At 41.8% G+C, this 144179-nt stretch overlaps 1 pseudogene; it reads right to left on the minus strand.

Moving 5' to 3' along the window:
• Positions 1-40558: 40558 nt before the first annotated feature.
• LOC134574769 (heterochromatin protein 1-binding protein 3-like) lies at positions 40559-107505 on the minus strand (annotated as a pseudogene).
• Positions 107506-144179: the final 36674 nt, after the last annotated feature.

The following is a 144179-nucleotide window of genomic DNA, read 5'->3' on the forward strand; positions in this document are numbered from 1 at the left end:
TATACAAAAGAGTGCTCTACATGGCTATTCAGATTGAATGAAGTCTGTCTGTATCCAATACATGTCCAGAACTCTGACTCTATGCCCACTTTAAGCCTAGTTCATAACAAACCGTGTGCCATTTTTACAGGCACTTGTGATGTTCGCACGTAATCAATACTTCAGAAAATGGCAGTAATGTTTGTTTGGGACACTACTACTTGTCAGTCTCAGCACAAATGCCCCAAATTAGCTACAGAACCATGACTGAGAATTCACGTAGGCACTTGTTCTTAACAATATATGTGGTATTGATTTACTCGCACCTGTATATTTTACAACATTAACAATCCTCCTTCAGACACTGGAAGATAATGTTTAATGTGGACACTACAATCCAATATTACCCCCAGAAGCCTGGGGGTAAGTCCACTCTGACGTTTGTTCTTAACAATATATGTATTGATTTACTGGCACCTGTGTCACTTAGCACATAAACAGGTTTTCCTTCAGAAAATTGAATAAGATGTGACATTAAATCCTGCACTTGTATCTGGTCTCAGTAAGAGAATGGAAAATAACCTTTGTCACAGACACTCCTCGACCTGTCTGCATCGTGATATGTTACCAGTATAAACTCTGTGTATAAGCTACTGTCCAAACTGAAGATACTTATTTGGCGTTTATGTAACTATATTATATATTGAGAAATCTCTACTCCAAGCAAGTTTGATTTATGACGAATTAGCAGTAATGATGATCAGAGAAGATTAAAGTGAATTTTGTTGTTTTCCAAGCACTGAAGTTACCTATAGTGCCCACTCTCCTCGCTGGCATCCCCCCCCCCCCCCCCATTGTGCTTCAGGGGGGTAAAAAAACCTTTATCACCTACCTGGAATTAAGCCTGCAAGGTAATTATTGTGTTTATCAAAACAAGGTTAGGGGCCTGAGACACTGCACCGAGACCACTTCAATGAACTGAAGTGGCCTGGGTGCCTATAGTGTCCCTTTAACCCCTTAAGGACACATGACATGTGTGACATGTCATGATTCCCTTTTATTCCAAAAGTTTGGTCCTTAATCCCAAAGAGACCACCATTATTCACAAAAGGATTATAAATGCATGGTTCCGGGGCACGTATCTAACCCCTGCTCCCAAGGCAACCGCCTAAGGTTGCCTTATGGTTAACCTGTTCCAATGATGATCTCAGAAGAGATATAGTGGTTGCTGCAGCACATCAGGATAGTGCTGGATAAAGGTGAGTTTAACTTTTTTTTTTGTTACTTTAAAAGTAGGGGCCATTAATCAAATGGAGGATGTGACATTAAATCCTGCACTTGTATCTGGTCTCAGTAAGAGAATGGAAAATAACCTTTGTCACAGACACTCCTCGACCTGTCTGCATCGTGATATGTTACCAGTATAAACTCTGTGTATAAGCTACTGTCCAAACTGAAGATACTTATTTGGCGTTTATGTAACTATATTATATATTGAGAAATCTCTACTCCAAGCAAGTTTGATTTATGACGAATTAGCAGTAATGATGATCAGAGAAGATTAAAGTGAATTTTGTTGTTTTCCAAGCACTGAAGTTACCTATAGTGCCCACTCTCCTCGCTGGCATCCCCCCCCCCCCCCCCCATTGTGCTTCAGGGGGGTAAAAAAACCTTTATCACCTACCTGGAATTAAGCCTGCAAGGTAATTATTGTGTTTATCAAAACAAGGTTAGGGGCCTGAGACACTGCACCGAGACCACTTCAATGAACTGAAGTGGCCTGGGTGCCTATAGTGTCCCTTTAACCCCTTAAGGACACATGACATGTGTGACATGTCATGATTCCCTTTTATTCCAAAAGTTTGGTCCTTAATCCCAAAGAGACCACCATTATTCACAAAAGGATTATAAATGCATGGTTCCGGGGCACGTATCTAACCCCTGCTCCCAAGGCAACCGCCTAAGGTTGCCTTATGGTTAACCTGTTCCAATGATGATCTCAGAAGAGATATAGTGGTTGCTGCAGCACATCAGGATAGTGCTGGATAAAGGTGAGTTTAACTTTTTTTTTTGTTACTTTAAAAGTAGGGGCCATTAATCAAATGGAGGATGTGACATTAAATCCTGCACTTGTATCTGGTCTCAGTAAGAGAATGGAAAATAACCTTTGTCACAGACACTCCTCGACCTGTCTGCATCGTGATATGTTACCAGTATAAACTCTGTGTATAAGCTACTGTCCAAACTGAAGATACTTATTTGGCGTTTATGTAACTATATTATATATTGAGAAATCTCTACTCCAAGCAAGTTTGATTTATGACGAATTAGCAGTAATGATGATCAGAGAAGATTAAAGTGAATTTTGTTGTTTTCCAAGCACTGAAGTTACCTATAGTGCCCACTCTCCTCGCTGGCATCCCCCCCCCCCCCCCCATTGTGCTTCAGGGGGGTAAAAAAACCTTTATCACCTACCTGGAATTAAGCCTGCAAGGTAATTATTGTGTTTATCAAAACAAGGTTAGGGGCCTGAGACACTGCACCGAGACCACTTCAATGAACTGAAGTGGCCTGGGTGCCTATAGTGTCCCTTTAACCCCTTAAGGACACATGACATGTGTGACATGTCATGATTCCCTTTTATTCCAAAAGTTTGGTCCTTAATCCCAAAGAGACCACCATTATTCACAAAAGGATTATAAATGCATGGTTCCGGGGCACGTATCTAACCCCTGCTCCCAAGGCAACCGCCTAAGGTTGCCTTATGGTTAACCTGTTCCAATGATGATCTCAGAAGAGATATAGTGGTTGCTGCAGCACATCAGGATAGTGCTGGATAAAGGTGAGTTTAACTTTTTTTTTTGTTACTTTAAAAGTAGGGGCCATTAATCAAATGGAGGACAGAAAAGTAACATTTAAAAAATGTATTCATTTTTAACAATCGAGTGTTCCATTAAGGGAGAGTACTTCTAATTTCCTTCTTTGCCTGTCAGTATGGCTCTGTCATTGCATCATTGCATCATAGTTTACTTGAATGTGTCTACTCGTTCTAAGATGGTATTGTGTTCCATTAACCTCTTTGTGTAAAATGCAACTGAGGACTGGTATTTCAAACTGAGAAAATTTTAAATTGTGAAAACTGAAATTGGCGTGTCTTTGACACAAAAACTTGTCATAAAGGTACCCCAGAGAAATTATACCAACTCTTGACCAGACCGTGAGAGCAATTACATGTGGACAGGCTCCATGACGCACTTAACTCCTTCAAAGCTAGACTACCCTGTAAACACCATACAATGCCCAACAAGGGGTTTTACTATAATTTTTTTTTTTACAAAAATAAAAAAATGCACAATAAAAATCCCAACACATCATACCGTTCCCAGTTGCGGGACCCCCTCCACACCCCTAGAGATGACTGAGTCAGGGTGTAGGCCGGAGGGCCGGCTGGACTCCCACTTTTCTAAGCCACCAGGCGCTGATACACACACTAGCCTCACACCTACACTGCCACAATCAACCAAAAAAGGGGGACCCTGTGGGCCTGGGAGGGTGGCTCCCACACCCCACAGAACTATACAGGACTCACAGATAACCAAACACAGGCCACATTGGTGGACTGAGGAATAGGTGCATACGAGTGGAATGGGGAGAGACAAGAGCCCTAGAGAACATGAAAATGTTTATTACAGTGTGTGGGTCTTGCACATCGATGCACAACGGACTGGGGCGGGGAGCTGCCACCTGGCGCCGAGAACATGCTATCGTGTGTGGCCCACACCCCCAGGGTGCTCTGGCGATCTGTAAGACCAGACTTCAATTTGTAAATATATTCGGTTATAGTTATGTTATATTTATATTAAAAAAATACCCCTTCTGTCTCAATAGAGATGTCTTTGCCAGAGGCTCAAGGAAGCGAGGTGAATGGTTAGAGTTAGGACCCACCTAGGCGGGTCTGCCTTGATGTTGGCAGGTGGGCTTACCCTCTCATGGCCATTGGAGGTAACTAAAACCCTCCATTTGTTTTTAAATACATAGGGATTAAGGAGAGAGTGCAGGTAACTTGTTTTTCTTTGGTTTTTACTATGTATTGGAGCCGATGTGTACTGTGGTCATTGCTGCTGCCCAGTAGTGATGGGAGTGAGTGCAGGACTTATCATTTTGCATTTGTATCCACTTTTTGTCTTACACAGCTTTGTTACAATGCTGCTGCCCATCCCATGTGTTCCCTATTAAGGGTTAATAGATGTATAGGGGTGTATATATTAAAATAAAATAAAAAAACATTCTGTCTCATTAGAGATGTCTTTGCCAGAGGATCAAGGAAGCAAGGTGAATGGTTAGAGTTAGGACCCACCTAGGGGGGGTCTGCCTTGACGTTGGCAGGTTGGCTTACCCTCTCATGGCCATTGGAGGTAACTAAAAACCTCAATTTGTTTAAAAATACATAGGGATTGAGGAGAGAGCGCAGGTAACTTGTTTTTCTTTGGTTTTTACGATGTATTGGGGCTGATGTGTACTGTGGTCATTGCTGCCACCCAGTAGTGATGGGAGTGAGCGCTGGATCTTTTTACACATAAAAAAATGACAAACATCCACCCGACTATTAGAGCTAACAGGTGACCCTTAGGAAAACAGAGCTCCAACACAAGACAAGCCCCACAGGACCCAAACTAACTGAACCAAACGCCCTCAGGCATTCCATAAAAGAAATACTGTTAGGGGGAGTGGCCCGGTCCATGCTATGGTCTAGACGCACATTTTACGAGAAGTTCAACAAAACGGACATGCTGCTGACAAGATCCCTATGACCAAGACAAGGGTTCCAACAAATCACTAAGATTCTTACACAAACGGGGGACACGGCAAAAACTCCAGATGACATTAACCAAGACTTTACACAATATTACTCCAAACTATACAACCACTCCCCGCTCGACGACAGGCTTAACCCAACATACACAGCGGACCTCCGCTCCTTCTTTGCAAACACAGATCTGCCACGGGTGACAAGGCAGGAAACGGAGGCACTGATAGCCCCCATAACATCTCTAGAGGTAGGAGCAGCCAATAAGACCCTTAAGGGAAACAAAGCCCCGGGACCTGATGGGTACAGCACGGGATATAACAAAAAGTTCAAAGACCCCTTAGTACCACCTCTTACCAACTTATACAATCACTTTATGAAAGGGGGGACCCCGGACTCAGAGATGGCACTCGCAAACATAATGCTCATACCTAAACCCGACAAGAACAACTCATAGGCAGGCAACTATAGATCGATATCACTGATCAACACAGACATGAAACTGTACGCACACATGTTATCCTCTAGACTGAAGCCGCTCTTACAGCGCCTCGTACACCCTGACCAGGTGGGCTTTATGCCCGGGAGGCAACTATATGAGAACACAACAAGGAACACGGTTTTAAAATGTCACATGGGAGTATCAGGATGGCCCTCTCTGGTGCTATCACTGGATGCCAAGAAGACCTTCGACCGAGTGAAGTGACTGTACCTGTTCGGCCTTCTCGCATCTTGTGGCTTCCCGGAGACGTACGTCACAGCGATACGCGCCCTATACTTAAACTTAAGAGCACAGACCATCATCTCGGGCACAACGTGCTCCCCATTCCCCTTACACAACGGCACAAGACAAGGATGCCTACTGTCCTCCATGTTATTTGCACTGTTAGTGGAGCCACTGCTGCAGGCGATACGGCAAAACCCACAGATATGAGGGGTGACAATGGCAGGAAAGCAGTTTCAGGTCTCTGCATACGTGGATGATGTCCTCCTGACCCTCACGGACCCAAAACGGTCACTGACACATCTGACAGAGCTCCTAGATCAGTATGGCAGAATCTCCGGATAAAAAAAATAATATGTCCAAATCCATGGTACTACCACCTCTCGGCTGCGGATATGGTGCTGGTCCACACCACATTTAACCTGCACATATCTAGAGATACGCTTTAATATCTAGGGGTACAACTAACATCCGACCACATGCAGATATACGAACGCAACTACCCACCGCTGATAAACGCCCTGATCCAAGAACTGGATCAATGGACAGACAAACCAATCTCATGGATCAGAAGACTGCATACCATAAAAATTAATATAATGCCCCGGCTCCTGTTCCTGTTTCATTCCCTACCAGTTAAGGTTACAAGAGGGGATCTAGCACATTTACAGCACACCATTGACACTTTTATTTGGCAGAGAAAACAGCTTAGAATAGCACGAGCTCTGCTATACTGCCACAAGAATAGGGGAGGACTGTGACTACCACATTTATATCTTTACTACCTTGTAGCGCAACTGGCACAAATAGTGCACTGGCACTCATCCCCGGACCAAAAATGCTGGGTAGATATCGAATCTACCGACAGGGGCGGATCTGCCCCAAATTTTTATATCGGTTCCAAAAACCAGTAGGCCATTCCTTAAGACAACATGCCCGGCAATACTCAGCTCTGTCAAGATATGGGACCTGACCGCATCCAAATACCACCTTAGCAAATTACCTTCCTCCGTGACACCAGTCCTCAGGAACAAAGCTTTTCCTCCAGGACTAAACGCACGTGACTTTAAGGGGATAGAACACACATGGACAAGATTGTCACGTATGACCGATTAAAGGAACTAGCCACACTTCAGACGAAGGACTACTTCCGATATCTCCAGGTATGCGACTTTGTCCCCGCCGAGTGGTACAGACAGTGGCCACTACCTCTCTGACATTCTCCAAGAAAGGGCACAGCAGGGCCTGATATCACTGTTATATAGCCACATTAGTGCAGAGTCCAATGAGTGGGGGGTGCTACGATACACTGACCAGTGGGAGGCCGACCTGGGGGAGCATATAAAGATCAGCCTCACGGACACATGCTGGAAGACATTTGGGGAGAGAGGGAGTTATATCCACATGTGGTGGCAATGCCCCAAGATGAAAGAATGCTTCGTGAAGGTGGTGAAGCCGGATCCTTCAGAGGCCCCTTGTGCTGGACCCCTGGGCCTGCCTCCTTTCCAGACCCACCGAGGGTTTGCCCAGACATGAACAGAAATGACTGAACACGGTTTACCTGGCGGCCAGACGAGCCCTAGCCCAGAATTGCCCCCACTGTCCATTTTATAGCTAAAATAAAGGATAACTATCTCATGGACAAACTGATGGCACAGGTGAGACACTCAGTTAAAACTTTCCAAAAGATGTGGGAACTCTGGGACCAGTTTGTAGTCTGAGAAGGGAAGGGGAAGAGAGAATGAGGGCAGATAGGACAACACACAGGAAGGGAGGGGAGAACCCGCACGGAATGGAGGCCGGGGGGAGGGAACACGTCCACCCACGACTAAGATGACTCTCAGTAATACATCACACACTACAGGACTATGATCAATACAAGTGTACAAGTTACTCTGTTTCTAAGTTGTATTTTTCTGTTGTTATCCTTTTGACGACCCATACGTTCTATGGGACAAAAAGGTAAAATGCTGTAGGAATGCAAGTCAAATGCCTTGATACAGAAAGCTCCTTGCACTAACCAAATGTCTTCTTTTCTGTAAATGCATGCTACATATATGATGAACTGGCTTCTGTGCAAGCCACATAGACTCGAGATACAACACACTGATCAGATACCACCGTACGAATGGATACATGCTCTAACCACTATTTTTCCTTTCTGTAAATCCTATGAATAAAATGGTACAAAACGACTTCTGCGAAAGCCCAAACTGTCACATCAATGCATTCCATACAGTACAAAAATAAAGAATAAAAAAAAAACTTGTCATAAATCTGGCAAAGGTCTTCATGGGGATATTGCTGTACTAGGCAGAAGTAGCAGAATACAAATCTGTGGTCTTTCAAGTAGTGGAGAACACAAATTAACTCAATAAATAAAGCATGTAGGTGAACCCCCCCCCCCCCACAAAAAAAAATAATTCATTAAATATAACCATCAGTTTTTTTAAATGTAATGATTAATGGAAAACTGTCAAATGTTCTTAGTTAAATTCCCCCGATAGGTCTGCTTTCTACAAATGTATACTTTCGTATAGTGGTTTTGGATTCTCTGACTTCTGTCTTAGTATGCAAAATATGGCAAAGATTACATTTTTAAATCGTAATTCACTCATTGATATAATTACCTGTATCTTCCAGGAATGAATTAAAATCATATTGGGCATTTTAACAATTGGGACTAAATTAAATCGATTTCTTTTATTTTCTACATTTGTTGTACAGTTACTGTTAAGTTATTATGAATAGCACTGTGAAGCAATGTGTTTTTCCCCTTATTTTTATATGAATGTATGTATGTACATATATATATATATTTCCTTTTCATAATCAGTAGTGTGTTAAGTATACTTATGCAGCATCAAAAAAAATACTATATATATCCATTACAAAAACAATATAAAGTACGAATGGGTACACATACGAAGTACATATGTCTTATTGATCCATTTGGGAAAGTTTCCTTGATTTCAGAACTCTTCGTATGTATCTGACCCAATCTTTTCTGGCTTATCTTGAGTATTATGGTATTACGGTAAATAAAGAAACAATTCTCCTCATTACTGTCTACCAACAAGGCTGAAAATGAATAATAAAAATGCAGAAGTCTGTATGTTAAAAAATGACCCCCTTGGCAGACACCAGAACTGTGACGGATGATATTTAAATTGACCTATTTTTAAAACTCATCCATCAGTTGCTTGCTTTGAGGGCTCCATACATTCTACAGACAGATCTTACTGACGTATACGCTGTACTGGAATCTTTGATATAATGCACCATTGTCATCAGTCTCACAATTTATAGGGTATATAAAACAAGCAAGATGGAAAGGGGTAATTTATTATTCAGCTTCATTTTTAGATATAGTGAATAATGCTCATTTATATGTGGATAATTCTTTGTATTATGTTTTAAAAGTGCAATGTTCATAAAACAGCAGACGTTCTGCATGTTTGGTCAGACAACCTTTATTTGGCTAGCACTAGTATTGTGAAATTTAATCATCATCCACGTGTTTTTGGCAATTCACTGAGAATGTAGAGATTTATAGTCCATGGCAATAGGAGTGACAAAGGATGCATGTCTGTCCATGTATGTTGTTTTCCTCTGTCCATAATGTCTGCAGGTTGCTCCTCTGTGGGATTTTTTTAACTGATGGATTGTGGGTAAATCAGTTTAGCAGCTGAAATGGAACTTTCTTAAGCTCCGCCTACGGCCAAAGATTGCCAAAGTTCAATCGCCTCATAAGAAAAAGTAGTTCCTACTATTTATTATGTACAACTAAAAAAAACTATGGTGAAAACGGTGAATTTAAAATAAATAACTAAAACCAAGGAGAAAAATAGGGTAAAAAAAAAAAGAATTCATTTGAAAACAAAACCTGCAACGTGACAGAGCCACTTTAAAATTATCTTAACTGATCTGTCAGATATTTAATAAAAATATATTTATAATCCTTCACATAAAAGTGCTTGTGTTATTTGTGTGGCAGAAAGATTTGGTTCTACCAAATCACATTGAAAAAATGTTTAGTTTGGGTAGTCTGATAGTCGTCCACGTGCAAAAATATTCCTGAAAATGATTTAGATGAACCACAAAAAGTGTGAAAATGTGCCTACCAGTGTACTGCAAGTAATACATTTTGTGTATATATTTTTCAGTACACTGATAGGTGCAGTTTCTCAACTTGTTTCACAGATTAATTGAGAAAACAGGTCTGTCAGGAAAAAGTCCAGCCGTTGTTAATATAGTAAGAACATCGATGTAACCTGGCAGCCAAGGAAAGTGGACTGGAATGTGCATACGTGAGCAATGACAACTTCACGGTACTAGTCAGTGGGGGCGCTAGACGTTGCATTTAAAATGACTGAGTGAGCAGAGCAACACATCTGCATTAATCAGCATCAAATTTTACGTTAAGCTTGAACATTCTCCCACGGAAACTATTCTGATGAGAAGAAAAACAAAAACAAAGAAACTAGTCCTGCGCTCAAACTCCCATTACTCCTGGGCGGCAGCAACGACCGTAATACACATTAGTCAAAATACATATAGTAAAAACCAAAGAAAAAAAACGTACCTGCGCTCTTTCCATATCCCTATGTATTTTTAAACAAATGGAGGTTTTTAGTTACCTCCAATGGCCATGAGAGGGTATGCCCACCTGCCACGTCAAGGCAGACCTCCTAGGTGGGTCCTAACTCTAACCATTCGCCTTGCTTCCTTGAGCTTCTGGCAAAAATATCTCTAATGAGACAGAAAGGGGTATTTTTTATATACATCCCTACATGCGTATTAACCCTTAATAGTGAGCACATGGGATGGGCAGCAGCATTGCAACTGATGAGAAGGCTTTCGGGGACGATGCAATGACTGCAGCACAAATAAAAGTGTGGCACAAACGCTTCAAAAATGGTAGAGAATCTGTTGAAAGATTTGGTGCCCTGCGACTTTTGTCTCTTCCTAAAACTAAAATCTCCTTTGAATGGGAAGAGATTTAAGACCTTATATGAGATTCAGGTAAATTCGGCAAGGCAACTGATGGCGATTCCAACAAAGGATTTTGCAGAGTGTTTTGAACAGTGGTAGAGACGTTGGGAGAACTGTGTGAGGTCCCAAAGTGCCCACTTTGATGGGGACTCAGACTGTCCTATGTACAATGCTTCTTGTATCTTCGGACAGACCTCATATATAAAATATAAATATTGATTTTTATCACTGTTCCTCTTTTGGTCACTTCTCACTTGATCTGTGAATACAATTAACATTTACTGGATTTTCCCTTAAGCTTCAATTTTCTTTATTTCCCATCATCTCTTGTTTTGGCACATGGTCGTCAATTGTGTAATTAGTTTTTCAATTATATGTCCATTTGGCACTTTAGAATTTGGACGACACCTCTGTATGATACTTGACAAAACTACATAGTAGACATGTGCATTTGTTTAGTTTTTAATTGAATTTTGTCTGAATTTCCAAATTCCTTCACAATGAAACAAACCTAAACCAACTCATTCAGAACAAACAGAAAGGTCTCAGCTACATTCATTTTCATAAGGATAGCAAATTAGAGTCTTAATTGGCAATCAAGAAAGCCTTTTGGTGAAATACATCTTGGGTGGACTATACTCTTGATAAATATACTGTTTACAATGTAGTTGTGTTTTAATGCTTTTATTGTTTTAAGTGTGTAGAATTTGCAATAAATATTTGTTTTAACACTTTATATTGTCCCATTGTTCATCCAATTCCAGTTTGCACAGTGTTAGTAGTGTCAACCTAAAATTGGCATTTAAGTCATTTAACCCCAAAGCCAGGACCAAAGGCTGTGGAATAAGTGAGTGGAATCACAACACCCCTTTTGCCTGTATCTATTGGGTTTATCAATATTTCACCATTTCTGCTTCCCTGTTTGTCCTGTTTACCTTTTTATGGAGGATCTGTCAGGGTACCTGCTGTCTCTACCTCTGTGGAGGTGAGACACTTGGACGTTCTTCCTCGCAAAAGGGTTGAATCACTCGTTCCTCGCGGTTCCCTCGGTCGTTTACACGCCGGCCGCGAGGGATCCACTTCCTTTTATGACGCGGCGTTCAGTAGCCGACGTCATGACGACAACCCAACCCGATCTGTCAATCAAGCCCCAAGCACGAATGAGGATTCGTCGGGGGCGTGATTACCTGTTAAGAATCAGGGTATAAAAGAGGGCTTTCTACGTTTGTTCATTGCCCTGTCGTGGTTCTAGCTTGTCTAGTCACTCAGTGCTCTTGTATTCTGTTAGTTTCTTTGGTTTTGACCCGGCTTGTCTGTTCTACCTCGTTTACCTCTATTACCCTTTGACTCGGCTTGTCTCTCGTTTACCTGCTCTCTCGTTCCCTCGACCTCGGCTTGTCTCTAGACCGTTCTTTACTACTACTTACGTTAGTCCGGCCATTCTAAGGTCCGGTATACGTACCCTGTACCTGTTTGTACTCTGCGTGTTGGATCCCTGTCCCGATCCTGACATTACGACAGGGCCATGGATCCTGCAGGTACAAACACTCAGGTTGGTCCTTCCGATTCTAGATTTGATGCCATGGATCACAGAATGGACCAGATGGCTCTAGCGCTGCAAGCTTTATTATCTCGATCTAGTAATCCACTGGAGGAGATGCGAGCTACGTCCATCTCTCCTGTAAGTTCAGGTCTAGAAGTAGCCACTGTAGGTGCTTCTTCCCATATTACACCTCCTGTACGTTATGGTGGTTCTCCGGAGAAGTGCCGTGGTTTCTTAAACCAAATTGGTATTCATTTTGAATTACAACCTCGCTCTTACCCTACAGATAGGGCAAAGGTTGGATTCATTATCACACTCCTCATTGATAAGGCTCTGAGATGGGCCAATCCTCTGTGGGAGAATGAGAATCCGTTAGTCTATAATTATAATGCCTTTGTCGCTGCTTTTAGAAGAACTTTTGACCCTCCAGGTAGAAAGGTCAATGCAGCTAGATTACTATTGCGCCTTAGACAAGATAACCAAACCCTTGTGGAGTATGCACTAGAGTTCAGGTCTTTGGCGGCAGAAGTTAAGTGGAATGAACAGGCCTATATAGACGTATTTGTAAACGGATTATCTGATGTAATCCTAGACGAGGTGGCTACTAGAGAGCTCCCTGAAAATTTGGAGGATTTAATTTCTTTTATTTCTCGTATTGACGAACGTTTAAGAGAGAGACAGAACACTCGTGATAATATTCGTAGACCTTCCTTTAAACTAGCGCCTTTATTTCAAAGTCCTCAAACCACTATCCCAGTTTTTTCTGAACCTATGCAAATAGGCAATACTCGCCTCTCAGAAGAGGAGAGACAGTACAGAAGAAAGGAGGGATTGTGTATGTATTGTGGAGTAAGAGGGCACCTTCGCCTAAATTGTCCTAATCGTCCGGGAAACGCTCGCACCTAAGTTTCTCTAGAGGACAGGCCTTGGGTGTTTCTATTATTTCCTCTATACACAATTATAAAGATCACAGGCTTCTACTACCGGTTTCTTTAGCATGGGAGAAGGGAGTAATAAAGACTATGGCATTGATAGACTCCGGAGCTGCTGAGAGCTTTATCGACCAAGTTTTTGTTTCTAAACACTCTATCCCATCTCAGCTAAGAGATACTCCCTTGGCCGTTGAGGCCATAGATGGTAGACCATTATCTGAACCTGTGATTTCTCATGAGACTATACCTGTTATTTTGACTGTTGGTATCTTACACGAGGAGGATATATCCCTTATGCTTATCTCTTCCCCTTCTGTTCCTATAGTTCTGGGGTATCCATGGTTAAAGAAACATAACCCTATTATTGATTGGAAGCTAGGGGAGATAACTTCATGGGGTCAGGGTTGCCAGGACAGGTGTTTACAGAAAGTCTCACCACTTTGCGTAGGTAATACACCGGTTAACTCCACCCAGTCTACAGACTTACAAATACCGTCTCGATACATAGATTTAAAGGCAGTCTTTGACAAGAAGAATGCTGATACTTTACCTCCACACAGGTCCTTTGATTGCAAGATTAATCTCCTACCTGGTACTATGCCTCCGAGGGGCAATGTATATCCTTTATCCACTAAGGAGAACTTAGTCTTAGAGGAATATATCCGTGAGAATCTAGACAAGGGATTCATTAGGAGATCATCCTCGCCTGCCGGGGCCGTTTTTTTTTTTTTGTGAATAAAAAGGATGGCACGTTAAGGCCTTGCATTGATTACCGAGGTTTGAATAAAATAACTATCCGAAATGCATACCCAATTCCCTTGATTACTGAGCTCTTTGATCGTTTAAAGGGTTCCAAGATTTTCACCAAGTTAGATCTCAGAGGGGCGTATAACTTGGTGAGAATTCAGCAGGGAGACGAGTGGAAAACAGCGTTCAATACTCGATATGGGCACTATGAGTACACGGTAATGCCTTTTGGGCTCTGTAATGCACCGGCAGTATTTCAGGATCTGATCAATGAAGTTCTTAGGGAATTTCAACAGGATTGTGTTATTGTATATTTAGATGATATACTAATACACTCTAGAGAAATTGAGACCCACCACAGACAAGTCAGAAGGGTATTGTGCAAACTCCTACAACATGGATTGTACTGCAAATTGGAGAAATGTAGTTTTGATCAATCTCAGATAAACTTTCTTGGTTACGTGATTTCTGGGGAAGGCTTTAAAATGGATCCGGATAAACTCCAGTCTATTTTAGATTGGCCATTACCTAGGGGTCTCAAGGCCATTCAGAGGTTTATTGGATTCTCCAATTATTATAGGCGGTTCATTAAAGGATACTCTTCCATTATTGCTCCTATTACCAATATGACCAGACAGGGGGCTGACACTAAGACTTGGTCTACTGAAGCTCTCGTTGCCTTCAAGACACTTAAGGAACTTTTTGCTTCTGCACCAATTTTAGTTCACCCCCGATACAACTTTACCTTTCCTACTCGAGGTAGACGCCTCAGAGACAGGTATAGGTGCCATCTTGTCTCAAAGGTTAGGCGTGGATAAACCATTACATCCATGTGTTTTTTTTTCCAAGAAACTATCTGGGACTGAAAGCAGATATGATATTGGTGACAGGGAACTACTAGCTGTTATCATGGCCTTAAAGAAGTGGAGACATTTATTGGAGGGGACCTTGCATCCTGTTACTATTCTGATGGATCACAAGAACTTGTCTTATATTGGGGAGGCCAAGCGCTTATCCGCCAGACAAGCTCGTTGGTCCTTGTTCCTCACCCATTTCAATTACGTGCTCACTTATAGACCTGGTTCTAAGAACTCTAAGGCTGATGCTTTGTCTCGCCAACATGAACCTTCTACTATATCTGAGACGGTTTTCTCTTCTATAGTTCCCAAGTGCAATATTATCGGCAACACTAGCCTCAGGATTCATTCTCCGTTGCTTGCCGAGATTATGAAGCTACAACATCTGGCTCCTAGACAGAGTCCTGAGTCACGGCATTTTGTTCCTGCTGAACTCCAACTAGAACTGCTACAATGCTTTCACAATAGTAAGGTGGCTGGGCATCCTGGCATTCGTAAGACATGCTCCTTAATAGCCAAAGATTTCTGGTGGCCCACCTTACGTAAAGATATTAGGGATTTCGTCGAAGCATGTGAGGTCTGTATGAAGACTAAACTACCTCAGACGCTTCCTTGTGGGCTTTTGCATCCCTTGGAAATTCCCGAGAAACCATGGACCTGTTTGGCTATGGACTTCATTGTCGATTTACCTGTTTCTAAAAAACAGACTGTGATTCTCACGGTGGTTGACAGGTTTACTAAGATGGCTCATTTCGTGCCCTTACCTAAACTTCCATCTTCCCCTGAATTGGCTGAGATATTCGCTAAAGAGATATTTTGTTTACATGGGATACCTTCCGAAATTGTTTCTGATAGAGGTTCCCAATTTTTTTCCCGTTTTTGGAAGTCATTCTGCTCTCAAATGGGTATCAAATTGAATTTCTCTTCTGCCTATCATCCCCAGTCTAACGAAGCTGCTGAACGCACTAATCAAAAGATGGAACAATATTTGCGTTGTTTCGTTTCCGAACACCAGGACGATTGGGTTGGTCTGATTCCTTGGGCAGAGTTCGCACACAACAATCTCGTTTGTGATTCTACTCGTTCTAGCCCCTTTTTCATGAATTATGGCTTTCATCCCTCCATTCTTCCCTCGGTTTCTCCTTCCCAAGGAGTACCGTCGGTTGATGTTCATGTTGCCAATCTGAGGAAGTTGTGGGATCAGACTCGACAAATTCTCTTGCATAATTCCATGTTGTTCAAGAAACACGCTGATAAACATAGAAGGGCGGCTCCAGTCTTTGTTCCAGGGGACAGGGTATGGTTGAGTACCAAAAACATTCGCTTGAAGGTTCCTTCTATGAAATTCGCTCCTCGTTACATTGGACCTTAAAGGGTCCTGACTCGAATTAACCCAGTTGCGTATCGTCTGGCTCTTCCATCTGCCTTACGCATTCCTAACTCCTTTCATGTTTCCTTGTTAAAACCCCTAATATGTAACAAGTTTTCCTCCACGGCATCCTCTCCTCGCTCTGTTCAGGTTGAGGGACAAGAGGAGTATGAAATCAATTCCATCATCGATTCTCGTATCTCCCGGGGGAAGTTACAATATCTGGTTGATTGGAAGGGATATGGTCCTGAGGAGAGGTCTTGGATACCTCAGGAGGATGTGCATGCGCCTCGCCTCCGCAGGGCTTTTCACTCCTGTTTTCCATCTCGTCCCGGTTCCTTCCGCCCGGTGGGCGTTTCTGAGCGGGGGGGTACTGTCAGGGTACCTGCTGTCTCTACCTCTGTGGAGGTGAGACACTTGGACGTTCTTCCTCGCAAAAGGGTTGAATCACTCGTTCCTCGCGGTTCCCTCGGTCGTTTACACGCCGGCCGCGAGGGATCCACTTCCTTTTATGACGCGGCGTTCAGTAGCCGACGTCATGACGACAACCCAACCCGATCTGTCAATCAAGCCCCAAGCACGAATGAGGATTCGTCGGGGGCGTGATTACCTGTTTAGAATCAGGGTATAAAAGAGGGCTTTCTACGTTTGTTCATTGCCCTGTCGTGGTTCTAGCTTGTCTAGTCACTCAGTGCTCTTGTATTCTGTTAGTTTCTTTGGTTTTGACCCGGCTTGTCTGTTCTACCTCGTTTACCTCTATTACCCTTTGACTCGGCTTGTCTCTCGTTTACCTGCTCTCTCGTTCCCTCGACCTCGGCTTGTCTCTAGAGCATTCTTTACTACTACTTACGTTAGTCCGGCCATTCTAAGGTCCGGTATACGTACCCTGTACCTGTTTGTACTCTGCGTGTTGGATCCCTGTCCCGATCCTGACAGGATCATCCTGAAGGAAAGTTAAGTGTTACCTATAAGATCATTTTTTACTGAGCCAAATATCTAGGGCTCAGGTCCATGTGAGTGTATATCTCTTCCACCATTTGTAATGTATTTGTGTATTGGACTATCTGCACTATAAGTTTTCTCTGTTTTTCTCTTTTTTGTAGTACATTTACGTTAGAGATTTACATTTAATTTCATATAAAGAAAGGGATAAGGGTATCCCCCTATCTTCTATATGCATGTTATTTAAGTTTAAGCGCTCTGCATTTTGACATATAAGGGATTGTTCACTTATAAACACTTTTGTTTATTTACATTATATTGAGTGAGGGAAAGAAGGTATCCCTTCACGTGTGTTTTTGAGCTGCTTGCTTATTAATATTTGCACAGATTTTTTTGTCACACAGTTTTTATGAGGAAACTTTGTTATTGATTTAATATTTTTCTATATACTTTTACAATGATTTATATCAATTATTAAAATAGATTTAAAAAATGTGTCATATATAAAAATAAAGATATCAATATAATAAAAAAATATCAAAACTATTACAAAATGTAGATCTTCTTTCTTAATGTTGAATCATTTGAATTTTATCCAAAATATCATTTGATATCATTTGAAGTTTATCCAAAATTATCGAATCATTTGAAAAGCTTATCCAACAATATCAAATCAAGCCTATATCGTGATGGTAAGATAGCCCCCCAAAATTGGGACCTACTGAATTTGGAACTGTTGAGGGTGTCTGATACTGCAATATTTCCCACGAGGTCTGAAATGTGGTTATAAAAGCAAACATTACATATACAATAGATGTGAAAATGAAATATACGTTAGATGTGAAAATAAGTCAATATAATCAAATATCTTACTTATAAGTAAGGCATTACTAGTATTACTGGCAGGACAGTAAACTGAACAACGGAATGGAAACAGAATATCTGCATTTGAGCATAATACCCACATAAGTAAATAAAGATAAATCAAATACAGCCAAGATAAAGGTATTTAAAACTGCTATAGCAATATTTTTCAATCTCTGGAATGCTAAAGTAATGCTAACAGTGAAATCGTAGAGTCCATTCATTCCACCCCCCACCCCAACTGTATGAATGGTATGACCCATTGAAACTTCCTTTACTGTTTGGAAGCAAAAGTACATGAAAGTAAAAAAAAAAAATTAAAGACACTATAGTCACCAGAACAACTACAGCTTATTGGATTTGTTCTGGTGAGTAGAATAATTACCTTCAGGCTTTTTGCTGTAAACACTGTATTTTCAGTGAAAATGCAGTGTTTACATTACAGCCTAGTGATAACTTCACTGGCCACTCCTCAGATGGCTATTAGAGATCTGTCCTGGGTCATGGCTGCCTAAAATGCATACAAACATTCAGTATCTTCTCCCTCCGCATGCCGACACCGACTTCTGTGGGCAGTAATAATTTTCTTTTACTTAAAAAAATTAATATATATATATATATATATTTGTAGTCGGGGACAAAAGCCGTATACATGATAAGTTAGATATATGAGCAAGTCGGTTGTGGTGTGCCGAAACCGACGTATCGGGTAGGCCTGTAATAAAAGAGGGCAAAAAGTTGAATAAGATACCTTATTACACATCTTTACGTTGCAAGATTTGTAAAGGCTTGTCCTACTCAACTCTAGCTCTGGTTGTGGTATGTATCTAGTAATGTGGATTTCCAGTGTCCTAATGCTTATGGTGTGAGCAGGGACATTTGTCTGGAAGCAGCTGATTCTGGAGGAATGTCCCAAAAAGGCATTGGGGTTGAGTCCCCGTCTAGTTAAGAGGGTTCTGAGGTACATTATGAATTTAGCTGTAGTGAGTGGTTTGCCCTGCAGTTAAATAACCTGTAAAGGTCTGACATTTTGACCGGCACCTTATTGTCCGTAGGATAGTCCTTATGTCCCTACATATTACATATGGTAAGAGGATGTATACTGTTTGGTACTAGGATAGGCACTTAAGATATGGTGTTGTATTCCAGCCAGGTACGTTTTGTAGTGTTAAGAGAGATTTTTTAAATTGTGTGGGCAAAAAGGAGAGGAATGTCGCAATGGCGACTAGTGAACGAATATCGGTATTATGGTAATCGGTGGTAAACTTGTTGTAAAGGTGAAATCTCTATTGTATGCTCCTGATGTATAATCAGAGAGGGCAGCTCAATCCAGAAATCTGCCAAATGCCATGAGGCGAGTTAGTGCAGGATTAAGCCATGGAATGTGGGTATAGCCAGCTGCTTTATTGTCAGAGAAGCACTTGACAGGTTCCCCTATTCACTCATACCTCCCCAGGCCTTGTAGGCGGCCACTATGGGGTAGATTCCAAAGAAATGTTGACAAGGAATGGAAAGTGTTTTTTTTTTGTTTTTTTTTTCCAGAGTCTCAACTGGCCAGGCATCTCAGAACCAAACGTCACCAAACTGGCTGTGAAATCAGTGTGTGCGGACGCATTGGTCCATGTAACTGGGAAATGATGAGAAATGGCGGGAATAACCTAGTCTCCTATTCCAGTGTGGTATGAATCTGAGCCATATGTGTAGGTCTGCTTACAACTAGTGCCAGAATGCTACTGTCAGTGGGAAGAAGACTCAGCGGTCAGGAAATAAATGTGAAGAATAATTCTCATGGCGAACTTCAAGTGCCCAGTAGAACTGTAGGTCAATACTCTCCCCCCTCCCCCCCCCCACATGTTCTTTAGAAGAAAAGGTTCCCAGGACTCAGATGCGCTGTACCTTCTCTGTAGGTGGACATGTTCTGTAGCGTATTAGTGTCAAGATGAATGCCTAAGAAGGTCAGTTTGTGAAAGTGGAACCCATAGTGAGGAAAAGTGCCATCGTCTTGTGAATACTAACCAGAGTGGAGTGAGGGAGTTCTATCGCGAGGAAGTTATCTAAGATAACGGGTGACTGCAGGACATTTGCTAATATTGAGTGTTTGTCAACATAGTGTGTTAGCAAATAAGACAAACAGCTTGTGGTTACTCTTTGCTCTAAAAGTCATGTCAATCCCTCCATAAAATGCCACGAACATGCCCTCGGGATGGCTGAATAAGTAGAAGCTTGGAGGCATAGGAAATGTCTGTCTTGCCCACCCAAGCTCCGGTCAACCCCTTTGGCATAGTGCCGAGAGAATTCCTTAGAAGAAATCAATTAGTTGAGGCTAGGGGTGGGTAATTTTATAACATGACAGGAGGCTTCGTATTTGCTTAAGTCTCTCTTTACTAGAACTCCACAGCAGCACAGAAAAACAACCAATCAGAAAAAAGTTAGGTACTATAAAACTCCCCTCCTCATGCATCATTTCCTCTTTCTTTGCTGCTCCGCATCAGTACAGGTCAGAGTACCACTGCCTCCTGCTAATATTAGTGGGTGGCCTTGGGATTTATTTGTTTATTGCTGTAATTTGTATTTATCTATCTGGGAGCTTATAATTTTTTCTGTAGCTTTATTCCTACATAGCATGCCTCTCTGTAAGGTGTTCTTGTCCTTTCATGGCAGATGCCCTATTATCATCTGCCTGCATTCTTATCTGATAGCCATCTTTGTATTCGTTTTGTCAGCTATCTATGGCTTCTATTATATATATATATTCCTTATATGTTTGTGCATGGATTCGGGGGTCTTGGTGGGCTTTTTCACCCTTACTGTACCCGTGTTTCTCCCCCTCTGCTACCCCCCAGATACTATATTTGCGTTTTCCCTGTTGCCTCTGCCCCGCTTGGCGGGCTGTAGTTTCCCCCCGGGGTCGGCTGGGGGCTGACTGTCTCACCCCCTCCGACCTCCCGGGCTTTGCCTTCCCTCAGATGTGGGCTTACCGCCTCTGACCCCCTGGGCTCCGAGACCGCGGAGTCTCCTCCGACAGTCCCGTGCCTTTCAGGCCGGTCCCTGGGGCACTCGTGATCGAGCGCGAGTACCCGACGGCCGGATCTTCTTCCTCACTTGGCCCCATGTCGCGGCCACCTCCGCACCGCGTGTGTCCGACCGGTGGAGGAGGGGGCGCTTAGATCGCGACCCCCCCCCCCCCCCCCCCCCGGCTGTGCATGCTTCTATGGAGATCTGCCTTCTGGTTTGTTGCCCTAATGGAAGTCGGGCTGCTGCCTGACTTTGTGTTCTATCCTGCCTCAAAGGCATTTGGTTTTGTTGTTTATACCTGCAATAAATAAAACTTAGTAGACTCTCTACCTTGCCTTTTAGTACACATCTATGTATATATCCTATATATCCTATATAGGTTTACAGCTTAGGCTTTCTTTTTTCTTATAGTGTGTTTTGGTTTTTTATGTACTTGCTCTTCCTTTGTGTTTAAAGCACCCAGTTACTTATGCCACCATTTTTTACATTAATCACTACTTCATTCTATTGGGGCAATTTTCAGGTGCCCATATCAGGCAGTTATATATTTTCCTTGACCCTGCGTCAGATTTTACCCAGACAGTCATTACTGCGAGTTCTGCTATCAGGATATATCACAGCTTACTGTGTGTTACAGGTATATTGGAACTGTTATACAGGCTCTGTACAGGGCGTATTCAGCGCCAGCTAATTCTAGGATTCATGTGCTTCTCAGTATTTATTTTTCCGGCCCACCTTTGAGGCCTCAGATGAGACTACTCTCGTATGGTTTCTCTGTCCATGGCATATATATGTTACCAGTCCCGACTCTGACTCTAACTGGTAGGGGAGATCAGTCTACGCTGATAATATACAATTTTATCGGGTTCTTGGGGAGAGTCATTGAGTTGGCTATTGTCTAATCCTACTCCTGGAAGAGTCCATGGTTACAGTACCCTTCAGGTGGTATGGTGATGGTAATCCATAAGATGCTAAGAAATTTCAAACGGATCTGTGAGCAAGTGCATACCAACTCACAGTTTAAGGTGAGTATTGTTCAGTGGATCTTACACTCATGGACATGATGGTAACTGGAACAATTCCGCTTATACCCGATACAGCTGGAATACCACTATTTTCCTGCTGGGCATTTAGGGACTGCCAGTCCCGGTCCAGGCTATTCACACGGCATTACGCTGTCTAATAGGGTTGATTGTCTAAGAGTCCTATGTCACAGATGCCCTGTGGATCTACAATTTTTAGGGACCTTTACCCGAACTCAGAGGTCCCCGTTACTCATTCAATACCCACCGTAAGCGCTACGGAATTGGAAGGCGCTATATAAATACGTGTTAATAATGATATTATGGTAATACACAACCCATGGATTGGCCCGCTTTGTCTGTGCCCCATTGATTGGCCTGCTTTGTCTGTGCCCATAAGAACGGCCTGCTATGTCTGTGCCTATAAGAACGGCCTGCTATGTCTGTGCCCATAAGAACGGCCTGCTATGTCTGTGCCCATAAGAACGGCCTGCTATGTCTGTGCCCATAAGAACGGCCTGCTATGTCTGTGCCCATAAGAACGGCCTGCTATGTCTGTTCCCATAAGAATGGCCTGCTATGTCTGTGCCCATAAGAATGGCCTGCTATGTCTGTGCCCATAAGATTGGCCTGCTATGTCTGTGCCCATAAGATTGGCCTGCTATGTCTGTGCCCATAAGATTGGCCTGCTATGTCTGTGCCCATAAGAATGGCCTGCTATGTCTGTGCCTATAAGATTGGCCTGCTATGTCTGTGCCCATAAGATTGGCCTGCTATGTCTGTGCCCATAAGATTGGCCTGCTATGTCTGTGCCCATAATATTGGCCTGCTGTGTCTGTGCCCATAAGATTGGCCTGCTGTGTCTGTGCCCATAAGATGGGCCTGCTGTGTCTGTGCCCATAAGATTGGCCTGCTGTGTCTGTGCCCATAAGATTGGCCTGCTGTGTCTGTGCCCATAAGATTGACCTGCTGTGTCTGTGCCCATAAGATTGGCCTGCTATGCCCGTGCCCATAAGAACAGCCTGCTATGCCTGTGCCCCATTGAATAGCCTGCTGGGTCGGTGCCTACTTCAATGGCCGGCTACGTCTGTGACGATTTGCTTGGCTAACCTTTCGGTGTCCATTCGTTTGGCCTGCTGGGCCTATGCCTTCTGACGGGTTGATGGGTAATATCACTGTGGAAAACCCAGTGCGCACCAGTGACATGGAGATAGGCAGGTGTCCAGACAAAACACCATTGCCATAGTGTTCAAGAGGGCACCAGTATACGGCCACCTGAATATGGTGGGAAGGGTGAAGGCCCTAAACCTCAGGCCTGAAGGGCGAAGTTTCTTATAAAGACCCCGGACACGTCCACGGTTTTACTCCAGACCGGCGACGGCACATCTCCAAGGAAAACTTCGCACAGACGAGGGCCGGTACTCGGACTCCTCCAGTAGAAAGCGGTGTTTTTTCCTTGTCTTTACCAGCTACTCCGTACCTGCTTCCCGGAATCCTTATAGGTTCGGTAGCTTTTTCCTGCGTTAGGTTAGCTCCTGGCCCTGTCCAGTGGGACTTACTTTTCTTACCTTCCGGCCTGCTGCTTGCCTTCTATCCGAGATAGAATGGGTTTAATTTCTCTTATCTACGTTTATTGTTGCTTTTTGTTTTTTCATGACTTTCTTTTTCCTTTTCGCTCGGGTCGTCGTGAGGCCTGACTTGGCCTCCTCCGACCTCCCGGACACTAGTGGATTGCGGAGAACGTCTCCAGCTTTCCTCGGACTACCAACGGTCTACCTGGACCCCGCGCGCGCGCACGGGATCCGGATAGTCGGTTGATAGTTTTTCCATCGTTGTTTCCCAGATTGCCCTCAGCCTTATGCTGACATTTATAATTGGTGCGCCCTACAGTTTGGTCACCCTGAATCTCTGGGGACTCTAGTTTGCACCACAGGAGGGTGCGGCCCTCCATCACCTAGGTCCGAGTATATTTACTTTCAGGAACAGAGGGCGAACCCTCTCATACAGAACCGGATACTGATTTGTTATTAGAGGGCGCAGCCCCTCACTCGTCCTCAACCAGATACTGGGCTGGATTCAGAGGACAGATTGGGTGGACCCATTCTCATAGAGAGAATCGATCACGGATGTAGACTCTGTTGTTGGTTACTAACAAGGCGGCCCACTCAGGCTAACAGCCGGACGCTCTCACGATATGCGATCACAGTAGTAGAGAGCGCGGCTCTCTCATACACTCGACGCTCTACAGTACCGGCCATTTGTTCATCTCACAGGCTTGTGCCTGTGCGAGACATTGATGTCTACATAGAGGGGCGCCCCTCCTGCATTCAATTAGAGCTGACATCCACGCTATTAACTTCGTTCTAGAGGACAGCCTTGTCATGCAGGAATTACATGTTTAGACTAGATCCCTCTATTTTATCTCCTGTGATGGATCTACTGGAGCCGGACCGCAATAAAACACGCGAGAAATACTCGGAGGTATAACGGGGGGAGTTATTTACACACACTCCTGGAGATGGTACGGCTACCGGATGGTCCTCCGGTATTATGAGTGCAGGTTTTTTGGCATATTCTGCACCATATAATACAGAGATTGCTTTCTGTTTTGGATATCCAGACCATTACGTACAAACTGCGCAGACAGTTTCTCCCATGTCGAGATGTCAGGAGATACGGAGACCTTCATGGAGCACACGGGCACTGCTTTGCTCGGGTAACAAGATTAAGGAAGGTCTATTATCCGGTCTGAAGGCAAACCGTACGTAGGGGTCACAGGATAAGACCGGAAACCCCAGTTGTCTTGACCCCCCCGGTCATTACGATCTTGGGATAAGAGGGCAGGACTGCCCCGTCTCCTCAGAGCGCATACCTGGTGAACAGGGTTCGGAGATGGTGGATCCTCCGTCTATACTTTATTTATCCCTCACGGGAGCCGTTTTGTTTTTTGGATTTGCGCCGACCTACTTTTTAACTCAGTCGAGGAGACCTACGAGACCTTATGGGGATACCTGGTGTACCCCGAATCCTACATAGACATCTTTCACGCTTAGACAAGGACATATATGGGTGGAAATCTGCACTCCGGTTTGCATTTCCCATCCCTTTGACTATTTCTGGGATTCACTATTCCCAGAATAGTCGACCACCATTCCTCCTCACGAGTTCAATTCGGAACCCTGAATGGACGTCCTTTTGGAGTCTTTCCCCTACCGCATCCGAGGATTACACAGTCCACTTGGAATATTGGAATCACTTAGGATACGGCTAGTTTGACCACACTCTGGTGTGCATTAGAAATGTATTCTCGGATGAGACATCTCACCGGGTAGGCCAGGAGGGAACGAAAGATCCTACTTGGTTCTATTGCGATTTGGTGGTGGACTTAGGCGCATTCCTTGAGATTGAAGATCTACCTGCAAGACCGCGTTGCCGGGTGACCCTGGCACGATCGGTGGAGCAACCTTACACATCAAGAGTTGAGACATGGTGGCAGTGTCTTATCGCGGCCCTAAGTCCGCATATGACTTTCAAAAATTTTTCACTGCAGGGAAATGGCTAATAGGGCGGCTTGTCAGCTCATGGACCAGCTGGTAGGCAACAGGTTGCATCCCCACGTACAATGGATCTGTCAACGGACGTTGTTTTTTCAGTTTTTGGGATACTTCTCCAGCTGGCGTCTCCATCGATCGATGTATTGTCATCTATCGCAGTTGGAAAGTCCATTTAGGATTGCTCGGATAGCTCCGAGCATAGGTACCAGCGAAACAAACAGCGTTGGTTTTGTTGTCTGAGCGTTGAAACAGCAAATACGAAGCCTCCTGTCATGTTATAAAATTGTAGATTATGCTAGCTTTAGTGTACCTATAATCTTAATTTTATTAATGACAGGAGGCGAGTATTTCCCACCCATTCTTTTCCCACCCTTGTTTAATGTTAAAAAATTGGATTAATCAGGTACGTATGCAACTCTGTTTGTTGTCTCTGCTACCTGTCGCCTGTTCTTATATCTATGTTTATTTTCATAAGTAGGGTTGGGATATTTTCGTTTTAAGGTAATTTTGGTTGTTACATTGGGTGCACACATGTTTATTCAGAGTACTTTTCATTGGATAATCAACTTGCTTGGTTCTGTTTTTTCTCTCGTTTCAGTTTACAGTCCATCAACACTATCTGGTTTGGCAGTTCTTCTCGGATGGTGGACATCGTTGTATTCATCGTATCTAGGACTTCGTTTCTCCCCATTATGTTTTCTGCTTTTTGTTCTGTTTTTGTCGCAGCTTGAAAGAGGAAATGATGCATGAGGAGGGGAGTTTTATAGTACCTAACTTTTTTCTGATTGGTTGTTTTTCTGTGCTGCTGTGGAGTTCTAGTAAAGAGAGACTTAAGCAAATACTCGCCTCCTGTCATTAATAAAATTAAGATTATAGGTACACTAAAGCTAGCATAATCTACAATTAATATGGTTGTCAAATACCTTCTTAAGCAACGTGATTGTGTTGCAGGGTCTATTAATGCGGACTGAAGGTTCTGACACTCGTGAATACCGGACAGGTGTGTGACCAGACCTGTGTGGAACTGGTGTGTGGAAACCTTGATGTAGAAGTCGACTGAGTGACGGAAAGGGTGTGCTTAGAGGTAAAACTCCAGTTAGTCAATGTAAACCTTCTCTATGGTGAGGAGAAGTAGAACCACTTACGTCACGAAAGTCTGAAGGCTAGGATGAATTCTGGGATAGTGAGTTTCTGATTGAGTCTGAGATTCTGGTGTATAGAATGATATACAGATCATCGTAGTAGTAAGACTTGTACTAAGACATCGTGGGAGGCAATCAGTAAGGAGACTAAAATTAACCTTTCCAGATGTCTTTGCGTATGGTCAGAAAGTATGAGGGAGTAATAATGTAAACCAATGTGCTAGGGGCGGGATTTGAAAGGTGTCAGGATCGGGACAGGGATCCAACACGCAGAGTACAGACAGTAGAAAGGTACGTATACCGGACCTTAGAATGGCCGGACTAACGTACGGAGATAGAGAGAATGGTCAAAGGCAAGCCGAGGTCGAGGGAACGAGAAGACAGGTAAGCGAGGAACAAGCCGAGTCAAAGGGTAACAGAGATAAGCAGAGTAATACAAACAAGCCGGGTCGGAACCAAAAGGATAACTGGAATACAAGAGCGCTGGGTGACTAGACAGGCTAGAACCACGACAGGGCAATGAGCAAATGGAAGAAGCACTGTTAAATACCCTGGCTCAGGAGAGTAGACACGCCTCCGACGAGTCCTGATTAGTTTCCAGACAATTGAGTGACAGGTCGGTCCGGGTTGGCGTCATGACGTCGACTGCTGGGCGTCGTGTTACAAAAGGAAGTGGATCCCCTGCGGCCGGCGTGTAAATGACCGGAAGGACCGCGAGGGACGGAGGAAACAGCCCTTCTGGACGGATAAACTTCTAAGTCTCTACCTCTCTCAGAGGTAGAGACTTCAGGTACCCTGACAAAAGGATAACATAACCATGAGAGGGATTTGGGAGTCCTGTGGCTGGGATGTGCGTCAGTGCCTGTGGAGATTCCAGTCTCTGTAGTCCATCGTTGATGTTATGTATGGAGGCAAGTAGAGTGGATATCAACTGTTTGACTTCATGTGATTTGGCCTTGTGGGTAGGGGCTACTGAAAGGTGTGGCAAGAACATTGGCCTCTCGGGGACTGTAAAAGGAGTCAATATAAGAGGCCATGCTGGTTGAGGCCCTAACTCGTAACCTGGAGAGGTTGATGTGAGGCGTTAGCTATGTGTTGGGCCGAGGGGTGTATACCTCCATATGCGGATGAAGATGGGTGTTTTCCTCACGGAATTGATAATGATGAGGCTAGTTACTGGCATAGCTGGGAACCAGGCCGCCAGTTGACATACCGGATCCGTTAATGGGACGGGTGATGGGTAGTAGCGAGGTGGGTAAACATACCTTGCTTGGGGTAGAATGTGGTTTCCTTGCCAGAGGAATGAGATATTGGAGAACCTAAAGGGAAATGATGGTGGGAGGCAAGTTGGAACTGGAATTGGGCTTGACTACTGTGAACAAAATACGCCTGTATAATCGGGGTGGTTATTCTTGAGGCTGGTCTATGAATAGGTAACCTGAGGACATAGTTGTTAGAATCCTGACCCTACGATGGTGGGTACAAGATTCATAGGACATAAATCAAATATCACTATAAGTGAGTAGGGTGAGGATCCTAGGCCACTACCAGAGACCATGGAGAGTGTTTAACCAATACTGCGACAATAATGGGGGATAGGCAGAGTCATGAGTGACCGCTAATTGGTCCTGTGACTTCTGTAGCTAAAATACATATAGGGGGATATGGAATACCATGCTATGAGGGCAGTTTTGAGCTATCCCGGTAGGACTTAGAATATTTAATTATGGTCGTGCCAGCATGGGAAGGGGAGTGTATGTGTGGAGAATTAAGGATCCCCGGGCGTGGGCCTGTGTACGGCCTGGCGGAGGAATTGCGTGCCAGTGTTGGCTGATGTAACATAGAACAGTTAGAGTGGAGTTGCTGTAGGTTTGGTGATACTATGCCTGAATAGCAAGGGTCGGTTAGGATGATGAACTTGCTTGAGTAGAATATAGCAGCGATGAGTAAATAACCTTTTGCATAATACGTGATTATTTTGACGTAGAGTCAGGGGGAACATATGATGGTATGGTAAAGCCTGGTACACTAGGGTTTGTCCCAGGGAACATGACGATACATATACTGAACATAGAAGTGTGGCGTGTTACAAAAAGGTTTAGCGAATAGGTGGTCCTCCGCCAAATAAGTAATATACCTATCATGGGAGCAAGTATACAGATTGGCCATAACACATGGTAACAAATGTGAACATGATGACTGCCTCAGAACAGTACCAAGTCCATAAGTGATAAAATAAGACATATGCGATATATGATGGTAATGCAATATACTTAGTGAATATTAAATGCTTACCAGAGCTGAATTAGTCATGGGAAACTGACAATATCCGTGCACAATCGTAAATAATAACAAGAAACATAGCAAACATAACCGAACTACAGGGGGCATGTAAGAATAACTAGCAGCAGGCTAAATACTTTCATAAAAGAACCTGGACATTTCATGACTTGGTACTATGATTGTGGTGGCCGCTAGATGGAAGCATGTAACTGAGATAGACTGGAGACTAGTTCAGAAGAAATTTGACGAAAAGAAACTAGTGAATAGGAATGGAACAAAGAGCAGGCAGGAGTAGGTGAACTGACTTAAGTCCTGAACGGGAAAAAGTCCAGAATGGATGGCATGCAAGAACGTAAACGTGTGAACAATTGTGTGTTCATGGATTTTGCCCGTACAGGCAGACTCACGGTTCGTGGATTTGACTGGTACAGGAAACAAACGACTTGACCGGGAAACTTGCGATGAGGTGAGAGGTCAGCTATGCGGCTGAAAAGTACCCAGATTTGGTGGACACAGAGGTTTGGTCCAGGAAAAGGCCCGGGAAGCCGGTAAGGGGTCTCATAGCGCCGGCGGGAACGAACGTCCAGTTCTGGAGAGGAGGTGAGTAGTCTCTGACTGCGTGTGGCTTGAACAGCATGATGGGAGTTGTTGGAGCTGGCAGAACTTGGTCCGATCGGTGTGGGAGTCTCTGACCGCATGTAGCTGGAACAGTGTGATGGGAGTTGTTGGAGCAGGGAGAACTTGGTCCAATTGGCTTGGGATTGTTTGACCGCATGTGGCTGGAACAGCATGATGGGAGTTGTTGGAGCAGGGAGAACTTGGTCCGATCGTCGTGGGAGTCTCTGACCGCATGTGGCTGGAACAGCGTGATGGGAGTTGTTGGAGCAGGGAAAAACTTGGTCCGACAACTTCAGGCTACGCCTTCCAATATATATATATATATATATATATATATATATATATATATATATATATAATTTTATTCCCCATTCCCTGCTTCTTACCTGTGGCCAGGGGGGTGGAGGACATTACACTCACTGGTGGTCCTGGTGGTGAAGAGGGAGGCCCCGCAGCAAGGCAGCAGCTCCTCTCCCCTTTCATGAGCCCAGCATGTTTGCCATGTGGAGCATTGCCATGGCAACATTAATCAGACTGCCAGAGCTTGCGAGAGGATACTGCCATCTGCTGGAGGGACAACTAGGAGTCTGTCGGGCATCCCTACAGGGGCGTATTAGCCGCGAGGCAAACAAGGCATTTGCCTTGGGCGGCATTTTCCAGGGGGCGGCAAAAAAAGCCGCCCCCAAACGCCCAGGGCAAATGCCTTGTTAGCCTTGCGGCTAACTGACATGCCGTCTGGGCGGTCTGCTGGGCAGTGCTGGCGGGCGGGCGGGCAGCCGGCGAGGGAGCACTTCCTCTGAGCTGTCTGCTCAGCTCCCTCACGCGCCGCACAGTGAGGCTGGGAGCCGGAATATGACGTCATATTCCGGCTCCGCCTCCCAGCCTCACTGTGCGGCGCGCGAGGGAGCTGAGCAGACAGCTCAGAGGAAGTGCTCCCTCACCGCCCGCCCGCCCGCCCGCCCGCCAGCACTGCCCAGCAGCCACTGGACCACCAGGGAGAAATAGGAACCCCCCAGCATTCCCAAAGGTAAGGAGGCTGGGGGGGGTAAATTTAAAAAAAAAATGTGTTAAATATGTGAGTGAGTATGTGTGTATGTCTGTTAGTGTGTGGTGTGTGTGTGTGAATGTCTGTTAGTGTGTGTGTGTGTGAATGTGTGTGTGTGTCTGTCTGTTAATGTGTATGTGTCTGTCTGTTAGTGTGTGTGTGTCTGTCTGTTAGTGTGTGTGTGTGTCTGTCTGTTAGTGTGTGTGTGTCTGTCTGTTAGTGTGTGTGTGTGAATGTCTGTTAGTGTGTGTGTGAATGTCTGTTAGTGTGTCTGTGTATGTCTGTTAGTGTGTGTGTGTGAATGTCTGTTAGTGTGTCTGTGTATGTCTGTTAGTGTGTGTGTGTGAATGTCTGTTAGTGTGTCTGTGTATGTCTGTTAGTGTGTCTGTGTGTATGTCAGTGTGTCTGTTAGTGTGTGTGTGTGTATGTCTGTTAGTGTGTGTCTGTTATTGTGTGTGTGTATGTCTGTTAGTGTGTATGTCTGTTAGTGTGTGTGTATGTATGTCTGTTAGTGTGTGTCTGTAAGTGTGTGTGTGTGTGTCTGTTAGTGTGAGTGTGTGTGTCTGTTAGTGTGAGTGTGTGTGTATCTGCTAGTGAGTGTGTGTCTGCTAGTGAGTGTGAGTGTGTCTGTTAGTGTGTGTGTGTTTCTGTTAGCGAGTGTGTGTTTCTGTTAGCTAGTGTATGCATATCTGTAAGTGAATGTGTGTGTGTGTATTTAGAAGGCGGGGCGGGGGAAGGGAGGGGGTGGTGCGGGCGGGGGGAAGGGTTGGATGGGGGTGGGGCGGGCGGGAGGGGGGCGCCTGAGTTTTGTCCTGCCTAGGGCAGCACAAAACCAGGATACACCACTGCATGCCTATAAGTGAACATATCAGCTCCACTATGCAGGCTCGCTGCCTAGGTGTTCTCTTTGACTCCGACCTCTCCTTCAAGCCTCATGTTATATCTATCACCAAATCCTGTCATTTCCATCTCAAAAACATTGCGCGCATCCGCCCCTACTTAACGCCAGATGCGACTAAGGTGTTGGTACATTCCACTGTCCTTTCTCACCTTGACTACTGTAATCCGCTTCTCAGTTGTCTTACGTGCTCCCAACTTGCGCCGTTACAGTCCATAATGAATGCGGCGGCGAGGCTCATCTTCCTGTCTGCCCGCACCTCCCATGCCTCACCCTTCTGTCAGTCCCCGCATTGGCTTCCTATAAAATATAGAGCTCAATTTAAAATTCTGGTTCTTGCTTTCAAATCTCTACATCATGCTGCTCCCACCTATCTATCCTCCCTTATACGCAAGTATGTCCCGTCTAGGCCCTTACGATCTTCTGAAGACTTACGTCTATCTTCTGTCCGTACTCCCACCTCTGATGCTTGCCTTCAAGATTTCTTGAGGGCTGCACAGTTCCTGTGGAACTCGCTTCCCTCCTCCGTTAGATGCTCACCCAGTCTCCACTCCTTCAAAAAATCGTTAAAAACCCTCTTCTTCATAAAAGCGTATCAATTAAACTGTTAATAGCTCCCAACTGATTCCTCTTCTGCAACTGTCACTAGTCTAATACTATCCATACCTTTTGTGTCATTTTAACCCTCTCCCTCTAGCATGTAAGCTCATTGAGCAGGGCCCTCAACCCCTCTGTTCCTGTGTGTCCAACTTGTCTGGTTACAACTACATGTCTGTTCGTCCACCCATTGTAAAGCGCTGCAGAATTTGAGGGCGCTATACAAATATCATAATAATAACAAAACTCACTATATACATGCACATTGGGGACATAGGGCATGTTCCGCCCCACCCGTGGGCGACCCGTACAACTGTGCTAGCTATACCACCCTGATGGCGGCCCTGTATGCATACAAAAAGGCTTCCAACATCTGCATTTACTCCCAGTAACACAAAAAGTGTTATTTGTTTAAATCTGGTCTTCTATTTCACCAAGCAATTAATTTCAGTTATCCACTGTACCTCCTCTAATTAATAAATGCATACAAATTCATTAAGCATTAAATAAAACACCCATTAATTCATATGTATCCTTTTTCTTTCCCTATTAAAGTTATCTGTCAGGCAATAACACAGTACACATGTCCCTTTAATAACAATGATTCAATGTCCACACGAAGACTGAACAGCAACCTTCGTAGCTATAACTATAAATAAAACGTATGTTACAGGTTATTTTAATCTACAGTTTGTGATTTCTGTACTAAAAACTAACATTTACAGATGTAAACATATACAGTGTTATTCAGGGATATTACTAGGGTCAGGAGCTCGAACACCCTAAAAAAAAACAAAAAAAAACTTGAGGCCCCTTCCTAAGATCCTATAGCTCTTTCAATATTAGAGATGTGCACACCGGCAAAATTGTTCCAGTAGTCCAAATTTAAGAAAACAACTCAGATGAACCAAAAAAAATGGCCGATCAGTGTACTGCAAAATATAAATATTATGTAGATATTTTCAAATTCACTGATAGACACATTTATGTGCCATTTGGTTCCCAGATGACGTGAGAAAAAGTAACCAAGTAAAAGAAGAGGATGTCATATCTTATCTGATCGACACAGCGCTCTAATGGCCTTCTGTGGTCCAGCCACTCTCATGACCGATAATACACTCTATACTGTAACCATGTAGAGGTTTTGCTGCCATTGACGCTGTGTGTCACGTAAGCTGACAATCTGGCTGCCGTGAATTTGTAGAATTTCAAATGGAGAATAAACTTAGAAGGGAGTTAATCCAGGGCTTAACCAGCTGACATTGAAGACGTCAGTCCCTAAAGCCCACAATCAACAATGTATTATTTTTATAATTATGTTGTTTAAAAAAAATATATATATATATATATTGCTTTGTTCTGAGTCATTCGGAAAAGCAGCAGAAAACAGATATTACAGTGAATTCATATAGTTCAATAATTTCAGGGAAGGTATTTCCAGCATTCTCCAGACTTGTGAAAGAATTCCCTTGATGGCCCAGGAGCCCATTGATGAGCCAAATACAATTACTGTTCCTTCCAATCTGATAAGAAGGTGGTCTTTCTTGGCACTAAAAATAGGCTAATAGTCTAATTGAGCAGTTAATGGCTCTACAAAGAAGCATGGGTACATTGAACTAAATGTATCATCCTTCAGCTAGGGGGGAGATAAAAAAAAAAAAATCAACTAAAAGCTGTTGCCCATTAACCCTGGAGAATAAGATCAGAGTGTTATTGTATAACCATGTTACAAAGCTGCAGGATAAAGATGTAATCAGAGTGGATGAGATGCCATAAACGACAGGGAGTTGCTGTCTCTCTCATCAGCACTGAAATCTAAATTGCACAAACTCACTTACAACCGGCAACTCACTTTCGGCCTCTTTTTATTAGAGAATTTAAAGATAACATCTTTGTATATAAAATATATATCCTGCATTCCTCCATTTTCTTTGGAAAATAAATAAACAAATAAATAAATGATCCACCATTGTATACTAGTCTTAGGTTCAGGTTATTGTTAAAAATGATCAAGATGTTCACTGTAGCCTTTTGCACTCTATTACCTTAATTTATGATATCAAGTGAGAAAGTGTCTGTGGAATGCTCCACAGGCAGCGATCAACCTATTGCAATGCTTTGCTGGAGAGAGGATAGAGTTTGTACACCGATGCACCTGATTAACAAAATTTAGAGATACGGTAAAACAGATGTGCTGCCGTAAAGCATTCTATAAGATGAGCAGCTTCTGGTTACCCTACTGGTACTACAGGTGGCGGCATTTAGCACATGAGATTGTGAATACACTTTATACCAAATGATTAAGCAATGGGGACATTCAGTGTGGGGGTGCATGAGTGCATTCCATCTACCTTCCCCAGTACTACAAAATATACATCTGTTTATGTAACATGGTTTTCATTTGAACAATGGGAGCTTCATTGATAGATGTCTGGCTGGTACTCCTAAATAGACATGTGCAATTCCTTTATGACCAAATTTTATTTGATACAGCGATTTGGAAAAATAACAAAATGGAAACGTAACTAATCCAAACAAATCATTTCTGATCCATTTGGATAGCGGAAAATTAGTGAACACGTAGAAGGGAAGGGAAAGCAAAGGAAGGGAATGATGGGCGGTAGTCTGGATCAATCAGCTCTTTCCTTTTTGTTGTGATGTAATTTGTGCATTGCCCAATCAGATTCTCTATTCTCTGTGTAATTAAATTAGCTAATTTTATGTGATGGATGTTAGTCAGTAAAAGGTGATTTTTGCATACATTAGACTGACAGGTTCTTATCTTTCATTTTGACTACTCACAGCACAGTAGACAATAAACAAAGAGTTGTCTTTGTTGTAATCTTGGGAGTTACATTGCCTAGAACATCCTTTAGTGTTTTAGACTGAGAAAGTTTTGTCTTCATTTTTTTCTTGTTGGGTGAGAGGCAGCGTGTCTTACTTTAGTAAAAGAAAAAAAAATGCAAAATGGTGGAACTCGAACTCCTTAAAATGAGCACTTTTCTTGTAAAAATCTTCTAAAAAAAAAAAAAAGAAAGAAAAATAAAAAAACAAGAAAGAGGATGCTGCAAGTACTATATTGGAAAATACCACTAAACTACACATCCAATAGGAAACATATAAAACTTTTGTTTCTTTGATTTTATTTGTCTTACTTTATGTTCTCTTTGTTGTTTGGTGGTGTGCAGGCCCACAATTTGAGCTAATTTGACTTTACATTTTAAATTTACTTTGAATTCCCAACAATTCCCACTTTAGTGAGTAACCCTGAATGTTTCCATTTCTCCTCTTTACTTGCAATCTTTGTCCTGACTTTGCTTTCTCTAAAATTGTTTCTGGTGTAATTTGCTAAATCTATAATATAAATGAATGGAAACTAGAGCATCTCATGAAAAAAAGGTTAAATGACCTCTATAGGGTCAGGAATACAAACACATATTCTTGACCCTATAGTGTTAAAAACACATGTAGCGTCCCTGCCCCCCTTCAATAGGTAAAGAGCTCACCTTAATTTCCTCTGCCGCTCGGGTCCGCTAGTGTTGGCTCTGCCCCCAATCCGCCTCCTTGGCTGACACCCTCTGCCAAATACAAAATGCTTTATTACCCATAGGAAAGCAATGGATTGTCTGAGATCGTCATTTGTTATAATCTCAACTAAGGAGGTGGGGCGGGGCAAATGCCACCCAGGCCAATCAGCATCTCCTCATAGAGGAGATAACTTTAATATAAGTTATATGTGATTTTCTTTTCAGAATGTGTGTAGGGAGGTCATGTGAGTCACAGCTATGGGATATATGGCTATGGCTGCATACAGAAATGTGATTTCATTTCTTAATGGCAGAGAACTGAGAAGTATGATAGTGGGGGTATGACCTATACACCGACACCTCATCATTAAGCTAATTTGTTATGGTGCTTAGAGTGTTCATTTAAGACCCTAACACTTGCCTAATTTTTGGCCTTTATATCTAATTGAAGGAACACTCCACTGCCCAAATACAAAATAAACACAAATAACTGTTTAGTAGTTATACCACAAATGAAAACTTGCATGTATTTAATTATTCATTTTTTCATATGCAGATCTCTTGTGTGCTGCTTTTGTAAATCCTTCCCTTCTAGCTCTGCCCAAACTATATGTGACTGTTCAATCACAGACTTCCAATGCAGCTCAAAGAGATTTGCAAGGTAATTGCCGCCTCTTCAGTTCAATGTAACTAAGCTTACAAAGCCAGGAAGTAACATGCGAACCTAGTGAAGTTGGGGGGCTTTAAGAGTTGGAGTGGGTTCCATAGAAGATGGGTGTGGTTAAGTGTTATGTTTGTGAAGAGGAGGAGTTTGTGGTATAGCCTCTCCCGTCTGGGGGTGGGTGCCAAAAATATTATTGCATCTTGGCGCCAGTGACTCTAGGATCGGCCCTGCATTTTCTCTATGAGAGCCTGTAAATAGGCAGATGGGACGTGATCCCTTTCACTTCCTGTACAACTTCAAACATAGAAACTGAAGGATCTGGGAGTTTTACGCCCTCTATAATGGTTCTTGCAGCTCTGTTGGCAGGTTTATGAGGCTGATAGGACTATAGGGGACACTGACCAAGGTACCTGCTGCATATTTCTCACCACCAGCCCACTTAAATTCCAAAAAGGGCACTTTAACAGTGCTGAAAAGAGCCCCCTCCCCCTACTAGACAGGTGCCTATTTAGCCTAATGAGAAATCCAGCCCTCCCTACATTAAATTATTTGAATCACTACCAATCACAATGGGACCAAATAATACATCAGATATTTCTGGTAATATGTTTAAAATTGTAAGACATGCTATTTTTCTAGATAAAGTCAATACTTGGCTTGCTTTTTCTATGTTGATCTAAGTTGGTGGGTATGGCAAAGTCTTCTGATCACACATTGTTATGAGTACAGTTTCCCTACTGCGGACTTTCTGCGAAATTTGGTCACATTTAGGATCAAAGCTAACATGAACTAGCATAAACCTTTTATATCAGTGAAATTTTCCCAGCAAACCTATTCAGTTCATTGATTTGCCTTTAACTTTGTTTATCTGAAAATATGATGAAATGAAAATGTAATATGGGCTATTCATCTCTGCTCTTTGCAATCAATATCGTCTTACTGTACTTATCTCCCATTCTGAACCTGAAATGAGATGGGATTAATATTTCTGTCATACTGATTAATAATGAACAACCATGGAACATTCACTCCCCATACATCATGGATAGGAAGTTTGCTGCCTGACTCCCATCACCCTCAAACAGGCACCTGCTCCAGTCATTCCCACAGTTTAGTGGTTGAATCGAAGATAGCATAGTTAGCCAGCAAGAGCAGGAACCTGGAAATTAGCAGCATACAGTCAACATACAGTGTTGCAAGAATATCAATGTTTTTTGCCTGTTTTCTTTGTTACATTAAGGTTTAGTTTAGAATATTCTTAAGATCTCCCTAAATCTAATCCAGATGTAATGCATTGTGCTTAGAAGGATTCTTGCAGTTTGATACTTATAAACACGCACAGATACACACAAAAAGACAGAAACACAAACACAGGCAGAGGAATACACAAACAAACACATATACAGACACAGGCATACTTACATAGGCATATGCACATGCTACTCTGGCACATACACAGGAATACACAAACAACCACAGACATAGATAGACACAACCAGGCAACACAAACATCAGGAAAAAACAGACACTATAAAAATATTTTTTTTCCACCATTCCTATAGCATGTGCAGAGTAAGGAAGAGACGTTAGAAAGCCACTGGCCCTGCTTTTCTAGCCCCCAAAACTTATCAGCTATTTCTCCCATGCTGCTCTTCCTCCCGATCTATTTTCTAGATCAGGGCTCAACAAGCAAACCGGGAGGGAGAGCAAAACCCCTCCAGCTAAATGTTTTTGGGACTACAGAGCCATTTGTGTCTATGGATTTTGGACTACAGATCCATTTGTGTCTATGTCTATGGCTCCTCCACCTCCCCATTGCAATGCTCCTCCCTAAACATACAAACTATGAATATTTAGGAAAATGTCATAAACAGACAATAAAAGTAAGTATATCGGGCACATGCTTTATAATATCTTCTCATATTTAGAGAGATTAAGTAAGCCACTATAACATTTAAAAAAGGATAATAAAATCCACATAAAAATTTTTAAGCTTATGTTAACCTTTTTGCTACCATGTACACCCAAAATAAATGAAAAAAAATCCACCACCAAAATCTGTGATTATTACCTGCTAATTAATAAATATCAATTATTTTACAAGGAATTAAAAATAACACATGCTGCCACATATGAAATTATCTATTCACGTTTTTAGTTTATTCATTTCAGGCATATAGAATCAGTAAAAGTTATTGTAGATGATATGGTATTCATATAAAGAAGGCTACTTGGTAAAATTGCAGAGCACTCTTACAAATGTAGAAACTCCCAGATGCAAGGCTAATAATTATCTCAGAAAAAAATAAAAAATGAGTGCCCTTAAGGGTATCCTATTAAAAATCTATATCCCAAATATTGTGCAGATATATATTAAATACCGCATGCATAGGCATATCTGTACATGATACAGAAATTGGTAAGTGCACAAGTCCACTGGCAAAATCACTGTGAATGCCACAGAGCCCAAAATACGGTGTTCCTTGTATCATACTTCTACAGACAGATTCGGCAATATGTTAACCAAGTGGTCTTAGAAGAGAACACATAAAATAAAAAAAATGTTGCGTACATCATAACTTTAACTTTATAAATATTACAACTTTTATTTGCAGATTTTGCAGATTGAAACTGCAAATAAAAACGCTAGGGTTAAGAAACGCTTCCTATATATAAGAAGACAACTCATTACACATATACACATTTCCCTTTAAGTAGCAAAATAAACCTCAACAACAAATGTAGACAAAGAATGTTTGGAAGTCTGTGTTGCTGGGAGGCAGGCAAGATAATAAATAGGAGATTTGCCTTGCTCCCCTGAGTGTGCAGGTGCTTCTCTGCTGAGTAATACAGTGTAACACCCTTGTGGAAGTGCCTGGAGATATATGAGGGAATTTAGGAGTCTGAGGGATCCCAGCTGAGCGGAAGCTTTTTTGGTTTCTATTGTACTCTTCCCACGGGTTGCATCTTCTTTGTTTACACTCTCTGTGATAATGAATGCGTCACTGAGAAGTCTTTTTGCTGTCCCAAGAGTTGACATCACCCACCAGGTGTCCTCTGGCTCAAAGATGGACCATTAACCGATAATCCCCTCTCGCTTGTGCTCTTGTCCTCATGCAGGGGCTGAAATCCATCACTCAGCACTCAAAAATTAGCAGAGACTGGTAAGGAAGACAGACGGCTGTTGCTGAAATGTCCTAAAAAGACCCATTATTACAGCCTTCTGTAGTTGAATTGGAGAAGTAGGCTTGGGAATTCTACTTGTGACTTCAAACAATCCACCTGGCTCATCACCAAGACATAAGGAGGCCCCTGACCTCTAGAAATGTTCTTGTTTTTAGTTTTTCTTTCGATAAATCAAGTGTATACATTAAATGGAACAGTTAAAATTAAAATAGAAAAAAAAAAAATATTAGTTTTTTTTTCTTCAAATGTAGAATGCCTAATTTTGGAAACAATTGCAATGTAAATGTGTTTGTATTTCAAAAAATTTTTTTGCAAGGCCGGCTCCCTGGCTGAGAGTGTCTGCCGAGCACTCTCTTTGAGTGAGGCAAGTCCTTCAACAATGGGCCAAAAGTTTCTGGGTTGCAGAGGTGAAGGCGGCAGGCAAACCCAAGGTAAATTGGGCCCTATGCACTAAGCACTCTAACCACTATAGTGATTTATTAATCTACACTTTATGCTAGCACACCTGACATGACCTATTGATATGTGTAAAACTATATCTATAAATATTTATTTGCATTTGTATCCATTTAACAATTATTAGTATTGTGTATTTTTTTTATTATTCTTGCTTATCAATCTGTTTAAGACCTCAATTTAATAAGATTTCCAAATGATTCAATACTGTTAGAAAATATTTATCTATAGTAGTCACCATTATAGTCTGGGAATTTTTTTGAAAGTTTTCTAACCCTATTGAATAATTTGGTTTTCAAGGTTACATAAGAGTGTCTAAAACCAAAAATTTAAAATCAAACCCCTAAAAGCTAACAAAAGTAAACAAAAGCTTTGATAGCTCATCTAAATCCTAATCATGTCTGGGTATGGCTTTGGAGTAGAAAGCATTGTAAAGTAATATAGAAGATCATGGTGGCCAAACCAAACTCTCTCTCTAAGCCCATATCACCAGTGTGCAAGGTTTTAAGTAATTGAAGAGCGTAACTCAGGTCCTGCAAAGGATTGGTGTTCGATTGAAGAAAAGTGTCTAAAAGCATCTAGCTGGAAAAGAATAGGGGAATGAAGTATAGAGAAGGAAGTACAGAGATTAGCAATTGAAAACGGAATGCCTAGAGGAGGAGGAAGATGCCAATAAAGAAAAAAGTAGGGGGCGAGAGGTAGGTGAAGATTCAAGGAAGGGGCAACCACATAAGTGTCTCAAACCCCAGTTCGCCACACCTCAGGTAATCTTGGGGCATGTCTTTTTTCCCGTTACTTGCTTCTTGGAGATCCTGCTGCTGGCTTCTTGGAGGCACAAGTAGGAAAAGGGGTGGACTGGCTTGCCCTTTTAGTGTATAAGCTTTGGGGCACTTTTCGCTTTCCTGGGTTCACGCTTCTTGGGCTTGGATGAATGTACATAGGTCCTGGGTTTTTAGGGAGCTGCCTTCTTCTGCATCCTTCTTTTTGGAGAAGTTTGTTCTTTTCATTCTCTTCTTCAGATTAATCTTCCTCCTTTTCAGATTAATTTTCAAAGTCTTAATTTTCACTCTCTGCAGGGAACAACACACTATGTTAATATGGGAAGCAGAGCTATCATGTTCAGTTGAAATCCTTCCCAGAGATTTGCTTTCTTCTCACACTTCTGCAGTGTATTTTTTAGCAGTTGAACGTGAAAGCTTGAGTTACTCCAGAATGGTTCCCCAGCTTGATGGCAGTCATGAAGCAAGTCTTAGGCACGTTCACTTGTATGATTGCACAGAGGATAGCATCCTCACATGCACCTCCACTCAGACTAGGTTTATTTCTTGCCCGCTTCAGCTGCACTGTACCAGAAGTTCCTTTTCCTGAAATCTGCTTAAGCTGCCCTTTCTCAACTCCTCTCTACAGGGCCTGAAATTCAGCATGAGCTAATGCTGAAACCCATATTCATGATGAGACTGAAGGATGCCTCCTTGAGTTCACAAAGCCTAGTGAAAGCAAGCAGCAAGATAACATTAGCCTTAACAGGCTGGTCACCTGCAGCTGATGAGTTTGTTTTTTTTGCAGCTCTCTTTTTAAAGCTTGCTTGAGCAAATAATGCCATCCTTTGCAGCTCTAGGGAACAATATTTTTCAACAATGTATTTATGGATTGCAACCACAAAAGTCCCAGATTACTGGAAATAGGCCTTAATGTCCTCTGTAAGAATGACGTCCATTTTTGGACGAGACATGTGAGTCTACTTCTGTGCTCTAGCCAGCTGGCTAGCAGAGATAGTGGCCCATGGTGTTATAATCTGTTTTCCCCTTTCTTATGTCTTTTGACAACTTATTTTTCTTGGTCTCTTTTGCTACTTGTCCTTCAACCTTATTTTCCTTATCAACCTCAGACACCCTGGGCTGCTTGACCTAGTTGGAAGTGGCCGGTGGCATTTTAGTCTCTTGCTCCAAAACCAGATTGCTCAGAGCTGGCATCACACTCTGCTTTCTTTTTACCGTCAATGGTACGGTTTGTGTGGACACGTTCTTGGGTGGGTGAATTCACAGCACGGTGAATGATGATTTAATTAAAAAACTCTTCAACCTCAAGCTCTGGAACAGAGTAACCTTCCAGCCAACTTGCACTCTTCCTGCTAACCAAGGCCCCAGCATGCATCAAATGTACACTTTATATAGAACACCACACCTAAAGTATTGATAAGTGCAAATGATATTATTAGCATAATTAGCATCTTTAGCATTTTTTTTCCCTCCACTTAAGTGCACCCTTTTTAACAGGATTTTCAATACTACAAATGGCGTTAAAGAGTACACAATTATCTAAAGCTATTTCTACATACATGTTTATATATATGTAGTGATGTCCCGAACAGTTTGCCAGGAACCGTTCGCCGGTGAACATAGCGTGTTTGCTGTCGCGAACACGCGCGATGTTCGGTCCGCCCCCTATTTGTCATGGAGGTGGGAGAGTCTGGGAGGGAGGGTCTGCTGCTGATTGGCTGGAATGTGTCTGCTGACTGTGAGCTACAGGGTCAAAGTTTACTCAATGATGACGAATAGGGGGCGGACCGAACATCGCGCTGGCGAACGGTTCCCGGCAAACTGTTCGGGACATCACTATATATATGTACACCTTCTAATTTTTAAGCCAATACAATTGAGGTGAGGAGATTAATTTATAACCTATGACGCCCAATAATGTAAAGATTATAGAACTTTAAAATTTACTATAAACACAAAGCAAATACAGCATTTAATTATCCCCAACAATCTATCAAATGGCAGAAGCATTACACTTTTATATCACCACCTTTCAGAGTTAAGCCTATGCCTTGTTGAAAATTAAATATTTATTACAAAAACACTCAGTACATCCCAACAATTTGCAGCATTAGAACATTAAAGAAAACCTGTGATTTTATAAGATCCTTATGACAAATTGTTAAAAAGCATATATAGGTATTGGTCATATAACACTGTTCTATGATTTGGCAGCATTATTGGTGGATCTAAGACAGACTTGCACTCTGCATGCTACATTGTAACAGCCTGAGATTTATCCTGGTCATATGGAAAGCATTGAGCCTCAGGAAACATAGATAACGTTTGCATAAAGAACTTTCTTCCTGATCATAAAGCCAGCTTTATGCAAAACGGGAACATATGTTAGGAAAAGAAAAAGTTGAATGGGACAAGAGGTTTTATATGTGTATGGTTTAGATGTTTCAATTGACATAAAAAAAAGAATTAAAAATTTTCTGAAATGTCGCAAGATGAGAATTGGTAGAAATAACATAAAATAATCTTAAACAAATGAAATATACAATAAGCGTTATGCGGACAAGATAGAGTGGAATGTAGTAAAATGCTGGTTCTGGAAGGATTCAAAACAGAAAAAGAGCTCAGATTAGATATTTACGAGATGATAGGTCAGTTTTTTTTATAAACATTTTATCTATACATCGGAATGGGATACTATAGCCCGTGGTAGTGGGAGATTGAGAACAATGCTATATAGTATATGTGTGTTTTTTTTGTTATTTTTATTTTTTTTATTTTTATTATAAAGCCTTGTGCTCCACCCTCTATCATTCTTGTGTTCCTAATTTAAGATTAATTGGGATGTGAGCTCTTGTTGTTGAGCGGCTTTCCCTGAGTGGTCTCAGATGAGTATTAATCAGTTTGCCTCCCCTTTATCCTTCAGAGAGGGCTGGTTCAGGGGCTCTGTCTAACCCCAGGGTCCTCTTGTCAATGAGTGTCATCCAGAAGCAAAGTGATCAATGTAGAATGATGCAACCCTTGTGAAAAGACTCAGGAGGGAGCTTGGAAGTGCTGACTCCACATCCATCCACACTCCCAGGGAGATCCGTGGCTTAAGACCCTCACATTTGGGATTCTAACTCTCTCAGACTGCATCTAGCAATGTATCAGACTTAAATTAGAGCATCAGAGAAGGAATAAGGGTTTTGTATGGCATGCAGTCATCCTGACTGTAAAAGTTCTGTTCAAGCCTGGTATTGGTAAGGCTTTCGGCTTTCGGCAGTGTTGCTAGCAGAAAAAGTATTCATAAAATTTGGATTGTGGTTGCTTTGAAAACTGATGTGTGATGCAAGTAAAAGTCAGAAGAAGTTGATTAAAGATGCCAGATTGTAATGTTGGTATTAATATCTGTGACGGTGGTGTTTCCTCCATGTCTGTATACAGTCAGGTCCATAAATATTGGGACTTCGACACAATTCTAATCTTTTTGGCTCTATACACCACCACAATGGATTTGAAATGAAATGAGCAATATGCTCATTAACTGCAGACTTTCAACTTTAATTTGAGGGTACTTACATCCAAATCAGGTGAACGGTGTAGGAATTACAACAGTTTATATATGTGCCTCCCACTTTTCATTGTCCATCTGCACTGTCGCCCCCATGGGGTCTGCTGCTGTGGTGTTATTGCTTCTGACCTCTTCGGCTCCTGCCATTAAGATGCTGCACAGAGCCGAACCAGGCATGTTAGCAGCTTGTCTCTGCGGTGTATGGGATCATCGTTGTGTGTGGGCATCGTGGTGGTGCTGGCAGTCACCATCATAGGTGAGCGGTTTTTCGCTGCTGCCTCCCGGCCTTGCCCGTCTAGTAGGTCTCGTATGTGCAGGCGCTGGTTTGTGTAGATGCCGTGGTGGACCGGGATGACCCCTGCCGTTCCATAGGGGGGAGGAGGGGGAAGGATCTGCTGTGCCTTACAGGACTTCGGAGCTGGAGACCGTCCGCATCTCCTGCCCCGCATCAACTGCTAGGCCCCAGAGAGTGCATAGTGTCTTTGCCCCATTCCCACTGGCTGCTCCGTGGGGTGGGTAGTTGAGGTTCCTGCTTAACTCGGCTGGGTTGCTGCAAATTAGGCGTAATGTTGGCCATTTGATCGGAGCTCTGGGTGGCTGCAACTTTTCCCCATGGCGGTCAAGCTCCGCCCCCCACTAGTCATTTTTATTAAGAATGCTGGTGGGGTGTCTTCATGCCACCCAGGAGTTCAGTAGAGTTATTTACTAAGTACCATTTTTTTTTCCAGCTGGATAAAACATGGTTAAAATTACCAGATTCAGAAATGGATTTGCTATTCTTATGTGTACTAAGCCCAAATTCAGCAAAATTGACCTGTCCTTTGCAGCTCTAGAGAAGGATATTTTGGATTGCAACCACTGAAGTCCCAGATTTCTGGAAACGGACCTTCTCTAAAGGATGGCGTCTATTTTTGGCAGAGATGAGGAAGCCAAGTAAGGCTGCTCTTGTGCACTATCCAAGTGGCTAGCAGAGAGAGCAGCTCCTTATCACCGTCTCTTCTGCTACTTGCCATTCATCCTTTTTTTCTCATCAGCCTCAGACACTTTAGCCTGCTCTTCCTCACTGGAAGCTGCCGAGTGCGTGTCAGTCTCCTGCTCTTCCCCAGTGGAAGCAGATTCCGCTAAGCTGGCCTCTGCTTTCTTTCACTGTTAGTAGCATGATTTTTGGGGGGCACATTAATTTGTGAATGAATTGACAGCATGACAGATTGGCATGATTAAAACTTGTTTCCCTGAGTTCTTGAGCTGAGTAGCTATTCAGCCATCTCATGCTCTCACTGCTAACCATGCCTCTTCAGTGTGCATCCAATATCTTGTACTGCAATCGGATGGTTTTGCACCATTCAGAAAAGGGACATTTTGATTTTAGTGAATAACCTTTTAGGTCCTGTAACACAAAGGGTAGTGAACACTGAGGTTTGCTACTAGATTTTTTTTTAAGAAAATCATATTTGCTTCTCTCTAATTTTCTGTGCTCCATATCAATGTAACAAGTTTCTCTTTGGCAAACCTGTGTCTCTGTTCTCAGAATTGTTGTGTTTTGGTTAAATATCAGCTTCTTGTGATTCATTCTGAAAGGTTTTGAGCAATATGTGAATTTGTGTAGATTTCAGTGTCTAGTTAATTCATTACTCTAGGTTTGTCTATCACCATCCGTAGATATAGGCAAGAAGTAGTGACAATTTATGCTATTTTTAATCCCTTAGTGATAGTACGACTTTGTCATAACAATCTAATCTCCAATGAGTGAATGGGATATCTGATTTATTTTGCAACACCAGGGCTGTAGAGAGCTACCAGTACTAAGTAACTAGGGCATTTCTTCCAGGAACAGGGTCCTTAGGGACCAAATTGTGATGACAGCCGAAAATGCCTTAAGTACTTAAAAGGTTAAACAGTTCCTAAGGCTACACTAGCATTAAAAATCAGTTCTTTATTTTGCACGTGATAATCTCTTTTCATAATTTTGATTGGATGTTCCATCTACTCCTTTCAAAATCATATTCGCAAAATGCGGAAAACATTTAATAAGTGCCCATAATCTTTGCTGCATATCACAAAGACAGGTAGTATTTGATAACATATAGGATGCTAGGTGATATATTTTTAATTTAAGATATGTTGCAGCTATGTGTTTTAAAAAACTGCTGTATTAGCAGTCCAGATAGAATACCCTAAAATAGCACAAACCTTCTCTGTTCCCCATGTTCTTGAAACTCTATCTATTTACAATTTATTGCATTTTGTAAAACATCACTCAACAGGACATTGGATCTGTAGTAACGGAAAAAGTCACTCGTGTAGAGATGTGGTTGTTTTTAACTACATCTCTAGGATGCTACAAATATCCAGTTTATCTTTAACCTCTTGCTATTCTCATTGCAATGCAGCTCGTAGGCTTGATACTAGTAGAAAGATTTAAAGTGGATCATTCTGCAGAGCCTCATAAATTGAAGATCATGGGAGTCAGAAGAACACAGGTTAACATGAAGTTGGACGCTTGCCCAGAACAGCTTCAGAATACAGATGGTACACAATTGCAACCCTCTCACTTGCTGTCGTTACCTACTTCTCTCCATGAACCCTTCCTCCTAGATCTTTTTCCTGGAAATGTGTGCCCATTTATTACTGTAAATCAGGGTCTCATTTGGCTTTTGGAAACTGCAAAGAACATTTTACATCAAATTATGCATTTTGATACATTATTATAAGTGGGATTCAGGAGAACCTGTTTTAGATAATTATTGGCAAAGCTATTGATTATCATACAGAAAAAGCACTTTATATTTTTTATGTAGAATCTGTATCATGTTTGATACAGAGTATGGGTAGGTAGGTACAGAATGAGTCACAATCATGTAAGGAGGATAAAAAAAAAAACTAAACTATAAAAAGCAATAAAAAGCATATATAATAGGCCAGACTGTTCAGGGGCCCAGGTCAGTGCAGCACCTTAAAGTGGCACTGTCACAGCCACATCTGTTTTTTTTTTTTTTAACCCCCCTCCTGACTCCACTACCTCTAATTGCCCCCCTAGTTACCCTCAAATTCCCCTGGGCCCCCCATATTACCTTTTTTTATTACTTTATTTTGTGCCTGGACCTAGGTCCTGGGCGACGCCATCTTTGTGAGGGCAGATAAAGGCCCTGTGGCACACGTCATCTGCCCACACTAGATAGCGCTATGAAATTCCCTTGCATGCCCAGTTAAAGGACCACTATAGTGCCAGGAAAACACTCGTTTTCCTGGCACTATAGTGCCCTGAGGGTGCCCCCACCCTCAGGGACCCCCTCCCGCCGGGCTCTGGGGAGAGTAAAGGGTTAAAACTTACAATGCTTTCCTATGGACGCTTGCGTGCTCTCACTGTGATTTTCACAGTGAGAATCACGCAAGCGCCTCTAGCGGCTGTCAGTGAGACAGCCACTAGAGGATTTGGAGGCTGGATTAACCCTATTATAAACATAGCAGTTTCTCTGAAACTGCTATGTTTATAAAAAAAAAAGGGTTAATCCTAGAGGGACCTGGCACCCAGACCACTTCATTAAGCTGAAGTGGTCTGGGTGCCTACAGTGGTCCTTTAAACACTTGGGCATTCGCTATTGTCCGAAATTCGGACGGGAATTTTGTCTATTCATTCGTCAGAGAGAATCTTGGTCTTTCAGCCTTAAGGTAGATAGCTCCCTAATACCGTGGAAATTAGGGAGCTATTTACTAAGCGGCTGCAAGATGCAGCCATGGCACGAATAGGATCGGAATTTCATTCATTCAAATTAAATTCCGATCCGAACAGAAAGTACCGAATGTCATCCTAACACGAATAGACAAACTGTTCTCATTCTGTTAGGATGAAATTCGGTAGTTTCGCCGGTATCCTGTCTAAATGACAGGACAGGATGTTCATGAATAGTGAAAGCAGGCATTGTGAGATCACGGAGGAAAGGGTGAGTATTGTGGGGAAATGTATTTGACCCAGGAAGGGGGTCAGAGCAGGTCAAGCATAGGAAAATACATAATACAAAGTAGTTTGCCTTATGTTTTAAAGAAAACTAGATTAGATAGGAAGAAACAGAGAACAGATCCTGAAAGAGGGAGAGAAGAGGAAGCAATTAGGGATAGGTAAGTGCGGCATGACAGTGCCACTTTAACGAGATCCTGTTAGAAATATCTATGGACTGTATAGCGATCATGTTAGAAATATCTCTGGACTTCATAGTACATCTGTGCCCCTGAACACAGCATTGGGCATTAATGCCCTTAAAAGGAAATCCCACTGCCCAAATAATAAAAAAAATAGAATCACTGTTTAGTAAATATGCCCTAAATGTCAGCATGCATGCTTCTAATTGTGTCTTTTTTGATTGGGGATATATCTAAAAAAAAACTCTTGCAAAACCGGCATTTGTCTTGTCTGCAGCTTTTGCAAACCATCTTCTTCTAACCTCGCCCAGACTTTCTGTGACTGTCCAATCACAGACTTCCCAATGCAGCTCAATGAGAAGTCTTTGCAATAATGGTGATCTCTGCCATGGCTGCCTTTTGGGTGTAGCTCAATTCAGATAACCAAACTAGGATGTAACAGGTTACTTTAAAAAAAAATGACAACTTCTAGTGAAATTTGCACTTTCTTCGCAAAAAATAAATAAAAGGAGGGCACACTATTCACACATAAAGCTTTTCAGCGAGCTAAAGCACTTTAGGGGTCTGGAGTCTCCCTTTAAAGGAGATCTGACCACATGTGCAATTTTCTGGCATACAGCTTTTTAGCACCGTAGTGACAGTAAAAGTGTAAGATAGTTCAGTACTGTAGTTTTAAGTTCCCTTTATTGTGATCTCACACACAACTAACCTCTCCACTTTTATGGACAATTTTGCCAGTTGTTGGAAGTTGGGATACTTCAGAGCATCGGCATAGTGGGGATATTTACTGGTTCCGAACATAGAGAAACTCACATACCACTTTCAACTGTAGTCAATTGCAGCCTTATCCTTTAGACCTCTACTTTAAAGTCCCTTGTGTTTGTGCTCAAAGGGTTAATAGATGACTAAATACGAATGCTGTGTGTTCCAGTCAAGATTTGATGTAGAACAAGATGTATCCTCTGCTGTAATATAATATAATTGTGTCATGTTCTATTTATTTAAAATAGTAACATGGAATTTTATAAGTGCAATCAGAGTCAACAGCATAAAATAATGAACTTGAATGCATTAGGAAAATGGTTGGAAAGTACTGGCTTTTATATTTTCCATGGATATTTTATAGATGTCATAACCATAAATGTCATTTTAGCCCATGTACACATGTTAGAAGAACCTCTTCAAAAACCCCTTGGTAAATGGAAAAATAAAAAAAGTTATCATTTTGGTGGCGCACTAGTAGGAGGGTCACAAAGTAACAACAGTCACATCTTTGCTCCAAATGGTCCACACAAGATGGTGGTAGACATCATCTCTCCATCTATCTCCAGAAGGCAGAAATTAGGAAAAAAAAAAATACAAATGCTACAAATCATTACTTAATTACTTACTCATTAAGCGTCTCACAGACATCTTACTTTTTATCAGACAAGTACGTTTACACTTATGAGGTATCCTTTAGATGTTCTAAGGATGCCTTATTGCCATTAAGTGAGCTTGGACAGTAAATTATTTTGTGCTGGGTTAAAGTCACCCTCCACTGCCCAACTTAAAAATAAAATCACAGTTTAGAGATGTACCTCTAATGACAACATACCTGCACTTAATTTATTTAATTATGCATTATTTTTTTCATTGGGAATATATGTAAAAATAGTTTACTAAAGATGCAGATCTCTTATCTGAAGCCTCTGCAAGCCCTGCCCTTCTAACCCAGCCCAAACTTCTGTGGCTGTCCAATCACAGACTTCCCCATTCAGCTCAATGGAATTTACAAGGCTCTGAGCAAGCGCCTTCCTTTTGAGTTTCAGTCCACTGAGCTAAAGGACAAGGAAGTAACATGACCATTTGTGTGAATGACAACCAAGAGGTGTAACAAGATTAATTTATAATAGTGCCAATTTCTATTGAAATCTACACTTTTTGTAAAATGAAAAAAGAAGACACACTCTTTACACATAAAGTAATCCAGCAAGCTAAGGTGCTTTAATGGTTCTGCAGTGTCCCTGTAACCTTACACAGCTATTTTGTTCATATATGCTTTATATTTTATGTTCATCTTACACCTGCATTCAAACAGGATAGAATCAATATCCCAAATGGCTGAAAGTGGTCGAAATTCACTCTCAAACTGTGCAAGACGTATACGACTTCAACTGTTATGAATGAAGCCAAAACTGTTACAACCATGGCGTTTTAAGTCACTGTTCTTCTAGCCAAAATGTCTTTATTTCTCTCTTCTAACGTTTAAAATTCCCTTTTGTATCTTTACTTTTATTTTTTTCCCTACCCAGTGGAACATGGCGTTTTTCTTTAGAGTTGTTCAAACCCCAGGCTGTTTTTACAAAAGTAAGGGCTCAAATGGAAAATCACTGGGACAGGATGGATTTTACGCAATTTAGTGTAAAGCCAATTCTAGCGCCTCATCTACTTTCTCTAGAATAATAGAATTAAAATAGAAAATTTACCATGAGTAATGGTGAAAATAAATACAGTTACCTAAACTGGTAAAACCAGCCATAAAATCCTATACATTCTCTTGGCAATATCCAGATGTGCTTAAATATTCTTGTACCACTGTCCCAAAGATTACCCTCCTGGATACTTCCTTTTGCACTTTTAGACCTTATAATTCTTTATGCACTCATCCTTTGTGATGCTTCAGAAACCTGTACTTTTTCCAAAAACAATTCCAGAGCTCATTTTTGTCTTTGTTCTATTTCAGTTGTTGTGTTTGACCCAGTGTCTCTGTTCGTGTCGTACAAATATGTATCTTATTACTTAAATTTTTTGTCTCTTTGAACTGGCCAAGTATTTTATATTGAAGCTTCTATAGTGAAGCCATGCCTATAGAAGCTTCAATGCTACAAGAAAGAAAGAAAATAAACTGTATTTGTTAATATTTTTTTTTTTTTTACATAGGGTGGTGACACAAATTTCTTGACTATATTTGATTGCATAATGTTAATTTATGGTATAAACTAATAATTGAAGCAGTACATTCAGCCTGTGCATTGTTCTAGTAATTATTATGAACTACTATGTAAGTTGGATTATTTAGATGACTATGCATTCCAGTCATGAGAAAGAGAAATCTATATAATTTAATATATATTTGTCAATTTGAGACAGGGATAGACTCCAACCCTATAATAATTATCAAGATGCAAATGCATTTTTTAAATTAGCAAAGACAAACAAAGACATGTTTCTCTTTATGCTAAAATGTATTGATCCTTCTGGTAATAAAATCAGGGCTCGGTATTATGTTCAACCACCGCTACATAACATGTTCTTTCAAAAAAGAATCTTTGTTCGTCAAACTGAAATACAGAGAACACAAAGAAAAAAATATATAATGTTTTTTCTAAGATTGTTAGTATACAGCAATAAATGCTCTATTCATTAGTTTGGATGTTTGAAGTAAGGTATGTCTGTACAACTGTTGTAGCGGACCACGGGTAACCCGGCTGGTTACCTTTGCTAAATCCTTTCCTCAGGCACTCTGGAACCATTAAAGCATACAGACTTCTAATCCCCCAGTAACCAGACGAAACATAGTTCTGGGAGTCAACTGATTTTATTCTGGCCACACACAGCTCTTATGCACAGACCCCTACATGGGGTCCCCAATACAATAAAACAGGAGTTTCAATCCCAAGATCCTCTGTACCTGAGAGATAATTACGTGAGAAAAACCTTGAATTCAATATCTCTCAGGTACAGAAAATCCATACAAAATATACAGTACCCCAAAAGTGCCTAGGAATCCCTTACAAAAGTTACATTCCCGGATAGCCTGACTTGAGTGTATAACATATCCAAAGATCACACAGATCGGTGTGGTAGAACTGGAATGCCATCGGAGGAAAGTTTAGACCGGCCTGACACGAAGCACTAGCCCAAAACAGTTCCAGGGAAATAAGTGCCTTGGTGAGTCTTTGTTCGGGGGTTCCTGTGCAAACACCATGCAAGTAAATATCTTAGTTTCAGGGTATGAATGCTCCCCTTGTTCGGTAGTTCATATCTCCCGAACATCGTTCGTATAGGTGGTCGGGAATCAGAACAGGCAGCGGTCTAATCTTTACCGGGGTTCGTCCGAGTGCCTAGCCAAAAAGAGTTCCAGGCACTTGACGACCAAGTGCTGCTGCCCCCGTCTGGGAGACAAGATGCCCGTCATTCTTTTGTCGACCACGTGCATTCGGTTATATGAAATGGCGGCCACCCAAGGGAAGCATTAATGAATTACTTCCCTTGCAGTTTCGCACTTAAGTTGCTGGTGTGAGCATTCTAATGGGGTACAGGGTTGGTTCTCGCTTGGAAGATGAATGGATGGCGTTCGTATATAATAACTCCCGAATGGAAAAGGGGAAAAACACACGAACAGGGGCAAAGTATACGAAATTGGTAGTAGGTTCCGCCACAATTGTCAATCAGCTGTTTGAGTTTAATAACATTCATGTTTAATAAGTAAACAAGAGGAATAAGAGTGGAGCAATTTTTAAGCATGTTTAATAAGTGTTTATGTTTTAATTTTCTTTCCTTTAAAATAAATAATTAAGAAAAACTGTGTGATTGATGTGCAGTTTTTGAAACTCTATTTTTTTATTTTTAAGACACCAGCACATAAGTCTTTGCAATGGATAAACAAATCATTAAAGCAAATTGTAAAATAAAAAATAATGTTGAGCATCTAGGAACACGAAATTGTGAAGCTCCTTCTCAAGCAAGTTTATACCACACATGGTGCAGAAGGTGAAGGTGTAGTGAAGAAGATGTAATGTTTATAGAAGACAAATGTATTGCCTTGTGAGGAGAGCCATAGATAGAAGATTGGGGAAGTCTGGTAGACCTACAAAACAGAGATGGAGGTGAGATTGGAAAAACAAACAAGTTCACCGGTGAAGAGGAAGGACTTTTCAAGGTTATTTTGTGCAGTATATTTTAGGTATAGATGTAAAGTATTTTGAAAGAGTAAAATGTGCATTTCTGTGGAGTCCTAAAGAATACATGGTCAGTGTTATATCTGACAGCTCCATACATAGCGTCAAGTAAGTAAAATAATACTGGCTGCAATAACAGTGTTCTTTAGGGACTGAAGAGGATAATGTGAGAGACAATGGAAGCTTTGTTTTTGTCTTTTATGACCTAAGCTCTTTTACTTTAAGAGAGTTGACAAGGTAGCATATACGTGCATTAGGATTAATGGTTGTGCCAACTGAGCAAAAGGGATACTGTCAAAGGGCAAATGATGGTTAGTAAAAAAAACAGAAGTCATTGTATTTTGGAGGAGCTATGTTTCAAAAAGTATCTGACATTTAGTTACAGCTAAAGAAAAAAATCCACCATCACCACTTTAGGTAAACACCCTTTGTTACTTTTTCAAGATTTGGTGTTGCTGGATTTTCATCTTGCAGCTGCCTGACCAACTCAGGAGCAAGAGTCTCTACTTAAGCACCTACACAGAATATAATCCTTGAATAATATGTGCACCTTTGCTGAATATTGCGATGACATCCACTTATATTTAGAGGAGAAGCAATGTGTTACATGATCGCCAAGAGAAAGTAAATATCATAAACATGAATGTGTTACTGGAATCCAAAAGGAGTTAAATTGTCATTGAGGTCATATAATGTGAGAGCAGAAAAAGATAAAGGACTGATTCTTGTGTTACTCAAAATGAAACATAAGAAAGGTATTCAACAATGTATATAAAAACCAAACGGTAAGGAGACAGAGCAAGAATTAGAACCCCAGTTGATCGTCAGCCTCTCTCAGAATCCACTTGGGATGGAGACTGCAGGAAAGGCACTGGAAGTTAGGTCCGGCTAGGTATGTGCTTGGGGCAGGACCAAGAATGCCCCGCAATTGATTACCTACCAATAGGAACTGCTTAATGGGCTTGAGAAGGAGAAGGGAGAGGGCAGAGGAGAATGTACTGGAGATGTGTGGCTAATAACTACTGAACCATATTTAAATCCCCTTTTACACCTAACTCATTGCTTAGTTGTCTATGTCCCTCCATGGGCACTTGGCATTGTCATACTTCTGTCTTTATTAAGTTTCCTGAGTCTCTGGCCAGTTCCTCACTAAACTTTGTGACTGTTTTGTGGAAAATTCTGTGAGTTATTTGTCATGGTTGACCAATATTGTCATGTTGTGTTTAATAGCTAGACATATTGGAATTGTGTGATGGCCTTTTGTCTGGTTTCCTCTAATAATCTGTTATAGGTTTGAGACTGAGTTTTATACCGTAGGTCTTATTTTAGTTCTGCTTCATGATTGAATAGTTTTCTGTACATACAGTGTATTTCTTGTATATTGCATGTGGCAATATGGTGCTTATATTCTGGTTGTTTTGCACAATATAAGACTACATTAACTAACAGCATTTCACTTGTGTGTTTGTATTTTTACTTGTCACTCATTCCTCAAATAATTAACCCAGTAAGAGAGTTCCTCATTTTCTATACATTGTTATCATCAATGGGATCTTATGACATGTATGTAAGTTGGTAGGTTTGAAAGACCAAGTCCCAATATGTTCTGTCATGAAAATATGTAATGCTCTCACATTAGATATATTTTCATCTATTCATTGTAGTAGCCAATTTTATATTGATGTATGCTTAAGTGTATGCAACTGTGTCACCTGCTTTTGACAGTACTGTGATAAAAACAGATGTTGCATGCTACCAAGGATTTTGCTGGTATGTGAATTTAAAAATCTAATAAAAAATGGACCTCTTCAATCAGTAATCTTAAGAGTGGAAGATGGATTCAATCTCTCTACACAATTAATCTGATCTCAGCAGGATTAAAAATAAATCCCTGTACTGGTGCATCAGATCTCAGTTCCTGGTTTTAGGAAGTTCCTTTGCTATTTCCTGTCCTGATGTGTTTTATACCCCACCTCCTATAGACTGTAAGCTCTTAAAGTTGGACTTTGAGGGGTCCGAGAGTTTCCAGCTTGACATGCAAATGAGCACAGGCAGGCATCGTGTTGCAGCTACCCTTAGAAATGGACACAGTTTTAAACCAAAGCATGGGATATGATCCAAAAGGATCAGTGACCAGAAACCAGCCATGGACTGCAGTTTTGACCTTGTCGGTCTCATCAGCATGGTGCTGGTTCTAGTCTGAAAGTCAAAGTCTCTCTGAGAGCACATATCAGGGATAGTTATGGAAACATGATTACTTGAATTTCTAGGCCCAAAAAGGACCCCTTAAAGTCCAACTTGAAGAATGCAGGTGATGCATAATGGTATTGTTTTGTACTTGCAGTGTGGGGGTTGTATTGTGCTTTTTCTCATCACAATTGTTTTGGTTCCTAGTGCTCGCTCTCTCTCTCTCTCTCTCTCTCTCTCTCTCTATATATATATATATATATATATATATATATATATATATATATGTATATTTATATTTACTGTATACACACACATCAATGTATTCCACTTACGTCTATGTTTCACATTCTTAATAATTCTATTTTGCCCTCTATTCTAACCTTGAAATGTTTTACAGTATTTCTTCTTAACCTTTCTTCCCTCAGAGGTGATATCAAATTCTTCTGAAAAACTATCTTCTTTGTCAGGAACTTCGACTAATTCACAATATCCTATATCTCAATCATGTCAATTTAAAATCCATCAGGCACCAAAGTGAAAGATTCCACAGCCCCCTCTATATATTGTGACAATGTCATTAATTATTGTTGGTAAGAGATATATTGGCTCAAGGTGTTAATTTCAGTCTTTAAGTACATTAATCACAATAACCTCATCCCCATAGGCTCAGGCTGTGTCATTTCACTAAAGAACAGTTTACAATAAAGTTTACAGTTTACACTAAACACAAAAAAAAATTTTTAAGTAAATATGTACAAATCTGCTAAACACATGACACCAAAAGTTACCTTAACAAAAACAGCATTTTATCTAGTTTACACATTCATAAATTGCATAGGTTCATGTTAATTGCAGAAGAAAGTTAGCTATTGGAACATTTTTATTTATAGATACAAGTATGTATTTATAACATTACAGTATTCCTGGTGCCCTCTAGCTTATTAAGCCCCACTTACAGGATAAAACAACTCATTACTTACACAGTGATGTAACAGTCTTGCTGTGGCCTTTCAGTCTTCTTTTAAAATCATCTGGATACAGGATCTCAGGCAAATCTAATGCTTCTCCATAGAGAAGCTTGAGGACCCTATTGTACATGGTGGGTCAACAGGATTTGCTTTATAGAAAAGTACTACAATGGCTGTCTATGCTGAGAACTAAACAAACACTCCAGTCTTCAAAGAGGAGGGCTGGGCACAGGAGACAGTCTGAGACTCTAAGCCTATCACTAGCATCCCATTGAAGAAACTATGTGAGAATGGTATCCTCGGACATAATAAAATGTCCAAAATGAGGGATCAGAGTGGATCTGCACCGTTTTCACAACTCTGGGATTAAACCATTTATATTTTTTATACTTGATTGTTTTTGCCCAAAATGTTCTACTACATCGTCAGTTACCAGATACGTGATTAACCAAATAATAATTTTTCAAATACTGAGAAAGTGGAAGATCAAGCCATTTGGTAAAAATATTTATAGATGTTGCAAATATGAGCACATATCATTTGCATCTTTCAATGTTATTTTATTTTCCTCATGATTCTAGCCTATGTAAAGCAAATATTCCTCCCATTGAAATAAAATCAATATGCAAAAATAATGAAAAAAGATGGAAAAAGAATGTAAACATAAATTCTTTAAAATAAGTAAATTAATTAATATAAACTCTTAACTCTTAGTAGTACAACAACATATGAATAAAGTTTTAACTATAGGTCTGGGTGAAAAGTCAAAATTAACTATCGGTCTGGGTGAAAAGACAAAATGTGTTCTTTTGTGAATTCCCACAAAGAAGCTATTAGGCAATAGTGCAGTAGTGGTAGGAAAGGTTTCCTTTACCTTTTGTTGAGGTCTAGTCAGGGGTAAACAACCTTTTAGTAGTACTGTGTCAAAATCCCTTGGTGTGCAGGTCCAATTTTTTAAAAATTAAAGTGTGTATTTTGGCTTATTCTGCTTGTGTTATTTATTGCTGCTGTGGTTGCTTTGTAGCTTTGTGTTTGTGCGAATGTGGGCTGTTATATTATATATGTTCAGGAGTAGTTTGTGGTTTTGTGCATGATACCTATGAATGTGGGCTGTGTATGGGGGCTGCCTCTAGAGGCTGTCAATCAGAAAGTCACTAGAGGCACTACCTAGTCAAGACTTCACATGTGGTGTCATACAAATGCTGAAAGCAGTTAAAAAAATACTCTGGGCACCATAACTACTTAATCTCAATGAAGTTGCATGTATGTGGATGATATGTCACATAATGTGTTTGGTGTGTGTGTGGGAGCTGCTTGTGGTATGGCATAAGGGAGACTGCTTGTAAGGTCATGTGTGCGTGTGTGTGTAAATTGCCAGTGGTGTTGTGTTTGTGGGGACTGTGTGTGTGTTTGTGTGTGGGCTGTTTGTATAATTTATATGAGGTAGACACCCTTCCTGCAGCTCTATGCATATCTAGCAGATTGTGTTGCTTCCCTGGGGTGCAATGGGGACTGGGCTGGCCAGTTACAGGTCAAGGGCTGAAGTCGTTAAAGCTGCTGTGGGATGCCCTTTTCCAGGGCTGATTCCCATTCACAAGTGCTGGGAAGAATTGATTTTGAAATGTTTAAAATGAAGATGGTCCCTCACCACCATTTTGCGCTAGCAGATATCTGAAGTGTCACTGGGAACCTTGATTGGACATTATCTGTTTTGCTCTAGCAGCCTTGAGTGCCGTGCAAAGGCACCTCAAGTACCATGTATGGCACATGTGCCATAGGTTGCTGACCCTGGTCTAGCTTAACCCAGTGGAGCAATTACTGAGCTATCTGTCCAGAAGGTTCCAAATAAGGTTCAGTGGGATAAGGTATGTGTTCATTAGGAGCTGTACAGTTGGCCCATACATTTTCCTTGTTTATGTTTTATCTTTATGTTATCCTGTCACCATACAGCCACATGTTTTCATTAGCACGTATGATACCCATCGTTATCAGTCTTAACACTACCTATACCCAAACAACTAGCTGTTTACATTTCTAGCAGTTCTGGAGCACCTCCATCAAATAACTCATTGACGTATGTGAGCCAGCTAACACAGAAAATACCTATATGTTAAAAGTCATATAAGTGGATATTAATGTTGGACTTGTGTTTAAATGTTTTCCTACTGTTATGGACAAAATCAATCTTTTGATTGAAAATTACATTTTAATCTGAACAAATTGGTCCATCCAGGATTTACCTGTGAAGTCTCATTCAATTAATAATTTGAGTAATCATGAAAGTGCATGAAACAATACAATGATTTACAGTTAATCATGGAGCTGTAGTGTCGAAATACAACTAATTGACTTTTAGATCTTAATGTGTTACATTTAACTCTAGTAACATATCTGCAGAGATCATTAGACCAAGTGGAAGAATTCACTGCATTACTCACCCGTAAGCAGACATTAATAAAATACAACACACGCACTTCCAAGAACCAACAAAAAAATCTGTTATTTTTCCCTTCAGGCAGAACACTAACTTGTGTTTTTACCTCTTACCCTTCCACGACAGGAATCATCTGTTTAGGAGATTAAGTCTGCAGACATCCTATGGGAATAAATATATATTTCTGTTTTGTTTGGGTTTAATGTTTTTTTTTATTTCTTTTTAAAAATAGACATGTTTTCAGGATTAAAAGCTTTGGGGCGTACTACTTCCAGAAACAAGTTTATTGACATTACCACTAATAAAAATACTAACCCTTTTACTGCCGGAGACTTCAGTAACAAGTATACCATTAATACAAAACACTGCTACCTTTATTCATGTTCTTAAAAAAACGTGGCACAACAGTTTGTTCACGTTATATATGTAATCGTCAATATTTCAAGCGTAGTGTCACTGTAATTATGATGCCTTTATAAGTCACCGGTCAACGGTCAACAATATGAACAAGTAATTCTGATATTAAATAATTATGTATTCGCTGTAACATACCCTCCCCTCCAAAAAAAATTAAAATATAATAATGTTAATTTTATGTCACTTCTAAATCAAACTGCACGTGGGTTAAAATATGTACATCTGGAAATAATAAAAACTGTCAGACCTAATTTATTTATCAGTGATTTTTAAGGTTTAGTACACATTTGCTCTCATTCATAGAAATCAAGTTTAGAGCTTGCCAAGTTTTAGAACACTTTGTGTCTTCTATGTCAAGGAAAGGTTCTACTCTCAAGCTTGCAATCCAGACAAACATATGATAAAAGCTTAAAGTGAAACTTTCATGGCTATAAGAACTTTAGCTCTTTTAAAAGATCTTGGCATTTCATATATACATTGTGCTAGCAGTTTTGCTAGTAAATGTGTAGATTAGGAGAAAAAGCTCATCTCAGTTTCTCAGCAGACACTCAATGTTGAGGAATTGAGAGACAGAGAGAGCTGAAGAGACCTCCCGCAGGAGGTACCTCTGCTCTTCACCTATAGCAACCACAGTGCATGCGCTGTTGTTGCTATGGAAACTCCCTAGCTGATGCTGCTATCCCTGGCTAAGGTATATAGGGCCGGAGTGATATAATGTCAATATGTTCAGACGTTGGTAATGAAGCCAGCATGTTGGCATCATGAAGGAGGTTTGCCCCACACAGGGCAAATCAAAGCAGAGTGGGTAACACCTACCTCAATAAGGAGATTACAACAGGGGAGTGGAGGGTCAGGTAAGGTGTGACAGTTTCTCCATTAATTACTTTGTCCTTTCTAACTGTAATATGCAAAACAAAATTAGAAAATGTAATCTTCACTAGGGTAAATAACATATTTTTTGTTGTTAGATACCTTAATCCATTAATCAACTTGAATTTGGTCACATATCAAGAGGTATTTTCAATTTGCAATATCCAGCATAGTACATGTATGCCTTAGGCCAATAATATAAACTATTTTGAGAAATAATATTAAAGAAAATAAAAGAGAAAGTATCATAAATTCAACCCTTTTGGGCTAAAGAGATTTCGAAGTAGCAGTATTTTTTTTATTTTATTTTTATGGACTTTGATCATGTGAGCTTTTCAGCTTGGTAATGTTACATGAAAATAGCATAACATTGTTGTGATTTTTCATATGTGAAGTGCTCTCATATTAGTAATAGTAATTTTCATTTTCTACTTGGTGACCTATGGACAAGCTTTCAATTTTATAGTAGTCTCGTTTGCATATACAGGTGATACTCGAAACATTAGAATATGGTGCAAAAGTTCATTTATTTCAGTAATGCAAAGTAAAAGGGGAAACTAATATATAAGATAGACGCATTACATGCAAAGCAAGATAGTTAACGCTGTGATTTGTCATACGTGCAATGATTATGGCTTACAGCTCATGAAAACCCCAAATCCACAATCTCAGTAAATTAGAATATTGTGAAAAGGTGCAATATTCTAGGCTCACAGTGTCCCACTCTAATCAGCTAAGTAAGCCATAACACCTGCAAAGGGTTTCTGAGACTTTAAATAGTCTCTCAGTCTGGTTCAGTAGGAATCACAATCATGGGGAAGACTGCTGACCTGACAGTTGTGCAGAAAACCATCATTGACACCCTCCATAAGTAGTGGAGAATAGTAAATACATTGATATACCCTAGGAGAATTCTTGCAATGATGTTCTTGTACATATGAAAAATAAAAAGAAAGAAACTCTCATAGGGCAACATGGTAATTCATTAAATTCACATCCAATTTGTATTCTCAAAAAGTCAACTCACATATTTATGAGCCTGTTAGGATAACTGGCTCAGGTATATCAGCTTGAAAGTGTGATAGGTGAATTTCAATCCAAATGGGGATAGTCTTGATCCTCAGAAGGGAAGGTATAAGGAATGGCAACACCAGTTAAGATAAAGTTGACAACATTTATTACAAACGTAATAAAAATCCTTGCATTAAAAGTTACTGGAGTGCCACACAGTCTCTCTCCAAATGCACAACGCGTTTCAAACCTAATCGGATATATTGGATATGCGCAGATATGTGGCTGTCTAGCAAACATTTCTTTATATACCTTTGTACACAATTAAAAATCATGCCATACACATGGAAGCAATTAAACAAGGACCCTCCCATACCTAAATATGGTCCGAACCGGATGCACCAAATGCCATCCCCAATATGGCGATGTATCCGGTTTTGGACACATATCCGTCCTCCCAACATGGTGTAGTTGGTAGGATGAGTATGAATGGTCCCCTCTTCCGTATCGAGGTTTCCACGTCCGTCGCATCACTTCCTGTGACGTGTTGTCTTCTGCATCTTCCAAGATTAGCTGTCGCGTCACTTCCTGTGACGTCTCTCTGTCGAAACTTAGCCCTTGGCTACATAATTTCCTGCCCATTACAAGGGGCATAATATATGATCTCATTGGATTTCAACATGAGCATTTATAACTCCAAACATCATATGAATTAAGGGCAAAGGTCCATAGATCATAATATAAGAGAAATAGAAAGAAATAAAAAAAAATAAAAAAATTAGAAGATTCATATAGATACTTGGTATATATAAATGTACCTATAAAATATGGTAAAAACAAAGGTGAAAAAGCACTACCCTTAAGACATATTACTTATAAGAAGATCTTGTTAAAACTTCAGTGTAATGTACCTATTAACCCCTTAATGACACATGACATGTGTGACATGTCATGATTCCCTTTTATTCCAGAAGTTTGGTCCTTAAGGGGTTAACCACTAAAAATATTGTCTGGAAATTATTAATACATAATAATAGTAATAAAAAATTATAAAAAACATCACATATAATTATAAATATATATAATATAATACCCGAAACAGCAGAGGGTTGTAACAAGGTTAATTTATATAAAAAAAAAGAACATTTCTATTGAAATCTACACTTTTTTTAAATATGAAAACAAGAGGACACACCCATCACGCATTAAGCAAGCTCCATAGCAAAACCATGGAAATTTCCAGGGTGATGGGGAATATTAAATAAAAGAAGACCTTTCCTCCCTTCTGTTGACGTTCAAAGGAGTAGACTATGTGGATATCGTGGTAACATGGACAGACATTAACATTATTATAAAATGACTATTTAAAGGGAACTGTAGTTACCATAGCCACTAGAATCTGTAGATTAGTATTGGTCGTGGAGATAGCATACCCAATGCCATCTGCTACTTCTGTTACTGTTGCTTACTGTAACCCACACTTCTACATATTCCCATATTACACCAAAATAATATGTATAACAGTCTTAGTTTCTTTATACTCTTTTCTTCTTATGTTTCACCACATTGTACCACACACTGTACATTACCTCTACTATGACCTCTGCCAGTATTCTGATTCTGTGTTCTCATTGTCAAGGTAACCATTCATGTTTTGCAGCCATGAATTCTGTAGGATGGCCATTCTTTGGATTTCTCCCTAATTTTAAACCCTTACAACAAATGCAAATGTTGCAGAGTAATTAATAAACATAATGTTCTTTATTAGTAATAGGGATAACAACATGTTAAGAAAGATACTATAAATGGAAGGCATTGACCACCCCTTCTTCTTGAGACAGAAGACTTTGTTTACCTACAGCAGCAATTTGCAAAACACAATGTGTTTACACAGGAACAAAAACACGATCACACACATGGGACATACATTCAATAAGTGGCAATGAAAGAGAGGGTTTGTAAAGGACATTTTCTCCATTCTATGCAGGAATGAAATTGCCTAAGAAAATCTAATGGATCCCAAAAAGCCTTTTTTTAGATTGAAGCTGACCTCCGAACCAAGCTAAGTTTCTATTACTGTGTAACATTTTTTGCCTGTATCTATATTTGGCTACCAAAACAAAATGTTTAACTTTGTTATAATACATATTCGCTGAGGAACCTTTTCTAAATAGTGAAATGCATTGCGAAAGCTAAATCAAGTTATTCTCTCTTACAAATGCAAGTATATTCCTTTTATATATAACGTATTTTCTTATTAAAGTATATCATTTTTAATATTCATATTTTATTATTTTAATACAAATGGCATAATCACCAAGATTTCATTGGGCCACTAGCTATAAATATTTGTGATTATTCAGTGAACTGTACATTTTCAGCTTTGGCTATTTAGTGTATATGCCTTTATTGCACCTGCATATTGTTGCTCTATCTTGCAGCGTTGTGTTTTTGGAGGGCTTATTTAATGGTTTTCAATCTGTGAATGTTCAACCAATTAATGAATAAGCACTTGAAACAGCTAGGAATTGTTATCGAAAGACAACATTTGCATTGTACTCAACTGTATTTTGCATAATCTTTCATTGAGTGTAGAAAATGTATACTCAGTTTAACCCCTTAAGGACACATGACGTGTGTGACATGTCATGATTCCCTTTTATTCCAGAAGTTTGGTCCTTAAGGGGTTAAAATAAACAAAAATGCAGCAGTTGAGGAACTAGCCTTTTACGTATGTGTCAACTCTAGAAAATGGAAGTCCATGGCCATAGATCTGATAAATAATGCAACTTCAGGGTATCATAATGCTTGGGAAAGGTTTGGTGTACAAATTATGAGATTTGATTTGAATGTGTTAAAAGAGTAGAAAATCTGCAGCAACCAAAAGGTAAATTCTGCTGCAAGTGTTACAGATCAAAATATATACATTGATCAGCAACAACATTAAAACCACCTCCCTAATATCGTGTAGGTCCCCTTCGTGCTGCCAAAACAGCTCTGATGCATCGAGGTATGGACTCCACAAGACCTCTGAACATGTCCTGTGGTATCTGGCAGCCCTATACGCAGCCTCCTATGCAGCAAACTGTGATGCACTGTGTGTTCTGACACCTTTCTATCATGGCCAACATTTTGTTTTTAACCTGAGCTAGAGTAGCTCTTTTGTGTGATTGGACCAGATGGGCTAACCTTCACTCCCCATGCGCATCAATGAGCCTTGGGTGCCTACGACCCTGACGCCAGTTCATCGGTTGTTCTTTCTTGCATAAATTTGGTAGGTACCAACCACTGCATACTAGGAACACCCATTCTGGAGATGCTCTATCCCAGTCTCATATATATTTGAGTGGGATTGAAAACATTTATTATAAGGTATTCATCAAAGTTAAAATGCTTAAAGGGATACTCAACTGCCCATTTTTTTTTTAAATCACTGTTTAGTAGATACATCCCAATGAAAACATGCATGCATTTAATTATGCATTTTTTGATTGGGGTATCTAATATCTGCTTTCAAAAGATGCAGATCTCTTGTCTGCAGCCTTTGGAAGCCCTCCACTTTATAGCCCAGACTTTCTGTGGCTGTTCAATCGCAGACTTTCCAATCACTATTTGGTATTTAAGGCGCAATTTAAATGATTTATTCAATAACAATAAAGCTGTACATATTGTAACTGAGCCAGCATTAAGATCCTTAAAGTTGTTGACCATTAGATAATCCATCAAATAGATGCTAAAACATCAATTGCTGTACAATGTATTTTATTCTTTATAAAAACAACTAATCTAACTCTCTAGTTCCCAAGCCAATAGCTATATTCAAAAACCATCTATACCCACCAAGGAATTCAACAATTATTTTCCAGAAACAGAAATTAGGAGATTTTTATATTGTTGAAGGTGTGTTTTAAAATGAAAAGCGAGGTCAGTATAATAACTCTTTGAAATGTAAAATATTTAATATGACACAAAACATTGTGACTGTGAGAATTGGGTGGGTAGAGATTTCTATCTCTTCTTTTTATTCATGTCAATAATGAAGCCCAATACCTGCTCCGAAGCCATGTTTTTTCTATCTTGCAGCACAGCTTGGCTAGTTTTAATCTGATCTATTTGTGTGGTTACATGGGAATTAAATCAGCCGGAACAGGTTTCCTTGGAGAGGATATTTGCTGTAGATATTATGAATTTAACAAGGACAATATAACCACCAATAAAACACATTTGGCATGTGAACACTTTCAAGCACATATACACAATCAGAAAAAAAGTATCCAAGGACTTACAGGAAACAGAACAATATTTTTGCTGAATTTTGCATGATATTCACCATTCATCATCAGGTGGGAGTTGCACTCTCGCCTTGAGCAAATAAAATAAAATGGCTAAGTGGGAAAGATCATGCTTCTCATGTCGCTAGTACAATTTTTGTGGCAGCACGCCAAACTGTAAAAGCGTTAGCATTAGAAGAAGACACAAGGCCGAAGGGGGAGCTCCATTGTATATCAGCTATTTGTTGTATCTCGATCCTGCTCCACAGCTCTCTCATTGGATCGGGCTACAGCTGGCCACACACATTGGACCAGACTGATCAGAGGGATGCTGTAGCTGAACCCTGCTTCACACAGGATGTGGTCACTGTGTAGACCCTCTAAAAAGCCCCTCTCAAAGCCAGGCCTCACACGCCTACCTTCACTGCTGCCTCTTGTCCATCTTTCCCTTGTTTCTCACCCTGTTTTCTCGAGGGTGCAACTCAGTGCTTTTTTCCCTATTGGCTGAATTGGTCACATGACCACCAAGCCATGTATTAAATTTGTTTGAATCCTCATCAGAAATTATTCCATTCGGTTAGAAAAAAAACTTTCCAAATGATTTATCCACAAAAATTCCAATACACTTTAATTGTAACTTCTGTAGATAAATAATTGTAAAAGTTTTTTTCTAAAGAAATTTAATCATCTATGTTGTAGATTCAAACAAATCAAATTGAGTTACATTATAAATAAAGATCCATTAAAGGTTTGTGCAAGCAAAAATATCAGAATCATTATATCTACAAATACGAAAAAGTTAAGGATTAGGAGTGGCCACAAAAAGCTAAGTGGTCAATGACCTTACCTGCAGTCCAAAGAAAGCCATAACCACAGAGTTGATAGTGCTAAGAATTCCCTCTGGGTCAAAGGTTGGGTCATTTTATACAACTTCTGAAATACATAATGAATAGAGAAATGAATGTATTAATATTGGATTCTCTTTGTTCTAATGATTATCCTATACTTCAAAAGGAAGGTTGGTCTAGCATATTTCTTCTATAGTTCTCCTATCACATGAAATAACCTGATGGGAAATACCAAATTTGCTAGTTTGAAGTCCCTGAAATTGTCTGAATCCATTTACTACTATGCAAAAACCAACTGTACACATACTTGTATATGTCTTTTGTAGACTTGTTCATAGTGAAAAAATGTGTTTCGTCCAGACCACTTTGTCTGAAAATTGTTTTTGTCCATTGTTTTTTTAGGACTGCTGAATTACGAACATATGGCAGTTCAGCTCATCGGAATGAACTCAACCCCAAAGAATTGGGAAACAAATCAAACAAACAAAAAGGATGCGAAAATGGGCCAATCAGTGTACTGCAAAACATATACATATCATATATATAAATAATTTGTACATAGTTTGTAGTATACCGATGGGTGCATTTTACTGCCATTTGATTCACAGATAAAGTGAGAAAAAGAAACCAATAGAGGGGAAAAATAGAAGCAGTAAAAAATTATTTATTTTTATTCGTTTATATTAGAAATTCAGTAAATATATAATATATACATATAGATTGCTTTTTACTACTCCTTTTTCATTCCCTGTCTTGGAGGGTAGTTGAGAATGACAGGGCTAAGATCCTATGAGACATCCAGACCCAGACTGATAAGCAGATACTGGCCAACCACATGACATTGTGGTGGTAGACAAGGAGTAGAATACTGCAGTGGTGGTGTTCATGGTAATACCCAGGTTCCTTAACATAAAGAAAAAGAAACAAGAGAAAGTGGACAAATACAAATTCAATGTTTTATTTATGGTTCTCTCTGAATAAATCTCTTCTGGGCTTTCTGCCCTTGTTCATGTTTACTGAAAATGCTGCCTGACAAAATGTACGTCAATTGTGACTTGTTATTTTATGTGCAGGTATAAATAAAGAATTAAACAATTTTTTTATCTATAAAGTGATCCCGTTTAGATTTTGCATAGCAGGTACACTCACTAATAATAAAAAAATTGTTGATTTTTTTTTAGACATATATTTCAACCCTTTTTTTGAGGTAACATGTTTTAGTTCACGCCTTACAAGAACAATATTCTAAAACATCTTGTTAGCAAAATAATAATAGTAAAATAACCAAAAATTATGTTTGGTACATATTTTAGAATGTATTAAAAAAACTCAAAATTACTAAAAGGGACATAAAGACCAATTAGCATGTATACGATCCATTCACCAACGGCGACATCGAATGTAATGCGAAAGCAACTACCGTATATACTGACACAGTTATTCACTGTGAAAGGTCATCACAATCAGGTGACCAATACAGTATCCAAAAACCGCAGACTTAAACCACAAAATCAAAAAAAAAATAATGAATTGGGGGTGGCCTAAATTCCAAAAGTGAATTCTTCAAACCTTGTCCCGAATGAAAGTTTTAAGCTAAAGCATTCCATTTACTGAAGACTCGAAACAAAGTGGCTTACACTCCTATTTGGAGTTATAACCCACAAGCTACTTCTGCTCAACAAGGACTAGGACAATCAAGAATAATTCCTCTCATCTACAGGCCGGAAGAAAACATCATTACAGGATGAGTAATGAGGGTTTAATCACAAACAAGTATTGTAAAAACTAGCGGAGGAAACAGGATATTTCAAAACCATTAATTCAGCAACCACAAATAATTAAGATAAATATCCAATAATAACATAAATCAGCCTATGATTTATATACTTTTAATACTGCAGGCAGCCAGCAAAGCTGATTTTTTAAAAATGTTTTGCTTCAGCAGGCATAAAGGGGTTACACACCTCCAGTATTACACTGGAAAACTTATCTGGCAGGCACGTACAAAAAAGCCCCACCTATAATCAGTAATAAAAAAATGTAAAAAAAAAACACAGAAAAACAAGACGCATTCTTTATTTAATGCACTATCATTTATCTTTCATTTAGATAATAATTTCCAAATTATTTATTTTACTCTGTTGCATTCTTGGAATCTAATGCTGTGTGTATAATTCATAACACAAATTAAGAACATGTCTTCCAGTTTTCATTATTATGGAACAAAGCACATTATGGCCCGGTTAACATGATTTATCTTTCAAATGTGCAAATAACATTGGTTACTTGAAGAAAAAAAAAAATACATTGAAATGAGGATGTTTGTTAATTCAGACAAAGGGTATGTAACCCCTTAACTTTATGAATTGTGAAGATTTTCCTGATGCTGACTTTTTTTTTATGTGATCTGCTGAGGTGTCTGTGATAAAAGCACCATAACCACTACAAGATGTTAGGTCATTAGAATGATTCACTATGATACATGCAAAATCTAGGAAGACAACCCTTACCCCGAACCTTAGTATTTTAATTGAAGTGCTGAAACTTTCAAACACACAATTAAATATCTATTCCTTGCATGAAATCATTGCTGGAATAATTGATCAGGAACTAGAAATAACTCCGTGCACAAATACAGACCAGTACTTAACCAATGCAAAGCAAAAAACGTGTATTAGGGACCCTTGCATTGACCAGGCTTAAAGGAACACACACCTATATTCCTGACACTATAGTGTTAAAATAACGATTTACCTCCCCTGTGCACTCTCCTTGCCGTAAAAAGGTACGTTTACTCACCTTTTTTTCCAGTCCTGTGCCACTCTCACCGTGGGTGGCCCTGATTCGCTCTGCCTCTGTGGTTGAGATTATCAAACTTGATGATCTCAGCCTATACAATGCATTCCTTTTAGAAAGCATTGGGAGGCTATTTTGCATACTGCACCAATCAGCATCTCCTCATAGATATGCATTGACAGAAAGGCTTTCTCTAACAAAAAGGCCTCCAGGTATGAAAGAATGTGCATACTTTAGTAAACAGACAAGTCTCTAAACTTCAAGACTTCCTAATGAAAGAAAAGTCAGATTTGATCCAGGCCAAACACAAAATGGTTCATGCTTGAGGACCACTGCAGTATGAAAGGGAAGTGAGTCTTCAGGTTTATGTGCTCATCATTGTGCATACATTTGGTGGTACCAGATGATGCGATCCATTTGATGCGTCTAAACCTTTTTGGCAAAAATGTGGACAGAATTGCATAGTATTGGAGTGCTATGTCTGACTAGCAAGTAGAACATTTTCGATTAACCAGATTTACAAAGGAAGATATTGAACAACTGGAAAAAAGATCCCTGAGTTTTTGATACCTTACATTACCATCATATTTCTAGAAGTTGGCCCCGAAAACATTTTTGTACACCACAATGGAAACTTTGCTACAATAGGAAAATGTCATATATCATTTTCCTTAGTTCAGACATTTATCAGTTGTGACAAGTCTGATCCCGTGCATCTGGTTAGAAAACAGGTACGATTAGTGAAGGAATCAATAGATCATTTTTCATACAAGTCTGAGACCACTATCCATCAAGATTTAAGCCTGTCAGTATTTTTTTTATTTATGTCTTGGTGCAGGAATTGTTGTATCCACAATGTGAGACTGTGATTTTATGTGTAAATCATCATGATTCTGCAGAGGTTATAGAGTACCATAACAAATATAGAGTAGTCAAATTTCAAAATGGTGTCAGAAGGTATGTATTTAGATAAGTATCGAACGTTCATGTGAGTAGGTGTTACTGATCCTGTATGGATATCATAGAATACAAATGTGTGCTTAATGAAGAATGATATTCATCATCCAGTATGATGTTCACAGTAAAATACCATGCAGAACTTGGAAAAAATGTTTTTCTTAATTTCTCATATACGTTTGAAACACTTTTTTTTCAGGAGCCCTTTTGTAAAGGCCTGTCTTCTGACCGCAATGCTCCTTGGCATTGAGGATCAGTTACAGAGTCGTAAGACCTGTAGGCAAAGAGCTAGACCTCAGTGGCAAAAAAGCATCTTTATAAAAATTGTACTGGAAACGGGCAGGGGGATCAGCACCAGCCTGAGAGAAAGAAGAGGGCAAAGGGGTCAATTTCAAGTTGGCAGAGATATTGATTCCTACCTAAGGAGAATGAGTATGCAGAGGAATCGATTCCTGCTGGGAGATGTTTGTGGTCTTTGGTGCTGTAGAATAAGGGACAGACATTGTAGCGGGACAGATCTGGGCTAGTCAGGGCCGGATTAACATAGGGGCTGATGGAGCTGCAGCTCCAGGCCCAGACCCAGGCCCAGGCCCATGGAATAGGCCCATTTTTTTACATTTTACTTTTTTTTTTCCCACACACTACTCTTAGGTTTGCCACCTGACTGGTATTTTACTGGCACAGCTGGTAATTTAGGCTGCCTGTCCAGTGCCAATATTGCAGTAATACCGGCAATACAAATGCCGGCATATTTCTTAGTATAAACAGAAATTACTCTGCAATACCAGCACCGGCCAGTAGGGGTGTATGGAGAGAGGCAGGGATAGGAAGTAACAGCATATCCCTCCCTGCCTTTCTCTACTACTCACTGATCCGTGGGGGAGCAGCTACACAGAACAGAGAGTCCAGACAGCAGCTCTACAGCTCAAGTAAGTGAGGGATGGGGGAAAGGCAGCATGGAGACATGGGAACACTGAGACACTAAGGGACACTGATAAACTAGGGGACACAGACACTAGGGGATACTGAGACACATGGGGACACTGAGACATAGGGACATTGGGAGACACATGGGACACAGTGTCATGGGACCCCTAGTCTCTTAGTGTCCCCTGGTCTCCCAGTGTCTGTGTCCCCATGTCTCAGTGTCTCAGTGTCCTCATGGCTCCCAGTTTCCCCATGTCTCCCAGTGTCCCTAGTGACTCAGTGTCTCCCTGTGTCCCCAAGTGTTTTAGTGCCCCATGTCTCCCAGTGTCCCCAAGTGTCTCAGTGTCCCCGGGTCTCTCAGTGACATGGGGACACAGTGAGACATGGGGACACTGGGAGAAATGGGAACACTGAGACACTGGGAGACTAGGGGACTGGGTGACATGGGGACACGGACACTGTGATACATAGGGACACTGAGAGACTGGGTGACTTGCGAGACTGAGACACTGGGAGACAAGGAGACACTGGGAGCAGTCCATCTATACAGCATAATCAAACGGAGTAGTTTGTTGGTGATTTTACAGAATTTTCTCTTATGTCACTCCTTGTGATTTACATCATGTGATGTCACTCATAACTAATTAATTATACAAATGTATAAGGCTGGTATTTTTTTCCAAGAAAGGTGGCAACCCTAACTACTCTTCACATACTCTTGCCTAAAGGAACACTATAGGGTCAATAACACAATCATGTATTGCTAACCTTATTATGTTAAAACCACCATTTAGCCCCCCTGGCCCCCTCTTGCCTCCCTAAATATAGAACACTCTTACTTGTATTCAAGTCTGCAGCTGCTGGCTCTGTCCCTGTCTGCCTCTGAACTGACTGTCTGCTGACATCACCAGAAGTGGTGGTCTGAGCAAATTACAATTAGGATTGGCTGAGACTGTCAACAAGGCAGATCAGGAGCAGAACCAGCACAAGTCAATCAGCATCTCCTCATGAAGATAAATTGATTCAAAGCATCTCTATGAGGAAAGTTCTGCATGCAGAGGGTGGAGACACTGAATGGCAGTGCTGTACACTAGGCAGTACTGCCCCAGGAGGCACTGCTAGCAGCCATCTAAGGAGTGGATATCAGAGTTATTTTCTCTGAAAAGACAGTGTTTACTGCAAAAAAACCTGAAGGGATTGATTCTACTTACCAGAACAAATACAATATGCTGTAGTTGTTCTGGTGACTATATAGTGTCCCTTTAAGTTTGGAAGCTTAAGAGGGATGCATGGGAATAAAACCTGTGTGGACTGGCTGACAATAAAATTAGTTTAGATAATGCAGACTTTGGTCTCTCTAACACTGTGGCATGTCCCCTTTCTTCTACACTCACTACATCCACATTTTCTCTGTCCCAGACTATATACCAGGAACTTCTGCCTGCTAGTAAGATGATTAGGAGACAAGTGGACATGTGAGGGCTAGGGGACAGTCCTTAGAAAGCGTGGAGTAGGTGCATCATTTGATGCATTTATGTCAAGCTCAGGGTGCCATCTCCATTGTATGCTCTTATTTGGACAGCCTGCATGATTGGCAGGCAGCCTGACATGCATTCATGCCAGGCTGGCCTTCCAATTCTTTGGACAAACATGCTCCCTTTTTGGGCATGTTCACCCCTTTTGGCAGGTCTGGTCACGTGATTCGCGCCAGTGGCACACTCTTTTACCTTGCACATTGACTTCCTGCTTCACTGGACACTGCTGTTAGGGTATGTGGATTTACTTGAAAGATGAAAGCATAAATTAGAGAGAGATTAGCATAGGGTATGTGTTTTCATATAGCTGTATCCTTTGAGTTTCCCTCCAACACCATCTCCATCAGATGTGTTTTTGGTCGATAAGATTCTGTAAATAGGCCCATCATAATTGTCAGCACCAGGTCCACTGGGCTCTTAACCCCTTAAGGACACAGGACATGTGTGACATGTCATGATTCCCTTTTATTCCAGAAGTTTGGTCCTTAAGGGGGTTAATCTGGCCCTGGGGCTAGTGCAGCCTAAGGGTGAATTAGGATTTTTTTCTGGAACACTGGCTCACTGTAATGAGTATTGACTGGTAGTAAAAAAATAGGGACAAGGTTGTTAAGAGCTGTGCACATGCCAGAGGTGCAAGAAACGCCAAGTGGCCACAAAAGGAACTTATGGTCAACAGTAGCCTCCCAGAGAAAACATTGTTTAACTCAAGGCCTCCTAGTAATCTTGTTCTAAAAAAATTCTATGGAACCCACATGGCTAGTCATGACATGACTGTGGGCATATGCACATTTTGTATTTGCTTGTGAAAGTTTGATATGCATAATCATGGATTATAGTACATCATTTTAATTAGCCTTCCTATGAAACTGCATGAGATTCACTTAATATTGGCATTGCATTATTCGTAAAGAGTATAGAGCATAGAAGCAGCTGTACTATGCAGTATCATTTAGTGGAAATTAGGAGATTTTAGCAACGCTATAATTATTCTCCATTGCCCTATTGCTTTTCTCTCTGAGGTTTTATAAAACTCCATAACTCACATTTGCCAAGAGTTGCTAAGCTTGGGCAGGCATTCAATCCCTCTCTTTTGAGATTTTAACACCAATTAGTGAACCTGGGCTGCTGAAATGCTTATACTAAAATCAATAAGAGCTGACCTGTGTATGTACATATATTTACTTTAATAACAAGCTCCACAGCCAAGAATCAATAAAACCATATTATGAATTTATCTCCATTTCAAATGAAGAGTGAATAGAAATAATTTGTTCTTTGAATTGTGGTATGACCACCTTGTTTAGGTTTTGCATCCCTTAAGGAATGTATTGTCTAAAATGTGAACATCTATAGCTATTGGCAACAAGTTAGAAATCTTGAAGTATATTGAATGATTAATGCAATCAAACAAGGGGAGAAAGAAAATCCTGTAATCATGGATGAGGTCATACAAATTAATAGGAGAAGCTATTTATGAGCTCACAGAGAGCAGAGATGAGTCGTGTTAATAACATGCAAGAGATATTAAACCTGTATTAGAAATGTCAGTCATCCAGACAAACTGCTACCATAAAGCAACAGTAGAGATTTATAAAAGTGTTCCTAACAGAAATGTGAAGCAAAGTTCAGCAGATTCCATTAGTCCCCATAGTGATTGCTCCACTTCTTAAACTTTGACCCTCTTTTCAAATAAGAACAGTTTGTAAAACTCCTGAGAACCAATATAAGAAAAGGCTTTGCATCCCTGACATTATATCCAGTGGATTCTAGGGTATTTTACTCAAGGGCTCCCTTAAGTCCAAGGTGTCATTTAAAAATTATAATTCAAGTACCCCCTCACCCAGTTTGCACATGCTGGTCATTGGGTGCAGGAGTCACCTGTCTTTGAAGCTATAGCGGGTTGCTGCAATATTAGTAGCCACAACAGCTGGGGATTATCGCAGCTACATTGAAAACGTGACTGGGTTACCAGAAAATGCATCAGAAAAAGCACTGGAGGGGAGAGGTTCCAGAGGCCAGAAGGATTCATACCAAACCAAAAAACTGGGATTAACATAAGTACAATCCAAAACACAATCTTAGAACAGGCTCAACTTGGGAGATACAGGTGGGTGGTGTCACAAGGATTAACCTAACATTTATGACAATACAAACAGTAGACGTGTGCTAGTGTGCAACCTTGAGAATGGGTAACAATTTGCTCCCTGATGTAGATCCTCTGGTTCCCGTCCTTTAACCCACTTGTCATTACACTTGTGCCAAAGGATTCCTTAGGGCATCTGTGTAAGGGTCCCCCTCACCTACCTCCTGAAACTACCCATTGAGGAGTGCTTGGAATTACAATTCTCCTGTGGAGAGCAACCAGTGCATCCAGATATCCAGGTAGGTTTCCGAAGAAGAGAGGATACACAATTAAATGGGGAATACTCCTTGCAGGGTGCTTCCAAACCGGGGAAGGGCCAGGCTTCCAAATATAGTTACATAGTTACATAGTTAGATAGCTGAAAAGAGACTTGCATCCATCAAGTTCAGCCTTCCTCACACCTGTTTTTTGCTGTTGATCCAAAAGTCAAAAACAAAATAAAAAAAAAGAAAAACCCAGTTTGAAGCACAATTTTGCAACACGCTAGGACAAAAAAATTCCTTCTTGACCCCACAATGGCAGTCAGATTTATCCTTGAATCAAGCAGTTATTACCCTACATTGAAAGATTATATCCTTGAATATTCTGTCTTTGCAAGTATGCATCTAGTATCTGTTTGAACATCTGTATGGACTCTGATAAAACCACTTCTTCAGGCAGAGAATTCCACATCCTGATTGTTCTTACAGTAAAAAAACCTTTCCTTTGCCTTAGACGAAATCTTCTTTCTTCCAGTCTAAACGCATGGCCTCGTGTCCTATGTAAAGTCCGGTGTGTGAATAGATTTCCACACAATGGTTTGTATTGGCCCCGAATATATTTGTATAATGTTATCATATCCCCTCTCAGGCGACGTTTTTCTAAACTAAATAGGTTTAAATTTGTTAACCTTTCTTCATAGCTGATATGTTCCATTCCTTTTATTAATTTTGTAGCCCGCCTCTGCACTTTTTCTAGTGCCATGATATCCTTCTTTAGAACAGGTGCCCAAAATTGCACAGCATATTCAATATGTGGTCTTACCAGTGATTTATAGAGAGGCAAAATGATATTCTCGTCCCGAGAATGAATGCCCTTTTTCATGCATGACAATACCTTACTGGCCTTGGCCACTGCTGATTGACATTGCACATTGTTGCATAGTTTGTTGTCTATAACAATTCCCAAGTCCTTTTCGTGTGTTGTTATCCCTAATTCACTTCCATTAAGGGTATACGTTGCTTGTGTATTCTTTACGCCGAAGTGCATAACTTTGCATTTTTCAACATTAAATTTCATCTGCCATTTGAGTGCCCAGTCCTCCAGTCTATCTAAATCCTTCTGCAGCAAAGTAATATCTTGCTCACATTGTATTATTTTACAAAGTTTTGTGTCATCTGCAAACACTGAAACATGACTTTCAATGCTGTCTTCAAGATCATTTATAAAAATGTTAAATAGAAGGGGTCCCAGAACAGACCCCTGAGGGACACCACTTGCCACCTCTGTCCAGCTTGAAAATTTACCATTAACGACAACTCTTTGTATTCTGTTTTTAAGCCAATGTTCTACCCAAGAACAAGCATTTTCATCGAGACCGATTTCCTTGAGTTTGAACACTAATCTTTTGTGTGGAACTGTATTAAATGCCTTGGCAAAATCCAAATAGATCACATCCACTGCAACACCCTGATCTATACTTCTACTTACTTCTTCGTAGAACGCAATCAAGTTAGTTTGACATGACCTGTGCTTCATAAAACCGTGCTGATTTTTGCTGATAACCATACTCTTCTCAAGGAATTCTTGAATATTATCCCTTAATAACCTTTCAAATATTTTACCAGCCACAGAAGTTAAGCTCACAGGTCTACAATTTCCAGGCAAGGATTTTGAACCCTTTTTGAATATCGGAACCACATCTGCCTTCCTCCAATCCTCCGGAACACTTCCTGAAAGAAAAGAATCTTGAAAGATTAAAAACAGAGGTTCACTTATTTCTACACTTAGTTCCTTAAGTACACGTGGATGGATACCGTCAGGCCCTGGAGCTTTGTTTATATTAACTTTCTTTAGTTGCTGCAGCACATTGTCTTGAGTTAACCAATTACAATTATTCTGCAAGTTTTTAGTAGCAATCATTTGCACATCTATTGCCATGGGTTCTTCTTTAATATATACGGAGGAGAAATAGTTATTTAGAATTCCTGCCTTTTCTTGGTCTTCATTAACTAACACCCCCGTTTCAGTTTTAAGTGTACCTATACTTTCATTTTTGGGTTTTTTGGAATTTATGTACTTAAAAAATGCTTTGGGGTTGGTTTTGCTCTCTTTAGCTATCATTTTTTCATTTTGAAGTTTAGCAAGTTTAATTGCCTTTTTGCACTCATTATTTGCTTTCTTATATCTTTTATAAGATGCATCTGATTTGTCTGATTTAAATGCTTTAAATGCCCTTTTCTTATTTTTAATCTCTTGTTTTACTTCTCTACTAAGCCACATTTGTTTCTTTTATACTTATTTCCCAATGGTACATACTGAGAAATGTACCTTTCTAATATTTGTTGGAAGATGATCCATTTATCCTCAGTGTTCTTTTCACTAAAGAGTTTATGCCAGTCAATATATTGTAAAGCTTCCCTTATCTTTTTGAAATTGGCCTTTTTAAAATTATATGTTTTAGTATACCCCATGTGCTTTTGTTTTTTTGAGTTTATTTCAAAGGACACTATATTGTGATCACTATTTCCCAAGTGCTCACCTACTTGAATGTTGGTCAAAAGATCAACGTTGTTTGTTAAAACCAGGTCCAGACAAGCGTCCATTCTAGTTGGTGCTTGTACAAGTTGTGACATGAAGTTGTCATTTAACAAGTTTAAAAACCTAATTCCCTTTGCTGAGCTACTAGTCCCTATGTCCCAATTTATGTCTGGGTAATTAAAATCTCCAATAATTAAAGTGTTACCAAGATTTGCAGCTTTCTCAATTTGCTCAAACAGCTGTTGTTCCTCGTCAATATTAACATTAGGTGGTTTATAACATATCCCAACCAATAGTTGGTTTCCCTTCTTTTCCCCCAAGCAGATATTTACCCATAAAGCTTCCACATTTTCCTCATCGCATTCAATTTGCTTAAGATTTGGCTTTAAATCATGGTTGACATACAAACATACCCCACCACCCTTCTTGTTTTTCCTATCCTTCCTAAATAATGTGTACCCATTTAAGTTAACTGCCCAGTCATGTGTCTCATCCCACCATGTTTCAGTTATGCCTATTATATCATATTGTTTAGTGTATGCTAATGCCTCTAGTTCCCCCATTTTGTTATTTAGGCTCCTTGCATTAGTAAGCATACATTTAATATCATGCGTCTCTTGTTTATTTTGTGAATTACCAACATTACATAGCTTCTCTGTTCTGAGCTTGCCCCTCCCCCCGTCTCCACCCTCCTTATACTGTTCTAAAGCCCATCTCCTTTCTGTCCTATCTCCATTTTGTAGATTGCTATGACCCTCCCCCCCTACTAATAGTTTAAAATCTCCTCCAACCTTCTAGCCATCCTATCCCCCAGCACTGCAGACCCCCTTCCGTTTAGGTGCAATCCATCACTACTATATGGGTTGTACCCAATCGCAAAGTCGGCCCAGTGCTCTAAAAACCCAAAACCCTCCTTCCTGCACCAAGACTTCAGCCAAATAGACCCAGTTATAATTTCTGGGCACACTTGTTGGTTTCTTAGAGTGGCAATCTTTTATTAAGGAGTGCAAAATGGGACCATAAGCCACACATAGTGACGTTGGCTGTGGGGTGAGAGTTGGTTGTGGTGTGCCTAAACCAATGATCAGGTAGGCCTGAAATAAAAGTAATAAAAAAGGAATTTTCTTATTAAAGGGTGTGTTGGGTGGGTGTCTGGATTGGAGTCAGCCCTGGGTAGAGGTTAGTCTGGGTATAAATAGGCTGGGTAACCCATCCCATAACTCCAGGCTCCGCCTTAACATATATACACTATCAGTCAATAATCAAATTAAGGAATACACAATAACAAAATAATTTACATGTACTACTTATAGATTGTAAAATATCATGCAGAGGGAAACCAGCATCAGAGACAGCAAATCCACATGTGAGAATCATCATTGGTTCACATACATGATAGTGTCACATGTCTGACATCATCTGTATGTGCATGATGACTTCACATCTGCAACAGCGGAATGCCAGGGACCATTAACCAATCGAGCGTGGGACATGGGACCAATGCTTGTTATATATATATATATATATATATATATATATAAATATATATATATATATATATATATATATATATATATATTTATTACACAGTGGTGGTGCATTGTCAAAAAGGCCAGCTGAGAGGTACCAGGGGTTGACATAACTGCAGTGTGGAGCACTATCTATTGGTGGGGGACAAACAAGTTATCACTAGGGTCTGCTGCTGGGATGCAAATCCAGTAATGAGAAAAAAATAAGAAAAACAATTAGTACAATAACCCAAACAAAAGTATATACAAACTGCCACATTGGCCACAGGAAGCTAGGGCATTCCTGGTAGATGTATCTGGCACAAAAGCAGCTTGCACCCAAGGACACCTCCTGAGATGATCAACATCCAGACCCCATTAAGGTACACAGTCAAGTCAATGTGAAAAGTACAATTTCAAAGCAAAGATTTGTTTGAATTGATCCAGACCTAGACCAGGCGTGAGATCAGGAGAAGCAATGCCCCAGAGACTAAAAATAAAAACTGTTGCCCAAACCTCCCCACTAATTCCCCCTGCTCGGTCACCCCAGAACTGTGCAGTGCACCAACTATGCTAGAACATATACCCGCTGATTAATAATTATCTTGAAATTATATGAAATAACAAATGTATACGCTAATGAAGTGACTTTCAAGGGTGCTGGTTTTGCAGCCACAAGTCAGCTTGTATGGCGGTCTTTATTCCCATCTACACATTATTAAGTCTTCTCTGGTTGGGAGGGCTCTGATCAGCTGTCTCCAGCCCTCTACATCTGGGGAAGGGTCTATCCTATGTCCTGAGCTCTACAATGTGGGTGAGGAGGAGGTGGAGGATGGCGGCCCTGGCAGTGCAGGCTAGGAGACCAAGTCTGGTGCGATCGACAGGTACTACCAGAGTGATGAGGTAACTGATGGTTTTCAGGCTTCCTGGGACTTAGGGGGTCTTTTGCTCTGGTGTAAGCTTGCCAGCGCTTGCTAGCTAGCTAGTGTAATAGATACACTTAACGGGTTTCACCTGGCAAGGGGCTTTCTCAAAACACTTTTGAGAAAGCCCCTTGCCAGGTGAAACGCGTTAAGTGTATTTATTATTATCTACCTCACTTTGAGTGCATTTTTTCTTGTTTTATATTTTTATATTAATTACCTTTAAATAACAGTACTTTTTTATTGGACCAACCTTAGCTGATATTCTGCTTGAACTACTGTAGCCATGGTGGGGATTGTACCACCCAAGCCCGAGGGATAGAACAGTCCACATCTGCTCCATCAAATGTGAGTACATTTCTTACCATTTTAACTGTATTCTGTGCCTTTTGGTTTTTCTTTTTTCCCTTTTCTCCTATATTTCTAGAGGGAAAAGACCATTATCTATACCTACAAGTGGGCACTACACTATAATATCCTAAGCCCATATCCGCACAGCTGCTTATGTTTCCACCATTTGAGTGACTGCAACCACCAAAACCACACTATATGATATATCCATAGGCGGTGATTGTTCCACCCAGGCATTTAAGTTGGAGCTACAATTTTAGCTCCAGGAAATTGTGAGTGTATTTCTTTTGTTTTATTCTACTTTTTTGGACAGTGACATACTACACTATATAATTTCCTTTTTTTCCTTTTTCTCCCTGCTTTTATATATATATTTTTAAGGACACTTTAGGCACTGCACCACTCCTTGTACTTTCATCTGTTCGTGGATGGGACGAGAGACCCTGGCTCCGGTGATTTAGCTGCCGTTTGGACTATTCCAGTTATTGCTTAGCGCTGAATACCATTTAGCTTTTTTAATTTATAAAAATGCCAACTTTATTGAAAACTGCACTTTTTTTAAATTAAAAAAGGAGGACACGCTTCACACATAAATCACTTTAGCAAGCTAAATACAGGGCTAGACTCGCCCACCAGGACATTGGAAATTTCCCGGTGGGCTAGAGGACCTGGGGCTGGGCAGTGTAGCCATAGTTTAGACCTGTCTTTAACTTCTGAAAGTCGGCTGTCTTATCAGATTAGGTCCTGGGCAAAGTGGCTGGCTTAGCCCAGTTGGCATGCATCGGACAGCTGTGTCGGCGCGATTGTCTCATTAGTTTTTAACTCATGCTGAAGGGACGGCCGCAGTACCGTTGCTCGGCTTAGCCCAGTACTTGTGGACTGGACGGCTGTGCAAAATGACCTACAGCCTAGCTTTTATAAGACTGCTGTCTCTCTGTTTAAAGTCCTGTTGCAGCAGCCACTACACTGTACACAAAAAAGAAGTGAGCAAAAGTAGTTGGACTGTGTATGTGTGTATATTGTGTATGATTGTGTATGTGAAATAGTGTGTATATGTACATGTGTGTGTGTGTTATATCATGCTTGCATGTATATGACAGCATGAGACTGTAAGTGCAACAGTGTGTATGTGTACATTTGTGCACCTGTGTGTGTCTGTTGGCATTTTCCCTTAAAAAAGCAAGAACATTTAGCAAAAGCAATACTAGATTATAATAATGTTACACAGTCAACATTTCAGAAGTTTCTGACCCATTACCAAATGTTGAAGTAATGGAGATGAAACTAACTGAATAAAAGAAAGCAGTTTGTTTTAATGGAAGTCCTTGGAGTCTTCATGTTCGAATGTTCTAATTTATTTTATTTTACACTCGTATAGCTCTATTGGAATTGGAAAGCAATACACAAATAGACTATAAAATGTGTCCTCTTCTATTTTCAATAAAAAAAATAAAATGTAAAAATTATTTTTATTTATTAGATAGTTTGTAAGGCTGTAGGTTATTTTAAATAGATTGATGTAGAGCCCCCTATTTATTGTTTGACATCTCTCCTGTGATACATGTACAAATAATAGCTTCATTCTATATGCAGGTCTTATTTGATTTCAGCCTCGTGAATGCAGCATTACAAATCAGATATTAGCTCTTCACAAGCTTTGATTTCTGTCTAATATATTTAACTTGCGTCATTTTACTCAGTGTATTACAACTATTTTTAAGCCTCATGAGCCAAGAGTCGGAAATAAAAGAAAGAAATATATTTCTTTCTTACAAACATTAGAATGAAAACAGGTTTGACAATGATCTCTAGCTATTAAAGTCACACTCCAAATTACTACTTTATTTTTAATACATTATATGGGTGAATGATAAAAAAAAATGTGGATAACTATTTTTGGTATTACTTCTGGCAGGCTGGTACTCCCAAGGATATGAGTATTTGCCACTTCTCTCTTCTCTTACCGCCTCATCTGACAATTTGGAGAGTATGTACAAATGGAAATGTCACACATAACCAGTGTAAGGATTTGTGCAACAATGGACAAAAAAAGTAACACATTTTCAATGCCCCCTCATATGGTTTGCCCCTGTCATAACAATGTACATGCCTCTCCCCTTGTACAGACATTAACCATAACTGTAGCCTTTCTATTAGTGAGGACAGCAGTACTCCAGTAAAAGTCCAAGCCAAGCATTGAGTGTTCATGGGGCAAGATGCGTAGACCTTCCATCAGTGGGGTCATCATTACTCCAGTAAAAGTCCCAGCCAAGTACTGAGCATTCCACCTTTGCACTTTAGTTCTGTCAATCACTCACTGTCAGAGCATGTGGGAGTGAAGCAACAGTCTGCAGTGCTTGTAACCAAATTTACACTAGCCCCCAAAAATCACTCTCCTGCAGTAAAAGAAAGTCACAGAGAAAAGTAGCTAAAATAATATAAATGTTAACATTTGTAAGTGGGTGAGTGTGCATTAGATGTGTTTGGTTTTGGAAGAATTATCACTTAGTCAGAAAAAGAAAGAAAATAGCTATTCTGCGAATGTCAGAATGCATACTCAGGGATCAAGGGTAGGAGCAGCAGTATGGGAGATGTAAAGAGTCAGGTCTGTCGGCACCAATGTCATCAATAAGTATAGCTATAACATTTCCCCCTGCTTCAAAACAAATGTCTGAAAAAAATGTAACAGGCTTTGGGGATTTAAACTTTAGATTTAAAGTTACATACAGAGGAAAAAGAGAAGGAGTTGCAGGAGTCTAGTACAATGATTTCCTCTCCTCAAAAACTAAAGAGAAGGGTGGTAGCAGTTGTAATATGTGTAGTTTGATAGAGGCAGCAGTTACTCCTTCCCTACCCATCCAGCAACCACCAGTATCACACTCACTAGTAGCTCTGGTAGTTCAACAAGCAGCAGTGGCTCTTCAATGCAACAGGTGCAGAGAAGAAGTAGCACCATTTCACGTTAAGCAGAAGCAGGTCTGTGAGGACGCATTTTGATAATGTGGGCGATGGGCATTTGGTAATATGCAGGCTGTGTGGCAAGGAGATAGGAAGGGATCAGTTTGGGAACATCTGAGAAGTGCAGCTCAAAACAAACCACAATATCAATAAATTCTTAAATAAATACTGTCCTATACTTAAAAGAGAGGAAATTTTAAACTCTATTCTCCCAGACAAACCAATTATAATGTATAGAGGTGTACCTAGTTTAAAAAGTAACCTAGTTCATAGCCATTTACCATCATAACAGAGCCCCAAAAACTTTTTTTTTTACAGATAAAGCAGGTTTTTATGGATGTGGCAACTGTGGGGCATGTATGAATACTAAAAATAAAAAAAAAGAGGTACATTAAAGAATATACACACCCACAAAAAGAAAGAGATCTTCCCCATAAAACAACTGATTATGTGTCACACAAAAAGAGTCATTTATCTAATTACATGCACAAGTGGCTTCATTTATGTGGGAAGGACCACAATAGTTACACGTGAGGATCCAAGAACACGTTCGTAACATCAAAATTGGATTCGATAAACATAGCCTTTCCCATCATTTTAACCTAAAGCACAATAGGGACCCAAGTCAACTCCAATTCATAGGCATTCAAAAAATGTAGATCAATTGGAGGGGAGTGGATCTTATTGCCGCAATGGACAAGTAATTAATTAGGTGGATATTCAACCTAAATTCCCTTCTACTGGAATGATTAAATAGTGACTTTAATTTATAAAAAAAAATTATATATTTTTTTGAATTAACTATTTTAGGAATAACAGTTATTATTAAATTATATTGATAATTCTGATCTTCTGGGACTTGGGTATATTTACTATTTGGCAAGATGTGTTCCGTTTAGATTTTTTATATTTATGGAGCTCCCTGTACCCCAGTTGGGTACCTTCACCAAGGACCGCTTCCTAGCTGGAACAGGGACAAACCGCAGCACTTCTGCCCACAGTCGCTGTGGCTTGACTGGGCCCTGAAACCACACCTTCCTGGAGCCGAATGGGGAATTAGCTCTAGTCCTTACAAGGACTTTCCCTGTTGAATCCCCTGCAAGCTGGAACAGCAGACACAGGAATAAATCTTGTTTCCCTCCAATAACAGGAAGACACAGTTTTGGAGTGTAAGCTGGAATAGATTTTAATGGAGGCACACTGGCCTTTTATGCAAGTTTCTCAAAAAGGGTGACACTCAGGTGGACCTTGTTGGGCACAGGGACACAAAGTGAATAAACGAATAAAAACAGAGTCATACAGTGATACACTCCCACAAACAGAATCCCTCCTCTGTGCTTGGGAGACAATTGAATCAGGAACTGTAGTAATCTAGAAAACCACAACAAACAATTCGGGATATGGCTGTGTAAATCTACAGAAAAGACAAAAAATAAAACATAGTGTAATATTGTAACAACACAATTTCGTTATGCGCAGCAATATTTGCACTCACTAGATGTAGATAAGTGTAAGCATTCTCAAGGTGCCTCCCCCAATGTAATGGTGGGCCAACAGATCTCTCTGATCACCTCCAGATAATTATTCCACCACAGGACTTCCACAGGTCAGGGTAAAAAAATTTGAAATGTATTCAATAAAAAAGTAAGCAGTCACCAATCAGCATAGGATATGAAGAGCAGGAAAAAAGTCCTACGCGTTTCGTTCTAAATGAACTTCCTCAGGGACCGCAATAAAAACAATTGAAATGTATCAATACATATTACAAACAAACATATCCTAAAAAAAAAACCTTCCCTTAAATAGGGCTAATCCCCAAGTCCATTGGTGGATTTAGTGGGAGTGTAGATCCTCTTCAATTTGGATTGGAGAATGAACCTTCCTTCATCAGCTGTTTCTAGCTTCTCCATAAAATTGGCGCCCTTTTTCGGCAGAAAACCGGAAGTGACCGTCATCCCCGGAACCGGAAGTGACGTCACGGGTACATTTACGTTCCAAATGCGTTCCAGCGGCCATTAATCTCTATGGCAACCGGACACACAAATTCAACTACAGTTCATGTAGATCGGAAACAAAGTAATTGAAGTTCAAAACTCTGCTAAAAACTATATCATCTATATTAACTCCCAATTAAACATAAATGATATTCATCAAAAATAGAACAATATAAAAAACTACTTTATGCAAAATAATAAAGTGCAGTGAATGAAAGTGAAAAAGATGTTTCTCTAGATATGGAGAAAAAAACTCCAGTCCTATAAATAAACACCCATGTCTATTATTTTTAAAGGGATATGACAACCTAAAACCCAAATATAGAGTGTTTGGCCAAACAATTCATTATACATCCCAATCCAATGGATCCACAATAATTGTTCTATATCATATATATAAACCGTTGGAACAACTTATAATAATAATCAAAATACAAAAAAGGTTTTATAAATATATATGTATATATATTTATGTAATTATAGGTAATATAATAGGACTATATATAATCCTTATTATGAAAAAATATATAAATAAAATATAACTCCTAACTGTAGAAAAAGCCCCACAATGGGAGCAAGCACACATACCCATATTGTATAGAAAAAAATATTTGTTTATGTATCAGTTATAATAAACAATATTAATCCAGAAAGCAAATGAAATCAATCTCTATATGTAAACCTCTTGGCGTGAGGGTATGAAGTTTGTGGATCCAGAAAGTTTCTCTTTGGGCTAATCTCTGGACCCTATTACCCCCACGCCAAACGGGAAGCACCCTCTCGATCCCCAGACACCTGAAATCCTTGAAAGAAAAAAAGGGGAACGATCGACAGTGGGCCGAAACGGAATGTGTCATTAATCCCTTTTTAATATTATTAAGGTGTTCTAACAAACTAACCTTTAAAATCCTCTTTGTACGTCCCACATATTGCATGCCATACGGACATTGTAGTAGATATGCCACAAAGTCCGTGTGGCAATTGATATTATTCTTAAGTTTGAAAGTTTCCCCCGTTACAAAACTAGAGAACGAGTGGGTATTTTTAATGGATGCCGTGGCACAGGCTTTGCAAGAACCACAGCCCCGAAAAGAGCCTGAAAGAGCAGAGGTATGAACTGATGGTGGCTTAATGGCATAACTAGGTGTTAGCATATTTTTAAGATTTTTGTTTTTTTATATATATAACTGTAGGATTATCAGATAAATGAGCTCCCAAAATGGGATCCTGTAACAAAATTGGCCAAAAACTTTGTAGACCTCTCTTGATTTTATTATGGTCAGTATTAAAGAGAGTGATAAATGCAGACCAAAAACTGTCCCTAGTATCGGGGGGACGTGGTTTGTTTTCCAAAAGTGTTTTTCTTTCTATATCACCAATTTTGTAAATCTCTCTCTCTCTAACACACTTTTATTGTATCCTTTATCTACAAGTTTCTTTTTAATGTGTGATGATTGTGAAAAAACATCCTGTGTATCTGAACAATTCCGTCTAAGACGGGTAAATTGTCTCTTGGCGATTCCTCTGAGCCAAGGTTGGTGATGACAGCTCTTACGATGGACGAACCCATTCCCATCAGTGGGTTTAAAAAAACATTTACTCCGAACATATCCCGAATCGTGGGACAGGGTAAGGTCAAGGAAATTGATCTCATTCCTGTTCCACATGGGAGTGAAAACCAAAAATACTCGTTATTATTCAAAAACTTCACATAATTCTGAAATGAGGCAGAAGACACCTTTCAAATAATAATTACATCATCAATATAACGCCACCATAGGACCAAGCTCGCCCTCCACCTATGCCCTGACCACACGAATAACTCCTCCCACCTCCTCATGTAAATATTGGCATAGCTGGGGGCGAACTTGGAACCCATGGTGGTCCCCGTGATTTCTAAAAAAATAATCACTATTAAAAAAAAAATAATTGTGATTCAAAATAAATTGAACAGAAGTAAAAATGAAATCCTTTGTATCCTCTGATAATGTCATATCTTGTTCCATAAAATAATTGATTGCCTCAAGACCTAATTTGTGACTAATCAGCGTGTACAGAGAGGTCACATCAAGTGTGGCCCAACTGTACTCTGGGTTCCATTCAATATTCTCCATTTCTTGGAGAAAGGACTTGGAGTCCTTAACGTATGATGGTGCCCCTTGGGCGTATTTCTGTAGTCGAGAATCGACATAGGCTGACAAATTAGCGGTCAAGGAATTAATGCCGCTAATAATGGGTCGTCCAGGTGGATTGGGGAGGCGTTTGAGTCTTGGGGAGAAAGTAAAATATTGGAATAATCGGATTCTTTTGGAACAAAAAATCTTAATTTTATTATATTGTTCTATTTTTGATGAATATAATTTATGTTTAATTGGGAGTTAATGTAGATGATATAGTTTGACTATCTATAAAAGCTACTAACATCCATTGTATAGTGATATATGAATAATGCATGAGGGTGTTTTGAGTTAAATATAGCTAACACATGTTCTTTTAGCAGAGTTTTGAACTTCGATTACTTCTTTTCCGATCTACATGAACTGTAGTTGAATTTGTGTGTCCGGTTGCCATAGAGATTAATGGCCGCTGGAACGCATTTGGAATGCAAATGTACCCGTGACGTCACTTCCGGTTCCAGCAATGACGGACACTTCCGGTTTTCTGCCGAAAAAGATGTGCCTTTGAAACCAATCTATCAACGGGTTGTGGGTGCGGAGCCAGGGAAGACCAAGAATAAGTGGAAACACTGGTGAGGGTACTATATCAAGGTTAATATGGCAGCCACCATCTTGCCGCGACAGCGTGCTCGCCGCGGACCTCGGCGGTGAGAGGAATGGATGGAACCGCCACAGACCCAGGAGAGGGATTTCCGTGAGCGTCGAGTACCGGGACTGTGCTGCAAGGGCGTTGCGGAAGCTCAGGAGCGGGTGAGTACACGGCAGTGCCGTGACAGCAGGGCCCATAGTCTGTGGGCAGGAGGCTGGCAAGCAGGCTTCTCCAGGAGCTCGTGGCAAACTCAGGAAAAAAGGGGAGTTTGCCACAATATTAAGATTATTAATAATTTTTAGTAATATACCTTTTTTTTTGACAATCTTTATTTTCTTACAGTATGCAACAGTTCTCAACAGTTCAATTCAATTTTCTCACATTCCGTACAGAAAGGAAGTCAATAATATGAAATATTGGGCAATAGGGTTAGCATAAAATACAAACAGGCATAACTTTATAGTAAGCCTACCCTTTCCCTTTTCTATATTTTCTGATAATCTTATTATTTTATTTTATTATTTTTTTTCTTTTTTGTTGTACATTGTAAACCCATGTCTAAATAATGTACACCGAGTTGGAATTGTATCGTCATATCTTCTGTGGTTAGGCTGTTATCAATGAGTTCCTAAACTGTTGCCCCCCGCCCCACCCCCCCCCCCCATCATCCCCTTAACCAAGTTATTTTTTTCTTTTTGACTCTCTTTATTGTACAAATAACTTTTATACCATGCAATCGGGCTGCCATCCTATCTTGCTGGGCCCATAGCCCGGTGTGCCCATTCAAATCTAATCGTGTCAGGTGCCGCTGCATCCACTATGTGTTTGAATAGTGCTTCCAGCATGTCAGTAAGCAGGGAAGCTTTAATTTCTGGCAAGCCATGGACTCGGATGTTATCGCGTCTGCTCCTGTTTTCAAGATCCTCTACCTGTCTTCGTAGATTAAGCAGCATGTTGCCCTGCCTAGTGCCCGCTATTTCAGTCAGCCTGTGTTGATGAGAGCAGTCTTGGGCTGTGGTCTCCATCTCATCCACTCATTGTTCCAGCGAGTTCAGGTTAGTCCATAGGCCGGCAAGTTTCTCCCTCAGTGCTGCGCGGAGCTTATGAACTAAGGTGCTCGTATCGGCTTTACAGAGTATCCTCGCCGAAATCTGCTCTAATTTGGGCTTGCTCTCCTGGTGAGTCTTCCTCCCCCTGGGTCTCTGACACACTCTCCGCATCCGGGAAGGCGGGCGCCATCTTGTCCCTATGTGGTGGGTCTCAGATCCGTTGGCGTTGCCACAAACTCATCCATCTGGCGTGTGTAGCAGCGCGGGGAGCTTGACGCATCCGGCCCAGGGACCGAGTGCTTCTTATTCTGGACCCTTTTTACCTACTAGTACGCTTCAAATCAGCTTATAGTCAGCCAGCGATGTGGAGCTAATTCACTGTGCGCCCTGCACCATGCTCGTCCAGGCCATGCCCCCAATATACCTTTTTTATATATTTTTATGTATTTATTAAAGTTGTTTATATTTATTTATATATTTAATTATCAGATATATTCCAAATTACTATATTGCTATATTAAGGTGTGGATCCAGTTCTTCATCTGTATGTATTTTGTATTAACAGTTATATTTATAGCCACTGTTGACTGTTTGTTATCTATTTACATTCTTTATATGAGCAAAATCCTGTTATGTGGGGTGAAAAATGACAATTAAATCCCCTATTATACACTCGAACCTATGGGCATCCAGGACATTATATGCCCTCAACTTCAATATGAAAAATTGAAAAGATGCTAGAAAGCAAAATGGCGACACGAAAACAGGTAGTGACGAATGGATGTTACGTCACTTCCGGAAATCTTATTGGTGAGTGGAACCAGCTGCTGACAAGATGCTAATAATCCCTGCGATCCTGATTGGAAAAGAAACGTAAGGCGTCCTGAGACAGAGTGGGACACGGGTTTAAAAGGAGGAGATGAGAAGAAACTTGACAACTTCGATTGAGAAAGCCCGAGGAAAGGGCGAAACGCGTCTTAAAGTGAGCAAGCCTTATATGAGGACATTATTTCATTGCTTTTTAATTCATGTGCATATTTATGTATTAATAAATGTATCCAACTGGATTTTAAAAGTCCCATGGCTGCAGACTCCATCTACCTCTAAAATAAGGTTTACCCCACTAACTGGCTCTGGAAAAGGTGAGCAAAAACTATTTGTTTTATTCACTAACATATAATACCTGACTTAGTACACTAGAAGCAATCTCTCTTTGTATTGCTTTAAGTATACGAGGAAAGGTGTCACCTTAATGCAACAAAGTGATTGTGATTTGAGCCAGTCCTACACTTGGCTCTCCACTTGTGAGTTTGTTCTTAATACATTTTTATATAGGCTATACAGTATCTAACATTAGATTTCTCCCCCCCCCCCGCCCCCCCCCCACCACCACACACACCCACACACACACTCACACTTTTTTACATATATTTCTATTGGATTCATTGATACCCCTATTTTAAGGGTGAGCGTTTTTATACATGGCTCCACTTAAGGGATTAATTGTGGATGTCTCCTTTTAATTCCCTTTTTTCTATAAAATGCTTGAATATTTGGTAGATTGGAGAGATCTCCACGACAGTGTTGTAGCAGCTGACAGATTGACATTTCAATTATTTGTATTTTAAGCGCCTATTTGTATGCACAAGGCACTTTTCATAATAGTACAATTCAGCCAATATTCTGGAAGCTCTTCGAGCTACACTTGAAGTGTGTGGGATAGGCAGCATGCACAGCAGTACACAATGGCTTTGCAGTGAGCGATCAGGGAAGCAATATGTTTAAAGCTATCAGACATGGACAGTTTATTGCTGTGCACTCTGCAGCCCCTGTTTTACATCTGGTTGTGAGATTGTGACAAATGCATTTTCCCCTGACATGGAGGGTGGCAGATTGTGGTGCCTAAAATGGTGATTGCCAGGTATTTTACCACAGTGCGAAGGCTGGTCAATGGTCAAGAGAGCATCAGAACAAGAAGGTTTACCTCAGCATTGTCTTTGCCAAGATGTTGTGACAGGGTAGAACCTTGGAGATGATGGAACATATCCTCGAGTAGCAGAAACATACATTACTTATCTTTAGAGAAGAGTGCAGGAGTGAGGTTAATACTTTAGAGAGAGAGAACAACGAGGAGCTATAGGTCAGATAGTGGCAGTCCTTAAGCCTTTCACAGATGACAATTTAGGTCAAGCAACAGGTCTGCTTTAGGCAGATGATTCCATTATTCATGCTCCTAAATAACAACATGGAAGTAGTCCCAAAGAGTCATGGGATTGAACCTGCAGAAAAGCTGCATTTAGATTATCGGGCTGAAGAAGGAATTCATAATACAATTTAATTACATTACTGAGGAATTTAACTGCATATATTTAAGGAAAAATAAAATTAAATTAAAGTCTTAATTCTTGTACCTTGTAAGAAATCACAAGAATGGTTGAAGCAATAGGACCTGAAATCCAGAGAGTTATGCAATACAGGAGTTCTCTGATCTCTTCAGTTGAATAGACTATTTCAAGAGCAAGCATCTTGCTGGTAAATGCAGCTGAAACGAATGGATTAAATCACTAGACAGAAGCAGAGCCAGGATACAGTTCGAGTTATATGGGAAGGAGAGTTCAGCAGAATCAATAAGGCAAGTCTGGTACACGTGGAAACATTAATCGAGGAGCTCAAAGGGTAACTTTGAATCGCATAACAAAATCACTGAACGAAAAGAGTTGCACTTACTGCTTTTAATACAGCTGGAATACATGTCATTACTTGAGGTGGAGAAATGCAAATGCGTAAAAATAAATGTTTTTGGATAAAATTCAGGACTGCCATGAAGTGAATGCTGGAAGAGAATTTGGGGTAATCTGAGACTCGGTAAGTAAATTCTGATAGAATTTGAAGGTCACACGAGTGAAATTATGGACACCACTCCAGAAGTATTTCTGGCCATCATTTGTGATCCAGGAATAAAGGGCAATCTGACTGTGAGGAGTGATACCCTGCCTATGTAGAAAGACAGACTAGTTAATGATGTGAAAGAGATGCTGAGAAAGATGGGTATGTGATGGAGGAAAGGCAGCAACTCGCATTGGTAATGGGAAAAACAAAAATTCAAACGACTAGTGAAACTCTGCACAGGATAGTACTGTAGTGCTTGAAAACGCAGTGACATTCTCCATTGTTGCAGTGACCTAATAAAATAGTGACTCCACTTTCTGCCAGTCTTTCATTTCTCACCCTTGGCTCTCGTTCAAAAGCTGCTGCTGCCAGTGTTCTGCCAACTCTGTACCTGGGCTCACATCCAAAGGGTACTGCCTTTGGATGTGATCCACCTTTAGGGGTAGCTGGGTGGGATTAGGATAGGGATGCAATGCTTTGCCCTGTAAAGCACAGTAAAGTTTCATTACCATTGCTGCAGCCTGCAGGGACCTAAAAGTGACTGCACTTGTAATTTATTTAATTCAGTATTCCCCTAATTTGCCAGTGCAGCTGTAATTTCAGCACAGTGATTTTGTTTTTCTAGAATTTGTAAATTCCTGGTAAATTGTTTTTTTTTTTTTTTTAAATCATGGTATAGGGAAAGAACCAGAAAGCAGAGATAACAGAACAATTCATAATGTCAATCAACCTTTCCAGATTATTTTATTCAAACTGAGTCATTTCCATTTCATTCATTATATTAGGGATCTGTATTAAACCATGTTAGAAGAAGCCAACAGAATGCTGAAGTAAGGCAGACCTCCTCACTAGGTGGGTATGCCTTTATATGCTGGATAAATTAAAGGGACACCATAGTTTTTAAAACAACTTTAGCTTAATTAAGCAGTTTTGATGCATAGATCATATCTGATGATCTATGCATCATGCTGTTTGACTGCTTTATTCACAGCCATTTAGGAGTTAAATCACTTTTGCTTCTGTTTATGCAGGCCTAGCCACACCTCTCATGGCGGTGACTGACACAGCCTACATGAAAAAAATGGTTTCACTTTCAATCAGATTTAACTTACTTTAAAAGTTTTTTATCTCCTGCCCTGTAAATTAAACTTTCATTACATACAGGAGGCTCCTGCAGGGTCTAGTAAGCTGTTAATAAAGCAGGGGATAAGAAATTCTAAATTGAAAAGAATTTGCAATAAAGGAAGTATAAACATTAGATGACACTTTACAATAAGTGTTTAGGAAGGCTGTGTAAGTCACATGCAGGGAGGTGTGTCTGGCAGGGCTGGATTAACATAGGGGCTGATGGAGCTGCAGCTCCAGGCCCAAGCCCATGGGATAGGCCCATTGATTAATATATATATATATATATATATATATATTTATATTATTATTATTATTATAATAATAATTATATTATTATATATTTTTTTTTTAAATTTCGAACACACTACTCTTAGGGTTTCCATGTATTTCTCAGGTATTTCTTAGGGTTGCCAGGTATTTCTCATAAGTATTTCTCAGGTATTTGAGGCTGCCTAGCCGGTGCCGGTATTGCAGTAATACCGGCAATACAAATGTCAGTGAGTATAAACAGAGATTATTCTGCAATAGCAGCGCTGGCCAGTAGGGGTCACTGCTTGTGTGGAGAGAGGCAGGGATAAGAAGTTACAGCATCTCCCTCCCTGCCTCACTCTACTCACTTATCCGCAGGGGAGCAGCTCTGCACAGAGAATCCAGACAGCAGCTCCGGGCCTGCAGAGACAGCCAAAGCTCAGGTAAGTGAGGGATGGGATGAAAGGCTGTAGGGAGACATGGGGACACAGACACTAGAAGGCACTGGGAGACACTAGGGGAAACTGTGAAAGATGGGGATGCTGGGATACATAGGGACACTTGGTGACACTAGGGGAAACTGAGACATGGGCATGGTGAGACTTGGGGACACTGAAACACAGGGACACTGGGGAACATGGGGACACTAGGGACACAGTGGTCCCATGTTTCCCAGTGGCCCCTAGTCCTCTAGTCCCACAAGTCCCCATGTTGCCAAGTCGATGTCCCAATGTCTCACAGTGTCCCAATGTATCTTAGTGTCCCCTAGTGTCCTAGTGACATGGGGACAATGGGAGACATGGGGATACAAACTCTAGGGAACACTGGGTGACATGGGGGCACTGAGAGACATGGGAACAGTGGGGGACATCAGGACACTGGGCGACTTTAAGACCTGGGAGACATGGGCACTCCCAGTGTCCCCATGTCTCCCAGCCAGTGTCCCTAGTATCGAAGTATCCCCATGTTTCCCAGTGTCCCTGGTGTCTCTCAGTGTCTCAGTGTCCACAGTATCCCAGAGTCCTCTAGTCTCACAGAGTCCCCAAGTGTCAGTGTCCCCTAGTATAAAAGAAAATCTCAGGCACTCACTGATAGATTTAAGCAGGTGTATTGAATACCGCAACGGTTTGACCTGTACCCAGCTCTTTATCAAGTCTCCAGTGTCCCCTATATATCACAGTGTCTCCTATGTATCACAGTGTCTCAGTGCCCCATGTCTCACAGTGTCCCCTTGTGTCTCAAAATCACCCAGTGTACCCATGTCTTCCAGTCTCCCCAAGTGTCTCAGTGTCCCTAGGTTTCCCAGTGTACCCTAGTATCTCAGTGTCCCCATGTCTCTCAATGTCCCCTAGTGGCATAGGGACACTAGGAGACATGGGGACACAGAGACACAGACATGCCCCTTTTTGGGTATGTTCACCCCTTTCGGAAGTTCTGGTTATGTGATTTGCGTCAGTGCCCACCCTTTTACCACGTCCATAGACTTCATGTTTTACTGGACACTGTTAGAGTGTATGGATTTACTTGAAAGATGAAAGTGTGAGATTAGCATAGGGTATGTGTTCTCATAGCTGCATCTTATGAGTTTCCCTCCAGCACCATCTCCATCAGATACATGACGTTTGGGAGGTAGGACTATTTTAGTGTTTTTAGTCAATAAGATTTTGTAATTAGGTCATAATTGTCAGCACCAGGCCCACCGGGCTCTTAGTCTGGCACTGCATATACAAAGTAAATTAACTTTATTTTGGTGACTATCCCTAAATCCCCATAAATCCCTACTGGACAAAAGTTTATGGGATAAGGAAAAAAACATTTAGACCATAATGAAAGACTCCTGATTGGTAAAACTGATTTCTGATCTGGAAGGTAGTCTGTCAATTATCGTAGTTGCCTATGCAAGTGCTGCAATTATAGGACCAATAAAGATGAGCTTTTTTATTTAATTTATATTTTGGGGAAAATTTATTTTAATGCTTTATTCATATAATACATTAAATATGAGGAAGAAAGGTCCATTTCTGTACACTGTTTCTTTAAACAGAAACCAGTTAAATTATTATTTTCTTTCAGTTGAATATGTGACCAGCTGTACATAATCCAGACCACTTCAATTATGTATGCACCAATAAAAACAATATATACCGTATATACTCGAGTATAAGCCGAGTTTTTCAGCACATTTTTTGTCCTGAAAAACCCCAACTCGGCTTATACTCGAGTCAATAGTCTGTATTATGGCAATTCACATTGCCATAATACAGACTGGCGGCTGTGGGGGCTGGCAGAGCTGTAACTTACCTGTCCTGCAGCTCCTGTCAGCTCCCTTCTCCTCCGCGCCGTCCGTTCAGCACCTCGGTCAGCTCCCAGTGTAAGTCTCGCGAGAGCCGCGGCTCTGGCGAGACTTACAGTGTGAGCTGACAGAAGAGCTGACCGGACGGCGCGGAGGAGGAGAGAGCTGACAGGAGCTGCAGGACAGGTAAGTTACAGCTCTGCCAGCCCCCACAGCCCCCCCCCCCCACTGAACTGCCAATGCTGGACCACCAGGGAAGGAGAGCCCCCCTCCCTGCCATATATCAAGCAGGGAGGGGGGACGAAAAAAAAATATAGTAATAATAAAAAAAAATAATAATAATTAAATTAAATAATAAATAATAATAATTACATTAAATAATAATAATAAATAATAATAATAAAAAATAATAAAAAAAAAAACAATTGCCCACCCCCCACCAGGGCTCTGCAACACACACACACACACACCACTCATACACACACACACACTGCACTCATACACACACACTGCATTCTCATACTCACACACTGCATTCTCATACACGCTGCACTCATACACACACTGCACTCATACACACACCCTGCACTCATAAACACACACTCATACTCACACACTGCACTCATACAAACACACTGCACTCATACTCACACACTGCACTCATACTCACACGCTGCACTCATACACACACGCTGCACTCATACACACACACACACACTGCATTCATACACTCACACTGCATTCATTATACACACACTGTAAATAAATATTCAATTAATATATATTTTTTAGGATCTAATTTTATTTAGAAATTTACCAGTAGCTGCTGCATTTCCCACCCTAGTCTTATACTCGAGTCAATACGTTTTCCCAGTTTTTTTGGGTAAAATTAGGGGCCTCGGCTTATATTCGGGTCGGCTTATACTCGAGTATATACGGTAAGTGTTTTTATTTTTTTAACATAGATAATGGTATCTTATTCTACATTAGTAGTAATAGCAATCTATTATGAGTTATTTACTGCTTTCTAAATTAATGTTATTATCTAACATTTACCAGCAAATAACCCAAGTTCCTGTTAGTTTAGATTTCCAGTGAACTTATTCTTCCTTAATGTTTTCACGTAACTAACATAAAAACATTTTCAATTAGTCAACTGAGCAAAAGTCTGCTAGTTTTTATTAAAAGGTTATTTTGAGCATGTTGACGACTTTATTGCTTTAAAGTAGTCTGTATGTGCAGCTTTGCATTGAGATGCTGCACATATGAAGATTACCACTTTACTGCTGGAGGTGTAATTCCATCTCCGGCAGCATCATTAGGGTGTCATTGCATTCATTGTCTAAGAGCAGTCAGCTGACATTTTCCGCAAATGAATTGTCGGTGGGATCAACTTATAATGTTTGCACTGAATGTCAGTCATCATTTGGAGGGGACCAAAGTAAAAGGGCAAACCATTACCAAATGTTTTAAAAGAACACAAGAAAGAAAAAGGAGGAGGGGCTGCACCACATACAAATTACGATAATAGTAGGTGATAAAAATAGCTTATAATTGAAAAGGCAGTGCTAGAAAGTCTTGTTCCAACTATAAAAGTTCTCACATACAAAGGTGCCTCTTATCAAGAGGTAGGTGAGGCTGTAGGTGCTACATTATTTGTGCTAGGGGGATGTGCTACTCCTGTTGTCTCCATCCAAGTCAACGGCGCTACTATCACCTCTACCTCGCAGGCTCGCTGCCTAGGGGTTCTTTTCGATTCTGACCTCTCTTTTACTCCCCATGTCCAATCGATAGTCAAATCCTGTCGCTTCCAACTCAAGAACATAGCGTGCATCCGCCCATATCTAACGCCAGACGCGGCTAAGATACTGGTTCATGCTGTTGTTCTCTCTCGCCTCGACTACTGCAATCCCCTTCTCACCGGTCTTACATGTTCCCAGCTTGCACCGCTGCAATCTATAATGAATGCGGCTGCGAGGCTTATTTTCTTGTCCGGTCGCACCTCCCACGCCTCCACGCTCTGCCAGTCCCTGCATTGGCTTCCAGTTAGATATAGGGCCCAATTCAAAATTCTGGCGCTTGCTTACAAATCCCTACATAATGCTGCTCCAACATACCTATCCTCCCTCATACACAAGTATGTCCCATCGAGACCCCTGCGCTCATCCCAAGACCTACGCCTATCATCTGCCCGGATCCCCACCTCTGACGCTCGCCTTCAAGACTTCTCTAGGGCTGCACCTATTCTGTGGAACTCTCTTCCCTCCTCAATCAGACTTTCACCCAGCCTCCATTCCTTCAAAAAAATCTTTGAAAACTCACTTCTTCATTAAAGCGTATCAATTAAACTGTCAGCAGGCTTCTCATCCCCCACCCCATGACTCCTTTCCTGCAACTGTCAAAAATGACCTACCAAGCACTCAATAAACCCTTCTCTAACAAACTATTTAATCCCCCTACTTTAACCCTTTGTGTCACTATACCCCACTCCCTCTAGCATGTAAGCTCATTGAGCAGGGCCCTCAACCCCCTCTGTTCCTATACGTCCAGTGGTCTGATCTCAATTATGTGTCTGTTAGTCCACCCATTGTACAGCGCTACGGAATTTGTTGGTGCTATATAAATAATAAAATAATAATAATAATAATAATGTGGTAGGTCTGAATCTCTTTGGTATCCGTATGTAAATAGAAAAAAATGACAAGGCAAACCAATAGTGCAATATGTCAGAACTTAATATGAAGGTATATTCAAGATAGCAATGTCACACTCACATTTAAAAGAGCTAGGAACAGCTCTAGCATGTATCGCGTACAGTGGTTCAATCTCCACTTATAGGATATGATGAGGGGCGTCCACAGTGGTAGGTATCCAGGTACTCAAAAGAGAATAAAATAGCAACGCATAGTGCTCTCAGTAGGACAATAAAATATAAAATTAATATATCAAAGGTGAAAAATAGGCATTTAATCAGTATATCAGTACAGGTGTGGTAGTCCTGACCCAATATAAATACAATATTAGGATATTAATCTGTAACTAATGACCAGATTTTACTATTTACATGGCATAAAGTCATGATTTTATTAACAACACAGAGGCGAGTATTATGCTGCACTCGCTTTATTTCCCTCAGCAGCAAAGAAAATTTAAACATTGAAATAAATATAGGAAAAAGTCAGTAACATATATCTTCCATAGCAACCAAACAGCCAATCAGATTTCACTCTCCAGCATAATAGGCGGTGTTCACTAAACTACTTCCTCTTTTTTGCCATCCCGAACAAGGACAACCATCCAACCGAAAAGGAACTCCAACAAGAGGATAATGCCAAAAACAAGCGGGTTTCCAGGTCATGCTGTAAGAGGGAGTAGAATATGGTAATATCCAAGTATAAAAGTGGATTCATGCTTAAAAAAACATTGTGCAAACTAATAGGCAATATCGGATATAAATTCAGTCAACATATTGTTGAAGATGGAGACAGACATAAAAAGTTCAAAACCCAAATCACCTTAATAGAGAACAAGTCCGAATCAAAGAAACTTACCCAGATTATGCCACCAACCAGGGAAGGGTGGGAAGGATAATACTCACCTCTGTGTCGTTAATTAAATCATGTACTTCATGTAAATAGTAAAATCTGGTAATTTTATATTTTTTTTCAATTTGACAATTTTTATTTTCATGTCCAAATATCAAAACTGGGATACAGAAGGAAAGAAGGGGTGGGTAAAAAAGACACTTACAATGCGACATTCCATTTACAGTGATACAATTTCAAAGTCACAATCGGAATATATATATATGCATGCTACTGGTGCCTTATCATGGGCACATCTGTGTGGACTATCTCCCAGTTGTTTTTACTGTGTACTCCTGGGGAGGGGGACGGGGGGGGGGGGCTGTAGGAGAGGGGGAGATGGGAACGGGGTACCTTACTTCGCTATAAATGTGTACATAGTGGGTACATTGCCTGCCTCTCTTTCTCTAGGGCCGTTGACCTTATAAGCCTCGCCTTCTTCTCCCGAATGTAGACGCTCGTTCCTGATTGTTTGGTTTGTCTATTACTCCTATCTTAGTGATTTCTTGTCCCCCCTGCTTCCTGTTTTTTTTTTTTTTCTTTGATAATTCCCTTTGTATGGAGATAACGCTTGTCCCTATCCTCTTAGGGGTTCAGCTCTTTGTCCCTCTCTATGTATGCTTCCCAGTCTTTCTTGGCCTGTATCATGTGCTTCGATGGGTGGAACCCCTGGTAGGTCCCAGTCTCATACGTCAGGTTCAGTGTGGTTTGCTGGATGACATTAGATCTTATAGGTGCTTGTGTTTGTTTCCAATTCCTAGCTATCAAGAGGTTAGCTGCCATCAGTATGTGGAATATTAGGCTGGCTTGTGATTTAGTGTAGGTTTCTAGCGACATGGACAGTAAAGCTGTTTCTGGATTGAGCTTGGTGTCTATGAGTAGCGCTCCATTGATTATCCCTTCTACCCCGCTCCAATATTCTTTGAGAGCCGTGCAGGCCCACAAGGTGTGGAGCATTGTGCCTTCTGCTTTGGATCATCTCCAGCAAAGCCTGGTAGTGCCTGGGTATATGTTGGCCAATCTGGTTGGTACCAGGTACCATCTGTATTGCAGCTTGCGGAGGAGCTCTAGGTGGGAGGCGCATCTGGACCTACCCTTGTGTGCAGTGAATGCCTTGTTCCATTGCTCAACTGTAAGTGTCATGCCTAATTCCCTATGCCAGACGTCTCTATAGTTGTCCTTTTGTGGTTGGTCTGTGGAGTCAATGAGAGCGGCATACATAAGTAACAGCGGCTTTTTGGGCATGGTCATAGACGTACATGCCTTTTCTATGCTTTTCGCGTGTGTCGGAATGGTTGTGGTGGTGTTGTGCGACAGTATGCCTTTTAATTGAAGGTAGGAGAATATCAACCTCTGCGGTAGGTCAAACTCAGCTTGCAAGTCAGGGAATTGTTTCAGGAGTCCATGGCTAAACAGGTGAGTAACCAGTGTGCACCCTTTCTCGGTCCATCCCCGGTGGTCAAAATTGGGGTATGCTATATGTAAGCTATATAAGGGAGTGGCCATTGTCCAGTTGGTGGTGTACCCCAGTTGTGGTCTGGCTTTGTCCCATATCCTCAACAGGGTGTCGGTTGTGGTGGGCATCTCAGGGAGCGCCGGGCGTCTCCCATGAGGTACCCAGAAGAGATATTTGAGGCCTTTGGGACATGTCCATGTGGACTCCATCTCCACCCATTGTGGTGGGTTTTGTGTCGTATGTGCCTGTAGTGCTGTGGACAGCAGTGCTGCTCTGAAGTATGTTTGGACCTCTGGCAAACCCAGCCCTCCCTGCGACACCTGTCTGGTAAGGATCTTTGTGGCTACACGCACTTTTTTGTGTGCCCATACAAAACTAATGAGGGTGTTTTGCAGCTTTCGGAGGTATATGTGAGGTAGTGGAATCTGCAGTGTTCTGAGCAGGTATTGGTATTTTGGCAGCAGCATCATCTTTACCGCCGCTAGTCTCCCTACCCAGGACATGTATTTAGTCTCCCATTGTTTTAGTGTGTCGCTGATTTCCCTCTGCAGTCTCCCATAGTTTGTCAGGGTACCTGAGGCCTCTACCTCTAAGGGAGGTAGAGACTTGGTGGTTTGCCCGTCCAGGCGAGCTGTTTCCTTCGTTCCTCGCGGTTCATCCAGTCACTTAAACACCGGCCGCGAGGAATCCACGTCCTTTTCTAGCAGGACGCTCAATACGTGACGTCATGACGCTATCACGAGCGACCTGTCACTCAAGTGTCCGATATCCAATCGGTACTTGTCAGAGGCGTGCTTACCATCCGGAGCCAGGGTATTTAAGCTTACTTCTCCCTTCAGCTCATTGCCCTGTCGTGGTTCTAGCTTGTCTAGTCACTCAGTGCTCTGGTATTCTAGTTTGCTCTATTTGGTTTTGACTCGGCTTGTTGTACTACCCTGCTTCTCTGTTATCCCTTGACCCGGCTTGTCTCTCGCTTATCTGTCTTCTCGTTCCCTCGACCTCGGCTTGTCTCTGACTATTCTCTATTACTCTCGGTACGTTAGTCCGGCCATTCTAAGGCCCGGTATACGTACCTTTCCACTCTTTGTACTCTGCGTGTTGGATCCCTGTCCCGATCCTGACATTACGACAGGGCCAATGGATCCTGCAGGTACAAACAGTCAGCTTGGTTCTTCGGATCCCAGGTTTGACGCCATGGAGCATAGGATGGATCAGATGGCTTTGGCACTACAGGCACTTTTGTCTCGTGCTAGTAATCCACCTGAGGAGACACGTACTCCTTCTATTTCTCCTGCAGTCTCAGGTCTAGAGGTAGCCACTGTAGGTGCTTCTTCCCGTATTACCCCACCAGTACGTTATGGCGGGTCACCGGAGAGGTGTCGTGGCTTTCTGAACCAGATTAGCATCCATTTCGAATTACAACCCCGCTCTTATCCTACAGATAGAGCGAAGGTTGGATTTGTTATTACTTTACTCATTGAAAAAGCTCTGAGATGGGCCAATCCTTTATGGGAGAATGATAATCCACTAGTCTATAATTATAATGCCTTTGTAGCTGCGTTTAGAAGAACTTTTGACCCTCCTGGTAGAAAGGTCAATGCAGCTAGATTACTGTTGCGCCTTAGACAGGACAATCGAACACTTGTGGATTATGCACTAGAGTTCAGGTCCTTGGCGGCAGAAGTTAAGTGGAACGAACAGGCTTATATAGATGTGTTTCTGAATGGGTTATCAGATGTAATTCTTGACGAGGTCGCTACTAGAGAACTCCCTGAAAATTTGGAGGATTTAATTTCTTTTATATCTCGTATTGATGAACGCTTAAGAGAGAGGCAGAACACTCGAGATAGGACCCGTAGACCCTCCCTTAAACTAGCGCCTACCTTTCAAAATTCTGAGTTCGATGACTTACGTATTCCTGAACCTATGCAGATAGGCAGTACTCATCTCACAGAGAGGGAGAGACAGTACAGGAGAAGGGAGGGTTTATGTATGTATTGTGGAGTCAGGGGCCATTTACGCCTAAATTGTCCCAATCGTTCGGGAAACGCTCGCACCTAAGTTCCTCTAGAGGACAGGCCTTGGGTGTTTCTACTTTGTCCTCTATTCACAACTACAAAGAGCTCAGGCTTCTGTTACCCGTTTCTTTAAAGTGGGAAAAGGGAGTAGTTAAGACTATGGCACTAATCGATTCTGGAGCTGCTGAGAGCTTTATAGATCAGGGTTTTGCTGCCAAGCATGCTATTCCATCCCAGTTAAAAGAGACACCACTGGCTGTTGAGGCTATCGATGGTAGACCGTTACTTGAGCCTGTTATTTTCCATGAGACCATACCGATTAACTTAACTGTTGGCATCCTACATAGAGAGGACATATCCTTACTGCTCATTTCTTCTCCGTCTATTCCCATAGTCCTGGGGTACTCCTGGTTGAGGAGACATAACCCTATTATTAATTGGGAGTCAGGAGAGATAGTTTCGTGGGGACAGAATTGTCAAGAGAAATGCTTGCGGAAGGTCTCACCTCTCGGCTTAACCAACACATCGGCTAACTCTGACAATCCTACAGAGACACAAATTCCGTCTCAGTATCTAGATTTAAAGGCTGTATTTGACAAAAAGAAAGCCGATACCTTACCCCCACACAGGTCCTTTGATTGCAAAATTAACCTACTCCCTGGTACCATGCCGCCCAGAGGTCATGTATACCCGTTATCTACGAAAGAGAACTCAGTTCTAGAGGAGTATATTCACGAAAATTTAGACAAGGGATTCATTAGGAGGTCCTCCTCTCCTGCCGGGGCTGGATTTTTTTTTGTTAAAAAGAAGGATGGTTCTTTGAGACCTTGTATTGATTATCGAGGCCTAAATAAGATAACCATTAAAAATGCCTACCCGATTCCCTTGATCACCGAACTCTTCGATCGTTTGAAGGGCTCTACAATTTTCACCAAGTTAGACCTCAGAGGGGCATATAACTTGGTGAGAATCCAGCAGGGACATGAGTGGATGACGGCATTCAATACTCGATATGGCCACTATGAATATACTGTTATGCCTTTTGGGTTATGCAATGCACCAGCTGTATTCCAGGATCTGATAAATGAGGTTCTTAGGGAATTTCAGCAAGATTGCGTCATTGTATACCTAGATGATATACTCATTCATTCTAGTGAGATTGAGACTCATCACAAGCAAGTCAGGAGGGTTTTGCACAAGCTTCTCCAGCATGGCTTGTACTGCAAGTTGGAGAAATGTAGCTTTGATCAAACCCAGGTAACCTTTCTCGGCTATGTGATCTCTGGGGAGGGATTTAAGATGGATCCGGATAAGCTCCAGTCCATTCTAGAGTGGCCTTTACCCAAAGGTCTTAAAGCCGTACAGAGATTTATTGGTTTTTCTAATTATTATAGGCGCTTTATTAAGGGCTATTCTTCCATTATCGCACCTATCACTAATATGACCAAACAGGGGGCTGATACTAAGAATTGGACTACTGAAGCTCTCCTTGCGTTCAAAACTCTCAAGGAGCTTTTCGCTTCCGCTCCAATTTTAGTTCACCCCGACACTTCTCTGCCTTTTCTACTTGAGGTAGACGCATCAGAGACTGGTTTAGGTGCTGTCCTATCTCAAAGGTTGGGTGTTGATAAACCATTACATCCATGTGGATTTTTCTCTAAAAAATTGACCGGTACTGAAAGCAGATATGACATTGGTGACAGAGAATTACTAGCGGTTATCAAGGCTTTGAAAGAGTGGAGACATTTATTGGAAGGTACATTACATCCTGTTACCATTCTAACAGACCACAAAAATTTGTCTTATATCGGAGAGGCCAAGCGTTTGTCCTCCAGGTAGGCTCGTTGGTCGTTGTTTCTTACCCATTTCAATTACGTTCTGACTTACAGACCTGGGTCAAAGAATTCTAAAGCCGATGCGCTATCTCACCAATATGAGCCTTCTGCTTCAGTTGAACCACTTTTGTCCTCCATTGTACCAAAATGCAATATTATTGCTAATACCAGTCTCAAAATTCATTCTCCGCTACTTGACCAGATCTTGAAGTCACAACATCTAGCTCCCGAAAACACTCCTGAGGGAAGAAACTTTGTTCCTCCTGAACTTCAACTGGAGCTCTTACAATGTTTTCACGAAAGTAAAATAGCTGGTCACCCTGGTATTCGCAAGACATACTCTCTGATATCCAAGGATTTCTGGTGGCCTTCACTTCGAAAAGATATTGAGGAGTTCGTCGCAGCTTGTGAGACTTGTGCCAAGACTAAACTACCTCATGCATCTCCATGTGGCCTGTTACACCCCTTGGACATTCCTGAGAAACCTTGGTCCTGTTTGTCCATAGACTTTATCGTTGATTTGCCTGCTTCCAAGAGACAGACTGTTATTCTCACGGTGGTGGATAGATTTACTAAGATGGCCCATTTCGTGCCATTACCTAAACTTCCGACTTCTCCTGAATTGGCGGAGATTTTTGCGAGAGAGGTTTTTCGCCTACATGGGATTCCTTCGGAGATTGTTTCTGATAGAGGCTCTCAATTTGTCTCACGTTTCTGGAGATCCTTTTGTTCTCAAATGGGTATCAAATTGAACTTCTCCTCTGCCTATCACCCTCAGTCTAACGGAGCTGCTGAACGTACCAATCAAAAGATCGAACAGTATCTGCGTTGCTTTGTTTCCGAACACCAGGACGATTGGGTCGGTCTGATTCCTTGGGCGGAGTTCGCACACAATAACCTTGTTTGCGATTCAACTCGCTCTAGCCCTTTCTTCATGAACTATGGCTTTCATCCTTCGATTTTTCCTTCGGTTTCCTCTTCTCAGGGGATACCGTCGGTTGATGATCATGTCGCCAACCTGAAGAAATTATGGGATCAGACTCGGCAAATTCTGTTACATAGTTCCTCGTTGTTCAAGAAACACGCTGACAAGCATAGAAGAGCGGCTCCTGTTTTTGTTCCTGGGGATAGGGTATGGTTGAGTACTAAGAATATTCGCCTAAAAGTTCCATCTATGAAATTTGCTCCTCGCTACATAGGTCCTTACAGGGTTCTCACTCGTATCAATCCGGTTGCGTATCGCCTTGCTCTGCCACCTGCCTTACGCATTCCTAACTCTTTTCATGTCTCCTTGTTGAAACCTCTTATTTGCAACAAATTCTCCTCTAAGGCCTCCTCGCCTCGTCCTGTTCAGGTGGAGGGTCGGGAGGAGTACGAGGTCAGCTCCATCATTGATTCCAGAATTTCAAGGGGAAAATTGCAATATCTGGTCAACTGGAGGGGATATGGTCCTGAGGAGAGGAGTTGGGTACCTCAAGAGGACGTTCATGCTTCTCGCCTTCGCAGAGCATTTCACCTCCGCTTCCCATCTCGCCCCGGTTCCTTCCGCCCGGTGGGCGTATCTGAGAGGGGGGGTACTGTCAGGGTACCTGAGGCCTCTACCTCTAAGGGAGGTAGAGACTTGGTGGTTTGCCCGTCCAGGCGAGCTGTTTCCTTCGTTCCTCGCGGTTCATCCAGTCACTTAAACACCGGCCGCGAGGAATCCACGTCCTTTTCTAGCAGGACGCTCAATACGTGACGTCATGACGCTATCACGAGCGACCTGTCACTCAAGTGTCCGATATCCAATCGGTACTTGTCAGAGGCGTGCTTACCATCCGGAGCCAGGGTATTTAAGCTTACTTCTCCCTTCAGCTCATTGCCCTGTCGTGGTTCTAGCTTGTCTAGTCACTCAGTGCTCTGGTATTCTAGTTTGCTCTATTTGGTTTTGACTCGGCTTGTTGTACTACCCTGCTTCTCTGTTATCCCTTGACCCGGCTTGTCTCTCGCTTATCTGTCTTCTCGTTCCCTCGACCTCGGCTTGTCTCTGACTATTCTCTATTACTCTCGGTACGTTAGTCCGGCCATTCTAAGGCCCGGTATACGTACCTTTCCACTCTTTGTACTCTGCGTGTTGGATCCCTGTCCCGATCCTGACATAGTTGAGCTCCAGGAGACCTTGCGGCTCCTTTGGGATTCTCAATCCCAGGAAGGTGAGGTAGTCGTCTCTCCAATCTAAGGGGAAAGTGTGTTTCAAGTGGTCTATGTCACTTCGTGGTATCCCTATCCCCATTGCCTGTGTTTTCGAGATGTTAAGCTTGTAATATGAGTGCCCTCCGTATGTTTCTATTTCGTGTAGGAGGTTTGGCAGTGAAATGTTAGGTTGCGTGAGGGTGAGCAATATGTCGTTGGCGAATAGGTTTGCCTTGTACATCTTGTTTCCTATCTCCACCCCATGAATCGCCGCGTTCTCCCTTATCCTAATCGCCAGCGGCTCCAGCGCCAGGACGTAGAGCAGTGGGGACAGGGGGCACCCTTGTCTCGTTCCGTTTGTGAGCCGGAACGGCTTGGATAAAAAACCCGCATTAAGTACTCTCGCTGAGGGGTCACTATAGAGGGCTTTGACCACCGACACAAACCCTTCGGGGATGTCGAATTTGCCTAGTACCTGCTGAAGGAACCCCCAGTGCAATCGGTCAAACGCCTTCTCGGCGTCAAGGGAGACCATGAGACCCGCCCCTTTACTGAGTTTCAGATGGAGTATATTGATAACCTTCCTCGTATTATCTGCCCCCTGCCTCCCTTTTATAAAACCCACTTGGTCGTTGTGGATGATATGCGGTAATATTTTCCCCAGGCGGTTGGCGTAGAGTTTAGCGAAAAGCTTGGCATCGGTATTTAGGAGGGAGATAGGTCTAAAGTTCTGCGGCACCGTTGGGGGCTTGTTCGGTTTAGGGAATGTTACAATATGTGCTGCTAACGTTTCCCTGGGGAGTTCCCCCTTGAGAGCCGCCTCTGTGAACAATCTAGCCAGGTAAGGTGCCAGTATGGTGCTAAACCTCTTGTAATAGTGGTTGTCAACCCCGTCTGGCCCTGGTGATTTCCCCAACGGGAGGTCTTTGATCAGGTCTAGGATTTCCTGTTCCTCAATCTGTTTGGTGAGCGCTGCTTTGTGTTGAGCTGTGATCTTAGGTAATGTAATCGTGTCTAGGTACTTTCTAATATTGAGGTCTGTCGGGTGCATCGTGTGTGTGTTGTGCTTTATGTTATAGAGGGAGGAGTAGTATGTGGCAAACACCTCACTGATTCCCTTAGGGGTGGATATTTTGGATCCCGTTTGGTCTGTGAGGTAGGATATTTTTTGATTCGCCTGCCTGGTCTTTAGGCGTTGCGCTAATAGCTTACTAGCTCTGTTGCCCTGGACATAATGTGACAGTCTGAGTCGTTGCATGTTTAAGTTAACCGTGTGTAGTGCGTGTTGGAGTATGAGCTTGTTGAGCTGGGCAATCCTGGTTTTTGTCTCTATAGTCGGTGTGGTTTGGTTCAATCTGTTTATCTCGTATAGTTCTGTTTGCCATGCTCTGAGTTGTGTTTGCCGCTGTTTTTTCACGTATGCCGCTCTGCGTATTAGTAAGCCTCTCGCTACTGATTTGTGTGCTAGCCACAAGGTAGCGTCTGAGATATCTTTGGTGTCATTTAGTTGGAAATATGCGTGGATATCACCTGCCAGTGTGTCTGCAAACCGCTCGTCCCTCAGCAGGGAGTTATTAATTTTCCAGGGGCTGCGGTGTTTAAAGTCATAATTGTTTTTTAATTCTAGGGTTACTGGTGCGTGGTCGGACCATGTGATTTGCTGTATGTCGCTGGATATGATTTGGTCAAGTGCTGAGCCTGCCACCAGAAAACCGTCAATTTTCGAATATGAGTTATGCACAGCTGAGTAGTGAGTGTACATTCTCTCTGTTGGATGTGTGATTCTCCAAGCGTCATATAGGTGATGGGTATGTAGGAGTTTCGCTATGGCCCTACATTGCCGATTCAGGGGGCGGTGGCGTGACCTATGTGTCGGTAGCGTCGTGTCGAGTGTCGGGTCTAGAATGTGATTGAGGTCTCCTCCAATCACTGTGACGCCCTTTTGGATAGAGCTCGTTTTGGTCAGAATTTTGTGCAGGAAGTTTCGCTGATTGGTGTTTGGGGAGTAAATGTTTACGATGGTGTACAGCACATCGTTAAGCTCTCCTATGAGAATGATGTATCTGCCGTTTGGGTCTATGTCTGAGGAATGGAGCGTAAACGAGACAGCCTTACTAATCAGGATGGATACCCCTCTAACTTTCGCTGGAGACGTGGCGTGGAATTGGTTCGGGTAGTCATTAGTCAATACTGCTGGGTGGTCATTGTGCCTAAAGTGCGTTTCTTGTAGGCAAAGGACATCAGCTCCCAGGGCCCTAGCTTCTTTGGTGAGCAGGTGTCTTTTCACCGGGGCGTTTAGACCTCTGACATTGAAAGAACAGACTATCACGGTGGGTCGTGGGATCGGTACTCTGCACCTCTGAGGTGGCATTCGATAGTTTTGGGGGTCTCTGCTCTTCCCAGCTTACTCGTGCTGAGCAGAGTCCTCCCCTGTGTGTAGGGTAGTTCCCTTAATGGGCCTATGGAGTCGTCATCAGTCTCGACCCCCTGGCATTCGGTGTTTGATATAGTTTGTATGGTGCTGATCGTTGAATCACCCACTAACCCTGTCCCCGGTTCGTTGGTAAGGTACATAACATATAAATCAAAAACATAACCGAAAACAACATACAGTAATGCAATAACATTAACCAAAGTATATACATAAACATTCTTTAGTAATAATGGTGCCGTGTGTTCGGCATGGCACTGCATTGGCGTGCCGTGGGGGAAGAGGTCTTATGGCCTCCTGTCCTACAGGAATAACAGTTCCCTGTGCGGCTATACCACATGTGTATGCTGGGCAAGCCCAGCTCTCTGCTAAAGCTTCGCGACTTTGCAGCTTTCGTGTAGACGTAGTGTCTCTTGTTGCTTAGTGCTTTTTTTTTTTGTTTTTTTTGTTTTTGTTTTTTTGTTTTTTTTGTTTTGAGTTATATATATATATATTTTTTTGTTTGTTTTTGTTTTTTGTTTGTTACATTTAATATGTCAGTGTAGTCTCGCTTATTCGCGCTATGGAAGAATATTTTAAAATCATGTGGGTGGCCCCTCTGTGTTTTTTTTCCCTTTTTTTCCCTTTTTTCTTTAAATTGTATAAAGCTTATTGGGGTGGGTATGTTGTGCTGGTCCGGCTCACCTTAGCGAGCTAGGAGGGGAGAGCCGGAGCAGGTTTCCGTGCCACTTTCATATCTCTTGTGCTCCCTGTGGCCCTCCCTCCCTCATCCTCTCACTCTACCAGGGGTATATGTGTTGTAATGTGTGTGCATTGCAGTTTCGTACATTACCCAGCCTTGCAGCTTAAATGTCCATGCATTAGGTCACCATAGGGCGCCCACACTGACAGTCATTGTCCTTTATCTTTTTTTCGCCTTTTTCCAGTCCTGTGTCACTCTGGATATGTCTCCTTCTTGGGCCTTCGTTGGCGCAGTTGCGATGTTCCATTCTCTCAAGATTTTCTGGCCTTCCTCCGGGGAGCCGATGGCGGTAGTCTTCCCTTCTTTCAATACCAGGAGTTTGGTGGGATATCCCCATCGGTATGGCAGATGGTTCTCTCTGAGTCGGGTGGTTACCTCTTTGAAGTCCCGTCTCCTCTTGAGTGTGTAAGAGTAAATGTCCGCATATATGGCTATGCCTTTGTAAGCCGGTGGCATCTCCCTCCGTTTTCTGCAGGCAGTGAGAATCGCCTCCTTAGCATGGTAATAATGCATCCTGAGCAGGATATCTCTCGGAGTGGATGGAGGTAGAAATGTGGGTTTGGCTGTCCTGTGGATTCTGTCTAGCAGGAATAAATCCTGCGGCAGGTCTGGGGCTAATTCTCGTAGTAGGCCCGTGATGTGGGCAGAGAGATCCTCCGTTTTCACCATTTCCGCTACTCCTCTTATCCGCAGGTTGTTGCGGCGCGCCCGATCTTCCATGTCGGCTATCTTTAGGTCTTGGTCATTTAGCCTTCCAACCAGGGCCTCTACCGAGTCTGCTAGGGAGTTGTGGGCCTCTGCCAAGTCTGCGAGTTGATCCTCGGCGTGCGACGTGCGCTGGCCTATATCTTGTATTTCTTTTTGCAGGTCTTTAATAGCAGTGTCCAGCTTACCCACTATCTTGTCTGACATCTCCTCCAGCAGTTTTTTCAAGGAGTTGTGTGTCAGTGGGTTTTCCTGGTCGCCCGTATCTGCTTCAGATTCCCCTTCGGTGCCATCTTGGAAATGTTCAGCCTGGCTTGGGGCCTTCCCCTGCGCCGTCCGTGCGGCGAAAAAATTTGCTTTCTCTCCCTTCTCACCTGCCTGTTTGCCTTTGGGCTGAGACATATTAGTTGGAGGTAGCTTTTTTTTGTGTTTCGTTGCGTGATGGGCTTAGTATTCCGCCTTTAATAGCCGCCGCGGCACGGAGCTCCGCTTACATGCGGCTGCTCCGGTCTGCGTCCAGGACACGCCCCCAAATCTGGTAATTTTATTAAGACACAGAGGCTCCTATTATACTAGTTTAAAGCTGTGAAATAACCATTCCAGCATAATGTTGCATTAGCTTAAAATAAGTCTCACAACTTAGATTCCGAAGACTAATCGGCAGCTCGTAAAATATTGTCCAGTCGGCATCCTACCGCAGAAGCTTTAGAGGCCATAGCACCCCATACAGCATGAAGAGAGAATACGGAAGTATCAATGCCGGCTAATCTCATAATCCATTTGACCCATCTCGCCAGAGAAGGAGAGGATACTGGAAGGTGTGGCTTGCGGAAAGAGATTAATAATTGTGGCCTCGTAGGATTCCGGAGCGAAGCCATACGGAGTTCGTATTCCCGCAGACATGCCACTGGGCAAAGGAGAGGCTTCTCTGGAAATGCCGGGTAGAGTACAGACTTCGAAGAGGTCTTGGTCCTTCTAGAGATGTCAAAGAGGATGCCTTCCTGTGTAAAGGAACAAGCATCTGTGTCCAGAGCTCATACTTCAGAGACTCTTTTGCATGAGATGAGGCAGAAAAACATGACTAATTTTGCAGAAAGTTGTTTGAGGTATAACAAAACATTCTCCATCCGTTATTCTAGAAAATGGAGGACAAGAGAAACATCCCAGAGTGAAGAATAACAAGGTAATGAGGGCAAGAAAAATGCATTCCACGTAGGAGTCGACAGACAAAGGTATGTCTTCCGATGGGGACATCATTGATGCCCTGGTGTCCAGCGGAAAGCGCAGAACGGTAAAGGTTAACGTGTGATATGCTTTCTCTGCTTCCAAATGGGAAGTCAAGAAATGCAAGATGGATGTTAAAGGAGCCGATAAGGGATCCAGATCTCTTTCCAGGCACCAACCATTCCAAGCAGATTTATAAGATTGTCTCGTGCCAGGTGCCCATGCATTCTCAAGAAGTCTGAGGGTTGATTGCGGAACACATTTTCTCTAGAGATTGACCAAGGTCTCCAGAAATTAGCTGAACCATAAGTTGAAGAAGACCCTGGAGGATTAATGGGTGAAACTGTCCTTCCAGATCCTGGAGGAGAGAATCGTATGACGTGAGAAGGTCACGAGTACCAACATGCCATGTTGGCAGCGCAGTTAAAGAAGGCAGCAGGGAATAAGTGCAAATGGGGGGAATGCATAGTTTGTCTCCGTGGCCCAATCTTGAGAAAAGGCATTCGTCACCAGAACCATTGGATCTGGTCTCCAGCTGAAAAAAATTAGTGAGTTGAGCATTCAAACGAGAGGCAAAAAGATCTATTTCCAAAGGTACCCAAGTGCGTACAGCAAAGGATCCCACCAGAAGTTCTAGTCAATTGATATGTAGCATCGATTCTAGGTCTAACCATCTGCCTCCTGTGGAGGTATCTCCACAACGCGGACCCCAACTGTGTAAGCTCGCATCAGATTCTATGATCAGGTCTGCAGTTTTTCAAAAGATAGTGCATCCATTCTATGCTTACATGTGGAGAAGCCACCAATGAAGCTGGTCTTTCGCCTCTTTGTCTAATGTCCCCATGTCTTCGTAGAATGCTCTGCCTCTGAGGTAAGAGGCTTGTAGCCATTGAAGTGCTCGGTAGTGGAGCGGACCTGGAAATATGGCTTGGATTGAAGCTGCTAGGAGTCTGGTGACTCGTGCCAAGTGTTTGAGGGAGAGCTGGGAACAGCCAATGTGCGTCTGATTTATTTTTTGATATTTAGCAATTTTGATGCTGGTAACGTCTGAGAGGTTGAATCGATTACTAATCACAGGAACTTGAAACATTGACCGGGTGCCATAATGGATTTTTACCAATTGATAAGGAAACCCAGGTTTTGTAACAATGCCAGAGTCCACATCAGATGTGTGTGGAGAAGGTTGGATGACTGGGCTAGGAGGAGTATATCATCCAGATAGATGATTAGCCAAACGCCACGACTTCTTAACAGAGCAACCACAGGTTTCATGATCTTGGTGAAACACCATGGGGCTGATGACAGGCCGAACGGGAGGCATGTGAACCTCCATTTCCGTCCTGGCCATGTGAACTGTAGAAAATATTGATGTTGTTCTGCTATAGGGACCATGAGATACGCGTTCTGTAAGTCTAATTTGGCCATCCAGTCTGCTGGTTGGAGTAAGTCGCGTAGAAAGTGTACGCCTTCCATTTTTAAATAGTGGTAGGACACAACTGTTCAATTGCTTTAAATTTATGACTGGTCTCACCCCTCCGCCTTTTTTGGGTACCAGGAAGAGATTGTTGACATAACCCGGGGTATGGGTTGGGATCTCTATGATGACTTGTTTGCGCATCAATTCTTGAATTTCCTTGGATACAAGGAGAGTATCTTGATGGGAAAAAAACAATCTCTCTGTGAGGGGAGATTTGGATCAGGTGTGACATAAAATCTAAGCAATAACCTGTTACAGCTTGAAGGACCCAAGCATCTGACTTCAGATGCGACCACACATGAGAAAAATGTAGGTGTCTACTCCCCACAACCCAAAGTGAAGAAAGGGGAAAGTAGACATTTATCATAAGGTCGTCGTCCAAAAGGAGCTCCTAGAATGCCCTTAGAGACTCAGGGTCTGCCTCTTTGTGGGAAGAATGCTGTTGCTGTTCTTTGCTCCTGAAAGCCAGCTCGTCCTGAATAGGAACTTAAGTTCTGTCTATAAGAACCTCTTTGTATGTGGCCAGACAGATGGCTCCTTCCTCTTCCGGCCCCAGCAAAAATGTTTTGGTGAAATATTTTTACGCATATTGCTTTGGGCTTTTTCCAAAGCCGTGACTGTATGCACAAAAGACCTCAATTCTTTCTAAGGAGTCACCAAATAATAGCCCTCATTAATAGCTAGATTAACTAGCTTTGGCTCTATTTTTAGCAAGATGGACTTGCAGCACTCGATAGCAAGTGCTGTGTTTACATTGCCCACTAGGCAAATTATTCTTTGGATACAACCATGGATGGTATCCTAAACCAGATCCCGGTTGTCTTTGAAGATTTTTGCCACAGGGCCCAAAATGTCCAAGACCTTGTCTTGACAGTTAGTTAGATAAAAATCTAGACCCTTTCTGGGTTTCCACCCATTTTCCCTAGAAATTGGACAATCTTAGTAATTTATTCCGAATAGCCTTATCCAAGGGCTTACGAACTCTGGAGGCGATGTATTTCGCCACAGATGCAGAAGGGCACCATTCCTCTGAACGAGGATGTCTCAGCTCATCTGGATCAAAAAGGGGTAAATCCAGAGGATCCAGGATTCTGGAATCATCACCAAACCCCAACACACTTACCTGGACATCATAGCGGGGAAAGTGCTGAGAGAGGAGACGGATGCCTCTCCAATCGCACCGTCGGAGTCGGATTCAGACAGATTGTATGAGGTGTCCATTACAGACTCATCAATTTCCTCCTCAAAGTTGCTGAGATCTGACTCAAATGAATCAAGCTGGGCTCTTGCCCGCCATCCATGACAGCAGGTAAACTGTCAGTCAATTTAGTTTTGAAGGAATGTTTGGTCTTGGCCGTAGCTTTGGTGTCGGAGTAGATGCAGTCGACATAACAGTCTGCTGCGCTGACTGTTTGGCCTGTAAGAGGGCCTGGGTAATAGTATGTGCAGAGAAGTCAACATAGCGCCCATGGCAGATACCATAGCCTGCATAATAGATCTACAGACTGAGGCATCAAAGAACGCCTGCATGTCTGCAGATGCGGAGAAATCAGGGGACAGATTCCCTTACCCTGGATTTTTGTGGGGAACCTAGGGGGTTGCCTGAGCCCCAGAGGGCAAGGGTAAATCCCTATTAGACTGCATAATGAATGAATTTAATACAACGATAATAAGCAATTAAATAACCTGAATACAGGGTTGTGTAACTCAGAAAGGGAGAAAAGCTGAAAATACACTAAAAATAAACTCACAATTTTGAAATACAATAGGGATGTGCATGGGAAAAATATTCGGTTTGGTTCGGCATTCTGAAATTCGGCACTTCGACACTTTGGAACTTCAGGATTTCGGGTAAGTGTAGGGTTAGGGGCAGGGTTAGGTTAGGGGCAGGGTTAGGTAAGAGTAGGGTTAAGGGTAGGGGTAGGGTTAGGGCAGGGCTAGTGGTAGGGTTAAGGGTAGGGTTATGGTAGGATTGAGTTAGAAGCAGGGTTAGGAGTAGGGTTATGGTAGGGTTAGGGGTAAGGTTAGGGTTAGCATAGGTTAGGGGTAGAGTAGGGTTAGGAATAGGGTTAGGGTTCAGTTCGGCTATTCGGTTCAGTTCGGCATTCGGAAATTCAGCACTTCGGACATTCGGAACAAAACGAATTGCACATGTCTAAAATACAACACAGAGAGAGTAAAGATCCGTCCATTCACCAAAACTGCTAAACCCCAACAAGGTTAGACAGGAAGAGGCAAGGCTATCGGTTAAAAAGCACGCAAAATTTCACAGAACTGTGAAATTTCACTAAACAAACGCTCGTTCACATTAAAATTCTATTAGACTCATGTGAAGTTAATGAACAGCTAAAAGAAACTAATTGCGCACATTCGCAGTTCATGGATTGGGTTGGAGAAAAAATGTGAATGAACGGTGTAAGTATTGAACGCGCGTTTACGAGAAAACAGAAAAAAAACTATTGAAAGTACCGCACAGTACCCATGTGCGAATGCTATTAACTGAAAAGGGCCGCTACTGTTCAAATATGAAGAAAAAAAACGCCACAAAAGCTGTAAAAAAACGTTAGGTAGAAAGAAATGAAACTAACACAAGTAAATAATTAAAACAAATTAAATAAGCTGAAAAAGTTGAAAAGCATATGAAAAGGAATTCAAAAAACCTCCTGGAGCCCCTAAAATGGACTAAAGAGGTCCAGGGGGCAGTCTTTATCCAAAAAAGCAAATCATAAAACATACTCTATATTATGGAAAAATTAAAGCGAAATAACTAAAACAATAGTAACAATGAAAACACTATAAGACAATAATAATAATATAAATATATAAGTATATAAATATATCAATCCCACAGTAAAGAAACCATGGGATCAGTTTACTTAACTGAAGGAGCAGCAGAGAAAGAGGAAGTAGTTTAGTGAACACCGCCTATTATGCTGGAGCGTGGAATCTGATTGGCTGTTTGGTTGCTATGGAAGATATGTTACTGACTGTTTCCTGTATTGATTTCAATGTTATATTTCTTTGCTGCTGAGGGAAATAAAGAAAGAGTGGAGCATAATAGGAGCCTCTTAATAAAATCAGTAACTCTCAGTAATGCTTGTTATTTTATAGGAAACATATTTCTGGGTTATAACTTCTGTTATAAAAAGGATGCTCGGACCACGTAACCCAACATGTGTTTCTTATACAGATTATGATGTAAAGAGGTACCAGTCTCCACACATTCTGTGATTTGTTGCTATAGCAATTTGCAAAAATGTATGCATGTATAAGGCCAAATTACACTTCCTCTTTCATATATAGGTAGCATTCTATGAGAAAACCTGTCTTGGTGACATCAGTCTACTGTACTGCAAATGTCTTTATCCATATTAAAATGAATGGCACTAGTTGATAAGTCAACAAAAGGAATACTGCAACTGTTAGATTATTGTGCAGGGATCAGGGCCATATTAAGAACCCAGTGGGCCTGGTGCTGACAATTATGTTGGGCCTAATTACAAAATCTTAGCGACCAAAAACACTAAAACAGTCCTACCTCCCAAGCGTCATGTATCTGATGGAGATGGTGCTGGAGGGAAACTCATAGGATGCAGCTATGAGAAAACACACACCCTATGCCTCTTAGTGACCCCTAGTGTTTGTGTCCCCATGTCACTAGGACATTGGGACACTGACACACTAGAGGATACTGCTCTGAGACATGGGGACACTGAGAGACTTGGGGACACAGAGACTTGGGGACACAGAGACACTAGTTGGGAGACATGGGGGCACTGAGACACTAGCTGGGAGACATGGGGACACAGAGACCAGAGCCACTGGGAGACATGGGGCCATTGTGTCCCTATTGTCTCAGGGTCCCCATTTACCTCAGGGTCCCAAAGTCTTAGTGTCCCCAAGTCTCTCATCGTCCCCATGTCTCCCAGTGTCCCTATGTCTCAGTCTCCAGGTCTCAAAGTGTCCCCTAGTGTCTGTGTCCCCATGTCTCCCTGCAGCCTTTCCCCCATCCCTCACTTACCTGAGCTGTAGGCTGTCTCTGCAGGCTCGGAGTTGCTGTCTGGATTCTCTGTGCAGAGCTATTCCCCAGCTGATCAGTGAGTAGAGAAAGGCTGGGAGGGAAATGCTGTAACTTCCTATCCCTGCCTCTCTCCACACACACACACACACAGCGACCCCTACTGGCCGGTGCTGGTATTGCAGAATAATCTCTGTTTACACTGAGACTGACATTTTTATTGCCGGTATTACTGCAATACCGGCACCGGCTAGGCAGCCTCAAATACCAGAGAAATACCGGCCTGATGGCAACGCGAAGAGTAGTGTGTAAAAAAATAAAAATTTCTTGTTTCTTTTCTTTTTTTTTTTTTTTTATCAATGTGCCTATTCCATGGGCATGGGCCTGGAGCTGCAGCTCCATCAGCCCCTATGTTAATCCGTCCCTGGCAGGGATTGCCTTCATGCAGATGTTCTAAACTACCGTATTTACTTGAATCTAATGTGCCATTGAATCTAATGTGCACATCAATTTTGAAACCTGGAAGCTGAAAATTATTTTTGCTGGCGAATCCAATGCGCCTTTATACAATCAGATATGACTATACAACACTACACTGTGCTACAATGAAAATGTTTATTGCCATGTACCATAGTAACATTGATGTTTTTTTCAGTCCGGCCGGTGATGGAGAAATGCTGACGGGAGCCTCGTGCGTGTCACCGTGCTGTGTCTTGTGCGTTCCAATTCCTCTCAGTAACTGTTGGCGGTGAGTGCCGAAAAGCGATTCAGTTTTCCCTAAGTGGAATTGGAGCGCACAAGACACAGCACAGTGACACACATGCGGCTCCTGTCAGCATTTCTCCATTACCGGCTGGACTGAAGGACCCATACCACGCTGTCATCAACAAACTCAGTAGTATTCCATACCACTTGGCGCAGATGGTGAGTGATCTTTATACAACTATTTTATACTATAGTTGTCAAATAAAGTGTTTTCTTTGATGGAGCAAACACTACGGATTTTTTATTATTACTTTAAATCCTTGCCTATGATTTTTAAGTTTATTATTCAAACAAGCAGTGTACAATTTTCCAAGCTACTATATCATCTAAAGGAGACCATTATTGTTTTTTCGTACTATATTATACTTGCTAATTTAGCATATATACCCCAGTTAATTTAGTAACTGGAGTCAACTGCTATCAGCTTACATTCCACCACAACTATAGAACTGTATCTAACAGAGACTATATTAGCTGCTATTATTGTGGACTTATATGCAGCTTTTTCACTGTTTAATGAACATTTATACAAATCTATGTTCAGCATTACTGTATGTAATTACAACATTGTGGACTTGTATTCAAAATACTGAACTCTAAGGGTAATACTGATATTTGCTTATTAGACCTCACACAAGCTGTTAAAGAGGTAATTTATATCACAATATTTATTCCTGTATGTTTTGTTTTATAACACATTTTTAAATTCCTATATTACTCCTGGGCATCTAGTTAGATTTAATCTAACATTTTAGTTTTAGATTAATTTCATGTTTATGCTATTCATGATCACTTGGAAGATGCTTTGAAGTGTTTGCTGGTCAATTTAGACGTGGCTTGACCAATTAGAATGGGAAATCCCGATACACACTAAATCACGATACACTAAAACTGAAAATCCAGTATAGGCAATTAAATACTTCAAGTAGCGCAAGCACTACAGCCTGCTGTAGTGGTTACATGCCAGGAATGCCCTTAGGCTCCCAGTATAATTTGTCAAACCATTTTAGAATAGTTTAGAATTGTTTTACTTATTTTTTATTTGAAATAACACATTTCAATATACAACCTGTACGGTTTGTCAACTCAGTGGAGCCAAACGCAAGAGGCAACCAATTGCCCAGAGCACCTTTGCAAAGACCTCTCAATGAGTTGCTTTGAAACGTCTGTGATTGGACAGACACAGAAAGTGTGGGCGGGGGTTAGAAGGGAGGGCTTGCAGGGAAGCAGACAAGAGAACTGCAGCTTTTGCAAGTTGTTTTTAGATATAAATTCATTATTAAAAGCACACAATGTTTTCATTGGGGGTATATCTACAAACTGATTATTTTATTTTATTTTTATATGAGCACTAGATGGTATCTTTTATCCCAGTATTTACTTTGTGAAAAACTATATTTTCAGCCTAATTTGACAAAGAGAAACTAAGGTAGACATTGGTGTAAAAACACACAGAAGTTAGTTCTCTAGCAGGGTTACATGCAAAGTGAATTTCAACTTTAAGTCCAGAGTAGCCAAACTAAAACATAGCAAACTTTTTCTTATTTTGACCCTAAATTTATCATTCACTTTAAATTCTCACATTCATGAATAACCCTATAAATGTCAGGGGGAATTACAAAATATAGGTGAAAATAATGTTGACTAATTAGGCCATATCTGTGTAATTATTTTTTTTAGTTAACTACAAATTAGTATTTCAACGAATGAACACCACAGTGCATGATTAAACACCTGAGGTTAAGCAGGGCCACTCACATTCCACATAAGGTCATTAAGCGTCTTTATTCCCATTTAAGATGTTTAAATATACAGAGGAAAGTCAATAATATTGACTAATCTTTAATAACATCTCTGTTCTCTGCAGTTAACAACAAACAGATACTGGTCACAGAGAACAAAAATTTCTAAGAATGGGAATTTTTCAAGTTTCCATTGAACCAATAGACGAGCAATCTCCCAGGACAATAGGGAAATTTCAGGACGGACATGATTGGCTGGTTCTTGATTGCTAATGACCACTTCATCCAATTGGATTGTCAAACCCAACCAGCAAACAGAATGTAGAACTCTTTCCCCACTACCTTCGATGGAGTGTTTATACCAGCTAGTTTTCAGTTTGATATGTTTGGATAGAAGGGGAGCCTCTGTTTAACAAGTTTAAGTCGTAATATGCTACCATACTAATCAATACATTTCCTGTATGGTTTTACTATTAATTTAAATATGTCATGAACATATATAATGCTATATTGCTAGGACTGTGAACAATAAACTCTGAAGCAGTCCAATATTATTATTATTGTTATTTTTTATGCAATCATCATCGTCATTGAGGTTTCGAAACTTACTTGAGGCATCCGGGTACAGGTATAATAAACGTCAGACAGAGTTATACTGTTTCTAGAGCTGTAATAATGATCCATTCTGTCCAATACATGGCAATATCCCTTATTCCAGCACTTCAGTGACAGCTCTGTGTAGACAAGAAGATATATTGTCAGAGAAGCACTTTGGGCGACTTCAGGGAGACTTTGCTTTAACATCAATATTTAAAGCCTTTCTTCCTTTCATGTTGGTCAGCAGGATCAGTGTGCTTGTTTTCAACAACAGGGAACTCTGTGCAACAACCAATTACATGATGTTCTACACGTCTCTACATTGCTGCAAGGAATTAGAGAGGAAATCTAAGAATGTACTCTTTACTATTAAAGGTTGGATTGTGCCAAGAAATGTGTTACAAATCAGTTTTTTAAGATTAAGTTCAGATCAATAATGTTTGAAAAACAATTATAATAGGGGGGAAAAAAGTTAAATAAATATCATGCTACAATAAAATGTGCTGTATTTGATAAGACACCGTCAATGAGTTACATATCTTTATGTACTCAAGGCATGCAAAATTATATGTATATTTTTGAATAGATTATGGGAAGAAAATGTACTGTGCACACTTAATTTCCTGGATCCTAAACAGTAAAGGTATTCCTTGTGTTCTCAGAAAATACAAACAAAACAAAAAGTTGAAAAAAATACAGCTCAAGAAAAATACCTAATGTTCAGTCAGGGTACATAAAGCATAACGTAATTTGGGAATGGTATAGAAAACCATTTAAGCAAATAACATTTCCGTCACACCACAAGTTAAGACACAACCCCAGAACCTTAACCTTGACTCATTGCCTAAATAATGCTTTGAGGTTCTCACTTGTCTCAATAGCACACAAGGTCATCTCTTGTGTTGAAACAAGTTACTACTGCATGCGACATAACTACCTACTACTTACACAACCTATTGAACTCCTCTTGAACGCCTCCTCTTTGAGCTTCATTTTTTATATAAACTGCAGGGATTAAACTGATAAGAATAGTACTACTTAACACACCACTCCTATCTGGTGGCACATAAGATTGCACGCGCAGTGCCCCAAATTTGAAGTAGGAGGACCTCTAAAGAAACTCTAAAGAAAGTAAATTCCGTTTTTTTTTTTCTAGCCTTACTTCATAACTTTAGTCTAACATTTGACTTATTAGTTTTGGAGCCAACCTTTACATCTCCACAGTTCTATAATATTATTCTTTCAATCTGGTGTTCAAACTTAAACTGCATATTCAATTCTTAACATAAGAAAATGGAGGTAAAATGACATTTCCTTCACACAAATCAATACCCTTTGTATACATGACAGTACCTTAATACCCTGTGCAATGGCAGAATGGCAAACAAAACCTGCAGTAGAAAGGTTGTAAACTCCGCTCTATACTTTTACAAAATGTTGCCAAGGAAATACAAAGGGATAATTCTTTACACAGGGAGATGCATCAGATCGCAATTTAGAATTTTGCAGTTTTTGTAGGGCAGCATACATCAATTTACAAAATATACTGCTAAATTGCAATGTACATTTAAAAACAAAAAAAAAGCAAAAAAAGAATAATACCATAAACTTTAAAAAAAAAAAAAAAAAAAAAGGGTCCCCAAATGGCTGTACAATGAAGCTCAAATGATGGCATAGCCCAGGTGTCTACTTTTGCAAATGGCATGTATTTATGGTGTTATTTGAATAGTCAAGTTGCTACAATACCGTAAAATAAAACATAGGCCCATCAAGTCCATCTATCAATTTTAACTGTAAAATCTGAAATCTGTGGAGGGTGGCAATGTGTGGGGAGTTTGACAGTATGTAGGGAATGACTGTTTTTTGGCGGTGACAGTGTGTGGGGGGTCTGTGTTTCAGTGATCGACCTCCCCCACACTGGAAAAAAACTTTTATACAGTAATCAGTTCCCTGGTGGTCCCGTTGGCTAGCTATCTGGTCTGCAGCCCCACCGAGTGCAGAGTTGCAGACCATGTAGTAGCTGTCTCGTGAATTCCAGCACTTGAAGTGTAAGAGTTGCCATGGTAACCCGTGGCAACACTGATTAGCCAGAGCTTGCTGACATCTACTAAACACAGCCCTGGCCAATCAGCAGCTCCTCAAAGAGATGGATTGAATCAATGCATTTCTATGAGGAAAGTTCAGTGTCTGCATGCAGAGGGTGGAGACACTGAATGTCAGTGATGCACAGTATGCAGCACTTCCCCAGGAAGTGCATAGCAGCCATCTGAGGAGTGACCAGTAAGGGTATCCCTTGGCTGTAATGTAAATACAGAAAGTATGGAAAACCACACAACACATATTTGTGCTGGTGAGTATAACCCTTTTTTGCAGTAAACAGTTTTTTCAGAGAAAATGCAGTGTTTATATTACAAACGTATGTAAAAAAAAAAAAAACAGAATGCACTAGAAGTGAAAAAAAAAAAACACTAGTGAAAATGATCCTTATACTGTATTTCACAAATACACAAAAAAAAACTATAAATACAGAAAGTACGGAAAACCACACAATACAGGTGTATGAAATAGGGAAAAAAAATGAAAAACAACATGGTAAATGGAGAAAATGGCAACACTGGTAAAATATATCCAAAGAATGGAAGAAAATCTAAAACAAAAAGTTATAGACAATACATAGCGTAATTCTGTATAAAAACAGAACCCCCCGTATATGGTCAATATTGCACTCACAAACAGTAGGAGGTTATGTGCCCATCACCCCACTGGGGTACGTAAAGGAGGAACGTACAATTTCTTCTTGCAGCAAATATAAGGTGCTCACATGTAAAGGAAAACTATATCCACAATAGTGAAGTATGTAGAAACAGTATAAAAATGTATTGTATTGCACTTACAATTTATGGGGAAATTGTGTGGTGTTCTTGCCTCCACCAGTAGTCTACAACTGAAGTGGGCGGAGTAACTGGGTGGAATGGCTTGAGTAACCATTGTGTGGTTGGAGTGGCTGGAGTAACTGTGGAAAGGTTGGACTGGGCAGAGTAACTTTATGAAACATTGATTAGCTGTATTGTTGTAACATTGTATGTTACTGTTTTTCTGTTACAGGTATAATGAATTGACTAACATGAAAATACATTTATTAAATGTGACAGTGCTCACTTTTGTGTTATCAAAGCTGTAGGAATGACAGCAGTTTAGAGAATGTGTTTCATCCAGCAGCCTCTGTGTTCCGGAACACTCTGCTGGCTGCTTACACACCTGGGTTCCTATGGCAACTCACTCTACAGCAAGGGCAGAGAAGAGCGGTTAAAAACAAACTGCTCCAAATTGCTCACTTCACTGGCGGTTGCCATCTTTAAACGAGCGTAGTTTAAAAACTATAAATCCTACAGTGAAGTGCTTTATATTGTGAGAATCACAAGACCCAGACCTAAATTTTGATACATAAGTATCTGAAATATTAAAAATGAAGGCACAGTCGCAGTTTAGAAATTGCCCTTCAAATTTGAGGTGGCTAGAGTGGAGTTTCAATGAATGTCAATGGACGGCGTGAGTTGCAAACAAATGGTCATATTGTGAAAACTATCATGACTATGGCTTAGCCGTGGACATTTCTAGTGGCAGCAGCGATAGCTGAATGTTTTTATATAAGATTTGTGTAGGTGGGCTTGAAAATGAGGGAGTGTTGGCAGTTTAGAAAGCATGTCCTGATTTTTCAACTCACACTCTAGCTTTTGTCAGCTCCCACTCTAGTTTTGAACATTCCGCCATTCATTCCTATGGGACCAATTTTGCCACAAAAACGATGATATTTCGTAAACCATTTGGCAAAACGTTCCACAAAGTAATAGCATACCAATCAGGAACAATCCGCATGTTTCGGTATATTACTGTATATGTAGTGTAAAAACTGTGGGAGGAGTTAGGGTGGTAAATGTGGCTATAATAAGAATATATATGTGAGATAATATATGTGAGGACCTCCAGCGTCGCTGAAATCCCCAGAGGAAAGCATTGAAAGCATTTTTCAATGCTTTCCTGTGGGGAGGTCTAATGCGCGTGTGCAGCATTGCCGCGCATGCGCATTAGGTCTCCCCCGCCGCTGGCCACGCAAGCTCAATAGGTCTCCAGCGGGGGAGGAGCGTGGGCGGACCCTGACCCAGCGCCGAGGGACATCGGCGCTGGATACGGGTAAGTCACTGAAGGGGTATTAACCCCTTCAGCAACTTGGGATGTGGGGGGTGGGAGGGAGAGGGTACCGGCAGTGCCAAGAAAATGGTTTGTTTTCCTGGCACTGGAGAGTCCCTTTAACCCCTTAAGGACCGCTGACGGTTCAGGACCGTCAGCGGTAAAACGTGCGTTTGGACCGCTGACGGTCCTGAACCGCCATAACGGTCTGCGGCAACTTACCTGATCGCCGTCGGTCCCACGGCGGCGATCAGCTCTCCTCCCGTTTCAGGGGGGTTGCCTGTCTGCCCGGGCAGTCCCCCCTAGGCAGATCAGGACCCCACGGCCATGTGATCACTCAATCACATGACCGCAATAGGTGTCTGTATCTGCCTGCAGGGGGACTGTCTGTGCTGACAGGCAGTCTCCCTGCAAGTGAAAAATCAAAAAAATTGTTAAAAAAAAACCAATATAATATGTATATATATATATATATATATATATATATATGATATATATACATATATTATATCTATATATAATATATGTATATATATCATATATATAATGTCATACTAAGTGTATTTTTATATTTATATATATATGTATATTAATATAAAAATACACTTATATTTAAATTACACACGAATATATACAATATATATATAATAACTATATATGATATATATATTATTATAAAATACAAATAATATGTTATTAAAAATAAATAACAAAAAATAAAAATATTTTTTAATAATTAAAAAAAATTATATATATATATATATATATATATATATATATACAATTTTATTCTAACAGTATTTTGATATTGATATATATATATTTATATCAAAATACACTTGAATGTAATGATATATATATCTACGTATAAATAAATAAAAATAATACGAAATATACATATGTCCACACACATAATTACATAAATAATTTCATAAATATACACGTAGACGTCAAATATATAAATATGTATATATATTAAAATTATACGTGCATATTTATTTAATATTTTTTACCTAATTAAGTAATTTTAATGATTGCAATTTGAGGGACCTGCCTGCCAACCCAGGCCGAAAGTCCAGATAATTTAATTTGCTAGCACTGTGTTTAGCCCTGTAACTTTCTATGACACCCTAAATCCTGTACATGGGGGTACTGTTTTACTCGGGAGACTTCGCTGAACACAAATATTAGTGTTTCAAAACAGTAAAACATATCACAGCGATGATATTGTCAGTGAAAGTGAAGTTTTTTGCATTTTTCACACACAAACAGCTCTTTCACTGAGGATATTATTGCTGTGATATATTTTACTGTTCTGATACACTAATATTTGTGTTCAGCGAAGTCTCCTGAGTATAACAGTACCCCACATGTAGAGGTTTTATAGTGTTTGTGAAAGTTACAGGGTCAAATATAAGGCTTGATTTTACTTTTTTTTTTTTTATTGAAATTTGTCAGATTGGTTAGGTTGCCTTTGAGAGCGTATGGTAGCCAAGGAATGAGAATTAGCCCCATGATGGCATACCATTTGCAAAAGAAGACAACCCAAGGTATTGCAAATGGGGTATGTTTAGCCTTTTTTAGTAGCCACCTAGTCACAAACACTGGCCAAAGTTAGCGTTTTTTGCATTTTTAACACACAAACAAATATAAATGCTAACTTTGGCCAGTGTTTGTGACTAGGTGGCTACTAAAAAAGACTGGACATACCCCATTTTGAATACCCTGGGTTGTCTACTTTAAAAAAATATGTACATGTTAGGTGTGTTTCGGGCATTTATGACAGATAACGGTGTTACAATGTCACTATTGATACATTTAAAATATATATATATTGAAACAGCAATTTCCTACTTGTATTTATAGGCCTATAACTTGCAAAGAAAAGCAATAAAGCACGTAAACACTGGGTGTTTTTAAACTCAGGACAAAATTTTGAATCTATTTAGCAGTTTTTTTCATTAGCTTTTGTAGATAAGTAAAAGATTTTTCAAGTAAAAGTCCAAAATCATGTTTTTTTAAAAAAATTTCACCATATTTTTTTATTTTTTTTTTTAATACAATATATGACATAATACAAATAATGGTATGTAAAGAAAGCCCTTCTCGTCGTGAAAAAAAAAAATATATAACTTGTATGGGAACCGTAAATGAGAGAGCGGAAAATTACAGCTAAACACAAACACCACAAAAGTGTTAAAACTGCTCTGGTCCTTAACGTACAAACATCGCAAAATCAGGCCGGTCCTTAAGGGGTTAATGTGTTAAAATGCAGATCATAATAGAATATACCTTCCTCAGCACCAGCAGAGGAAACTCTTGCTGAAGTTGACACAGTTTTTTTTATATTGTTTACACAGCTTATAGAACATGGACATAATAGAAAATAAATAGGAGTCTGATTGATTTCTTCATTAAATAGATATATCTAAACTGAGGTTCTTTGCAAGGTCATTGTTTTACTAAGTTTGTAAACAGAACAGATGAGCGATGGTGAAGTAGGTCAAGAAATAAGAAATGCAACAACCACAGATCAATAGATCTTGAACTACAGCCGTTTGGCCAGATGTTATTTGCAACGTTAGGCTTCCCTGGGAAACAAAGCATATTTTGCAAGTATGGGCATCCCTAAGAAAGTGAACCCACCATTGTCTGATTTATAAACCTTTACATTTGAAATAACACAGAGAGGGTTATTTGTTAAAGTGAGATTTCAAAGTGAATTTCAAATGTATTGGGAAACTATAGTTTCCCAGGCCACCTCAACTAACTGAAGTAGTCTGGGTGCCGTGGACCTGTCCTTTTAATCCTGCAATGTAAAACATCGCAGGTTTTTTTTTTTGTGTTGACATTGCAGGGTTAAATCAACCTCTAGTGGCTGTCATGCTGAAGGCAATGATAAAGCCATTTCGGTGAAACGCGTTTGGATGTTTTTTTTTGCTGTTTTTTTTACTAATAAATAGATTTTGGTCACCTACTATTGTGCCACTATCTTTTATTATACTTTTAATATTTTTATTTATTTATTTTTATTATTTTATACTTTATTCTACCTGGCAACCAGTTAGCCTGCTCTGTCTATATTCTAATTTTATCCTATTGACCATATATATCTTATTGAGAGAACTATCCCTGCCTTTTACTTCTTGTCGTTTTGGGTTCCCGACACCTCCATCTTTAAGAACACTTACACCATATCCTTCAAGTGGGGATTATACCGCTGTATGCTATACACACGAGGGCTATCTTAAGCTGTAACAAATGGGAGTGTTACCCTATAACCACTGACTGCTTACATATATTATTAAGAGCACTATTGCTGCCTTTTTGTCATTTTGGGTCTCGACATGCCTTAAGTCCCAGAACGCATTATATCCGTCAGTGGGGATCATACCGCTGTATGCTATACACACCAGAGCTGGCTTAAGTTCCACCACATGTGAGTGCAACCCTACTAATTTAATGCTATATCTATACTCAGTGAGATTTAACGCACTATCAGCCTCTTCACTTCTTGTCAACCCGTTTTGTATACTACGGCCAGCTGAGAAGTTAAGATCTGCACCCCTCAACCTCAAAAGAAAGCACTCGACCCAAAGTACCCTTAAAAATATTTATATATACACTGCTCAAAAAAATAAAGGGAACACAAAAATAACATCCTAGATCTGAATGAATTAAATATTCTTCTGAAATACTTTGTTCTTTACATAGTTGAATGTGCTGACAACAAAATCACACAAAAATAAAAAAAATGGAAATCAAATGTTTCAACCCATAGAGGTCTGGATTTGGAGTCACACTCATAATTAAAGTGGAAAAACACGCTACAGGCTGATCCAACTTTGATGTAATGTCCTTAAAACAAGTCAAAATGAGGCTCAATAGTGTGTGTGGCCTCCACGTGCCGGTATGTCCTTCCTACAAGGCCTGTGCATGCTCCTGATGAGGTGGCGGATGGTCTCCTGAGTGATCTCCTCCCAGACCTGGACTAAAGCATCTGCCAACTCCTGGACAGTCTGTGGTCTGACATGACGTTGGTGGATGGAGCGAGACATGATGTCCCAGATGTGCTCAATTGGATTCAGATCTGGTGAACAGGCGGGCCAGTCCATAGCATCAATGCCTTCGTCTTGCAGGAACTGCTGACACACTCCAGCCACATGAGGTCTAGAATTGTCTTGCATTAGGAGGAACCCAGGGCCAACCGCACCAGCATATGATCTCACAAGGGGTCTGAGGATCTCATCTCGGTACCTAATGGCAGTCAGGCTACCTAATGGCAGTCAGGCTGTGCGGCCCCCCAAAGAAATGCCACCCCACACCATTACTGACCCACTGCCAAACCGGTCATGCTGGAGGATGTTGCAGGCAGCAGAACATTCTCCACGGCGTCTCCAGACTCTAACACATGTGCTCAGTGTGAACCTGCTTTCATCTGTGAAGAGCACAGGGCGCCAGTGTCGAATTTGCCAATCCTGGTGTTCTCTGGCAAATGCCAAACGTCCTGCACGGTGTTGGGCTGTAAGCACAACCCCCACCTGTGGACGTCGGGCCCTCATACCACCCTCATGGAGTCTGTTTCTTACCATTTGAGCAGACACATACACATTTGTGGCCTGCTGGAGGTAATTTTGCAGGGCTCTGGCAGTGCTCCTCCTTGCACAAAGGCGGAGGTAGCAGTCCTGCTGCTGGGTTGTTGCCCTCCTACGGCCTCCTCCACGTCTCCTGATGTACTGGCCTGTCTCCTGGTAGCGCCTCCATGCTCTGGACACTATGCTGATAGACACAGCAAACCTTCTTGCCACAGCTCACATTGATGTGCCATCCTGGATGAGCTGAACTACCTGAGCCACTTGTGTGGGTTGTAGACTCAGTCTCATGCTACCACTAGAATGAAAGCACCGCCAGCATTCAAAAGTGACCAAAACATCAGCCAGGAAGCATAGTAACTGAGAAGTGGTCTGTGGTCACCACTTGCAGAACCACTCCTTTATTGGAGGTGTCTTGCTAATTGCCTATAATTTCCACCTGTTGTCTATCCAATTTGCACAACAGCATGTGAAATTGATTGTCACAGTGTTGCTTCCTAAGTGGACAGTTTGATTTCACAGAAGTGTGATTGACTTGGAGTTACATTGTGTTGTTTAACACCTTTGTGCTACCCATCTTTTGTGACTACCTCTAAGGGTTTTTGAGGGACCCTTTACCCTGGATTGCTGCCTTAGCTAGTACCGACCTGGTTTGGTTACTTAGCGCTGACCCTTTTTGTTTTTCTCCCTATAAAAACTAAAGCTGGTCACAAGCTCAGAAAATTCCCCATCCTACTGGAAGCAATAATATTTAATACTAGAAAATTGTGGACTATAACCAGTTGGATTCTTTTCTCTCATAACCTTCTCTTCTCTGATATTTTTATTTGGTATTTGGCACAACCAGTGGTTGTCTTTTTGTTTTGTTTCTTCACACTTTTAAAGGGGATAACGGAGTTTCCCCTCTATTACAGTGTTGGCTACCCATTTTATACTTTGTTGTTTAGCTTAGTGATTATCCATTTCTGTTTACATATATTGTTTTCTCCATAATATGTATATGTGCCTATGTATATATCTATATCTACCATAGCAGTGTAGTACTCTATATATGGGTGATCAGACCAGGCAAACTAGCCTTTGCTTCCCATGTGAATAAATGAGCATTGGGCGCCCATGACCCATATGCTGGTTCACCGGTTATCCTTCCTTGCACCACTTTTGGTAGGTACTTACCACTGCATACAAGACTTGCTGTTTTTTAGATGCTCTTACCCAGTCATCTAGCCATAACTGTTTGTCCCTTGTCAAAGTCACTCAGATATTTTTGCTTGCCCATTTAACTGCTTCCAACATATGAAATTCAAGAACTTGCTGCCTAATATATCCCACCCTTTGACAGGTGCCATTGTAATGATAGAAACAATGCTATTTATTTCACTTGTCAGTGATTTTAATTTTGTGACTGTTCAGTGTATAATTTATCTGTATTTTATCTAATGAATGTTTAGTATACAGTTGTGCTCAAAAGTTTGCATACCTTTTGAGAATTGATAAGTGAGCAAGCAAAACACATTTTTTATTTCTTATGAGATTCATATTCAACTGTAGGTTATACCAGAAGGGCACAATCATAAAACAAAACATAGCAACAAATAAAAAATGAAATGACCCCTGTTCAAAAGTCTGCATATCCTTAGTTCTTAATATGGTGTATTGCCCCTTTGGCATAAATTACAGCGCGCAGTCTTTTGTAATAGTTGTCTGTGGGGCCCCTAATTCTTGCAAGTGGTATAGCTGCCCAATTGTCTAGGCAAAATGCCTCCAGGTCATGCAAAGTCTTTAGTCGTCTTGCATGAACCACACATTCTCCCCAGAGTAGTTTGATGATAATTTGGTCAGGATACTGATGGCCACTCCAAAACCTTCCCTTTTTTCCTGCTGTAACCACTGGAGTGTCAACTTGGCCTTGTGCTTACGGTCATTGTCATGCTGGAAAGTCCAAGAGCATTCCATGCTCAGCCTTCATGCAGAAGAATGCAAATTGTCTGCCAGTATTTTCTGATAACATGCTGCACTCATCTTGCCATCAATTTTCACAAGCTTCCCCGTGTCTTTAGAGCTCCCGCCCCTCCAAAACATCCGTGAGCCACCGCCATGCTTCACAACGGGGATGGTATTCTTTTCACCATAGGCCTTGTTGACTCCTCTCCCAACATAGTGCTTATGGTTGTGACCATAAAGCTCTATTCTGGTCTCGTCACTACAAATTACAGTGTGCCAGAAGCTGTGAGGCGTGTCAAGGTGTTGTCGGCATATTCTAACCAGGCTTTTTTAGTGGCATTGGCACAGTAAAGGCTTCTCTCTGGCAACTCGACCATGCAGCTCATTGTTGTTCAAGTATCATCGTATTGTGCTCCTTGAAACAACCACATCATCTTTTTCTAGAGCAGCCTGTCTTTCTCTTGAGGTTACCTGTGGATTTTTCTTTGTATCCCAAACAATCCTGACAGATGTGGCTGACCTTGGCTTGGCATCAAGTGATCCCCAAATTTCCCACTTCTTAATAAGTGATTGAACAGTACTGACTGGCATTTTCAAGGCTTTGGATATATTTTTATATCCTTTTCCATCTTTATACAGTTCCATTACCTTGTTACACAGGTCTTTTAACAGTTCTTTTCTGCTCCCCATGGCTCAATATCTAGCCTGCTCAGTGCATCCACATGAGAGCAAACAAACTCATTGACTATTTATACACAGACACTAATTGCAATTTAAAAAGCCACAGGTGTGGGAAATTAACCTTTAATTCCCATTTTAACCTGTGAGTCACCTTGTGTGTCTGTAACAAGGCCAAACATTCAAGGGTATGTACACTTTTGATGAGGGCCATTCGGGTGATTTCTGTTATCATTATGATTTAAAAAGGAGCCAAACAACTATGTGATAATAAATAGCTTCATATGATCACTATTCTTCAACAAAAAATAAATTTTGTTTGCATGATCAGTCCTATTTTCTAAATCAATGCCAAAATGTCACAATTTCTGTCAGAGTATGCAATCTTTTGAGCATAACTGTATGTGAAAGGGACCAAACTAATTATATTGGAACATTATTAGAATACATCTGATTCTTAATTCCTTCTGCTGAGGAATTTCATGCCATGCTATAAGGTATTCTTCTGGGTACGCTATAGAGTAGATTATTTATTTGCTCCCTGTCAACTGTATAGGACTAACAAAGTTATTGTAATTGGGATACAAGTTCACATACGTTTGTACCCAGTAAATGTTGGTGTGTGTTTATTAAATTGATATTTGGTTGAATTTACTGTTTAAATCATATATACATTGTTGGCCATTTTTACATTATATTTGATAATTTTGGCTTTGTAATGTAATAGTTTACAAAACCAGTATGCATTTTGCTCTGTTTGTATGGTATCTGTGATGTTCTTTTACTTGCTCAAGGGATAATCCTTGGTTTGCCGTACCATATACTAATCTGATAACTGTATGCTTATCTGAATACTGTTTAGGATAGAATGCTGAAAATGTTGTTGTATACTTTTTATTAATTGAAATATATATATATATACACAGGGCCGGATTAACATAGGGGCTGATGGAGCTGCAGCTCCAGGCCCAGGCCCATGGAATAGGCCCATTGGTTTAAAAAAAAAAAAAAAAAAAAAATTTTTTACATTTTTTTTTTTTTTTACACACCACTCTTAGGGTTGCCAGGCATTTCTCATGTATTTCTTAGGGTTGCCAGGTATTTCTCAGAAGTATTTCTCAGATATTTGAGGCTGCTTAGCCGGTGCAGTAATACCGGCAATACAAATGTCTGTCTCAGTATAAACATAGATTATTCTGCAATACCAGCGCCGGCCAGTAGGGGTCGCTGTTTGTGTGGAGAGAGGCAGTGATAAGAAATTACGACATCTCCCTCCCTGCCTCTCTCTACTCACTGATCCGCTGGGGAGCAGCTCTGCACAGAGAGTCCAGACAGCAGCTCCGAGACATGGGGACGCTGAGACATTGGGACACTGGGGAACATTGGGACCCTGAGAATGGACGTCCGCAGGAATTTTTTCGTGGGGGGGGGGGGCATAATTGTAATGACATCCATGTCATCCATGTCATTTTCACATAAAGCAAGGATGAATAGCGTTTTCACAACTATGGTGTCAGGAATATATGTTTGTATTCCTGACACTATAGTGTTCCTTTCATCAAATTACAGGAACATTCTGGTCACCATAACAACTTTATCTAAATGAAAATGCTGTGATGCAAGGAGGCCCCTGGGTGTTCTTTCTTTGAAGGGGTGAAACCGCTCTCAAATGGTTTACCCCCAAAGGCTTCCTTCAGCTCCAGATCTCCAGGTCGCTCAGTGGTATTCGACTTCTGAAACAGAGTGTCAGGAAGTGCAGATTGACGCTGGGCATGGGTGCTGCTGATTGGCTAGAGTGGTAGCTGACACTTCTTCTGCTCCTTTACCTTTCTGCTACTTTCTGCTTATTTTGCGCCATTCTGCTCCTTTCTCTTTCTGATCCCTTTCTGCTCCTTGATGGCTCTTCCTGCTCCTTGCAGACCCTTCCTGCTTCTTACTGCCCTTCCTGCTTCTTTCTGCCCCTTACAGCTTCTTGCAGCCCCTTGCTGATCCTTTCTGTTCCTTCTGATTCTTCCTGCCCCTTCCTGCTCCTTGCTGCCCCTTCCTGCTCCTTGCAGACCCTTCCTGCTCCTTCCAGACTCTTCCTGCTTTTTGCAGACCCTTCCTACTCCTTTCTACCCCTTCTTTCTCCTTTCTGCCCCTTCCTACTCCTAGCAGACCCTTACTACTCCTTGCTGACCCCGCCTGCTCCTTGCTGCCTCTTCCTACTCCATGCTGCCCCTTCTACTCCATGTTGCCCCTTACTGCTCATTGCAGACCCTTCCTGCTCCTTGCAGACCCTTCCTGCTCCCTCTTCCTACTCCTTGCTGCCTCTTCCTACTCCTTGCTGCCCCTTCCTACTCCTTGCTGCCCCTTCCTGCTCCTTGCTGCCTCTACCTACTCCTTGCTGCCTCTTCCTACTCCTTGGTGAACCTTCCTGCTCCTTGCAGACCATCCCTACCCCTTCCTGCTGCCCCTTCGTATTCCTTGCTGATCCCTCCTGCCTCTTGCAGACCCTTTCTACTCCTTGCTGACCCCTCCTGCTCCTTGCTGACCCCTCCTGCTCCTTGCTGCTCCTTCTACTTTACCCTCCTGCTCCTTGAAAACCTTTCGACCCCTTCCTGCTTCTTGCTGCCCCTTTCTATTCCTTGCTGACCCCTCCTGCCCCTTGCAGAACCTTTCTGCTCCTTCTACTTTACCTTCCTCTATGCGGTCTCCCCCACCCCCCATCCCTCACTTACCTGCTCTGTAGGCTGCCTCTGTGCTGCTCCCCTGCGGTTTCAGTCATGCGAGAGAGGCAGGGATAAGCTGTAGCTTCCTGCCTTTCTCCATTCACAGCGCCACCTACTGGCCAGCGCTGGCATTGCACTGTATTCTCACACTAAAACGAAAAATAGCAGCACAAGCTGAAAAATCCGGGGGGGGGGGGGGGGGGCAAGTACCCTCCTTTACCTCCCCCATTCGGATGCCCATGACCCTGAGACACTAGGGACACAGTGGCCCCATGTCTCCCAGTGGCCCCTAGTCTGTGTCCCCATGTCTCCCAGCCACTGTCCCTAGTGGCTCAGTGGCCCCATGTCTCCCACTGTCCCCATGTCTCTAAGTGTCCCCTAGTGTCCTAGTGACATCAGGACACTGGGAGACATGAGGACACAGACTCTAAGGGACACTGGGAGACATGGGGATACAAACACTAGGGGACACTGGGCGACATGGGGACACTGAGAGGCATGGAGACACAGGGAGACATGGGGACACTGGGCGACTTTGAGACATAGAAGACATGGCAGTGTCCCCATGTCTCCCAGCCAGTGTCCCTAGTATCTCAGTATCCCCATGTGTCCCTGGTGTCTCTCAGTGTCTGTAGTGTGCCAGTATCCCTAGTGTCTCAGTGTTCCCTAGACTCCCAAAGTCCCCTAGTCTCCCAATGTCTCTGTGTCCCCATGTCTCCTAGTGTCTCAGTGTCCCCTAGTATAAAAGAAAAAATCTCAGGCACTCACTGTGATAGATTTAGGCAGGTTTATTGGACACCGCAACGTTTCGACCTGTACCCAGGTCTTTATCAAGTCTCCAATGTCCCCTATGTATCAGCGTCTCAGTGCCCCATGTCTCTCAGTGCCCCATGTCTCTCTGTGCCCGTAGTGTCTCTGTGCCCGTAGTGTCTCTGTGCCCGTAGTGTCTCTGTGCCTGTAGTGTCCCTGTGCCCGTAGTGTCTCTGTGCCCGTAGTGTCTGTGTCCCCTAGTATAAAAGAAAAAAATCTCAGGCACTCACTGTGATAGCTTTAAGCAAGTTTATTGGACACCGCAACATTTTGACCTGTACCCAGGTTTTTATCAAGTCTCCAGTGTCCCCTATATATCACAGTGTCTCAGTGCCCCATGTCTCCCCGTGTCCCCTTGTGTCTGTCACCCAGTGTCCCCAAGATTTCCCAGGTCTCCCAGTGTTCCCTAGTATCTGTGTCCCCATGTCTCCCAGTGTCCCAATGTCTCTGACATGGGGACACTGGGAGACATCAGGACACAAACACTAAGGGACTGGGAGACATAGGGACACAGACATTCCCCCTTTTTGTGTATGTTCGCCCTTTCGGCCGTTCTGGTTATGTGATTTGTGTCAGTAGCCCACCCTTTTACCGCATCCATAGACTTCCTGCTTTACTGGACACTGCTGTTAGGGGGTATATGGGTTTACTTGAAAGATGAAAGCATGAGATTAGCAAAGGGTATGTGTTTTCTCATAGTTGCATCCTATGAGTTTCCCTACAGCATCATTTCCATCAGATACATGACGCTTAGGAGGTAGGACTGTTTTAGTGTTTTTGGTCAATAAAATTTTGTAATTAGGCCCATCATAATTATCAGCACCAGGCCCACTGGGCTCTTAATCCAGCCCTGTATATACACGCACCACTTTATTGGACTCTGTTTCAACTACCACTACCCTAACTAGGACTTTTTATTTATTTATTCACCTTGTCTATTGGCGCAGACCCATCCTTTTGTTTGTTTGCTATTTGTCCATTTATTCCAAGGACACGCTAGGGAGTCCATGTTTGGGATTGCTGCCTTTTACTTTATAAGATATATTAGCGCTGACTCTATTCTCTCTTTTTTTCTGTTATCCTTGTTTCCCTCTCGAGTTAGCAGCTTTTCTATCCATTGTGTCTATAGTTGAATTTAGAAATAACTACACGATTGACATCAACAGTGTATTCAATTCAGAAACCAACAGTCCTGTTTTTCTAAGACAAACCAGTCTCAGCCAGCAAGAACTAGTCACGAAACTAGAAAAAGTTCTAAGCACAGAAATCAAAATAAAATGGGAAATTGCCACTTTAAAAAAAATGCATTGACGAACGCATTACACCTAGAGGTCTAAGCCTATTCAAATCTCCAACCTCAGACCAGGATGATATTGAGTTTATGGAGGAATGGAACAATAAGCTTGAGATATGTACTTTTGGTTTAATGGAAACACTTATAGTGAAAAAAAAAAGTAAAAAAAACTATTATTAGATTAAAGATGACCTTAAAGATAAACTGTTGCCATTCCTTGAAACAAAAGTATACAAACAAAACTCCATACTCATCCAAAGCAAAATTGAAAAAATTGAAAATGACACCAAACACATAAAAGTAAAAAATATATCAGAGACTAGTCAGACTACGCTAACAATCAAGTTAGAACATATCATCTAAACAAAAGATACACCTCTGAAGTACCATCCCCTAGCAATCACAATGCACCCAAAGAATACTCCAATCACTATAGACAAATACCTAGACAAGAAACCCAATTTTTGCGCAACCACTTCATCACAAAAACGAGAAAACCCTCACACTACTCCCCACAAAGAACACGCTACAACAAACCCCATACACATCAACAACATACTCCCTCACTTAGAAAATACCGACCTGTCAACAATTTGTACTATCAATACCAACCCCAAGAAAAATATCGCACTACTGGGGCGTGGCCTGGCAGCGCGTGAACATGGATTCTAAGCTCCCAGCTCCGACGAGGGTGATTAACAAAACCGCAAGTAACCGAGCATAAACAGCCTTACCCAGCACAAAAATAGAGCAGTAAGCTGCACAAACCGACAATGTTCTTACGGACAGCGAAAAAAGCTAAACTACGCCCGGCAGAGCTGCAAATTAAATCTCTCACTCAGGAACCAGGCCCAAGATGGCGGCGGAAGCCCCACATCGCCAGCAGCGTGCTCCGATCAGAGCGACAGCACCTCTATCTCACTGGGGAATTCAGTGCCAGCCTCTGAATCCTCACTACACAGAATGCTGCAGGAGCTGCAACACAATCTACAAACAGAATTCAGCAAGTTTGCCCGTGATGTTAGAGCCGACATCAAAGCCATAGGGGAGCGTACAACTATATTGGAAGATAAAACTCAGAGGAAAATTATAGAGGCCCATAATAACCTAGTAGAGGCCTATGACTCCTTTGGAGCTAAAATCGATACTTTGATTGCAAAAGTAGCGGATCATGAAGACTGCGATAGAAGAAACAACATACGCCTGCGCGGCATCCCAGAGGATATTAAGCCATCGGAATTGCTGGACTTCACCATAAAGTTGTTCAAAGCACTGTGCCCAGATCTCACAGAGGCAGACCTACACCTGGATCGTATCCACAGGCTTCCCAAGCCACGATTCCTTGCAGCCTCCATACCTAGAGATGTACTCACTAGAGTACACTATTTAACTTCTAAAGAAAGCGTCAGGAGAGCGGCAAGGAATAAGGATAACATCCCAAGGGAATATGATGGCATTAAACTCTTAACAGATTTCTCGGCAACGACACTGGCTAAACGCAGAGATATGTCACCGGTCACCAAAGTGTTAAGGGACGCTGATATGCCTTACAAATGGGGCTACCCCACTCAGATCATTGTTAGGAGGAACGGAGTGGAGCACCAAATTCATACCGCCAGAGAAGGCGTCCAATTGCTCAAGGACTGGAACCTGCCTGTTGCACCACAAGAGACCGCGGACCCGCCTGACAAAACGCAAGTCACCTACAAAAGTGTCCAAAGACTGGATATCCGTGTCTAAACACAAGTGACAGGAACTGAGTTACAAAAAAAATCTTTTTGGTTGCCGTTCTCTGACACGGACCTGGTTCAGTCAGAGATACGTGAGCATATATACCTGAATGCATTTGATGTTTTGTTATGAGTTGATAATTATGTTTTACTGTTTTAATGGCATCTTACCAGACAGGAAAGCTACATGTATACATAGAACCGTTTATAGCCAAACGGCCTAACACTCTAGCTCCCAGACTGCCTCAAGAGCGTGTGATACCACAAGGGTATTTGTCAGTTTTTCAAATCTCACAAACACCCTCGCCCACCTTGGCTCCATAGAGCCGCAAGATCAGTTCTCGATAACAGACGGAGAACGTCTGTACTCCATGTTGTACATAGTTGCCACTTGGGTATCTACCCCTCCAACCCTCCTCAAGGTTCACCTATGTCATGGTACCCACCAGAAAACTATCTAACTGGTCAGGTAAATTCACAGGAAAGGATAAGACAATACTCCTTGACTCTTAATGTACAACCACCAAAAAACGGTTATAAGTATAAACTAATAACTCCCGGGTTGGTGCGATATACACTTAAAAGAATTAGGGACAGCATCAATACACAACATAAATGGCTGACAATTTTTTTTTTTTTTTTAATTCTTTATTTTATTTGTGCATAGATAAATCACAACTGGCTTACAAGGCCGCAACAGCTAGGGTAAGCATTTCCGACAGAGCATGACCGTAGTTAGGCATTAGTGGGTACTGCACAGTTTTATGTATATTAACATTGCTTATCTAGGTGTTGTTCTATGTTGCCGAATATAACAAGTGAGTTTCAAGATTAGACAGAGCAGGCTAGTGTATGTTTGTAGTATTATAGAGTAAGGTGTTGCTCTTGCAGAATTTTCTAGTGAGGGGTATACTGGTAGCGGCTTGTGAATGTTTGCCTGTTGATTATTAAGCTAGTGATTATTCTAAATATTCAAAGTGTGTTGCTTGTTAATAAGATGTCTATCTCAGGTGCAGGCATCGTTTGAGTGCACACATCATGGGAGGACTAGTGTACAGCTTCCTTATTAGGTAATGCCTCGTCCAGGTCGGGCGATTTAACCGATCCCCATCAGCCTTAGTTTTGGTGTCCGGAGTAGTGGTCGGTGGGGGTCCCCCCAGTCTATGTACTTCCAGTTCCCAGCCAAGATGTGGTTCGAGGCAGGGCTCGAGTCCTGCAGGAACGCGTGGGAACGGCGTTCCTGCACTTTTTCCACAGCAGGAACGCCGTTCCCATTACTAGTCCTGCAGGACCCAGGGCTGGCACAAGCGGCTGACAGAGCAGGGGGAGCACAAATCCGAATCCCCTGCCTCTGACTGGGGACTCGGATTTCTAAACTCACCTCTCCCCCTGCAGTCAGTGGAGTCGTCCGGCCTCTCCTGATGATGTCAGTAGGAGGGGGCGTGACTTTCTCTGCTCTTCTCACAGGACCGCTGGGGAGCAGAGGAAGCCACGCCCCCTCCTCCTGACATCATCAGGAGAGGCTGGCTTACTCCACTGACTGCAGGCTGCAGGTTCCAGATCCTGTCCCACCCCTCCTGGCCCAAGGTAAGCCTCATGGAGGGGGGAAGGCACTTCAGTTTTTTTTTTATCCCTTTCCTCAGTCCCTGTCCCCCTATTTAAGGCCCTGTCCCCCCTCCTCAGTTCCTGCCCCCCTCCTTAGTCCCTTTCCCCAGTCCCTGCCCCCCTCATCAGCCCCTGCCCCCCTCCTCAGTCCCTGTCCCCCTATTTAAGGCCCTGTCCCCCTTCCTCAGGCCTGTCCCTGTCCCCCTATTTAAGGCCCTGTCCCCCCTCCTCAGTTCCTGCCCCCCTCCTCAGTCCCTGTCCCCCTATTTAAGGCCCTGTCCCCCTTCCTCAGGCCTGTCCTTGTCCCCCTATTTAAGGCCCTGACCCCCCTCCTCAGTTCCTGTCTCCCTCCTCAGTCCCTGTCCCTTTCCCCAGTCCCTGTCCCCCTCCTCAGTCCCTGCCCCCATCCTCAGGCCCTGTCCCTTTCCTGAGCCCCTGTCCCCCTATTTAAGGCCCTGTCCCCCCTCCTCAGTTCCTGCCCCCCTCCTTAGTCCCTTTCCCCAGTCCCTGTCCCCCTCCTCAGTCCCTGTCCCCCTCCTCAGTCCCTGCCCCCCTATTTAAGGCCCTGTCCCCCCTCCTAAGTTCCTGCCCCCGTCCTCAGTCCCTGTCCCCCTATTTAAGGCCCTGTCCCCCCTCCTCAGTTCCTGCCCCCCTCCTTAGTCCCTTTCCCCAGTCCCTGTCCCTCTCCTCAGTCCCTGTCCCCCTCCTCAGTCCCTGTCCCCCTATTTAAGGCCCTGTCCCCCCTCCTAAGTTCCTGCCCCCGTCCTCAGTCCCTGTCCCCCTATTTAAGGCCCTGTCCCCCCTCCTCAGTTCCTGCCCCCCTCCTCGGTCCCTGTCCCCCTATTTAAGGCCCTGTCCCCCCTACTCAGTCCCTGTCTCCCTCCTTAGTCCCTTTCCCCAGTCCCTGCCCCCCTCCTCAAGCCCTATCCCCTTACTCAGGCCCTGTCCCCCTTCCTCAGTCCCTGTCCCCCTTCCTCAGTCCCTGTCCCCCTCCTCAGTCCCTGCCCCCCTCCTCAGTCCCTGCCCCCCTCCTCAGTCCCTGCCCCCCTCCTCAGTCCCTGCCCCCCTCCTCAGTCCCTGCCCCCCTCCTCAGTCCCTGCCCCCCTCCTCAGTCCCTGTCTCCCTCCTCAGTCCCTGTCTTCTTACTCAGGCCCTGTCCCCCTCCTCAGCCCCTGCTCCCTTCATCAGCCCCTGCCCCCCTCCTCAGCCTCTGTCCCTTTCCTCAGCCCATGGCCCCTTCCTCAGCCCATGGCCCCTTCCTCAGCCCATGCCCCCCCCTCCTCCTCCTAAGCTCCTGTCCCTCTTCCTCAGCACTGCCACCTTACTCAGCCCATGTCCCCTTCCTCAACCCATGCCCCCTCCTCCTAAGCTCCTGTCCCTTTTCCACAGCACTGTCCCCCTCCTCAGCCCCTGTCCCCCTCCTCAGCTCCTGTCCACCTTACTCAGCTCCTGTCCACCTTACTCAGCCCCTGTCCACCTTACTCAGCCCCTGTCCACCTTACTCAGCCCCTGTCCACCTTACTCAGCCCCTGTCCACCTTACTCAGCCCAGTGCTCTTACTCAGCCCCTGCATACGAGCATCAGCCCCTGCCCCTCTTCCTCAGCCCCTGCCCCTCTTCCTCAGCCCCTGCCCCTCTTCCTCAGCCCCTGCCCCTCTTCCTCAGCCCCTGCCCCTCTTCCTCAGCCCCTGCCCCTCTTCCTCAGCCCCTGCCCCTCTTCCTCAGCCCCTGCCCCCTTCCTCAGCCCCTGCTCCCCTTCCTCAGCCCCTGCCCCCCTTCCTCAGCCCCTGCCCCCCTTCCTCAGCCCCTGTCCCGCTTCCTCAGCCCCTGTCCCGCTTCCTCAGCCCCTGTCCCTCTCCTCAGCCCATGCCCCCTTTGTCAGCCCCTGTCCCCCTCCTCAGCCCCTCAGTTCCTGTCCCTTTCCTCAGCCCCTCAGTTCCTGTCCCTTTCCTCAGCCCCTCAGTTCCTGTCCCTTTCCTCAGCCCCTCAGTTCCTGTCCCTTTCCTCAGCCCCTCAGTTCCTGTCCCTTACCTCAGCCCATGTCCCCTTCCTCAGCCTTTGCCCCCCCTCCTAAGCTCCTGTCCCTCTTCCACAGCTCCTGTCCCCCTCCTCAGCCCCTGCATACAAGCGTATAATTTTTTTGGGGGTGGGGGTAGGGGGCGGGGAATGGATCTTGGGTGAGTTCCTGCACTTTTTTACCCAGGACTTGACCCCTGGTTCGAGGGTAAGATGGCAAAAGTCCCTTGATCTGTGGTAGGCCTGCCTTGGGCTTGTTGTCTCTGACTGGGGTTTGCTGTCTGGGCGATGCGTTGAGGTGTCGGGGATCCCCCCTTGCTCCCCTTCTTTATCAGGTAGAGGTGCTGAGCTGGGTCTCGTCTGGGAGTCTGGGAGTGTCCAATGGAGTGTCTTCGCCCAGGAGGGTTGTTTGTCACCATGGGGGAAGAGAGGGTTCGAGCGGGCAGACCCGGGGCTCGTTGCTTGTCAGGTGGTTGACTCACCACTGGCGGTCTGTTGCTGGCCCGCCGTGGCTTGTGTTGGGTCTCCCGTCTTCTCCTCCCCGCCTTCCAGGTTGTAGTTGGGCCCTCTCTTGGAGCCGTTGGTCGTGGCTTGGTGGCCCGTGGGTTTGTTGCTGATGGTGCCACTGTTGGGGCATTCCCGCTGGCTGAAGGTTTTGCCCTACGGCCAGCAGGCGATGCAGCCGTTCCGAAAGTGGCGGCAATGAGGCTCTGCATTCTGGCTGGCACGTAGCATCCGCCATGTTGTGTGGTGCTGGGCCTGCAGGGCTAGTAGTCTGGAGCATTGACATGCACCTGAGGTGTGGATCGTGAGCCAGGATATCCCTCTCCGGCAGGGGGGGGGGGAGAGAGATTGTGTCGGGAACACCTCCAAATAGTTTGGCAGCGGTTCGTAGAGGGATCGGCCGCCTCCCCCGTGCTGTCCGTGTAGGCCGCCTATAGGCCTCAGGTCGATCACTGATGTATCGTTTGTGGTCCGCCGCAGACTCGCTGGGGCGCCTTCTCTCTGGTCAGCCCTCTACCAGTGGGCTGAAAGGTAGGCAATTTTAGGGGTTATCATCGCTTTTTTGGGCTTAATTCAGGCGTTTTTGTGAGGAGCTCCTCTGATGTGCAGGTCGGCTTGGCTGCTAGGCTCCACCCCCCCCTCTGACAATTTTTTCACTCAACACCAAAGAGCTTAATTCACCACATAAAAAGAGATTAGCTCTAGCCGAAGCAAAGAAACTAAAAGTTCACGTAGCTTTCTACCAAGAAACTCACTTTCTCAGGAACAAAATGCCTAGATTTTCGTCTAAATTCTACCCTATTAGGTACCATGTAGGCTACACAAAAGAAGAGAGGCGTATCAATATTGATCAGCAAGGACGTCTCCTTCACACTTCATAAGAAAGTAGGGGACAAGGAAGGGAGATACCTTTTAATACAATGTCAGATAAATAACGAACCGTATACGCTTCTGAATGTCTACGGTCCCCACGAAAACCAGTGTACATACTTAGACAAAATAACTCTGCTCACCCAAACACATATGTATGGTAAACTGATTATAGGGGGAGACACAAACTTTATCCTAGATAGTAACCTAGATACAACATCAGACACCACAGTGTCACACGCCACTGCTCAGAAACGATCTGCCCTTACAAACCAAGTTAGGAGTCACATCCACACAGCAGGCCTACTAGACATCTGGAGAGTGCTCAATCATTCAGAAAAGGATTTCACTTTTCTCTCCCAGGCGCATAACTCATATTCTAGGATCGATAGATTCCTGATCCCTCACTCCTTGACTCCGATAGTACAGAAAACAAGCATAGGACAGATAACATGGTCCGACCATGCACCCATAACCCTGACGATAACAGAGAAGTTCCCGAACAAGGGTCAAGGATCCTGGAGACTTAACGAGTCATTGTTAAAAGACCCCCAAATTGTTCAACACATTAGAGACGACATTAAAACGTATTTAACCCCTTAAGACCGGAGGCGTACTATTACGTGCTTTTAAAAGCGGCTCTAAACGCCGCAGGGCGTAATAGTACGCCCTCCGTTTTTTTGTAACTTACCCGGTCGCCGGCGATCCCACGCCGGCGATCGCGGTTGGGGGGACTCCCAGGGAGCCCCCCGCGGCACGTCCGCCCTCCAGGAGCCCTCCCGGCCATGTGAGAGTGAGGTCCTTGTGAGGACCTCACAATCACATGGCCGGGTTAGCTGCCTGCTGCATTGCCAGCAGGGGGACCAACTGTAATGACAGTTGGTCCCCCTGCTGGCTGAAAATCAAATAATTTTTTTTTTTAAAAGTGTAAAAAAAAAAAATTATATACTTAGATCATATATATATATATATATATATATATATTAAACATATATGATCTAAGTATATATATATATATACACATATACATACACACACACATACACCGTCTAGGTGTATTTTAATATTAATATATATATATAA

This window comes from Pelobates fuscus, chromosome 10 (assembly GCF_036172605.1).
Source record: "Pelobates fuscus isolate aPelFus1 chromosome 10, aPelFus1.pri, whole genome shotgun sequence".
NCBI classification, from domain to species: domain Eukaryota; kingdom Metazoa; phylum Chordata; class Amphibia; order Anura; family Pelobatidae; genus Pelobates; species Pelobates fuscus.